Source organism: Gorilla gorilla, chromosome 5 (assembly GCF_029281585.2).
Source record: "Gorilla gorilla gorilla isolate KB3781 chromosome 5, NHGRI_mGorGor1-v2.1_pri, whole genome shotgun sequence".
Lineage (NCBI taxonomy): Eukaryota > Metazoa > Chordata > Mammalia > Primates > Hominidae > Gorilla > Gorilla gorilla.
In genome coordinates this window covers 8520343-8664521 of record NC_073229.2, presented here as the reverse complement: position 1 = coordinate 8664521, position 144179 = coordinate 8520343, and positions in this window count along the sequence as shown.

Genomic DNA, 144179 nt, shown 5'->3' with positions numbered 1-144179 from the left:
ATTTCCATGTTCATACAGTTAGCGGTGTAGGTATTTCCATGTTCATACAGATGGCGGTGTATTTACATGTTCATACAGATGGCAGTATAGATATTTCCTTTTTCTTACAGATGGCGGTGTAGATATTTCCATGTTCATAGAGATGGCGTTGTAGATATTTCCATGTTTATGCAGATAGCGGTATAGATATTTCCATGTTTATACAGATGGTGGTGTAGATATTTCCATGTTTATAGAGATGGCGGTCTAGATATTTATATGTTTATAGAGATAGTGGTATAGTTATTTCCAAGTTTATAGAGACAGCGTTGTAGATATTTCCATGTTTATACAGATAGCGGTGAAGATATTTCCATGTTTATATAGATAGCGGTGTAGATATTTACATGTTCATACAGATGGCGGTTTAGTTATTTCCATGTTCATAGAGATCGCGGTGTAGATATTTCCATGTTCATACAGATAGCGGTGTAGATATTTCCATGTTCATACCAATAGCGGTGTAGACATTTCCATGTTCATATATTTAGCGGTGTAGATATTTCCATGTTCATACAGATGGCGAGGATATTTCCATGTTCATGCAGATAGCGGTGTAGATATTTCCATGTTCATACAGTTAGCGGTGTAGATATTTCCATGTTCATACAGTTAGCGGTGTAGATATCTCCATGTTCATACAAATGGCGGTGTAGATATGTCCATATTTGTACAGATGGCGGTGTAGATATTTCCATGTTCATACAGATGGCGGTGTAGATATTTCGAAGTTTATAGAGATAGCGCTGTAGTTATTTCCATATTTATAGAGAAATCTGTGTAGATATTTCCATGTATATTCAGATAGCTGTGTAGATATTTCCATGTTCATGCAGTTAGCGGTGTAGATATTTCCATGTTCATCCAGATGCCGGTGTACATATATCCATGTTCATACTGATGGCGGTGAAGATATTTCCATGTTCATACAGATGGCGGTGTAGATATTTCCATATTCATACAAATGGCGGTGTAGATATTTCCATGTTCATAGAGATGGCGGTGTAGATATTTCCATGTTCATACAAATGGCGGTGTAGATATTTCCATGTTCATAGAGATGGCGGTGTAGATATTTCCATATTTATACAGATAGCAGTGTAGTTATTTCCAAGTTTATAGGGATAGCAGTGTAGATATTTTCATTGATATACAGATAGATGTGTTGATATTTGAATGTTCATACAGATAGCGGTGTAGATATTTCCATGTTCATACAGATGGCGGTGTAGATATTTACATGTTCATACAGATGGCGGCAGAGATATTTCCATGTTCGTAGAGATGGCGGTGAACATGTTTCCATTTTCATAGAGATGGCGGTGTAGATATTTCCATGTTTATGCAGATAGCGGTATAGATATTTCCATGTTTATACAGATGGCGGTGTAGATATTTCCATGTTTATAGAGATGGCGGTCTAGATATTTCCATGTTTACAGAGATAGTGGTGTAGTTATTTCCAAATTTATAGAGACAGCGATGTAGATATTTCCATGTTTATACAGATAGCGGTGAAGATATTTCCATGTTTATACAGATAGCGGTGTAGATATTTCCATGTTCATACAGATAGCAGTGTAGATATTACCATGTTTATAGAGATAGTGTTGTAGATAATTTCAATTTCATACAGAGAGCAGTGTAGATATTTACAAGTTCATACAGACAGCGGTGTAGATATTTCCACGTTTACAGAGATGGCGGTGTAGATATTTCCATGTTCATACAGAGGACGGTGTAGATATTTCCATGTTTATAGGGATGGCGGTGTAGATATTTTCATGTTTACACAGATGGCGGTGTAGATATTTCCATGTTTACACAGATAGCGGTGTAGACATTTCCATGTTTACACAGATCGCGGTGTGGATATTTCCATGTTTATGCAGATAGCAGTGTAGATATTTCCGTGTTTATACAGATAGCGGTGCGGATATTTCCATGTTTATTCAGATAGCGGTGCAGTTATTTCCATGTTTATACAGATAGCAAGGCAGTTATTTCCATGTTTATACAGGTAGCGGTGTAGATATTTCCATCTTAATACAGATGGCGGTGTAGATATGTCCATGTTTGTACAGATGGCGGTGTAGATATTTCCATGTTCATACAGATGGCGGTGTAGACATTTCAAAGTTTATAGAGATAGCGCTGTAGTTATTTCCATATTCCTAGAGAAATCTGTGTAGATATTTCCATGTATATTCAGATAGCTGTGTAGATATTTGCATGTTCATGCAGATAGCGGTGTAGATATTTCCATGTTCATCCAGATGCCGGTGTACATATATCCATGTTCATACAGATGGCGGTGTAGATATTTCCATGTTCATCCAGATGCCGGTGTACATATATCCATGTTCATACAGATGGCGGTGAAGATATTTCCATGTTCATGCAGATGGTGGTGTAGGTATTTCCATGTTCATACAAATGGCGGTGTAGATATTTCCATGTTCATAGAGATGGCTGTGTAGATTTTTCCAGGTTCATACAAATGGCGGTGGAGATATTTCCATGTTCATGGAGATGGCCGTGTAGATATTTCCATGTTTATACAGATACCAGTGTAGTTGTTTCCATGTTTATAGAGATACCAGTGTGGATATTTCCATTGATATAAAGATAGATGTGTAGATATTTACATGTTCATACAGATAGCGGTGTAGATATTTTCATGTTCATACAGATAGCGGTGTAGATATTTCCATGTTCATATAGATAGCGGTGTAGATATTTCCATGTTTATACAGATAGCGGTGCGGACATTTCCATGTTTATTCAGATAGCGGTGCGGATATTTCCATGTTTATAAAGATAATTGGGCAGATATTTCCATGTTTATACAGATAGCAGTGTAGATATTTCCATGTTTAGAGAGATAACGGTGTAGATAATTTCAATTTTATACAGAGAGCAGTGTAGATATTTCCAAGTTCATACAGATAGCGGTGTAGATATTTCCACGTTTACAGAGATGGCGGTGTAGATATTTCCATGCTCATACAGATGGCGGTGTAGATATTTCCATGTTCATAGAGATGGCGGTGTAGATATTTCCATGTTAATACAAATGGCAGTGTAGTTATTTCCATGTTCATAGAGATGGCGGTGTTGATATTTCCACATTTTTAGAGATAGCAGTGTAGTTATTTCCATGTTTATACAGATAGTAGTGTAGATATTTCCATTGATATACAGATAGCTCTGTAGATATTTGCATGTTAATAGAGATAGCGGTGTAGATATTTCCATGTTCATACAGATAGCGGTGTAGATATTTCCATGTTCATACAGATAGCGGTGTAGATATTTCCATGTTCATACAGATAGCGGTGTAGATATTTCCATGTTCATACAGATAGCGGTGTAGATATTTCCATGTTCATACAGTTAGCGGTTTAGATATTTCCATGTTCATACAGATGGCGGTGTAGATATTTACATGTTCATACAGATGGCGGTGTAGTTATTTCCATGTTCATACAGATAGCGGTGTAGATATTTCCATGTTCATACAGATAGCAGTGTAGATATTTCCAGGTTCATACCAATAGCGGTGTAGACATTTCCATGTTCATATATTTAGCGGTGTAGATATTTCCATGTTCATACATATGGTGAAGATATTTCCATGTTCATGCAGATAGCGGTGTAGATATTTCCATGTTCATACAGATAGCGGTGTAGATATTTCCATGTTGATACAGATCGCGGTGTAGATATTTCCATGTTCATAGAGATTGCGGTGTAGATATTTCCATAATTATACAGATAGCAGTGTAGTTATTTCCATGTTTATAGAGATAGCAGTGTAGATATTTCCATTGATATACAGATAGCTGTTTAGATATTTGCATGGTCATACAGATAGCGGTGTAGATATTTCCATGTTCGTACAGATAGGGGTGTAGATATTTCCATGTTCATACAGATAGCGGTGTAGATATTTCCATGTTCATACAGATAACGGTGTAGATATTTCCATGTTCATACAGATAGCGGTGTAGATATTTCCATGTTCATACAGTTAGCGGTGTAGATATTTCCATGTTTATACAGATGGCGGTGTAGATATTTACATGTTCATACAGATGGCGGTATAGATATTTCCATGTTCATACAGATGGCGTTGTAGATATTTCCATGTTTATAGACATGGCGGTGTACATATTTCCATGTTCATACAGATGGCGGTGTAAATATTTCCATGTTTATAGGGATGGCGGTGTAGAGATTTTCATGTTTACACAGATGGCAGTGTAGATATTTCCATGTTTACACAGATAGCGGTGTAGACATTTCCATGTTTACACAGATAGCGGTGTGGATATTTCCATGTTTATGCAGATAGCAGTGTAGATATTTCCATGTTTATACAGATAGTTGGGCAGATATTTCCATGTTTATACAGATGGCGGTGTAGATATGTACATCTTTATACAGATGGCGGTGTAGATATGTCCATGTTTGTACAGATGACGGTGTAGATATTTCCATGTTCATACCAATAGCGGTGTAGACATTTTCATGTTCATACATTTAGCGGTGTAGATATTTCCATGTTCATACAGATGGCGGTGAAGATATTTACGTGTTCATACAGATGGCGGTGTAGATATTTCCATGTTTGTACGGATGGCAGTGTAGATATTTCCATGTTCATACAGTTGGCGGTGTAGATATTTCCATGTTTATACAGATAGCAGTGTAGTTATTTCCATGTTAATAGAGATAGCGGTGTAGATATTTCCATTGATATACAGATAGCTGTGTAGATATTTGCATGTTCATACAGATAGCGGTGTAGATATTTCCATGTTCATACAGATAGTGGTGTAGCTATTTCCATGTTCATACAGATAGCGGTGTAGATATTTCTATGTTCATACAGAAAACGGTGTAGATATTTCCATGTTCGTACAGACAGCAGTGTAGGTATTTCCATGTTCATACAGTTAGCGGTGTAGATATTTCCATGTTCATACAGATGGCGGTGTAGATATTTACATGTTCATACAGATGGCGGTAGAGATATTTCCATGTTCTTAGAGATGGCGGTGATCATATTTCCATGTTCATAGAGATGGCGGTGTAGATATTTCCATGTTTATGCAGATAGCGGTATAGATATTTCCATGTTTATACAGATGGCGGTGTAGATATTTCCATGTTTATAGAGATTGCGGTCTAGATATTTCCATGTTTACAGAGATAGTGGTGTAGTTATTTCCAAATTTATAGAGACAGCGATGTAGATATTTCCATGTTTATACAGACAGCGGTGAAGATATTTCCATGTTTATACAGATAGCGGTGTAGATATTTCCATGTTCATACAGATAGCAGTGTAGATATTACCATGTTTATAGAGATAGTGTTGTAGATAATTTCAATTTCATACAGAGAGCAGTGTAGATATTTACAAGTTCATACAGACAGCGGTGTAGATATTTTCACGTTTACAGAGATGGCGGTGTAGATATTTCCATGTTCATACAGAGGACGGTGTAGATATTTCCATGTTTATAGGGATGGCGTTGTAGATATTTTCATGTTTACACAGATGGCGGTGTAGATATTTCCATGTTTACACAGATAGCGGTGTAGACATTTCCATGTTTACACAGATCGCGGTGTGGATATTTCCATGTTTATGCAGATAGCAGTGTAGATATTTCCATGTTTATACAGATAGCGGTGCGGATATTTCCATGTTTATTCAGATAGCGGTGCAGTTATTTCCATGTTTATACAGATAGCAAGGCAGTTATTTCCATGTTTATACAGGTAGCGGTGTAGATATTTCCATCTTAATACAGATGGCGGTGTAGATATATCCATGTTTGTACAGATGGCGGTGTAGATATTTCCATGTTCATACAGATGGCGGTGTAGATATTTCAAAGTTTATAGAGATAGCGCTGTAGTTATTTCCATATTCCTAGAGAAATCTGTGTAGATATTTCCATGTATATTCAGATAGCTGTGTAGATATTTGCATGTTCATGCAGATAGCGGTGTAGATATTTCCATGTTCATCCAGATGCCGGTGTACATATATCCATGTTCATACAGATGGCGGTGAAGATATTTCCATGTTCATGCAGATGGTGGTGTAGGTATTTCCATCTTCATACAAATGGCGGTGTAGATATTTCCATGTTCATAGAGATGGCTGTGTAGATTTTTCCAGGTTCATACAAATGGCGGTGGAGATATTTCCATGTTCATGGAGATGGCCGTGTAGATATTTCCATGTTTATACAGATACCAGTGTAGTTGTTTCCATGTTTATAGAGATACCAGTGTGGATATTTCCATTGATATAAAGATAGATGTGTAGATATTTACATGTTCATACAGATAGCGGTGTAGATATTTTCATGTTCATACAGATAGCGGTGTAGATATTTCCATGTTCATATAGATAGCGGTGTAGATATTTCGATGTTTATACAGATAGCGGTGCGGATATTTCCATGTTTATTCAGATAGCGGTGCGGATATTTCCATGTTTATACAGATAATTGGGCAGATATTTCCGTGTTTATACAGATAGCGGTGTAGATATTTCCATCTTAATACAGATGGCGGTGTAGTTATGTCCATGATCGTACAGATGGCGGTGTAGATATTTCCATGTTCATACAGATGGCGGTGTAGATATTTCTAAGTTTATAGAGATAGCGCTGTAGTTATTTCCATATTGATAGAGAAATCTGTGTAGATATTTCCATGTATATTCAGATAGCTGTGTAGATATTTCCATGTTCATGCAGATTACGGTGTAGATAATTCCATGTTCATCCTGATGCCGGTGTAAAAATATCCGTGTTCATACAAATGGCGGTGAAGATATTTCCATGCTCATACAGATGGCGGTGTAGGTATTTCCATGTTCATACAAATGGCGGTGTAGATATTTCCATGTTCATAGAGATGGCGGTGTAGATATTTCCAGGCTCATACAAATGGCGGTGTAGGTATTTCCATGTTCATAGAGATGGCGTTGTAGATATTTCCATGTTTATACAGATAGCAGTGTAGTTATTTCCAAGTTTATAGAGATACCATTCTGGATATTTCCATTGATATACAGATAGCTGTGTAGATATTTGCATGTTCATACAGATAGCGGTGTAGATATTTCCATGTTCATAAAGATAGCGGTGTAGATATTTCCCTGTTCATACAGATAGTGGTGTAGATATTTCCATGTTAATTCAGATAGCGGTGTAGATATTTCCATGTTCATACAGATAGCGGTGTAGCTATTTCCATGTTCATACAGATAGCAGTGTAGATATTTCCATGTTTAGATAGATAATGGTGTAGATAATTTCAATTTTATACAGAGAGCAGTGTAGATATTTCCAAGTTCATACAGATAGCGGTGTAGATATTTCCACGTTTACAGAGATGGCGGTGTAGATATTTCCATGCTCATACAGATGGCGGTGTAGATATTTCCATGTTCATAGAGATGGCGGTGTAGATATTTCCATGTTAATACAAATGGCAGTGTAGTTATTTCCATGTTCATAGAGATGGCGGTGTTGATATTTCCACATTTTTAGAGATAGCAGTGTAGTTATTTCCATGTTTATACAGATAGTAGTGTAGATATTTCCATTGATATACAGATAGCTCCGTAGATATTTGCATGTTAATAGAGATAGCGGTGTAGATATTTCCATGTTCATACAGATAGCGGTGTAGATATTTCCATGTTCATACAGATAGCGGTGTAGATATTTCCATGTTCATACAGATAGCGGTGTAGATATTTCCATGTTCATACAGATAGCGGTGTAGATATTTCCATGTTCATACAGTTAGCGGTTTAGATATTTCCATGTTCATACAGATGGCGGTGTAGATATTTACATGTTCATACAGATGGCGGTGTAGTTATTTCCATGTTCATACAGATAGCGGTGTAGATATTTCCATGTTCATACAGATAGCGGTGTAGATATTTCCAGGTTCATACCAATAGCGGTGTAGACATTTCCATGTTCATATATTTAGCGGTGTAGATATTTCCATGTTCATACATATGGTGAAGATATTTCCATGTTCATGCAGATAGCGGTGTAGATATTTCCATGTTCATACAGATAGCGGTGTAGATATTTCCATGTTGATACAGATCGCGGTGTAGATATTTCCATGTTCATAGAGATTGCGGTGTAGATATTTCCATAATTATACAGATAGCAGTGTAGTTATTTCCATGTTTATAGAGATAGCAGTGTAGATATTTCCATTGATATACAGATAGCTGTTTAGATATTTGCATGTTCATACAGATAGCGGTGTAGATATTTCCATGTTCGTACAGATAGGGGTGTAGATATTTCCATGTTCATACAGATAGCGGTGTAGATATTTCCATGTTCATACAGATAACGGTGTAGATATTTCCATGTTCATACAGATAGCGGTGTAGATATTTCCATGTTCATACAGTTAGCGGTGTAGATATTTCCATGTTCATACAGATGGCGGTGTAGATATTTACATGTTCATACAGATGGCGGTATAGATATTTCCATGTTCATACAGATGGCGTTGTAGATATTTCCATGTTTATAGACATGGCGGTGTACATATTTCCATGTTCATACAGATGGCGGTGTAAATATTTCCATGTTTATAGGGATGGCGGTGTAGAGATTTTCATGTTTACACAGATGGCAGTGTAGATATTTCCATGTTTACACAGATAGCGGTGTAGACATTTCCATGTTTACACAGATAGCGGTGTGGATATTTCCATGTTTATGCAGATAGCAGTGTAGATATTTCCATGTTTATACAGATAGTTGGGCAGATATTTCCATGTTTATACAGATGGCGGTGTAGATATGTACATCTTTATACAGATGGCGGTGTAGATATGTCCATGTTTGTACAGATGACGGTGTAGATATTTCCATGTTCATACCAATAGCGGTGTAGACATTTTCATGTTCATACATTTAGCAGTGTAGATATTTCCATGTTCATACAGATGGCGGTGAAGATATTTACATGTTCATACAGATGGCGGTGTAGATATTTCCATGTTTGTACGGATGGCAGTGTAGATATTTCCATGATCATACAGTTGGCGGTGTAGATATTTCCATGTTTATACAGATAGCAGTGTAGTTATTTCCATGTTAATAGAGATAGCGGTGTAGATATTTCCATTGATATACAGATAGCTGTGTAGATATTTGCATGTTCATACAGATAGCGGTGTAGATATTTCCATGTTCATACAGATAGTGGTGTAGCTATTTCCATGTTCATACAGATAGCGGTGTAGATATTTCTATGTTCATACAGAAAACGGTGTAGGTATTTCCATGTTCGTACAGACAGCAGTGTAGGTATTTCCATGTTCATACAGTTAGCGGTGTAGATATTTCCATGTTCATACAGATGGCGGTGTAGATATTTACATGTTCATACAGATGGCGGTAGAGATATTTCCATGTTCTTAGAGATGGCGGTGATCATATTTCCATGTTCATAGAGATGGCGGTGTAGATATTTCCATGTTTATGCAGATAGCGGTATAGATATTTCCATGTTTATACAGATGGCGGTGTAGATATTTCCATGTTTATAGAGATTGCGGTCTAGATATTTCCATGTTTACAGAGATAGTGGTGTAGTTATTTCCAAATTTATAGAGACAGCGATGTAGATATTTCCATGTTTATACAGATAGCGGTGAAGATATTTCCATGTTTATACAGATAGCGGTGTAGATATTTCCATGTTCATACAGATAGCAGTGTAGATATTACCATGTTTATAGAGATAGTGTTGTAGATAATTTCAATTTCATACAGAGAGCAGTGTAGATATTTACAAGTTCATACAGACAGCGGTGTAGATATTTCCACGTTTACAGAGATGGCGGTGTAGATATTTCCATGTTCATACAGAGGACGGTGTAGATATTTCCATGTTTATAGGGATGGCGGTGTAGATATTTTCATGTTTACACAGATGGCGGTGTAGATATTTCCATGTTTACACAGATAGCGGTGTAGACATTTCCATGTTTACACAGATCGCGGTGTGGATATTTCCATGTTTATGCAGATAGCAGTGTAGATATTTCCGTGTTTATACAGATAGCGGTGCGGATATTTCCATGTTTATTCAGATAGCGGTGCAGTTATTTCCATGTTTATACAGATAGCAAGGCAGTTATTTCCATGTTTATACAGGTAGCGGTGTAGATATTTCCATCTTAATACAGATGGCGGTGTAGATATGTCCATGTTTGTACAGATGGCGGTGTAGATATTTCCATGTTCATACAGATGGGGGTGTAGATATTTCAAAGTTTATAGAGATAGCGCTGTAGTTATTTCCATATTCCTAGAGAAATCTGTGTAGATATTTCCATGTATATTCAGATAGCTGTGTAGATATTTGCATGTTCATGCAGATAGCGGTGTAGATATTTCCATGTTCATCCAGATGCCGGTGTACATATATCAATGTTCATACAGATGGCGGTGAAGATATTTCCATGTTCATGCAGATGGTGGTGTAGGTATTTCCATGTTCATACAAATGGCGGTGTAGATATTTCCATGTTCATAGAGATGGCTGTGTAGATATTTCCAGGTTCATACAAATGGCGGTGGAGATATTTCCATGTTCATGGAGATGGCCGTGTAGATATTTCCATGTTTATACAGATACCAGTGTAGTTGTTTCCATGTTTATAGAGATACCAGTGTGGATATTTCCATTGTTATAAAGATAGATGTGTAGATATTTACATGTTCATACAGATAGCGGTGTAGATATTTCCATGTTCATACAGATAGCGGTGTAGATATTTCCATGTTCATATAGATAGCGGTGTAGATATTTCCATGTTTATACAGATAGCGGTGCGGATATTTCCATGTTTATTCAGATAGCGGTGCGGATATTTCCATGTTTATACAGATAATTGGGCAGATATTTCCATGTTTATACAGATAGCGGTGTAGATATTTCCATCTTAATACAGATGGCGGTGTAGTTATGTCCATGATCGTACAGATGGCGGTGTAGATATTTCCATGTTCATACAGATGGCGGTGTAGATATTTCGAAGTTTATAGAGATAGCGCTGTAGTTATTTCCATATTGATAGAGAAATCTGTGTAGATATTTCCATGTATATTCAGATAGCTGTGTAGATATTTCCATGTTCATGCAGATTACGGTGTAGATAATTCCATGTTCATCCTGATGCCGGTGTAAAAATATCAGTGTTCATACAAATGGCGGTGAAGATATTTCCATGCTCATACAGATGGCGGTGTAGGTATTTCCATGTTCATACAAATGGCGGTGTAGATATTTCCATGTTCATAGAGATGGCGGTGTAGATATTTCCAGGTTCATACAAATGGCGGTGTAGGTATTTCCATGTTCATAGAGATGGCGTTGTAGATATTTCCATGTTTATACAGATAGCAGTGTAGTTATTTCCAAGTTTATAGAGATACCATTCTGGATATTTCCATTGATATACAGATAGCTGTGTAGATATTTGCATGTTCATACAGATAGCGGTGTAGATATTTCCATGTTCATAAAGATAGCGGTGTAGATATTTCCCTGTTCATACAGATAGTGGTGTAGATATTTCCATGTTAATTCAGATAGCGGTGTAGATATTTCCATGTTCATACAGATAGCGGTGTAGCTATTTCCATGTTCATACAGATAGCAGTGTAGATATTTCCATGTTTAGATAGATAATGGTGTAGATAATTTCAATTTTATACAGAGAGCAGTGTAGATATTTCCAAGTTCATACAGATAGCGGTGTAGATATTTCCACGTTTACAGAGATGGCGGTGTAGATATTTCCATGCTCATACAGATGGCGGTGTAGATATTTCCATGTTCATAGAGATGGCGGTGTAGATATTTCCATGTTAATACAAATGGCAGTGTAGATATTTCCATGTTCATAGAGATGGCGGTGTTGATATTTCCATATTTTTAGAGATAGCAGTGTAGTTATTTCCATGTTTATACAGATAGTAGTGTAGATATTTCCATTGATATACAGATAGCTCTGTAGATATTTGCATGTTAATAGAGATAGCGGTGTAGATATTTCCATGTTCATACAGATAATGGTGTAGATATTTCCATGTTCACAGATAGCGGTGTAGATATTTCCATGTTCATACAGATAGCGGTGTAGATATTTCCATGTTCATACAGATAGCGGTGTAGATATTTCCATTTTCATACAGTTAGCGGTTTAGATATTTCCATGTTCATACAGATGGAGGTGTAGATATTTACATGTTCATACAGATGGCGGTGTAGTTATTTCCATGTTCATACAGATAGTGGTGTAGATATTTCCATGTTCATACAGATAGCGGTGTAGATATTTCCATGTTGATACAGATGGCGGTGTAGATATTTACATGTTCATACAGATGGCGGTGTAGTTATTTCCATGTTCATACAGAGAGCGGTGTAGATATTTCCATGTTCATACAGATAGCGGTGTAGTTATTTCCATGTTCATACAGATAGCGGTGTAGATATTTCCATGTTCATACCAATTGCGGTGTAGACATTTCCATGTTCATATATTTAGCGGTGTAGATATTTCCATGTTCATAGAGATGGCGAAGATATTTCCATGTTCATGCGGATAGCGGTGTAGATATTTCCATGTTCATACAGATAGCGGTGTAGATATTTCCATGTTAATACAGATAGCGGTGTTGATATTTCCATGTTCATACAGATAGCGGTGTAGATATTTAAATGTTCATACAGTTAGCGGTGTAGATATTTCCATGTTCATACAGATGGCGGTGTAGATATTTCCATGTTTGTACGGATGGCAGTGTAGATATTTCCATGTTCATAGAGATGGCGGTGTAGATATTTCCATGTTTATGCAGATAGCGGTATAGATATTTCCATGTATATACAGATGGTGGTGTAGACATTTCCATGTTTATAGAGATGGCGGTCTAGATATTTCCATGTTTACAGAGATAGTGGTGTAGTTATTTCCAAGTTTATAGAGACAGCGTTGTAGATATTTCCATGTTTATACAGATAGCGGTGAAGTTATTTCCATGTTTATACAGATAGCGGTGTAGATATTTCCATGTTTATACAGATAGCAGTGTAGATATTTCCATGTTTAGAGAGATAACGGTGTAGATATTTTCAATTTTATACAGAGAGCAGTGTAGATATTTCCAAGTTCATACAGATAGCGGTGTAGATATTTCCACGTTTACAGAGATGGCGGTGTAGATATTTCCATGTTCATACAAATGGCGGTGTAGATATTTCCATGTTCATAGAGATGGCGGTGTAGATATTTCCATGTTCATACAAATGGCAGTGTAGATATTTCCATGTTCATAGAGATGGCGGTGTTGATATTTCCATGTTCATACAGTTAGCGGTTTAGATATTTCCATGTTCATACAGATGGCGGTTTAGATATTTCCATGTTCATACAGATGGCGGTGTAGATATTTCCATGTTCATACAGATGGCGGTGTAGTTATTTCCATGTTCATACAGATAGCGGTGTAGATATTTCCATGTTCATACAGATAGCGTTGTAGATATTTCCAGGTTCATACCAATAGCGGTGTAGACATTTCCATGTTCATATATTTAGCGGTGTAGATATTTCCATGTTCATACAGATGGCGAAGATATTTCCATGTTCATGCAGATAGCGGTGTAGATATTTCCATGTTCATACAGATAGGGGTGTAGATATTTCCATGTTCATACAGATCGCGGTGTAGATATTTCCATGTTCATAGAGATGGCGGTGTAGATATTTCCATATTTATACAGATAGCAGTGTAGTTATTTCCATGGTTATAGAGATAGCAGTGTAGATATTTCCATTGATATACAGATAGCTGTGTAGATATTTGCATGTTCATAGAGATAGCGGTGTAGATATTTCCATGTTCATACAGATAGCGGTGTAGAGATTTCCATGTTCATACAGATAGCGGTGTAGATATTTCCATGTTTATTCAGATAGCGGTCTAGATATTTCCAGGTTCATACCAATAGCGGTGTAGACATTTGCATGTTCATACAGTTAGCGGTGTAGATATTTCCATGTTCATACAGATGGCGGTGTAAATATTTACATGTTCATACAGATGGCGGTGTAGATATTTCCATGTTTGTACGAATGGCATTGTAGATATTTCCATGTTCATACAGGTGGCGGTGTAGATATTTCCATGTTTATACAGATAGCAGTGTAGTTATTTCAATGTTAATAGGGATAGCAGTGTAGATGTTTTCATTGATATACAGATAGCTGTGTAGATATTTGAATGTTCATACAGATAGCGGTGTAGATATTTCCTTGTTCATACGGACAGCGGTGTAGATATTTCCATGTTTATACAGTTAGCGGTGTAGATATTTCCATGTTCATACAGATGGCGGTGTAGATATTTCCATGTTCATACAGTTAGCGGTGTAGATATTTCCATGTTCATACAGATGGCGGTGTAGATATTTACATGTTCTTACAGATGGCGGTATAGATATTTCCATGTTCTTACAGATGGCGGTGTAGATAATTTCATTTTCATAGAGATGGCGGTGTAGATATTTCCATGATTATGCAGATAGCGGTATAGGTATTTCCATGTTTATACAGATGGTGGTGTAGGTATTTCCATGTTTATAGATATGGCGGTCAAGATATTTCCATTTTTACAGAGATAGTGGTGTAGTTATTTCCAAGTTTACAGAGACAGCGTTGTAGATATTTCCATGTTTATACAGATAGCGGTGAAGATATTTCCAGGTTTATACAGATAGCGGTGTAGATACTTCCATGTTTATACAGATTGCAGTGTAGATACTTCCATGTTTATAGAGATAATGTTGTAGATAATTTCAATTTTATACAGAGAGCAGTGTAGAAAATTCCAGGTTCATACAGATAGCGGTGTAGATATTTCCACGTTTATAGAGATGGCGGTGTAGATATTTCCATGTTCATACAGATGGCGATGTAGATATTTCCATGTTTATAGGGATGGCGGTGTAGATATTTCCATGTTCATATAGATAGCGGTGTAGATATTTCCATCTGAATACAGATGGCGGTGTAGATATGTCCATGTTTGTACAGATGGCGGTGTAGATATTTCCATTTTCATACAGATGGTGGTGTAGATATTTGAAAGTTTATAGAGATAGCGCTGTAGTTATTTCCATATTTATAGAGAAATCTGTGTAGATATTTCCGTGTATATGCAGATAGCTGTGTAGATATTTCCATGTTCATGCAGATAGCGGTGTAGATATATCCATGTTCATCCAGATGCCGGTGTACATTTATCCATGTTCATACAGATCGCGGTGAAGATATTTCCATGTTCATACAGATGGTGGTGTAGGTATTTCCATGTTCATACAAATGGCGGTGTAGATATTTCCATGTTCATAGATATGGCGGGGTAGATATTTCCAGGTTCATACAGATGGCGTTGTAGATATTGCCATGTTCATAGAGATGGCCGTGTAGATATTTCCATGTTTATACAGATAGCAGTGTAGTTATTTCCATGTTTATAGAGATACCAGTGTGGACATTTCCACTGATATACAGATAGCTCTGTAGATATTTACATGTTAATACAGATAGCGGTGTAGATATTTCCATGTTCATAGAGATAGCGGTGTAGATATTTGCATGTTCATATAGGTAGCGGTGTAGATATTTCCATGTTCATACAGATAGCGGTGTAGATATTTCCATGTTCATACAGATAGCGGTGTAGATAATGCCATGTTCATACAGTTAGCGGTGTAGATATTTCCATGTTCATACAGATGGCGGTGTAGATATTTCCATGTTCATACAGATAGCGGTGTAGAGATTTCCATGTTCATACAGATAGCGGTGTAGATATTTCCATGTTCATACTGATAGCGGTCTAGATATTTCCAGGTTCATACCAATAGCGGTGTAGACATTTGCATGTTCATACAGTTAGCGGTGTAGATATTTCCATGTTCATACAGATGGCGGTGTAGATATTTCCATGTTCATACAGATGGCGGTGTAGGTATTTCCATGTTCATACAGATAGCGTTGTAGATATTTCCATGTTCATACAGATAGCGGTGTAGATATTTCCATGTTCATACCAATAGCGGTGTAGATATTTCCATGTTCATACAGTTAGCGGGGTAGATATTTCCATGTTCATACAGATGGCAGTGTAGATATTTGCATGTTCATACAGATGGCGGTGTAGATATTTCCATGTTTATAGGGATGGCGGTGTAGATATTTTCATGTTTACACAGATGGCGGTGTAGATATTTCCATGTTTACACAGATAGCGGTGTAGACATTTCCATGTTTACACAGATAGCGGTGTGGATATTTCCATGTTTATGCAGATAGCAGTGTAGGTATTTCCATGTTTATACAGATAGCGGTGCGGATATTTCCATGTTTATTCAGATAGCGGTGCGGATATTTCCATGTTTATACAGATAGTTGGGCAGATATTTCCATGTTTATACAGATGGCGGTGTAGATATGTCCATGATCGTAGAGATGGCGGTGTAGATATTTCCATGTTCATAGAGATGGCGGTGTAGATATTTCGAAGTTTATAGAGATAGCGATGTAGTTATTTCCATATTTATAGAGAAATCTGTGTAGATATTTCCATGTATATTCAGATAGCTGTGTAGATATTTCCATGTTCATACAGATGGCGGTGTAGATATTTACATGTTCTTACAGATGGCGGTATAAATATTTCCATGTTCTTACAGATGGCGGTGTAGATAATTCCATGTTCATAGAGATGGCGGTGTAGATATTTCCATGTTTATGCAGATAGCGGTATAGATATTTCCATGTTTACACAGATGGTGGTGTAGGTATTTCCATGTTTATAGATATGGCGGTCTAGATATTTCCATTTTTACAGAGATAGTGGTGTAGTTATTTCCAAGTTTACAGAGACAGCGTTGTAGATATTTCCATGTTTATACAGATAGTGGTGAAGATATTTCCAGGTTTATACAGATAGCGGTGTAGATACTTCCATGTTTATACAGATTGCAGTGTAGATATTTCCATGTTTGTAGAGATAATGTTGTAGATAATTTCAATTTTATACAGAGAGCAGTGTAGAAAATTCCAGGTTCATACAGATAGCGGTGTAGATATTTCCACGTTTATAGAGATGGCGGTGTAGATATTTCCATGTTCATACAGATGGCGATGTAGATATTTCCATGTTTATAGGGATGGCGGTGTAGATATTTCCATGTTCATATAGATAGCGGTGTAGATATTTCCATCTTAATACAGATGGCGGTGTAGATATGTCCATGTTTGTACAGATGGCGGTGTAGATATTTCCATGTTCATACAGATGGCGGTGTAGGTATTTCAAAGTTTATAGAGATAGCACTGTAGTTATTTCCATATTTATAGAGAAATCTGTGTAGATATTTCCGTGTATATGCAGAGAGCTGTGTAGATATTTCCATGTTCATGCAGATAGCGGTGTAGATATTTCCATGTTCATCCAGATGCCGGTGCACATTTATCCATGTTCATACAGATGGCGGTGAAGATATTTCCATGTTCATACAGATGGTGGTGTAGGTATTTCCATGTTCATACAAATGGCGGTGTAGATATTTCCATGTTCATAGATATGGCGGGGTAGATATTTCCAGGTTCATACAGATGGCGGTGTAGATATTTCCATGATCATAGAGATGGCCGTGTAGATATTTCCGTGTTTATACAGATAGCAGTGTAGTTATTTCCATGTTTATAGAGATACCAGTGTGGATATTTCCATTGATATACAGATAGCTCTGTAGATATTTACATGTTCATACAGATAGCGGGGTAGATATTTCCATGTTCATAGAGATAGCGGTGTAGATATTTGCATGTTCATATAGATAGCGGTGTAGATATTTCCATGTTCATACAGATAGCGGTGTAGATATTTCCATGTTCATACAGATAGTGGTGTAGATAATGCCATGTTCATACAGTTAGCGGTGTAGATATTTCCATGTTCATACAGATGGCGGTGTAGATATTTCCATGTACATACAGATAGCGGTGTAGAGATTTCCATGTTCATACAGATAGCGGTGTAGATATTTCCATGTTCATACAGATAGCGGTCTAGATATTTCCAGGTTCATACCAATAGCGGTGTAGACATTTGCATGTTCATACAGTTAGCGGTGTAGATATTTCCATGTTCATACAGATGGCGGTGTAGATATTTACATGTTCATACAGATGGCGGTGTAGATATTTCCATGTTTGTACGGATGGCATTGAAGATATTTCCATGTTCATACAGGTGGCGGGGTAGATATTTCCATGTTTATACAGATAGCAGTGTAGTTATTTCAATGTTAATAGGGATAGCAGTGCAGATATTTTCATTGATATACAGATAGCTGTGTAGATATTTGAATGTTCATACTGATAGCGGTGTAGATATTTCCATGTTCATACAGATAGCGGTGTAGATATTTCCATGTTCATACAGATAGCGGTGTAGATATTTCCATGTTCATACAGATAGCGGTGTAGATATTTCCATGTCCATACAGATACCGGTGTAGATATTTCCATGTTCATACCGTTAGCGGTGTAGATATTTCCATGTTCATACAGATGGCGGTGTAGATATTTACATGTTCATACAGATGGCGGTGTAGGTATTTCCATGTTCATACAGATAGCGTTGTAGATATTTCCATGTTCATACAGATAGCGGTGTAGATACTTCCATGTTCATACCAATAGCGGAGTAGATATTTCCATGTTCATACAGTTAGCGGGGTAGATATTTCCATGTTCATACAGATGGCGGTGAAGATATTTACATGTTCATACAGATGGCGGTGTAGATATTTCCATGTTTATAGGGATGGCAGTGTAGATATTTTCATGTTTACACAGATGGCGGTGTAGATATTTCCATGTTTACACAGATAGCGGTGTAGACATTTCCATGTTTACGCAGATAGCGGTGTGGATATTTCCATGTTTATGCAGATAGCAGTGTAGATATTTCCATGTTTATACAGATAGCAGAGCGGATATTTCCATGTTTATTCAGATAGCGGGGCGGATATTTCCATGTTTATACAGATAGTTGGGCAGATATTTCCATGTTTATACAGATAGCGGTGTAGATATTTCCATCTTAATTCAGATGGCGGTGTAGTTATGTCCATGATCGTACAGATGGGGGTGTAGATATTTCCATGTTCATAGAGATGGCGGTGTAGATATTTCGAAGTTTATAGAGATAGCGATGTAGTTATTTCCATATTTATAGAGAAATCTGTGTAGATATTTCCATGTATATTCAGAGAGCTGTGTAGATATTTCCATGTTCATGCAGATTACGGTGTAGATATTTCCATGTTCATCCAGATGGCGGTGTACATATATCCATGTTCATACAAATGGTGGTGAAGTTATTTCCATGCTCATACAGATGGCGGTGTAGGTATTTCCATGTTCATACAAATGGCGGTGTAGATATTTCCATGTTCATAGAGATGGTGGTGTAGATATTTCCAGATTCATACAAATGGCGGTGTAGATATTTCCATGTTCATAGAGATGGCGGTGTAGATATTTCCATGTTTATACAGATAGCAGTGTAGTTATTTCCATGTTTATAGAGATACCATTCTGGATATTTCCATTGATATACAGATAGCTGTGTAGATATTTGCATGTTCATACAGATAGCGGTGTAGATATTTCCATGTTCATACAGATAGCGGAGTAGATATTTCCATATTCATACAGATAGCGGTGTAGGTATTTAAATGTTCACACAGTTAGCGGAGTAGAGATTTCCATGTTCATACAGATGGCGGTGTAGATATTTACATGTTTATACAGATGGCGGTGTAGATATTTCCATGTTCATACAGGTGGCGGTGTAGATATTTCCATGTTTATACAGATAGCATTGTAGTTATTTCCATGTTAATAGAGATAGCGGTGTAGATATTTCCATTGATATACAGATAGCTGTGTAGATATTTGTATGTTCATACAGATAGCGGTGTAGATATTTCCATGTTCGTACAGATAGCGGTGTAGCTATTTCCATGTTCCTACAGATAGCGGTGTACATATTTCTATGTTCATACAGATAACGGTGTAGATATTTCCATGTTCATACAGACAGCGGTGTAGATATTTCCATGTTCATACAGTTAGCGGTGTAGGTATTTCCATGTTCATACAGATGGCGGTGTAGATATTTACATGTTCATACAGATGGCAGTATAGATATTTCCATGTTCTTACAGATGGCGGTGTAGATATTTCCATGTTCATAGAGATGGCGTTGTAGATATTTCCATGTTTATGCAGATAGCGGTATAGATATTTCCATGTTTATACAGATGGTGGTGTAGATATTTCCATGTTTATAGAGATGGCGGTCTAGATATTTCCATGTTTATAGAGATAGTGATGTAGTTATTTCCAAGTTTATAGAGACAGCGTTGTAGATATTTCCATGTTTATACAGATAGCGGTGAAGATATTTCCATGTTTATATAGATAGCGGTGTAGATATTTACATGTTCATACAGATGGCGGTTTAGTTATTTCCATGTTCATAGAGATCGCGGTGTAGATATTTCCATGTTCATACAGATAGCGGTGTAGATATTTCCATGTTCATACAGATAGCGGTGTAGATATTTCCATGTTCATACCAATAGCGGTGTAGACATTTCCATGTTCATATATTTAGCGGTGTAGATATTTCCATGTTCATACAGATGGCGAGGATATTTCCATGTTCATGCAGATAGCGGTGTAGATATTTCCATGTTCATACAGTTAGCGGTGTAGATATTTCCATGTTCATACAGTTAGCGGTGTAGATATCTCCATGTTCATACAAATGGCGGTGTAGATATGTCCATATTTGTACAGATGGCGGTGTAGGTATTTCCATGTTCATACAGATAGCGTTGTAGATATTTCCATGTTCATACAGATAGCGGTGTAGATATTTCCATGTTCATACCAATAGCGGTGTAGATATTTCCATTTTCATACAGTTAGCGGGGTAGATATTTCCATGTTCATACAGATGGCGGTGTAGATATTTACATGTCCATACAGATGGCGGTGTAGATATTTCCATGTTTATAGGGATGGCGGTGTAGATATTTTCATGTTTACAGAGATGGCGGTGTAGATATTTCCATGTTTACACAGATAGCTGTGTAGACATTTCAATGTTTACACAGATAGCGGTGTGGATATTTCCATGTTTATGCAGATAGCAGTGTAGATATTTCCATGTTTATACAGATAGCGGTGCGGATATTTCCATGTTTATTCAGATAGCGGTGCGGATATTTCCATGTTTATACAGATAGTTGGGCAGATATTTCCATGTTTATACAGATAGCGGGGTAGATATTTCCATCTTAATTCAGATGGCGGTGTAGATATGTCCATGATCGTACAGATGGCGGTGTAGATATTTCCATGTTCATAGAGATGGCGGTGTAGATATTTCGAAGTTTATAGAGATAGCGATGTAGTTATTTCCATATTTATAGAGAAATCTGTGTAGATATTTCCATGTATATTCAGATAGCTGTGTAGATATTTCCATGTTCATGCAGATTACGGTGTAGATATTTCCATGTTCATCCAGATGGCGGTGTAGATATATCCATGTTCATACAACTGGCGGTGAGGATATTTCCATGCTCATACAGATGGCGGTGTAGGTATTTCCATGTTCATACAAATGGCGGTGTAGATATTTCCATGTTCATAGAGATGGTGGTGTAGATATTTCCAGGTTCATACAAATGGCAGTGTAGATATTTCCATGTTCATAGAGATGGCGGTGTAGATATTTCCATGTTTATACAGATAGCAGTGTAGTTATTTCCATGTTTATAGAGATACCATTCTGGATATTTCCATTGATATACAGATAGCTGTGTAGATATTTGCATGTTCATACAGATAGCGGTGTAGATATTTCCATGTTCATACAGATAGCGGAGTAGATATTTCCATGTTCATACAGATAGCGTTGTAGATATTTCCATGTTAATACAGATAGCGGTGTAGATATTTCCATGTTCATACAGATAGCGGTGTAGGTATTTAAATGTTCACACAGTTAGCGGTGTAGAGATTTCCATGTTCATACAGATGGCGGTGTAGATATTTACATGTTCATACAGATGGAGGTGTAGATATTTCCATGTTCATACAGGTGGCGGTGTAGATATTTCCATGTTTATACAGATAGCACTGTAGTTATTTCCATGTTAATAGAGATAGCGGTGTAGATATTTCCATTGATATACAGATAGCTGTGTAGATATTTGCATGTTCATACAGATAGCGGTGTAGATATTTCCATGTTCGTACAGATAGCGGTGTAGCTATTTCCATGTTCCTACAGATAGCGGTTTACATATTTCTATGTTCATACAGATAACGGTGTAGATATTTCCATGTTCATACAGACAGCGGTGTAGATATTTCCATGTTCATACAGTTAGCGGTGTAGGTATTTCCATGTTCATACAGATGGCGGTGTATTTACATGTTCATACAGATGGCAGTATAGATATTTCCATTTTCTTACAGATGGCGGTGTAGATATTTCCATGTTCATAGAGATGGCGTTGTAGATATTTCCATGTTTATGCAGATAGCGGTATAGATATTTCCATGTTTATACAGATGGTGGTGTAGATATTTCCATGTTTATAGAGATGGCGGTCTAGATATTTATATGTTTATAGAGATAGTGGTATAGTTATTTCCAAGTTTATAGAGACAGCGTTGTAGATATTTCCATGTTTATACAGATAGCGGTGAAGATATTTCCATGTTTATATAGATAGCGGTGTAGATATTTACATGTTCATACAGATGGCGGTTTAGTTATTTCCATGTTCATAGAGATCGCGGTGTAGATATTTCCATGTTCATACAGATAGCGGTGTAGATATTTCCATGTTCATACCAATAGCGGTGTAGACATTTCCATGTTCATATATTTAGCGGTGTAGATATTTCCATGTTCATACAGATGGCGAGGATATTTCCATGTTCATGCAGATAGCGGTGTAGATATTTCCATGTTCATACAGTTAGCGGTGTAGATATTTCCATGTTCATACAGTTAGCGGTGTAGATATCTCCATGTTCATACAAATGGCGGTGTAGATATGTCCATATTTGTACAGATGGCGGTGTAGATATTTCCATGTTCATACAGATGGCGGTGTAGATATTTCGAAGTTTATAGAGATAGCGCTGTAGTTATTTCCATATTTATAGAGAAATCTGTGTAGATATTTCCATGTATATTCAGATAGCTGTGTAGATATTTCCATGTTCATGCAGTTAGCGGTGTAGATATTTCCATGTTCATCCAGATGCCGGTGTACATATATCCATGTTCATACTGATGGCGGTGAAGATATTTCCATGTTCATACAGATGGCGGTGTAGATATTTCCATATTCATACAAATGGCGGTGTAGATATTTCCATGTTCATAGAGATGGCGGTGTAGATATTTCCATGTTCATACAAATGGCGGTGTAGATATTTCCATGTTCATAGAGATGGCGGTGTAGATATTTCCATATTTATACAGATAGCAGTGTAGTTATTTCCAAGTTTATAGGGATAGCAGTGTAGATATTTTCATTGATATACAGATAGATGTGTTGATATTTGAATGTTCATACAGATAGCGGTGTAGATATTTCCATGTTCATACAGATGGCGGTGTAGATATTTACATGTTCATACAGATGGCGGTAGAGATATTTCCATGTTCGTAGAGATGGCGGTGAACATGTTTCCATGTTCATAGAGATGGCGGTGTAGATATTTCCATGTTTATGCAGATAGCGGTATAGATATTTCCATGTTTATACAGATGGCGGTGTAGATATTTCCATGTTTATAGAGATGGCGGTCTAGATATTTCCATGTTTACAGAGATAGTGGTGTAGTTATTTCCAAATTTATAGAGACAGCGATGTAGATATTTCCATGTTTATACAGATAGCGGTGAAGATATTTCCATGTTTATACAGATAGCGGTGTAGATATTTCCATGTTCATACAGATAGCAGTGTAGATATTACCATGTTTATAGAGATAGTGTTGTAGATAATTTCAATTTCATACAGAGAGCAGTGTAGATATTTACAAGTTCATACAGACAGCGGTGTAGATATTTCCACGTTTACAGAGATGGCGGTGTAGATATTTCCATGTTCATACAGAGGACGGTGTAGATATTTCCATGTTTATAGGGATGGCGGTGTAGATATTTTCATGTTTACACAGATGGCGGTGTAGATATTTCCATGTTTACACAGATAGCGGTGTAGACATTTCCATGTTTACACAGATCGCGGTGTGGATATTTCCATGTTTATGCAGATAGCAGTGTAGATATTTCCGTGTTTATACAGATAGCGGTGCGGATATTTCCATGTTTATTCAGATAGCGGTGCAGTTATTTCCATGTTTATACAGATAGCAAGGCAGTTATTTCCATGTTTATACAGGTAGCGGTGTAGATATTTCCATCTTAATACAGATGGCGGTGTAGATATGTCCATGTTTGTACAGATGGCGGTGTAGATATTTCCATGTTCATACAGATGGCGGTGTAGACATTTCAAAGTTTATAGAGATAGCGCTGTAGTTATTTCCATATTCCTAGAGAAATCTGTGTAGATATTTCCATGTATATTCAGATAGCTGTGTAGATATTTGCATGTTCATGCAGATAGCGGTGTAGATATTTCCATGTTCATCCAGATGCCGGTGTACATATATCCATGTTCATACAGATGGCGGTGTAGATATTTCCATGTTCATCCAGATGCCGGTGTACATATATCCATGTTCATACAGATGGCGGTGAAGATATTTCCATGTTCATGCAGATGGTGGTGTAGGTATTTCCATGTTCATACAAATGGCGGTGTAGATATTTCCATGTTCATAGAGATGGCTGTGTAGATTTTTCCAGGTTCATACAAATGGCAGTGGAGATATTTCCATGTTCATGGAGATGGCCGTGTAGATATTTCCATGTTTATACAGATACCAGTGTAGTTGTTTCCATGTTTATAGAGATACCAGTGTGGATATTTCCATTGATATAAAGATAGATGTGTAGATATTTACATGTTCATACAGATAGCGGTGTAGATATTTTCATGTTCATACAGATAGCGGTGTAGATATTTCCATGTTCATATAGATAGCGGTGTAGATATTTCCATGTTTATACAGATAGCGGTGCGGACATTTCCATGTTTATTCAGATAGCGGTGCGGATATTTCCATGTTTATAAAGATAATTGGGCAGATATTTCCATGTTTATACAGATAGCAGTGTAGATATTTCCATGTTTAGAGAGATAACGGTGTAGATAATTTCAATTTTATACAGAGAGCAGTGTAGATATTTCCAAGTTCATACAGATAGCGGTGTAGATATTTCCACGTTTACAGAGATGGCGGTGTAGATATTTCCATGCTCATACAGATGGCGGTGTAGATATTTCCATGTTCATAGAGATGGCGGTGTAGATATTTCCATGTTAATACAAATGGCAGTGTAGTTATTTCCATGTTCATAGAGATGGCGGTGTTGATATTTCCACATTTTTAGAGATAGCAGTGTAGTTATTTCCATGTTTATACAGATAGTAGTGTAGATATTTCCATTGATATACAGATAGCTCTGTAGATATTTGCATGTTAATAGAGATAGCGGTGTAGATATTTCCATGTTCATACAGATAGCGGTGTAGATATTTCCATGTTCATACAGATAGCGGTGTAGATATTTCCATGTTCATACAGATAGCGGTGTAGATATTTCCATGTTCATACAGATAGCGGTGTAGATATTTCCATGTTCATACAGTTAGCGGTTTAGATATTTCCATGTTCATACAGATGGCGGTGTAGATATTTACATGTTCATACAGATGGCGGTGTAGTTATTTCCATGTTCATACAGATAGCGGTGTAGATATTTCCATGTTCATACAGATAGCAGTGTAGATATTTCCAGGTTCATACCAATAGCGGTGTAGACATTTCCATGTTCATATATTTAGCGGTGTAGATATTTCCATGTTCATACATATGGTGAAGATATTTCCATGTTCATGCAGATAGCGGTGTAGATATTTCCATGTTCATACAGATAGCGGTGTAGATATTTCCATGTTGATACAGATCGCGGTGTAGATATTTCCATGTTCATAGAGATTGCGGTGTAGATATTTCCATAATTATACAGATAGCAGTGTAGTTATTTCCATGTTTATAGAGATAGCAGTGTAGATATTTCCATTGATATACAGATAGCTGTTTAGATATTTGCATGGTCATACAGATAGCGGTGTAGATATTTCCTTTTTCGTACAGATAGGGGTGTAGATATTTCCATGTTCATACAGATAGCGGTGTAGATATTTCCATGTTCATACAGATAACGGTGTAGATATTTCCATGTTCATACAGATAGCGGTGTAGATATTTCCATGTTCATACAGTTAGCGGTGTAGATATTTCCATGTTTATACAGATGGCGGTGTAGATATTTACATGTTCATACAGATGGCGGTATAGATATTTCCATGTTCATACAGATGGCGTTGTAGATATTTCCATGTTTATAGACATGGCGGTGTACATATTTCCATGTTCATACAGATGGCGGTGTAAATATTTCCATGTTTATAGGGATGGCGGTGTAGAGATTTTCATGTTTACACAGATGGCAGTGTAGATATTTCCATGTTTACACAGATAGCGGTGTAGACATTTCCATGTTTACACAGATAGCGGTGTGGATATTTCCATGTTTATGCAGATAGCAGTGTAGATATTTCCATGTTTATACAGATAGTTGGGCAGATATTTCCATGTTTATACAGATAGCGGTGTAGATATGTACATCTTTATACAGATGGCGGTGTAGATATGTCCATGTTTGTACAGATGACGGTGTAGATATTTCCATGTTCATACCAATAGCGGTGTAGACATTTTCATGTTCATACATTTAGCGGTGTAGATATTTCCATGTTCATACAGATGGCGGTGAAGATATTTACGTGTTCATACAGATGGCGGTGTAGATATTTCCATGTTTGTACGGATGGCAGTGTAGATATTTCCATGTTCATACAGTTGGCGGTGTAGATATTTCCATGTTTATACAGATAGCAGTGTAGTTATTTCCATGTTAATAGAGATAGCGGTGTAGATATTTCCATTGATATACAGATAGCTGTGTAGATATTTGCATGTTCATACAGATAGCGGTGTAGATATTTCCATGTTCATACAGATAGTGGTGTAGCTATTTCCATGTTCATACAGATAGCGGTGTAGATATTTCTATGTTCATACAGAAAACGGTGTAGATATTTCCATGTTCGTACAGACAGCAGTGTAGGTATTTCCATGTTCATACAGTTAGCGGTGTAGATATTTCCATGTTCATACAGATGGCGGTGTAGATATTTACATGTTCATACAGATGGCGGTAGAGATATTTCCATGTTCTTAGAGATGGCGGTGATCATATTTCCATGTTCATAGAGATGGCGGTGTAGATATTTCCATGTTTATGCAGATAGCGGTATAGATATTTCCATGTTTATACAGATGGCGGTGTAGATATTTCCATGTTTATAGAGATTGCGGTCTAGATATTTCCATGTTTACAGAGATAGTGGTGTAGTTATTTCCAAATTTATAGAGACAGCGATGTAGATATTTCCATGTTTATACAGATAGCGGTGAAGATATTTCCATGTTTATACAGATAGCGGTGTAGATATTTCCATGTTCATACAGATAGCAGTGTAGATATTACCATGTTTATAGAGATAGTGTTGTAGATAATTTCAATTTCATACAGAGAGCAGTGTAGATATTTACAAGTTCATACAGACAGCGGTGTAGATATTTTCACGTTTACAGAGATGGCGGTGTAGATATTTCCATGTTCATACAGAGGACGGTGTAGATATTTCCATGTTTATAGGGATGGCGTTGTAGATATTTTCATGTTTACACAGATGGCGGTGTAGATATTTCCATGTTTACACAGATAGCGGTGTAGACATTTCCATGTTTACACAGATCGCGGTGTGGATATTTCCATGTTTATGCAGATAGCAGTGTAGATATTTCCATGTTTATACAGATAGCGGTGCGGATATTTCCATGTTTATTCAGATAGCGGTGCAGTTATTTCCATGTTTATACAGATAGCAAGGCAGTTATTTCCATGTTTATACAGGTAGCGGTGTAGATATTTCCATCTTAATACAGATGGCGGTGTAGATATGTCCATGTTTGTACAGATGGCGGTGTAGATATTTCCATGTTCATACAGATGGCGGTGTAGATATTTCAAAGTTTATAGAGATAGCGCTGTAGTTATTTCCATATTCCTAGAGAAATCTGTGTAGATATTTCCATGTATATTCAGATAGCTGTGTAGATATTTGCATGTTCATGCAGATAGCGGTGTAGATATTTCCATGTTCATCCAGATGCCGGTGTACATATATCCATGTTCATACAGATGGCGGTGAAGATATTTCCATGTTCATGCAGATGGTGGTGTAGGTATTTCCATGTTCATACAAATGGCGGTGTAGATATTTCCATGTTCATAGAGATGGCTGTGTAGATTTTTCCAGGTTCATACAAATGGCGGTGGAGATATTTCCATGTTCATGGAGATGGCCGTGTAGATATTTCCATGTTTATACAGATACCAGTGTAGTTGTTTCCATGTTTATAGAGATACCAGTGTGGATATTTCCATTGATATAAAGATAGATGTGTAGATATTTACATGTTCATACAGATAGCGGTGTAGATATTTTCATGTTCATACAGATAGCGGTGTAGATATTTCCATGTTCATATAGATAGCGGTGTAGATATTTCGATGTTTATACAGATAGCGGTGCGGATATTTCCATGTTTATTCAGATAGCGGTGCGGATATTTCCATGTTTATACAGATAATTGGGCAGATATTTCCATGTTTATACAGATAGCGGTGTGGATATTTCCATCTTAATACAGATGGCGGTGTAGTTATGTCCATGATCGTACAGATGGCGGTGTAGATATTTCCATGTTCATACAGATGGCGGTGTAGATATTTCTAAGTTTATAGAGATAGCGCTGTAGTTATTTCCATATTGATAGAGAAATCTGTGTAGATATTTCCATGTATATTCAGATAGCTGTGTAGATATTTCCATGTTCATGCAGATTACGGTGTAGATAATTCCATGTTCATCCTGATGCCGGTGTAAAAATATCCGTGTTCATACAAATGGCGGTGAAGATATTTCCATGCTCATACAGATGGCGGTGTAGGTATTTCCATGTTCATACAAATGGCGGTGTAGATATTTCCATGTTCATAGAGATGGCGGTGTAGATATTTCCAGGTTCATACAAATGGCGGTGTAGGTATTTCCATGTTCATAGAGATGGCGTTGTAGATATTTCCATGTTTATACAGATAGCAGTGTAGTTATTTCCAAGTTTATAGAGATACCATTCTGGATATTTCCATTGATATACAGATAGCTGTGTAGATATTTGCATGTTCATACAGATAGCGGTGTAGATATTTCCATGTTCATAAAGATAGCGGTGTAGATATTTCCCTGTTCATACAGATAGTGGTGTAGATATTTCCATGTTAATTCAGATAGCGGTGTAGATATTTCCATGTTCATACAGATAGCGGTGTAGCTATTTCCATGTTCATACAGATAGCAGTGTAGATATTTCCATGTTTAGATAGATAATGGTGTAGATAATTTCAATTTTATACAGAGAGCAGTGTAGATATTTCCAAGTTCATACAGATAGCGGTGTAGATATTTCCACGTTTACAGAGATGGCGGTGTAGATATTTCCATGCTCATACAGATGGCGGTGTAGATATTTCCATGTTCATAGAGATGGCGGTGTAGATATTTCCATGTTAATACAAATGGCAGTGTAGTTATTTCCATGTTCATAGAGATGGCGGTGTTGATATTTCCACATTTTTAGAGATAGCAGTGTAGTTATTTCCATGTTTATACAGATAGTAGTGTAGATATTTCCATTGATATACAGATAGCTCTGTAGATATTTGCATGTTAATAGAGATAGCGGTGTAGATATTTCCATGTTCATACAGATAGCGGTGTAGATATTTCCATGTTCATACAGATAGCGGTGTAGATATTTCCATGTTCATACAGATAGCGGTGTAGATATTTCCATGTTCATACAGATAGCGGTGTAGATATTTCCATGTTCATACAGTTAGCGGTTTAGATATTTCCATGTTCATACAGATGGCGGTGTAGATATTTACATGTTCATACAGATGGCGGTGTAGTTATTTCCATGTTCATACAGATAGCGGTGTAGATATTTCCATGTTCATACAGATAGCGGTGTAGATATTTCCAGGTTCATACCAATAGCGGTGTAGACATTTCCATGTTCATATATTTAGCGGTGTAGATATTTCCATGTTCATACATATGGTGAAGATATTTCCATGTTCATGCAGATAGCGGTGTAGATATTTCTATGTTCATACAGATAGCGGTGTAGATATTTCCATGTTGATACAGATCGCGGTGTAGATATTTCCATGTTCATAGAGATTGCGGTGTAGATATTTCCATAATTATACAGATAGCAGTGTAGTTATTTCCATGTTTATAGAGATAGCAGTGTAGATATTTCCATTGATATACAGATAGCTGTTTAGATATTTGCATGTTCATACAGATAGCGGTGTAGATATTTCCATGTTCGTACAGATAGGGGTGTAGATATTTCCATGTTCATACAGATAGCGGTGTAGATATTTCCATGTTCATACAGATAACGGTGTAGATATTTCCATGTTCATACAGATAGCGGTGTAGATATTTCCATGTTCATACAGTTAGCGGTGTAGATATTTCCATGTTCATACAGATGGCGGTGTAGATATTTACATGTTCATACAGATGGCGGTATAGATATTTCCATGTTCATACAGATGGCGTTGTAGATATTTCCATGTTTATAGACATGGCGGTGTACATATTTCCATGTTCATACAGATGGCGGTGTAAATATTTCCATGTTTATAGGGATGGCGGTGTAGAGATTTTCATGTTTACACAGATGGCAGTGTAGATATTTCCATGTTTACACAGATAGCGGTGTAGACATTTCCATGTTTACACAGATAGCGGTGTGGATATTTCCATGTTTATGCAGATAGCAGTGTAGATATTTCCATGTTTATACAGATAGTTGGGCAGATATTTCCATGTTTATACAGATGGCGGTGTAGATATGTACATCTTTATACAGATGGCGGTGTAGATATGTCCATGTTTGTACAGATGACGGTGTAGACATTTCCATGTTCATACCAATAGCGGTGTAGACATTTTCATGTTCATACATTTAGCGGTGTAGATATTTCCATGTTCATACAGATGGCGGTGAAGATATTTACATGTTCATACAGATGGCGGTGTAGATATTTCCATGTTTGTACGGATGGCAGTGTAGATATTTCCATGATCATACAGTTGGCGGTGTAGATATTTCCATGTTTATACAGATAGCAGTGTAGTTATTTCCATGTTAATAGAGATAGCGGTGTAGATATTTCCATTGATATACAGATAGCTGTGTAGATATTTGCATGTTCATACAGATAGCGGTGTAGATATTTCCATGTTCATACAGATAGTGGTGTAGCTATTTCCATGTTCATACAGATAGCGGTGTAGATATTTCTATGTTCATACAGAAAACGGTGTAGGTATTTCCATGTTCGTACAGACAGCAGTGTAGGTATTTCCATGTTCATACAGTTAGCGGTGTAGATATTTCCATGTTCATACAGATGGCGGTGTAGATATTTACATGTTCATACAGATGGCGGTAGAGATATTTCCATGTTCTTAGAGATGGCGGTGATCATATTTCCATGTTCATAGAGATGGCGGTGTAGATATTTCCATGTTTATGCAGATAGCGGTATAGATATTTCCATGTTTATACAGATGGCGGTGTAGATATTTCCATGTTTATAGAGATTGCGGTCTAGATATTTCCATGTTTACAGAGATAGTGGTGTAGTTATTTCCAAATTTATAGAGACAGCGATGTAGATATTTCCATGTTTATACAGATAGCGGTGAAGATATTTCCATGTTTATACAGATAGCGGTGTAGATATTTCCATGTTCATACAGATAGCAGTGTAGATATTACCATGTTTATAGAGATAGTGTTGTAGATAATTTCAATTTCATACAGAGAGCAGTGTAGATATTTACAAGTTCATACAGACAGCGGTGTAGATATTTCCACGTTTACAGAGATGGCGGTGTAGATATTTCCATGTTCATACAGAGGACGGTGTAGATATTTCCATGTTTATAGGGATGGCGGTGTAGATATTTTCATGTTTACACAGATGGCGGTGTAGATATTTCCATGTTTACACAGATAGCGGTGTAGACATTTCCATGTTTACACAGATCGCGGTGTGGATATTTCCATGTTTATGCAGATAGCAGTGTAGATATTTCCGTGTTTATACAGATAGCGGTGCGGATATTTCCATGTTTATTCAGATAGCGGTGCAGTTATTTCCATGTTTATACAGATAGCAAGGCAGTTATTTCCATGTTTATACAGGTAGCGGTGTAGATATTTCCATCTTAATACAGATGGCGGTGTAGATATGTCCATGTTTGTACAGATGGCGGTGTAGATATTTCCATGTTCATACAGATGGGGGTGTAGATATTTCAAAGTTTATAGAGATAGCGCTGTAGTTATTTCCATATTCCTAGAGAAATCTGTGTAGATATTTCCATGTATATTCAGATAGCTGTGTAGATATTTGCATGTTCATGCAGATAGCGGTGTAGATATTTCCATGTTCATCCAGATGCCGGTGTACATATATCAATGTTCATACAGATGGCGGTGAAGATATTTCCATGTTCATGCAGATGGTGGTGTAGGTATTTCCATGTTCATACAAATGGCGGTGTAGATATTTCCATGTTCATAGAGATGGCTGTGTAGATATTTCCAGGTTCATACAAATGGCGGTGGAGATATTTCCATGTTCATGGAGATGGCCGTGTAGATATTTCCATGTTTATACAGATACCAGTGTAGTTGTTTCCATGTTTATAGAGATACCAGTGTGGATATTTCCATTGTTATAAAGATAGATGTGTAGATATTTACATGTTCATACAGATAGCGGTGTAGATATTTCCATGTTCATACAGATAGCGGTGTAGATATTTCCATGTTCATATAGATAGCGGTGTAGATATTTCCATGTTTATACAGATAGCGGTGCGGATATTTCCATGTTTATTCAGATAGCGGTGCGGATATTTCCATGTTTATACAGATAATTGGGCAGATATTTCCATGTTTATACAGATAGCGGTGTAGATATTTCCATCTTAATACAGATGGCGGTGTAGTTATGTCCATGATCGTACAGATGGCGGTGTAGATATTTCCATGTTCATACAGATGGCGGTGTAGATATTTCGAAGTTTATAGAGATAGCGCTGTAGTTATTTCCATATTGATAGAGAAATCTGTGTAGATATTTCCATGTATATTCAGATAGCTGTGTAGATATTTCCATGTTCATGCAGATTACGGTGTAGATAATTCCATGTTCATCCTGATGCCGGTGTAAAAATATCCGTGTTCATACAAATGGCGGTGAAGATATTTCCATGCTCATACAGATGGCGGTGTAGGTATTTCCATGTTCATACAAATGGCGGTGTAGATATTTCCATGTTCATAGAGATGGCGGTGTAGATATTTCCAGGTTCATACAAATGGCGGTGTAGGTATTTCCATGTTCATAGAGATGGCGTTGTAGATATTTCCATGTTTATACAGATAGCAGTGTAGTTATTTCCAAGTTTATAGAGATACCATTCTGGATATTTCCATTGATATACAGATAGCTGTGTAGATATTTGCATGTTCATACAGATAGCGGTGTAGATATTTCCATGTTCATAAAGATAGCGGTGTAGATATTTCCCTGTTCATACAGATAGTGGTGTAGATATTTCCATGTTAATTCAGATAGCGGTGTAGATATTTCCATGTTCATACAGATAGCGGTGTAGCTATTTCCATGTTCATACAGATAGCAGTGTAGATATTTCCATGTTTAGATAGATAATGGTGTAGATAATTTCAATTTTATACAGAGAGCAGTGTAGATATTTCCAAGTTCATACAGATAGCGGTGTAGATATTTCCACGTTTACAGAGATGGCGGTGTAGATATTTCCATGCTCATACAGATGGCGGTGTAGATATTTCCATGTTCATAGAGATGGCGGTGTAGATATTTCCATGTTAATACAAATGGCAGTGTAGATATTTCCATGTTCATAGAGATGGCGGTGTTGATATTTCCATATTTTTAGAGATAGCAGTGTAGTTATTTCCATGTTTATACAGATAGTAGTGTAGATATTTCCATTGATATACAGATAGCTCTGTAGATATTTGCATGTTAATAGAGATAGCGGTGTAGATATTTCCATGTTCATACAGATAATGGTGTAGATATTTCCATGTTCACAGATAGCGGTGTAGATATTTCCATGTTCATACAGATAGCGGTGTATATATTTCCATGTTCATACAGATAGCGGTGTAGATATTTCCATTTTCATACAGTTAGCGGTTTAGATATTTCCATGTTCATACAGATGGAGGTGTAGATATTTACATGTTCATACAGATGGCGGTGTAGTTATTTCCATGTTCATACAGATAGTGGTGTAGATATTTCCATGTTCATACAGATAGCGGTGTAGATATTTCCATGTTGATACAGATGGCGGTGTAGATATTTACATGTTCATACAGATGGCGGTGTAGTTATTTCCATGTTCATACAGATAGCGGTGTAGATATTTCCATGTTCATACAGATAGCGGTGTAGTTATTTCCATGTTCATACAGATAGCGGTGTAGATATTTCCATGTTCATACCAATTGCGGTGTAGACATTTCCATGTTCATATATTTAGCGGTGTAGATATTTCCATGTTCATAGAGATGGCGAAGATATTTCCATGTTCATGCGGATAGCGGTGTAGATATTTCCATGTTCATACAGATAGCGGTGTAGATATTTCCATGTTAATACAGATAGCGGTGTTGATATTTCCATGTTCATACAGATAGCGGTGTAGATATTTAAATGTTCATACAGTTAGCGGTGTAGATATTTCCATGTTCATACAGATGGCGGTGTAGATATTTCCATGTTTGTACGGATGGCAGTGTAGATATTTCCATGTTCATAGAGATGGCGGTGTAGATATTTCCATGTTTATGCAGATAGCGGTATAGATATTTCCATGTATATACAGATGGTGGTGTAGACATTTCCATGTTTATAGAGATGGCGGTCTAGATATTTCCATGTTTACAGAGATAGTGGTGTAGTTATTTCCAAGTTTATAGAGACAGCGTTGTAGATATTTCCATGTTTATACAGATAGCGGTGAAGTTATTTCCATGTTTATACAGATAGCAGTGTAGATATTTCCATGTTTAGAGAGATAACGGTGTAGATATTTTCAATTTTATACAGAGAGCAGTGTAGATATTTCCAAGTTCATACAGATAGCGGTGTAGATATTTCCACGTTTACAGAGATGGCGGTGTAGATATTTCCATGTTCATACAAATGGCGGTGTAGATATTTCCATGTTCATAGAGATGGCGGTGTAGATATTTCCATGTTCATACAAATGGCAGTGTAGATATTTCCATGTTCATAGAGATGGCGGTGTTGATATTTCCATATTTATAGAGATAGCAGTGTAGTTATTTCCATGTTTTTAGAGATAGTAGTGTAGATATTTCCATTGATATACAGATAGCTCTGTAGATATTTGCATGTTCATAGAGATAGCGGTGTAGATATTTCCATGTTCATACAGATAGCGGTGTAGATATTTCCATGTTCATACAGATAGCGGTGTAGATATTTCCATGTTCATACAGTTAGCGGTTTAGATATTTCCATGTTCATACAGATGGCGGTGTAGATATTTCCATGTTCATACAGATGGCGGTGTAGTTATTTCCATGTTCATACAGATAGCGGTGTAGATATTTCCATGTTCATACAGATAGCGTTGTAGATATTTCCAGGTTCATACCAATAGCGGTGTAGACATTTCCATGTTCATATATTTAGCGGTGTAGATATTTCCATGTTCATACAGATGGCGAAGATATTTCCATGTTCATGCAGATAGCGGTGTAGATATTTCCATGTTCATACAGATAGGGGTGTAGATATTTCCATGTTCATACAGATCGCGGTGTAGATATTTCCATGTTCATAGAGATGGCGGTGTAGATATTTCCATATTTATACAGATAGCAGTGTAGTTATTTCCATGTTTATAGAGATAGCAGTGTAGATATTTCCATTGATATACAGATAGCTGTGTAGATATTTGCATGGTCATACAGATAGCGGTGTAGATATTTCCATGTTCGTACAGATAGTGGTGTAGATATTTCCATGTTCATACAGATAGCGGTGTAGATATTTCCATGTTCATACAGATAACGGTGTAGATATTTCCATGTTCATACAGATAGCGGTGTAGATATTTCCATGTTCATGCAGTTAGCGGTGTAGATATTTCCATGTTCATACAGATGGCGGTGTAGATATTTACATGTTCATACAGATGGCGGTATAGATATTTCCATGTTCGTACAGATGGCGTTGTAGATATTTCCATGTTTATAGACATGGCGGTGTACATATTTCCATGTTCATACAGATGGTGGTGTAAATATTTCCATGTTTATAGGGATGGCGGTGTAGAGATTTTCATGTTTACACAGGTGTCAGTGTAGATATTTCCATGTTTACACAGATAGCGGTGTAGACATTTCCATGTTTACACAGATAGCGGTGTGGATATTTCCATGTTTATGCAGATAGCAGTGTAGATATTTCCATGTTTATACAGATAGTTGGGCAGATATTTCCATGTTTATACAGATAGCGGTGTAGATATGTACATCTTTATACAGATGGCGGTGTAGATATGTCCATGTTTGTACAGATGACGGTGTAGATATTTCCATGTTCATACCAATAGCGGTGTAGACATTTTCATGTTCATACATTTAGCGGTGTAGATATTTCCATGTTCATGCAGATGGCGGTGAAGATATTTACATGTTCATACAGATGGCGGTGTAGATATTTCTATGTTTGTACGGATGGCAGTGTAGATATTTCCATGTACATACAGTTGGCGGTGTAGATATTTCCATGTTTATACAGATAGCAGTGTAGTTATTTCCATGTTAATAGAGATAGCGGTGTAGATATTTCCATTGATATACAGATAGCTGTGTAGATATTTGCATGTTCATACAGATAGCGGTGTAGATATCTCCATGTTCATACAGATAGTGGTGTAGCTCTTCCCATGTTCATACAGATAGCGGTGTAGATATTTCTATGTTCATACAGAAAACGGTGTAGATATTTCCATGTTCGTACAGACAGCAGTGTAGATATTTCCATGTTCATACAGTTAACGGTGTAGATATTTCCATGTTCATACAGATGGCGGTGTAGATATTTACATGTTCATACAGATGGCGGTAGAGATATTTCCATGTTCTTAGAGATGGCGGTGAACATATTTCCATGTTCATAGAGATGGCGGTGTAGATATTTCCATGTTTATGCAGATAGCGGTATAGATATTTCCATGTTTATACAGATGGCGGTGTAGATATTTCCATGTTTATAGAGATGGCGGTCTAGATATTTCCATGTTTACAGAGATAGTGGTGTAGTTATTTCCAAGTTTATAGAGACAGCGATGTAGATATTTCCATGTTTATACAGATAGCGGTGAAGATATTTCCATGTTTATACAGATAGCGGTGTAGATATTTCCATGTTCATACAGATAGCAGTGTAGATATTACCATGTTTATAGAGATAGTGTTGTAGATAATTTCAATTTCATACAGAGAGCAGTGTAGATATTTACAAGTTCATACAGATAGCGGTGGAGATATTTCCACGTTTACAGAGATGGCGGTGTAGATATTTCCATGTTCATACAGAGGACGGTGTAGATATTTCCATTTTTATAGGGATGGCGGTGTAGATATTTTCATGTTTACACAGATGGCGGTGTAGATATTTCCATGTTTACACAGATAGCTGTGTAGACATTTCCATGTTTACACAGATAGCGGTGTGGATATTTCCATGTTTATGAAGATAGCAGTGTAGATATTTCCGTGTTTATACAGATAGCGGTGCGGATATTTCCATGTTTATTCAGATAGCGGTGCGGTTATTTCCATGTTTATACAGATAGGCAGATATTTCCATGTTTATACAGATAGCGGTGTAGATATTTCCATCTTAATATAGATGGCGGTGTAGATATGTCCATGTTTGTGCAGATGGCGGTGTAGATAATTCCATGTTCATACAGATGGCGGTGTAGATATTTCAAAGTTTATAGAGATAGCGCTGTAGTTATTTCCATATTCCTAGAGAAATCTGTGTAGATATTTCCATGTATATTCAGATAGCTGTGTAGATATTTGCATGTTCATGCAGATAGCGGTGTAGATATTTCCATGTTCATCCAGATGCCGGTGTACATATATCCATGTTCATACAGATGGCGGTGAAGATATTTCCATGTTCGTGCAGATGGTGGTGTAGGTATTTCCATGTTCATACAAATGGCGGTGTAGATATTTCCATGTTCATAGAGATGGCTGTGTAGATATTTCCAGGTTCATACAAATGGCGGTGGAGATATTTCCATGTTCATGGAGATGGCCGTGTAGATATTTCCATGTTTATACAGATACCAGTGTAGTTGTTTCCATGTTTATAGAGATACCAGTGTGGATATTTCCATTGATATAAAGATAGCTGTGGCCGGGCGAGGTGGCTCACGCCTGTAATCCCAGCACTTTGGGAGGCCGAGGTGGGCGGATCACGAGGTCAGGAGATCGAGACCACGGTGAAACCCCATCTCTACTAAAAATACAAAAAATTAGCCGGGCGCAGTGGCGGGCGCCTGTAGTCCCAGCTACTCGGGAGGCTGAGGCAGGAGAATGGCGTGAACCCGGGAGGCGGAGCTTGCAGTGAGCCGAGATTGCACCACTGCACTCCAGCCTGGGCGACAGAGCGAGACTCCGTCTCAAAAAAAAAAAAAAAAAAAAAAAAAAAAAAAGATAGCTGTGTAGATATTTCCATGTTCATACAGATAGCGGTGTAGATATTTCCATGTTCATACAGATAGCGGTGTAGATATTTCCATGTTCATATAGATAGCGGTGTAGATATTTCCATGTTCATACAGATAGCGGTGCGGATATTTCCATGTTTATTCAGATAGCGGTGCGGATATTTCCATGTTTATACAGATAATTGGGCAGATATTTCCATGTTTATACAGATAGTGGTGTAGATATTTCCATCTTAATACAGATGGCGGTGTAGATATGTCCATGATCGTACAGATGGCGGTGTAGATATTTCCATGTTCATACAGATGGCGGTGTAGATATTTCGAAGTTTATAGAGATAGCGCTGTAGATATTTCCATATTTATAGAGAAATCTGTGTAGATATTTCCATGTATATTCAGATAGCTGTGTAGATATTTCCATGTTCATGCAGATTACGGTGTAGATATTTCCATGTTCATCCTTATGCCGGTGTAAAAATATCCATGTTCATGCAAATGGCGGTGAAGATATTTCCATGCTCATACAGATGGCGGTGTAGGTATTTCCATGTTCATACAAATGGCGGTGTAGATATTTCCATGTTCATAGAGATGGCTGTGTAGATATTTCCAGGTTCATACAAATGGCGGTGTAGGTATTTCCATGTTCATAGAGATGGCGGTGTAGATATTTCCATGCTTATACAGATTGCAGTGTAGTTATTTCCATGTTTATAGAGATACCATTCTGGATATTTCCATTGATATACAGATAGCTGTGTAGATATTTGCATGTTCATACAGATAGCGGTGTAGATATTTCCATGTTCATACAGATAGCGGAGTAGATATTTCCCTGTTCATACAGATAGTGGTGTAGATATTTCCATGTTAATTCAGATAGCGGTGTAGATATTTCCATGTTCATACAGATAGCGGTGTAGCTATTTCCATGTTCATACAGATAGCAGTATAGATATTTCCATGTTTAGATAGATAATGGTGTAGATAATTTCAATTTTATACAGAGAGCAGTGTAGATATTTCCAAGTTCATACAGAGAGCGGTGTAGATATTTCCACGTTTACAGAGATGGCGGTGTAGATATTTCCATGTTCATACAGATGGCGGTGTAGATATTTCCATGTTCATAGAGATGGCGGTGTAGATATTTCCAGGTTCATACCAATAGCGGTGTAGACATTTCCATGTTCAAATATTTAGCGGTGTAGATATTTCCATGTTCATACAGATGGCGAAGATATTTCCATGTTCATGCAGATAGCGGTGTAGATATTTCCATGTTCATACAGATAGCGGTGTAGATATTTCCATGTTCATACAGATCGCGGTGTAGATATTTCCATGTTCATAGAGATGGTGGTGTAGATATTTCCATATTTATACAGATAGCAGTGTAGTTATTTCCATGTTTATAGAGATAGCAGTGTAGATATTTCCATTGATATACAGATAGCTGTGTAGATATTTGCATGGTCATACAGATAGCGGTGTAGATATTTCCATGTTCGTACAGATAGGGGTGTAGATATTTCCATGTTCATACAGATAGCGGTGTAGATATTTCCATGTTCATACAGATAACGGTGTAGATATTTCCATGTTCATACAGATAGTGGTGTAGATATTTCCATGTTCATGCAGTTAGCGGTGTAGATATTTCCATGTTCATACAGATGGCGGTGTAGATATTTACATGTTCATAAAGATGGCGGTATAGATATTTCCATGTTCGTACAGAAGGCGTTGTAGATATTTCCATGTTTATAGACATGGCGGTGTACATATTTCCATGTTCATACAAATGGAGGTGTAAATATTTCCATGTTTATAGGGATGGCTGTGTAGAGATTTTCATGTTTACACAGATGGCAGTGTAGATATTTCCATGTTTACACAGATAGCGGTGTAGACATTTCCATGTTTACACAGATAGCGGTGTGGATATTTCCATGTTTATGCAGATAGCAGTGTAGATATTTCCATGTTTATACAGATAGTTGGGCAGATATTTCCATGTTTATACAGATGGCGGTGTAGATATGTACATCTTTATACAGATGGCGGTGTAGATATGTCCATGTTTGTACAGATGACGGTGTAGATATTTCCATGTTCATACCAATAGCGGTGTAGACATTTTCATGTTCATACATTTAGCGGTGTAGATATTTCCATGTTCATACAGATGGCGGTGAAGATATTTACATCTTCATACAGATGGCGGTGTAGATATTTCCATGTTTGTACGGACGGCAGTGTAGATATTTCCATGTTCATACAGTTGGCGGTGTAGATATTTCCATGTTTATACAGATAGCAGTGTAGTTATTTCCATGTTAATAGAGATAGCGGTGTAGATATTTCCATTGATATACAGATAGCTGTGTAGATATTTGCATGTTCATACAGATAGCGGTGTAGATATTTCCATGTTCATACAGATAGTGGTGTAGCTATTTCCATGTTCATACAGATAGCGGTGTAGATATTTCTATGTTCATACAGAAAACGGTGTAGATATTTCCATGTTCGTACAGACAGCAGTGTAGATATTTCCATGTTCATACAGTTAGCGGTGTAGATATTTCCATGTTCATACAGATGGCGGTGTAGATATTTACATGTTCATACAGATGGCGGTAGAGATATTTCCATGTTCGTACAGATGGCGGTGAACATATTTCCATGTTCATAGAGATGGCGGTGTAGATATTTCCATGTTTATGCAGATAGCGGTATAGATATTTCCATGTTTATACAGATGGCGGTGTAGATATTTCCATGTTTATAGAGATGGCGGTCTAGATATTTCCATGTTTACAGAGATAGTGGTGTAGTTTTTTCCAAGTTTATAGAGACAGCGATGTAGTTATTTCCATGTTTATACAGATAGCGGTGAAGATATTTCCATGTTCATACAGATAGCGGTGTAGAAATTTCCATGTTCGTACAGATGGCGTTGTAGATATTTCCATGTTTATAGACATGGTGGTGTACATATTTCCATGTTCATACAGATGGCGGTGTAAATATTTCCATGTTTATAGGGATGGCGGTGTAGAGATTTTCATGTTTACACAGATGTCAGTGTAGATATTTCCATGTTTACACAGATAGCGGTGTAGACATTTCCATGTTTACACAGATAGCGGTGTGGATATTTCCATGTTTATGCAGATAGCAGTGTAGATATTTCCATGTTTATACAGATAGTTCGGCAGATATTTCCATGTTTATACAGATAGCGGTGTAGATATGTACATCTTTATACAGATGGCGTTGTAGATATGTCCATGTTTGTACAGATGACGGTGTAGATATTTCCATGTTCATACCAATAGCGGTGTAGACATTTTCATGTTCATACATTTAGCGGTGTAGATATTTCCATGTTCATACAGATCGCGGTGTAGATATTTCCATGTTCATAGAGATGGCGGTGTAGATATTTCCATATTTATACAGATAGCAGTGTAGTTATTTCCATGTTTATAGAGATAGCAGTGTAGATATTTCCATTGATATACAGATAGCTGTGTAGATATTTGCATGATCATACAGATAGCGGTGTAGATATTTCCATGTTCGTACAGATAGGGGTGTAGATATTTCCATGTTCATACAGATAGCGGTGTAGATATTTCCATGTTCATACAGATAACGGTGTAGATATTTCCATGTTCATACAGATAGTGGTGTAGATATTTCCATGTTCATGCAGTTAGCGGTGTAGATATTTCCATGTTCATACAGATGGCGGTGTAGATATTTACATGTTCATAAAGATGGCGGTATAGATATTTCCATGTTCGTACAGATGGCGTTGTAGATATTTCCATGTTTATAGACATGGCGGTGTACATATTTCCATGTTCATACAGATGGAGGTGTAAATATTTCCATGTTTATAGGGATGGCTGTGTAGAGATTTTCATGTTTACACAGATGGCAGTGTAGATATTTCCATGTTTACACAGATAGCGGTGTAGACATTTCCATGTTTACACAGATAGCGGTGTGGATATTTCCATGTTTATGCAGATAGCAGTGTAGATATTTCCATGTTTATACAGATAGTTGGGCAGATATTTCCATGTTTATACAGATGGCGGTGTAGATATGTACATCTTTATACAGATGGCGGTGTAGATATGTCCATGTTTGTACAGATGACGGTGTAGATATTTCCATGTTCATACCAATAGCGGTGTAGACATTTTCATGTTCATACATTTAGCGGTGTAGATATTTCCATGTTCATACAGATGGCGGTGAAGATATTTACATCTTCATACAGATGGCGGTGTAGATATTTCCATGTTTGTACGGACGGCAGTGTAGATATTTCCATGTTCATACAGTTGGCGGTGTAGATATTTCCATGTTTATACAGATAGCAGTGTAGTTATTTCCATGTTAATAGAGATAGCGGTGTAGATATTTCCATTGATATACAGATAGCTGTGTAGATATTTGCATGTTCATACAGATAGCGGTGTAGATATTTCCATGTTCATACAGATAGTGGTGTAGCTATTTCCATGTTCATACAGATAGCGGTGTAGATATTTCTATGTTCATACAGAAAACGGTGTAGATATTTCCATGTTCGTACAGACAGCAGTGTAGATATTTCCATGTTCATACAGTTAGCGGTGTAGATATTTCCATGTTCATACAGATGGCGGTGTAGATATTTACATGTTCATACAGATGGCGGTAGAGATATTTCCATGTTCGTACAGATGGCGGTGAACATATTTCCATGTTCATAGAGATGGCGGTGTAGATATTTCCATGTTTATGCAGATAGCGGTATAGATATTTCCATGTTTATACAGATGGCGGTGTAGATATTTCCATGTTTATAGAGATGGCGGTCTAGATATTTCCATGTTTACAGAGATAGTGGTGTAGTTTTTTCCAAGTTTATAGAGACAGCGATGTAGATATTTCCATGTTTATACAGATAGCGGTGAAGATATTTCCATGTTCATACAGATAGCGGTGTAGATATTTCCATGTTCATAGAGATGGCGGTGTAGATATTTCCAGGTTCATACCAATAGCGGTGTAGACATTTCCATGTTCAAATATTTAGCGGTGTAGATATTTCCATGTTCATACAGATGGCGAAGATATTTCCATGTTCATGCAGATAGCGGTGTAGATATTTCCATGTTCATACAGATAGCGGTGTAGATATTTCCATGTTCATACAGATCGCGGTGTAGATATTTCCATGTTCATAGAGATGGTGGTGTAGATATTTCCATATTTATACAGATAGCAGTGTAGTTATTTCCATGTTTATAGAGATAGCAGTGTAGATATTTCCATTGATATACAGATAGCTGTGTAGATATTTGCATGGTCATACAGATAGCGGTGTAGATATTTCCATGTTCGTACAGATAGGGGTGTAGATATTTCCATGTTCATACAGATAGCGGTGTAGATATTTCCATGTTCATACAGATAACGGTGTAGATATTTCCATGTTCATACAGATAGTGGTGTAGATATTTCCATGTTCATGCAGTTAGCGGTGTAGATATTTCCATGTTCATACAGATGGCGGTGTAGATATTTACATGTTCATAAAGATGGCGGTATAGATATTTCCATGTTCGTACAGAAGGCGTTGTAGATATTTCCATGTTTATAGACATGGCGGTGTACATATTTCCATGTTCATACAAATGGAGGTGTAAATATTTCCATGTTTATAGGGATGGCTGTGTAGAGATTTTCATGTTTACACAGATGGCAGTGTAGATATTTCCATGTTTACACAGATAGCGGTGTAGACATTTCCATGTTTACACAGATAGCGGTGTGGATATTTCCATGTTTATGCAGATAGCAGTGTAGATATTTCCATGTTTATACAGATAGTTGGGCAGATATTTCCATGTTTATACAGATGGCGGTGTAGATATGTACATCTTTATACAGATGGCGGTGTAGATATGTCCATGTTTGTACAGATGACGGTGTAGATATTTCCATGTTCATACCAATAGCGGTGTAGACATTTTCATGTTCATACATTTAGCGGTGTAGATATTTCCATGTTCATACAGATGGCGGTGAAGATATTTACATCTTCATACAGATGGCGGTGTAGATATTTCCATGTTTGTACGGACGGCAGTGTAGATATTTCCATGTTCATACAGTTGGCGGTGTAGATATTTCCATGTTTATACAGATAGCAGTGTAGTTATTTCCATGTTAATAGAGATAGCGGTGTAGATATTTCCATTGATATACAGATAGCTGTGTAGATATTTGCATGTTCATACAGATAGCGGTGTAGATATTTCCATGTTCATACAGATAGTGGTGTAGCTATTTCCATGTTCATACAGATAGCGGTGTAGATATTTCTATGTTCATACAGAAAACGGTGTAGATATTTCCATGTTCGTACAGACAGCAGTGTAGATATTTCCATGTTCATACAGTTAGCGGTGTAGATATTTCCATGTTCATACAGATGGCGGTGTAGATATTTACATGTTCATACAGATGGCGGTAGAGATATTTCCATGTTCGTACAGATGGCGGTGAACATATTTCCATGTTCATAGAGATGGCGGTGTAGATATTTCCATGTTTATGCAGATAGCGGTATAGATATTTCCATGTTTATACAGATGGCGGTGTAGATATTTCCATGTTTATAGAGATGGCGGTCTAGATATTTCCATGTTTACAGAGATAGTGGTGTAGTTTTTTCCAAGTTTATAGAGACAGCGATGTAGTTATTTCCATGTTTATACAGATAGCGGTGAAGATATTTCCATGTTCATACAGATAGCGGTGTAGAAATTTCCATGTTCGTACAGATGGCGTTGTAGATATTTCCATGTTTATAGACATGGTGGTGTACATATTTCCATGTTCATACAGATGGCGGTGTAAATATTTCCATGTTTATAGGGATGGCGGTGTAGAGATTTTCATGTTTACACAGATGTCAGTGTAGATATTTCCATGTTTACACAGATAGCGGTGTAGACATTTCCATGTTTACACAGATAGCGGTGTGGATATTTCCATGTTTATGCAGATAGCAGTGTAGATATTTCCATGTTTATACAGATAGTTCGGCAGATATTTCCATGTTTATACAGATAGCGGTGTAGATATGTACATCTTTATACAGATGGCGTTGTAGATATGTCCATGTTTGTACAGATGACGGTGTAGATATTTCCATGTTCATACCAATAGCGGTGTAGACATTTTCATGTTCATACATTTAGCGGTGTAGATATTTCCATGTTCATACAGATCGCGGTGTAGATATTTCCATGTTCATAGAGATGGCGGTGTAGATATTTCCATATTTATACAGATAGCAGTGTAGTTATTTCCATGTTTATAGAGATAGCAGTGTAGATATTTCCATTGATATACAGATAGCTGTGTAGATATTTGCATGATCATACAGATAGCGGTGTAGATATTTCCATGTTCGTACAGATAGGGGTGTAGATATTTCCATGTTCATACAGATAGCGGTGTAGATATTTCCATGTTCATACAGATAACGGTGTAGATATTTCCATGTTCATACAGATAGTGGTGTAGATATTTCCATGTTCATGCAGTTAGCGGTGTAGATATTTCCATGTTCATACAGATGGCGGTGTAGATATTTACATGTTCATAAAGATGGCGGTATAGATATTTCCATGTTCGTACAGATGGCGTTGTAGATATTTCCATGTTTATAGACATGGCGGTGTACATATTTCCATGTTCATACAGATGGAGGTGTAAATATTTCCATGTTTATAGGGATGGCTGTGTAGAGATTTTCATGTTTACACAGATGGCAGTGTAGATATTTCCATGTTTACACAGATAGCGGTGTAGACATTTCCATGTTTACACAGATAGCGGTGTGGATATTTCCATGTTTATGCAGATAGCAGTGTAGATATTTCCATGTTTATACAGATAGTTGGGCAGATATTTCCATGTTTATACAGATGGCGGTGTAGATATGTACATCTTTATACAGATGGCGGTGTAGATATGTCCATGTTTGTACAGATGACGGTGTAGATATTTCCATGTTCATACCAATAGCGGTGTAGACATTTTCATGTTCATACATTTAGCGGTGTAGATATTTCCATGTTCATACAGATGGCGGTGAAGATATTTACATCTTCATACAGATGGCGGTGTAGATATTTCCATGTTTGTACGGACGGCAGTGTAGATATTTCCATGTTCATACAGTTGGCGGTGTAGATATTTCCATGTTTATACAGATAGCAGTGTAGTTATTTCCATGTTAATAGAGATAGCGGTGTAGATATTTCCATTGATATACAGATAGTGGTGTAGCTATTTCCATGTTCATACAGATAGCGGTGTAGATATTTCTATGTTCATACAGAAAACGGTGTAGATATTTCCATGTTCGTACAGACAGCAGTGTAGATATTTCCATGTTCATACAGTTAGCGGTGTAGATATTTCCATGTTCATACAGATGGCGGTGTAGATATTTACATGTTCATACAGATGGCGGTAGAGATATTTCCATGTTCGTACAGATGGCGGTGAACATATTTCCATGTTCATAGAGATGGCGGTGTAGATATTTCCATGTTTATGCAGATAGCGGTATAGATATTTCCATGTTTATACAGATGGCGGTGTAGATATTTCCATGTTTATAGAGATGGCGGTCTAGATATTTCCATGTTTACAGAGATAGTGGTGTAGTTTTTTCCAAGTTTATAGAGACAGCGATGTAGATATTTCCATGTTTATACAGATAGCGGTGAAGATATTTCCATGTTCATACAGATAGCGGTGTAGATATTTCCATGTTCATACAGATAGCAGTGTAGATATTACCATGTTTATAGAGATAGTGTTGTAGATAATTTCAATTTCATACAGAGAGCAGTGTAGATATTTACAAGTTCATACAGATAGCGGTGTAGATATTTCCACGTTTACAGAGATGGCGGTGTAGATATTTCCATGTTCATACAGAGGACGGTGTAGATATTTCCATGTTTATAGGGATGGCGGTGTAGATATTTTCATGTTTACCCAGATGGCGGTGTAGATATTTCCATGTTTACACAGATAGCGGTGTAGACATTTCCATGTTTACACAGATAGCGGTGTGGATATTTCCATGTTTATGCAGATAGCAGTGTAGATATTTCCGTGTTTATACAGATAGCGGTGCGGGTATTTCCATGTTTATTCAGATAGCGGTGCGGTTATTTCCATGTTTATACAGATAGTTAGGCAGATATTTCCATGTTTATACAGATAGCGGTGTAGATATTTCCATCTTAATACAGATGGCGGTGTAGATTTGTCCATGTTTGTACAGATGGCGGTGTGGATATTTCCATGTTCATACAGATGGCGGTGTAGATATTTCAAAGTTTATAGAGATAGCGCTGTAGTTATTTCCATATTCCTAGAGAAATCTGTGTAGATATTTCCATGTAAATTCAGATAGCTGTGTAGATATTTCCATGTTCATTCAGATAGCGGTGTAGATATTTCCATGTTCATCCAGATGCCGGTGTACATATATCCATGTTCATACAGATGGCGGTGAAGATATTTCCATGTTCATGCAGATGGTGGTGTAGGTATTTCCATGTTCATACAAATGGCGGTGTAGATATTTCCATGTTCATAGAGATGGCCGTGTAGATATTTCCAGGTTCATACAAATGACGGTGTAGTTATTTCCATGTTCATAGAGATGGCGGTGTAGATATTTCCATGTTTATACAGATAGCAGTGTAGTTATTTCCATGTTTATAGAGATAACATTCTGGATATTTCCATTGATATACAGATAGCTTTGTAGATATTTGCATGTTCATACTGATAGCGGTGTAGATATTTCCATGTTCATACAGATAGCGGTGTAGATATTTCCCTGTTCATACAGATAGAGGTGAAGTTATTTCCATCTTAATTCAGATAGCGGTGTAGATATTTCCATGTTCATACAGATAGCGGTGTAGCTATTTCCATGTTCATACAGATAGCAGTGTAGATATTTCCATGTTTAGAGAGATAATGGTGTAGATAATTTCAATTTTATACAGAGAGCAGTGTAGATATTTCCAAGTTCATACAGATAGCGGTGTAGATATTTCCACGTTTACAGAGATGGCGGTGTAGATATTTCCATGTTCATACAGATGGCGGTGTAGATATTTCCATGTTCATAGAGATGGCGGTGTAGATATTTCCATGTTCATACAAATGGCAGTGTAGATATTTCCATGTTCATAGAGATGGCGGTGTTGATATTTCCATATTTATAGAGATAGCAGTGTAGTTATTTCCATGTTTATAAAGATAGTAGTGTAGATATTTCCATTGATATACAGATAGCTCTGTAGATATTTGCATGTTAACAGAGATAGCGGTGTAGATATTTCCATGTTCATACAGATAGCGGTGTAGATATTTCCATGTTCACAGATAGCGGTGTAGATATTTCAATGTTCATACAGATAGCGGTGTAGATATTTCCATTTTCATACAGTTAGCGGTTTAGATATTTCCATGTTCATACAGATGGCGGTGTAGATATTTACATGTTCATACAGATGGCGGTGTAGTTATTTCCATGTTCATACAGATAGCGGTGTAGATATTTCCATGTTCATACAGATAGCGGTGTAGATATTTCCATGTTCATACAGATAGCGGTGTAGACATTTCCATATTCATACCAATAGCGGTGTAGACATTTCCATGTTCATATATTTAGCGGTGTAGATATTTCCATGTTCATAGAGATGGCGAAGATATTTCCATGTTCATGCGGATAGCGGTGTAGATATTTCCATGTTCATATAGATAGCGGTGTAGATATTTCCATGTTAATACAGATAGCGGTTTTGATATTTCCATGTTCATACAGATAGCGGTGTAGATATTTAAATGTTCATACAGTTAGCGGTGTAGATATTTCCATGTTCATACAGATGGCTGTGTAGATATTTACATGTTGATACAGATGGCGGTGTAGATATTTCCATGTTCATACAGATAGCGGTGTAGATATTTCCATGTTCATACAGATAGCAGTGTAGATATTTCCATGTTCATACAGAGAGCGGTGTATATATTTCCATGTTCATACCAATAGCGGTGTAGACATTTCCATGTTCATACATTTAGCGGTGTAGATATTTCCATGTTCATACAGATGGCGGTGAAGATATTTACATGTTCATACAGATGGCGGTGTAGATATTTCCATGTTCATAGAGATGGCGGTGTAGATATTTCCATGTTTATGCAGATAGCGGTATAGATATTTCCATGTATATACAGATGGTGGTGTAGACATTTCCATGTTTATAGAGATGGCGGTCTAGCTATTTCCATGTTTACAGAGATAGTGGTGTAGTTATTTCCAAGTTTATAGAGACAGCGTTGTAGATATTTCCATGTTTATACAGATAGCGGTGAAGTAATTTCCATGTTTATACAGATAGCGGTGTAGATATTTCCATGTTTATACAGATAGCAGTGTAGATATTTCCATGTTTAGAGAGATAACGGTGTAGATAATTTCAATTTTATACAGAGAGCAGTGTAGATATTTCCAAGTTCATACAGATAGCGGTGTAGATATTTCCACGTTTACAGAGATGGCGGTGTAGATATTTCCATGTTCATGCAAATGGCGGTGTAGATATTTCCATGTTCATAGAGATGGCGGTGTAGATATTTCCATGTTCATACAAATGGCAGTGTAGATATTTCCATGTTCATAGAGATGGCGGTGTTGATATTTCCATATTTATAGAGATAGCAGTGTAGTTATTTCCTTGTTTATAGAGATAGTAGTGTAGATATTTCCATTGATATACAGATAGCTCTGTAGATATTTGCATGTTCATAGAGATAGCGGTGTAGATATTTCCATGTTCATACAGATAGCGGTATAGATATTTCCATGTTCATACAGATAGCGGTGTAGATATTTCCATGTTCATACAGATAGCGGTGTAGATATTTCCATGTTCATACAGATAGCGGTGTAGATATTTCCATGTTCATACAGTTAGCGGTTTAGATATTACCATGTTCATACAGATGGCGGTGTAGATATTTACATGTTCATACAGATGGCGGTGTAGTTATTTCCATGTTCATACAGATAGCGGTGTAGGTATTTCCATGTTCATACAGATAGCGGTGTAGTTATTTCCAGGTTAATACCAATAGCGGTGTAGACATTTCCATGTTCATATATTTAGCGGTGTAGATATTTCCATGTTCATACAGATGGCGAAGATATTTCCATGTTCATGCAGATAGCTGTGTAGATATTTCCATGTTCATACAGATAGCGGTGTAGATATTTCCATGTTCATACAGATCGCGGTGTAGATATTTCCATGTTCATAGAGATGGCGGTGTAGATATTTCCATATTTATACAGATAGCAGTGTAGTTATTTCCATGTTTATAGAGATAGCAGTGTAGATATTTCCATTGATATACAGATAGCTGTGTAGATATTTGCATGGTCATGCAGATGGCGGTGTACATATTTCCATGTTCGTACAGATGGCGTTGTAGATATTTCCATGTTTATAGACATGGCGTTGTACATATTTCCATGTTCATACAGATGGCGGTGTAAATATTTCCATGTTTATAGGGATGGCGGTGTAGAGATTTTCATGTTTACACAGATGTCAGTGTAGATATTTCCATGTTTACACAGATAGCGGTGTAGACATTTCCATGTTTACACAGATAGCGGTGTGGATATTTCCATGTTTATGCAGATAGCAGTGTAGATATTTCCATGTTTATACAGATAGTTCGGCAGATATTTCCATGTTTATACAGATAGCGGTGTAGATATGTACATCTTTATACAGATGGCGTTGTAGATATGTCCATGTTTGTACAGATGACGGTGTAGATATTTCCATGTTCATACCAATAGCGGTGTAGACATTTTCATGTTCATACATTTAGCGGTGTAGATATTTCCATGTTCATACAGATGGCGGTGAAGATATTTACATGTTCATACAGATGGCGGTGTAGATATTTCCATGTTTGTACGGATGGCAGTGTAGATATTTCCATGTACATACAGTTGGCGGTGTAGATATTTCCATGTTTATACAGATAGCAGTGTAGTTATTTCCATGTTAATAGAGATAGCGGTGTAGATATTTCCATTGATATACAGATAGCTTTGTAGATATTTGCATGTTCATACAGATAGCGGTGTAGATATCTCCATGTTCATACAGATAGTGGTGTAGCTATTTCCATGTTCATACAGATAGCGGTGTAGATATTTCTATGTTCATACAGAAAACGGTGCAGATATTTCCATGTTCGTACAGACAGCAGTGTAGATATTTCCATGTTCATACAGTTAGCGGTGTAGATATTTCCATGTTCATACAGATGGCGGTGTAGATATTTACATGTTCATACAGATGGCGGTAGAGATATTTCCATGTTCGTACAGATGGCGGTGAACATATTTCCATGTTCATAGAGATGGTGGTGTAGATATTTCCATGTTTATGCAGATAGCGGTATAGATATTTCCATGTTTATACAGATGGCTGTGTAGATATTTCCATGTTTGTAGAGATGGCGGTCTAGATATTTCCATGTTTACAGAGATAGTGGTGTAGTTATTTCCAAGTTTATAGAGACAGCGATGTAGATATTTCCATGTTTATACAGATAGCGGTGAAGATATTTCCATGTTTATACAGATAGCGGTGTAGATATGTACATCTTTATACAGATGGCGGTGTAGATATGTCCATGTTTGTACAGATGACGGTGTAGATATTTCCATGTTCATACAGATAGCGGTGTAGATATTTCCATGTTCATACCAATAGCGGTGTAGGCATTTCCATGTTCATACATTTAGCGGTGTAGGTATTTCCATGTTCATACAGATGGCGGTGAAGATATTTACATGTTCATACAGATGGCGGTGTAGATATTTCCATGTTTGTACGGATGGCAGTGTAGATATTTCCATGTTCATACAGGTGGCGGTGTAGATATTTCCATGTTTATACAGATAGCGGTGAAGATATTTCCATGTTTATACAGATAGCGGTGTAGATAATTCCATGTTTATAGAGACACTGGTGTAGATAATTTCAATTTTATACAGAGAGCAGTGAAGATATTTCCAAGTTCATACAGATAGCGGTGTAGATATTTCCTCATTTATAGAGATGGCGGTGTAGATATTTCCATGTTCATACAGATGGCGGTGTAGATATTTCCATGTTCATACAGTTAGCGGTGTAGGTATTTCCATGTTCATACAGATGGCGGTGTAGATATTTACATGTTCATACAGATGGCGGTGTAGATATTTACATGTTCATACAGATGGCGGTATAGATATTTCCATGTTCGTACAGATGGCGGTGTAGATAATTCCATGTTCATAGAGATGGCGGTGTAGATATTTCCATGTTTATGCAGATATCGGTATAGATATTTCCATGTTTATACAGAAGGTGGTGTAGATATTTCCATATTTATAGAGATGGCGGTCTAGATATTTCCATGTTTAAAGAGATAGTGGTTTAGTTATTTCCAAGTTTATAGAGACAGCGGTGTAGATATTTCCATGTTTATACAGATAGCGGTGAGGTTATTTCCATGTATATACAGATAGCGCTGTAGATATTTCCATGTTAAAACAGATAGCAGTGTAGATATTTCCATGTTTATAGAGATAGTTGTGTAGATAATTTCAATTTTATACAGAGAGCAGTGTAGATATTTCCAAGTTCATACAGATAGTGGTGTAGATATTTCCACGTTTATAGAGATGGCGGTGTAGATATTTCCATGTTCATACACATGGCGGTGTAGATATTTCCATGTTTATAGGGATGGCGGTGTAGATATTTTCATGTTTACACAGATGGCGGTGTAGATGTTTCCATGTTTATACAGATAGCTGTGCGGATATTTCCATGTTTATTCAGATAGCGGTGCGGTATTTCCATGTTTATACAGATAGTTGGGCAGATATTTCCATGTTTATACAGATAGCGGTGTAGATATTTCCATCTTAATACAGATTGCGGTGTAGATCCGTCCATGATCGTACAGATAGTGGTGTAGATATTTCCATGTTCATACAGATGGCGGTTTAGATATTTCGAAGTTTATAGAGATAGCGATGAAGTTATTTCCATATTTATAGAGAAATCTGTGTAGATATTTCCATGTATATTCAGATAGCTGTGTTGATGTTTCCATGTTCATGCAGATTACGCTGTAGATATTTCCATTTTCATCCAGATGCCGGTGTACATATATCCATGTTCATACAAATGGCGGTGAAGATATTTCCATGTTCATACAGATGACGGTGTAGGTATTTCCATGTTCATACAAATGGCGGTTTAGATATTTCCATGTTCATAGAGATGGTGGTGTAGATATTTCCAGGTTCATACAAATGGCGGTGTAGATATTTCCATGTTCATAGAGATGGCGGTGTAGATATTTCCATGTTTATGCAGATAGCGGTGTAGATATTTCCATGTTCATACCAATAGTGGTGTAGACATTTCCATGTTCATTCATTTAGCGGTGTAGATATTTCCACGTTCATACAGATCTCGGTGAAGATATTTATATGTTCATACTGATGGCGGTGTAGATATTTCCATGTTCATACAGATAGCGGTGTAGATATTTCCATGTTCATACAGATAACGGTGTAGATATTTCCATGTTCATACAGATGGCGGTGTAGATATTTACATGTTCATATAGATGGCGGTGTAGATATTTCCATGTTTGTACGGATGGCAGTGTAGATATTTCCATGTTCATACAGGTGGCGGTGTACATATTTCCATGTTTATACAGATAGCGGTGAAGATATTTCCATGTTTATACAGATAGCGGTGTAGATAATTCCATGTTTATAGAGATACTGGTGTAGATAATTTCAATTTTATACAGAAAGCAGTGTAGATATTTCCAAGTTCATACAGATAGCGGTGTAGATATTTCCTCGTTTACAGAGATGGCGGTGTAGATATTTCCATGTTCATACAGATGGCGGTGTAGTTATTTCCATGTTTATAGGGATGGCGGTGTGGATATTTTCATGTTTGCACAGATGGCAGTTTGATATTTCCATGTTTACACAGATAGCGGTGTAGACATTTCCATGTTTACACAGATAGCGGTGTGGATATTTCCATGTTTATACAGATAGCAGTGTAGTTATTTCCATGTTTATAGAGATACCAGTCTGGATATTTCCATTGATATACAGATAGCTGTGTAGATATTTGCATGTTCATACAGATAGCGGTGTAGATATTTCCATGTTCATACAGATAGCGGTGTAGATATTTCCATGTTCATACAGATAGCTGTGTAGATATTTCCATGTTAATACAGATAGCGGTGTAGATATTTCCATGTTCATACAGACAGCTGTGTAGATATTTAAATGTTCATACAGTTAGCAGTGTAGATATTTGTATGTTCATACAGATGGCGGTGTAGATATTTACATGTTGATAGAGATGGCGGTTTAGATATTTCCATGTTCATACAGATAGCGGTGTAGATATTTCCATGTTCATACAGATAGCGGTGTAGATATTTCCATGTTCATACAGATAGCGGTGTAGATATTTCCATGTTCATTCAGTTAGCGGTTTAGATATTTCCATGTTCATACAGATGGCGGTGTAGATATTTCCATGTTCATACAGATAGCGGTGTAGATATTTCCATGTTCATACAGATAGCGGTGTAGATATTTCCATGTTCATACAGTTAGCGGTTTAGATATTTCCATGTTCATACAGATGGCGGTGTAGATATTTACATGTTCATACAGATGGCGGTGTAGTTATTTCCATGTTCATACAGATAGTGGTGTAGATATTTCCATGTTCATACAGATAGCGGTGTAGATATTTCCACGTTCATACAGATAGCGGTGTAGATATTTCCATGTTCATACCAATAGCGGTGTAGACATTTCCATGTTCATATATTTAGCGGTGTAGATATTTCCATGTTCATACAGATGGCGAAGATATTTCCATGTTCATACAGATGGCAGTGTAGATATTTCCATGTTCATAGAGATTGCGGTGTAGATATCTCCATATTTATACAGATAGCAGTGTAGTTATTTCCCTGTTTATAGAGATAGCAGTGTAGATATTTCCATTGATATACAGACAGCTGTGTAGATATTTGCATGTTCATAGAGATACCGGTGTAGATATTTCCATGTTCATACAGATAGCGGTGTAGATATTTCCATGTTCATACAGATAGCGGTGTAGATATTTCCATGTTCATACAGTTAGCGGTTTAGATATTTCCATGTTCGTACAGATGGCGCTGTAGATATTTCCATTTTTATACACATGGCGGTGTAGATATTTCCATGTTCATACAGATGGCGGTGTAAATATTTCCATGTTTATAGGGATGGCAGTGTAGATATTTTCATGTTTACACAGATGGCGGTGTAGATAATTGCATGTTTACACAGATAGCGGTGTAGACATTTCCATGTTTACACAGAGCAGTGTGGATATTTCCATGTTTATGCAGATAGCAGTGTAGATATATCCATGTTTATACAGATAGCGGTGCGGATATTTCCATGTTTATACAGATAGTTGGGCTGATATTTCCATGTTTATACAGATAGCGGTGTTGATATGTCCATCTTAATACAGATGGCGGTGTAGATATGTCCATGTTTGTACAGATGGCGGTGTAGATATTTCCATGTTCATAGAGATGTCGGTGTAGATATTTCCATGTTTATGCAGATATCGGTATAGATATTTCCATGTTTATACAGAAGGTGGTGTAGATATTTCCATGTTTATAGAGATGGCGGTCTAGATATTTCCATGTTTACAGAGATAGTGGTTTAGTTATTTCCAAGTTTATAGAGACAGCGGTGTAGATATTTCCATGTTTATACAGATAGCGGTGAAGTTATTTCCATGTTTATACAGATAGCGCTGTAGATATTTCCATGTTAAAACAGATAGCAGTGTAGATATTTCCATGTTTTTAGAGATAGTTGTGTAGATAATTTCAATTTTATACAGAGAGCAGTGTAGATATTTCCAAGTTCATACAGATAGTGGTGTAGATATTTCCACGTTTATAGAGATGGCGGTGTAGATATTTCCATGTTCATACACATGGCGGTGTAGATATTTCCATGTTTATAGGGATGGCGGTGTAGATATTTTAATGTTTACACAGATGGCGGTGTAGATGTTTCCATGTTTATACAGATAGCTGTGCGGATATTTCCATGTTTATTCAGATAGCGGTGCAGTATTTCCATGTTTATACAGATAGTTGGGCAGATATTTCCATGTTTATACAGATAGCGGTGTAGATATTTCCATGTTAATACAGATTGCGGTGTAGATCCGTCCATGATCGTACAGATGGTGTTGTAGATATTTCCATGTTCATACAGATGGCTGTGTAGATATTTCGAAGTTTATAGAGATAGCGATGAAGTTATTTCCATATTTATAGAGAAATCTGTGTAGATATTTCCATGTATATTCAGATAGCTGTGTAGATGTTTCCATGTTCATGCAGATTACGCTGTAGATATTTCCATTTTCATCCAGATGCCAGTGTACATATATCCATGTTCATACAAATGGCGGTGAAGATATTTCCATGTTCATACAGATGGCGGTGTAGATATTTCCATGTTCATACCAATAGCGGTGTAGACATTTCCATGTTCATATATTTAGCGGTGTAGATATTTCCATGTTCATACAGATGGCGAAGATATTTCCATGTTCATACAGATACCGGTGTAGATATTTCCATGTTCATACAGTTAGCGGTGTAGATATTTCCATGTTCATACAGATGGCAGTGTAGATATTTCCATGTTCATAGAGATTTCGGTGTAGATATTTCCATATTTATACAGATAGCAGTGTAGTTATTTCCATGTTTATAGAGATAGCAGTGTAGATATTTCCATTGATATACAGACAGCTGTGTAGATATTTGCATGGTCATACAGATAGCGGTGTAGATATTACCATGTTCGTAAAGATAGCGGTGCAGATATTTCCATCTTCATACAGATAGCGGTGTAGATATTTCGATGTTCATACAGATAGCGGTGTAGATATTTAAATGTTCATACAGTTAGCGGTGTAGATATTTTCATGTTCATACAGATGGCGGTTTAGATATTTTGTTGATACAGATGGCGGTGTAGATATTTCCATGTTCATACAGATAGTGGTGTAGATATTTCCATGTTCATACAGATAGCGGTGTAGATATTTCCATGTTCATACAGATAGCGGTGTAGATATTTCCATGTTCATACCAATAGCGGTGTAGACATTTCCATGTTCATACATTTAGCGGTGTAGGTATTTCCATGTTCATACAGATGGCGGTGAAGATATTTACATGTTCATACAGATGGCGGTGTAGATATTTCCATGTTCGTACGGATGGCAGTGTAGATATTTCCATGTTCATACAGGTGGCGGTGTAGATATTTCCATGTTTATACAGATAGCAGTGTAGTTACTTCCATGTTAATAGAGATAGCGGTGTAGATATTTCCATTGATATACAGATAACTGTGTAGATGTTTGCATGTTCATACAGATAGCGGTGTAGATATTTCCATGTTCGTACAGATAGCGGTGTAGCTATTTCCATGTTCATACAGATAGCGGTGTAGATATTTCCATGTTCATACAGATGGCGAGGATATTTCCATGTTCATGCAGATAGCGGTGTAGATATTTCCATGTTCATACAGTTAGCGGTGTAGATATTTCCATGTTCATACAGTTAGCGGTGTAGATATCTCCATGTTCATACAAATGGCGGTGTAGATATGTCCATATTTGTACAGATGGCGGTGTAGATATTTCCATGTTCATACAGATGGCGGTGTAGATATTTCGAAGTTTATAGAGATAGCGCTGTAGTTATTTCCATATTTATAGAGAAATCTGTGTAGATATTTCCATGTATGTTCAGATAGCTGTGTAGATATTTCCATGTTCATGCAGTTAGCGGTGTAGATATTTCCATGTTCATCCAGATGCCGGTGTACATATATCCATGTTCATACTGATGGCGGTGAAGATATTTCCATGTTCATACAGATGGCGGTGTAGATGTTTCCATGTTCATACAAATGGCGGTGTAGATATTTCCATGTTCATAGAGATGGCGGTGTAGATATTTCCATGTTCATACAAATGGCGGTGTAGATATTTCCATGTTCATAGAGATGGCGGTGTAGATATTTCCATATTTATACAGATAGCAGTGTAGTTATTTCCATGTTTATAGGGATAGCAGTGTAGATATTTTCATTGATATACAGATAGATGTGTTGATATTTGAATGTTCATACAGATAGCGGTGTAGATATTTCCATGTTCATACAGATGGCAGTGTAGATATTTACATGTTCATACAGATGGCGGCATAGATATTTCCATGTTCATAGAGATGGCGGTGTAGATATTTCCATGTTTATGCAGATAGCGGTATAGATATTTCCATGTTTATACAGATGGCGGTGTAGATATTTCCATGTTTATAGAGATGGCGGTCTAGATATTTCCATGTTTACAGAGATAGTGGTGTAGTTATTTCCAAATTTATAGAGACAGCGATGTAGATATTTCCATGTTTATACAGATAGCGGTGAAGATATTTCCATGTTTATACAGATAGCGGTGTAGATATTTCCATGTTCATACAGATAGCAGTGTAGATATTACCATGTTTATAGAGATAGTGTTGTAGATAATTTCAATTTCATACAGAGAGCAGTGTAGATATTTACAAGTTCATACAGACAGCGGTGTAGATATTTCCACGTTTACAGAGATGGCGGTGTAGATATTTCCATGTTCATACAGAGGACGGTGTAGATATTTCCATGTTTTTAGGGATGGCGGTGTAGATATTTTCATGTTTACACAGATGGTGTTGTAGATATTTCCATGTTTACACAGATAGCGGTGTAGACATTTCCATGTTTACACAGATAGCGGTGTGGATATTTCCATGTTTATGCAGATAGCAGTGTAGATATTTCCGTGTTTATACAGATAGCGGTGCGGATATTTCCATGTTTATTCAGATAGCGGTGCAGTTATTTCCATCTTTATACAGATAGTAAGGCAGATATTTCCATGTTTATACAGGTAGCGGTGTAGATATTTCCATCTTAATACAGATGGCGGTGTAGATATGTCCATGTTTGTACAGATGGCGGTGTAGATATTTCCATGTTCATACAGATGGCGGTGTAGATATTTCAAAGTTTATAGAGATAGCGCTGTAGTTATTTCCATATTCCTAGAGAAATCTGTGTAGATATTTCCATGTATATTCAGATAGCTGTGTAGATATTTGCATGTTCATGCAGATAGCGGTGTAGATATTTCCATGTTCATCCAGATGCCGGTGTACATATATCCATGTTCATACAGATGGCGGTGAAGATATTTCCATGTTCATGCAGATGGTGGTGTAGGTATTTCCATGTTCATACAAATGGCGGTGTAGATATTTCCATGTTCATAGAGATGGCTGTGTAGATATTTCCAGGTTCATACAAATGGCGGTGGAGATATTTCCATGTTCATGGAGATGGCCGTGTAGATATTTCCATGTTTATACAGATACCAGTGTAGTTGTTTCCATGTTTATAGAGATACCAGTGTGGATATTTCCATTGATATACAGATAGCTGTGTAGATATTTACATGTTCATACAGATAGCGGTGTAGATATTTCCATGTTCATACATATAGCGGTGTAGATATTTCCATGTTCATATAGATAGCGGTGTAGATATTTCCATGTTCATACAGATAGCGGTGCGGATATTTCCATGTTTATTCAGATAGCAGTGCGGATATTTCCATGTTTATACAGATAATTGGGCAGATATTTCCATGTTTATACAGATAGCGGTGTAGATATTTCCATCTTAATACAGATGGCGGTGTAGATATGTCCATGATCGTACAGATGGCGGTGTAGATATTTCCATGTTCATACAGATGGCGGTGTAGATATTTCGAAGTTTATAGAGATAGCACTGTAGTTATTTCCATATTTATAGAGAAATCTGTGTAGATATTTCCATGTATATTCAGATAGCTGTGTAGATATTTCCATGTTCATGCAGATTACGGTGTAGATATTTCCATGTTCATCCTGATGCCGTTGTAAAAATATCCATGTTCATACAAATGGCGGTGAAGATATTTCCATGCTCATACAGATGGCGGTGTAGGTATTTCCATGTTCATACAAATGGCGGTGTAGATATTTCCATGTTCATAGAGATGGCGGTGTAGATATTTCCAGGTTAATACAAATGGCGGTGTAGGTATTTCCATGTTCATAGAGATGGCGGTGTAGATATTTCCATGTTTATACAGATAGCAGTGTAGTTATTTCCATGTTTATAGAGATACCATTCTGGATATTTCCATTGATATACAGATAGCTGAGTAGATATTTGCATGTTCATACAGATAGCGGTGTAGATTTTTCCATGTTCATACAGATAGCGGTGTAGATATTTCCCTGTTCATATAGATAGTGGTGTAGATATTTGCATGTTAATTCAGATAGCGGTGTAGATATTTCCATGTTCATACAGATAGCGGTGTAGCTATTTCCATGTTCATACAGATAGTGTAGATATTTCCATGTTTAGATAGATAATGGTGTAGATAATTTCAATTTTATACAGAGAGCAGTGTAGATATTTCCAAGTTCATACAGATAGCGGTGTAGATATTTCCACGTTTACAGAGATGGCGGTGTAGATATTTCCATGTTCATAGAGATGGCGGTGTAGATATTTCCATGTTCATAGAGATGGCGGTGTTGATATTTCCATATTTATAGAGATAGCAGTGTAGTTATTTCCATGCTTATAGAGATAGTAGTGTAGATATATCCATTGATACACAGATAGCTCTGTAGATATTTGCATGTTAATAGAGATAGCGGTGTAGATATTTCCATGTTCATACAGATAGCGGTGTAGATATTTCCATGTTCACAGATAGCGGTGTAGATATTTCCATGTTCATACAAATAGCGGTGTATATATTTCCATGTTCATACAGATAGCGGTGTAGATATTTCCATTTTCATACAGTTAGCGGTTTAGATATTTCCATGTTCATACAGATGGTGGTGTAGATATTTACATGTTCATACAGATGGCGGTGTAGTTATTTCCATGTTCATACAGATAGCGGTGTAGATATTTCCATGTTCATACCGATAGCGGTGTAGATATTTCCATGTTCATACAGATAGGGGTGTAGATATTTCCATGTTCATACCAATAGCGGTGTAGACATTTCCATGTTCATATATTTAGCGGTGTAGATATTTCCATGTTCATAGAGATGGCGAAGATATTTCCATGTTCATGCGGATAGCGGTGTAGATATTTCCATGTTCATACAGATAACGGTGTAGATATTTCCATGTTAATACAGATAGCGGTGTTGATATTTCCATGTTCATACAGATAGCGGTGTAGATATTTAAATGTTCATACAGTTAGCGGTGTAGATATTTCCATGTTCATACAGATCTCTGTGTAGATATTTACATGTTGATACAGATGGCGGTGTAGATATTTCCATGTTCATACAGATAGCGGTGTAGATATTTCCATGTTCATACAGATAGCAGTGTAGATATTTCCATGTTCATACAGATATCGGTGTAGATATTTCCATGTTCATACCAATAGCGGTGTAGACATTTCCATGTTCATACATTTAGCGGTGTAGATATTTCCATGTTCATACAGATGGCGGTGAAGATATTTACATGTTCATACAGATGGCGGTGTAGATATTTCCATGTTTGTACGGATGTCAGTGTAGATATTTCCATGTTCATAGAGATGGCGGTGTAGATATTTCCATGTTTATGCAGATAGCGGTATAGATATTTCCATGTATATACAGATGGTGGTGTAGACATTTCCATGTTTATAGAGATGGCGGTCTAGATATTTCCATGTTTACAGAGATAGTGGTGTAGTTATTTCCAAGTTTATAGAGACAGCGTTGTAGATATTTCCATGTTTATACAGATAGCGGTGAAGTTATTTCCATGTTTATACAGAGAGCGGTGTAGATATTTCCATGTTTATACAGATAGCAGTGTAGATATTTCCATGTTTAGAGAGATAACGGTGTAGATATTTTCAATTTTATACAGAGAGCAGTGTAGATATTTCCAAGTTCATACAGATAGCGGTGTAGATATTTCCACGTTTACAGAGATGGCGGTGTAGATATTTCCATGTTCATACAAATGGCGGGGTAGATATTTCCATGTTCATAGAGATGGCGGTGTAGATATTTCCATGTTCATACAAATGGCAGTGTAGATATTTCCATGTTCATAGAGATGGCGGTGTTGATATTTCCATATTTATAGAGATAGCAGTGTAGTTATTTCCATGTTTATAGAGATTGTAGTGTAGATATTTCCATTCATACACAGATAGCTCTGTAGATATTTGCATGTCCATAGAGATAGCGGTGTAGATATTTCCATGTTCATACAGATAGCGGTGTAGATATTTCCATGTTCATACAGATAGCGGTGTAGATATTTCCATGTTCATATAGATAGCGGTGTAGATATTTCCATGTTCATACAGATAGCGGTGTAGATATTTCCATGTTCATACAGTTAGCGGTTTAGATATTTCCATGTTCATACAGATGGCGGTGTAGATATTTACATGTTCATACAGATGGCGGTGTAGTTATTTCCATGTTCATACAGATAGCGGTGTAGATATTTCCATGTTCATACAGATAGCGGTGTAGATATTTCCAGGTTCATACCAATAGCGGTGTAGACATTTCTATGTTCATATATTTAGCGGTGTAGATATTTCCATGTTCATACATATGGCGAAGATATTTCCATGGTCATGCAGATAGCGGTGTAGATATTTCCATGTTCATACAGATAGCGGTGTAGATATTTCCATGTTGATACAGATCGCGGTGTAGATATTTCCATGTTCATAGAGATTGCGGTGTAGATATTTCCATAATTATACAGATAGCAGTGTAGTTATTTCCATGTTTATAGAGATAGCAGTGTAGATATTTCCATTGATATACAGATAGCTGTTTAGATATTTGCATGGTCATACAGATAGCGGTGTAGATATTTCCATGTTCGTACAGATAGGGGTGTAGATATTTCCATGTTCATACAGATAGCGGTGTAGATATTTCCATGTTCATACAGATAACGGTGTAGATATTTCCATGTTCATACAGATAGCGGTGTAGACATTTTCATGTTCATACATTTAGCGGTGTAGATATTTCCATGTTCATACAGATGGCGGTGAAGATATTTACATGTTCATACAGATGGCGGTGTAGATATTTCCATGTTTGTACGGATGGCAGTGTAGATATTTCCATGTTCATACAGTTGGCGGTGTAGATATTTCCATGTTTATACAGATAGCAGTGTAGTTATTTCCATGTTAATAGAGATAGCGGTGTAGATATTTCCATTGATATACAGATAGCTGTGTAGATATTTGCATGTTCATACAGATAGCGGTGTAGATATTTCCATGTTCATACAGATAGTGGTGTAGCTATTTCCATGTTCATACAGATAGCGGTGTAGATATTTCTATGTTCATACAGAAAACGGTGTAGATATTTCCATGTTCGTACAGACAGCAGTGTAGATATTTCCATGTTCATACAGTTAGCGGTGTAGATATTTCCATGTTCATACAGATGGCGGTGTAGATATTTACATGTTCATACAGATGGCGGTAGAGATATTTCCATGTTCTTAGAGATGGCGGTGATCATATTTCCATGTTCATAGAGATGGCGGTGTAGATATTTCCATGTTTATGCAGATAGCGGTATAGATATTTCCATGTTTATACAGATGGCGGTGTAGATATTTCCATGTTTATAGAGATGGCGGTCTAGATATTTCCATGTTTACAGAGATAGTGGTGTAGATATTTCCAAATTTATAGAGACAGCGATGTAGATATTTCCATGTTTATACAGATAGCGGTGAAGATATTTCCATGTTTATACAGATAGCGGTGTAGATATTTCCATGTTCATACAGATAGCAGTGTAGATATTACCATGTTTATAGAGATAGTGTTGTAGATAATTTCAATTTCATACAGAGAGCAGTGTAGATATTTACAAGTTCATACAGACAGCGGTGTTGATATTTCCACGTTTACAGAGATGGCGGTGTAGATATTTCCATGTTCATACAGAGGACGGTGTAGATATTTCCATGTTTATAGGGATGGCGGTGTAGATATTTTCATGTTTACACAGATGGCGGTGTAGATATTTCCATGTTTACACAGATAGCGGTGTAGACATTTCCATGTTTACACAGATCGCGGTGTGGATATTTCCATGTTTATGCAGATAGCAGTGTAGATATTTCCGTGTTTATACAGATAGCGGTGCGGATATTTCCATGTTTATTCAGATAGCGGTGCAGTTATTTCCATGTTTATACAGATAGCAAGGCAGTTATTTCCATGTTTATACAGGTAGCGGTGTAGATATTTCCATCTTAATACAGATGGCGGTGTAGATATGTCCATGTTTGTACAGATGGTGGTGTAGATATTTCCATGTTCTTACAGATGGCGGTGTAGATATTTCAAAGTTTATAGAGATAGCGCTGTAGTTATTTCCATATTCCTAGAGAAATCTGTGTAGATATTTCCATGTATATTCAGATAGCTGTGTAGATATTTGCATGTTCATGCAGATAGCGGTGTAGATATTTCCATGTTCATCCAGATGCCGGTGTACATATATCCATGTTCATACAGATGGCGGTGAAGATATTTCCATGTTCATGCAGATGGTGGTGTAGGTATTTCCATGTTCATACAAATGGCGGTGTAGATATTTCCATGTTCATAGAGATGGCTGTGTAGATATTTCCAGGTTCATACAAATGGCGGTGGAGATATTTCCATGTTCATGGAGATGGCCGTGTAGATATTTCCATGTTTATACAGATACCAGTGTAGTTGTTTCCATGTTTATAGAGATACCAGTGTGGATATTTCCATTGATATACAGATAGCTGTGTAGATATTTACATGTTCATACAGATAGCGGTGTAGATATTTCCATGTTCATACAGATAGCGGTGTAGATATTTCCATGTTCATATAGATAGCGGTGTATATATTTCCATGTTTATACAGATAGCGGTGCGGATATTTCCATGTTTATTCAGATAGCGGTGCGGATATTTCCATGTTTATACAGATAATTGGGCAGATATTTCCATGTTTATACAGATAGCGGTGTAGATATTTCCATCTTAATACAGATGGCGGTGTAGTTATGTCCATGATCGTACAGATGGCGGTGTAGATATTTCCATGTTCATACAGATGGCGGTGTAGATATTTCGAAGTTTATAGAGATAGCGCTGTAGTTATTTCCATATTGATAGAGAAATCTGTGTAGATGTTTCCATGTATATTCAGATAGCTGTGTAGATATTTCCATGTTCATGCAGATTACGGTGTAGATAATTCCATGTTCATCCTGATGCCGGTGTAAAAATATCCGTGTTCATACAAATGGCGGTGAAGATATTTCCATGCTCATACAGATGGCGGTGTAGGTATTTCCATGTTCATACAAATGGCGGTGTAGATATTTCCATGTTCATAGAGATGGCGGTGTAGATATTTCCAGGTTCATACAAATGGCGGTGTAGGTATTTCCATGTTCATAGAGATGGCGTTGTAGATATTTCCATGTTTATACAGATAGCAGTGTAGTTATTTCCATGTTTATAGAGATACCATTCTGGATATTTCCATTGATATACAGATAGCTGTGTAGATATTTGCATGTTCATACAGATAGCGGTGTAGATATTTCCATGTTCATACCAATTGCGGTGTAGACATTTCCATGTTCATATATTTAGCGTTGTAGATATTTCCATGTTCATAGAGATGGCGAAGATATTTCCATGTTCATGCGGATAGCGGTGTAGATATTTCCATGTTCATACAGATAGCGGTGTAGATATTTCCATGTTAATACAGATAGCGGTGTTATTTCCATGTTCATACAGATAGCGGTGTAGATATTTAAATGTTCATACAGTTAGCGGTGTAGATATTTCCATGTTCATACAGATGGCGGTGTAGATATTTCCATGTTTGTACGGATGGCAGTGTAGATATTTCCATGTTCATAGAGATGGCGGTGTAGATATTTCCATGTTTATGCAGATAGCGGTATAGATATTTCCATGTATATACAGATGGTGGTGTAGACATTTCCATGTTTATAGAGATGGCGGTCTAGATATTTCCATGTTTACAGAGATAGTGGTGTAGTTATTTCCAAGTTTATAGAGACAGCGTTGTAGATATTTCCATGTTTATACAGATAGCGGTTAAGTTATTTCCATGTTTATACAGATAGCGGTGTAGATATTTCCATGTTTATACAATTAGCAGTGTAGATATTTCCATGTTTAGAGAGATAACGGTGTAGATATTTTCAATTTTATACAGAGAGCAGTGTAGATATTTCCAAGTTCATACAGATAGCGGTGTAGATATTTCCACGTTTACAGAGATGGCGGTGTAGATATTTCCATGTTCATACAAATGGCGGTGTAGATATTTCCATGTTCATAGAGATGGCGGTGTAGATATTTCCATGTTCATACAAATGGCAGTGTAGATATTTCCATGTTCATAGAGATGGCGGTGTTGATATTTCCATATTTATAGAGATAGCAGTGTAGTTATTTCCATGTTTATAGAGATAGTAGTGTAGATATTTCCATTGATATACAGATAGCTCTGTAGATATTTGCATGTTCATAGAGATAGCGGTGTAGATATTTCCATGTTCATACAGATAGCGGTGTTGATATTTCCATGTTCATACAGATAGCGGTGTAGATATTTCCATGTTCATACAGTTAGCGGTTTAGATATTTCCATGTTCATACAGATGGCGGTGTAGATATTTCCATGTTCATACAGATGGCTGTGTAGTTATTTCCATGTTCATACAGATAGCGGAGTAGATATTTCCATGTTCATACAGATAGCGTTGTAGATATTTCCAGGTTCATACCAATAGCGGTGTAGACATTTCCATGTTCATATATTTAGCGGTGTAGATATTTCCATGTTCATACAGATGGCGAAGATATTTCCATGTTCATGCAGATAGCGGTGTAGATATTTCCATGTTCATACAGATAGCGGTGTAGATATTTCCATGTTCATACAGATCGTGGTGTAGATATTTCCATGTTCATAGAGATGGCGGTGTAGATATTTCCATATTTATACAGATAGCAGTGTAGTTATTTCCATGTTTATAGAGATAGCAGTGTAGATATTTCCATTGATATACAGATAGCTGTGTAGATATTTGCATGGTCATACAGATAGCGGTGTAGATATTTCCATGTTCGTACAGATAGTGGTGTAGATATTTCCATGTTCATACAGATAGCGGTGTAGATATTTCCATGTTCATACAGATAACGGTGTAGATATTTCCGTGTTCATACAGATAGCGGTGTGGATATTTCCATGTTCATACTGTTAGCGGTGTAGATATTTCCATGTTCATACAGATGGCGGTGTAGATATTTACATGTTCATACAGATGGCGGTATAGATATTTCCATGTTCGTACAGATGGCGTTGTAGATATTTCCATGTTTATAGACATGGCGGTGTACATATTTCCATGTTCATACAGATGGCGGTGTAAATATTTCCATGTTTATAGGGATGGCGGTGTAGAGATTTTCATGTTTACACAGATGGCAGTGTAGATATTTCCATGTTTACACAGATAGCGGTGTAGACATTTCCATGTTTACACAGATAGAGGTGTGGATATTTCCATGTTTATGCAGATAGCAGTGTAGATATTTCCATGTTTATACAGATAGTTGGGCAGATATTTCCATGTTTATACAGATAGCGGTGTAGATATGTACATCTTTATACAGATGGCGGTGTAGATATGTCCATGTTTGTACAGATGACGGTGTAGATATTTCCATGTTCATACCAATAGCGGTGTAGACATTTTCATGTTCATACATTTAGCGGTGTAGATATTTCCATGTTCATACAGATGGCGGTGAAGATATTTACATGTTCATACAGATGGCGGTGTAGATATTTCCATGTTTGTACGGATGGCAGTGTAGATATTTCCATGTACATACAGTTGGCGGTGTAGATATTTCCATGTTTATACAGATAGCAGTGTAGTTATTTCCATGTTAATAGAGATAGCGGTGTAGATATTTCCATTGATATACAGATAGCTGTGTAGATATTTGCATGTTCATACAGATAGCGGTGTAGATATCTCCATGTTCATACAGATAGTAGTGTAGCTATTTCCATGTTCATACAGATAGCGGTGTAGATATTTCTATGTTCATACAGAAAACGGTGTAGATATTTCCATGTTCGTACAGACAGCAGTGTAGATATTTCCATGTTCATACAGTTAGCGGTCTAGATATTTCCATGTTTACAGAGATAGTGGTGTAGTTATTTCCAAATTTATAGAGACAGCAATGTAGATATTTCCATGTTTATACAGATAGCGGTGAAGATATTTCCATGTTTATACAGATAGCGGTGTAGATATTTCCATGTTCATACAGATAGCAGTGTAGATATTACCATGTTTATAGAGATAGTGTTGTAGATAATTTCAATTTCATACAGAGAGCAGTGTAGATATTTACAAGTTCATACAGACAGCGGTGTAGATATTTCCACGTTTACAGAGATGGCGGTGTAGATATTTCCATGTTCATACAGAGGACGGTGTAGATATTTCCATGTTTATAGGGATGGCGGTGTAGATATTTTCATGTTTACACAGATGGCGGTGTAGATATTTCCATGTTTACACAGATAGCGGTGTAGACATTTCCATGTTTACACAGATAGCGGTGTGGATATTTCCATGTTTATGCAGATAGCAGTGTAGATATTTCCGTGTTTATACAGATAGCGGTGCGGATATTTCCATGTTTATTCAGATAGCGGTGCAGTTATTTCCATGTTTATACAGATAGTAAGGCAGATATTTCCATGTTTATACAGGTAGCGGTGTAGATATTTCCATCTTAATACAGATGGCGGTGTAGATATGTCCATGTTTGTACAGATGTCTGTGTAGATATTTCCATGTTCATACAGATGGCGGTGTAGATATGTCAAAGTTTATAGAGATAGTGCTGTAGTTATTTCCATATTCCTAGAGAAATCTGTGTAGATATTTCCATGTATATTCAGATAGCTGTGTAGATATTTGCATGTTCATGCAGATAGCGGTGTAGATATTTCCATGTTCATCCAGATGCCGGTGTACATATATCCATGTTCATACAGAAGGCGGTGAAGATATTTCCATGTTCATGCAGATGGTTGTGTAGGTATTTCCATGTTCATACAAATGGCGGTGTAGATATTTCCATGTTCATAGAGATGGCTGTGTAGATATTTCCCGGTTCATACAAATGGCGGTGGAGATATTTCCATGTTCATGGAGATGGCCGTGTAGATATTTCCATGTTTATACAGATACCAGTGTAGTTGTTTCCATGTTTATAGAGATACCAGTGTGGATATTTCCATTGATATACAGATAGCTGTGTAGATATTTACATGTTCATAAAGATAGCGGTGTAGATATTTCCATGTTCATACAGATAGCGGTGTAGATATTTCCATGTTCATATAGATAGCGGTGTAGATATTTCCATGTTTATACAGATAGCGGTGCGGATATTTCCATGTTTATTCAGATAGCGGTGCGGATATTTCCATGTTTATACAGATAATTGGGCAGATATTTCCATGTTTATACAGATAGCGGGGTAGATATTTCCATCTTAATACAGATGGCGGTGTAGATATGTCCATGATCGTACAGATGGCGGTGTAGATATTTCCATGTTCATACAGATGGCGGTGTAGATATTTCGAAGTTTATAGAGATAGCGCTGTAGTTATTTCCATATTGATAGAGAAATCTGTGTAGATATTTCCATGTTAATTCAGATAGCGGTGTAGATATTTCCATGTTCATACAGATAGCGGTGTAGCTATTTCCATGATCATACAGATAGCAGTGTAGATATTTCCATGTTTAGATAGATAATGGTGTAGATAATTTCAATTTTATACAGAGAGAAGTGTAGATATTTCCAAGTTCATACAGATAGCGGTGTAGATATTTCCACGTTTAAAGAGATGGCGGTGTAGATATTTCCATGTTCATACAGATGGCGGTGTAGATATTTCCATGTTCATAGAGATGGCGGTGTTGATATTTCCAGGTTCATACAAATGACGGTGTAGGTATTTCCATGTTCATAGAGATGGCGGTGTAGATATTTCCATGTTTATACAGATAGCAGTGTAGTTATTTCCATGTTTATAGAGATACCATTCTGGATATTTCCATTGATATACAGATAGCTGTGTAGATATTTGCATGTTCATACAGATAGCGGTGTAGATATTTCCATGTTCATACAGATAGCGGTGTAGATATTTCCCTGTTCATACAGATAGAGGTGAAGATATTTCCATGTTAATTCAGATAGCGGTGTAGATATTTCCATGTTCATACAGATAGCGGTGTAGCTATTTCCATGTTCATACAGATAGGAGTGTAGATATTTCCATGTTTAGAGAGATAATGGTGTAGATAATTTCAATTTTATACAGAGAGCAGTGTAGATATTTCCAAGTTCATACAGATAGCGGTGTAGATATTTCCACGTTTACAGAGATGGCGGTGTAGATATTTCCATGTTCATACAGATGGCGGTGTAGATATTTCCATGTTCATAGAGATGGCGGTGTAGATATTTCCATGTTCATACAAATGGCAGTGTAGATATTTCCATGTTCATAGAGATGGCGGTGTTGATATTTCCATATTTATAGAGATAGCAGTGTAGTTATTTCCATGTTTATAGAGATACTAGTGTAGATATTTCCATTGATATACAGATAGCTCTGTAGATATTTGCATGTTAACAGAGATAGCGGTGTAGATATTTCCATGTTCATACAGATAGCGGTGTAGATATTTCCATGTTCACAGATAGCGGTGTAGATATTTCCATGTTCATACAGATAGCGGTGTAGATATTTCCATGTTCATACAGATAGCGGTGTAGATATTTCCATTTTCATACAGTTAGCGGTTTAGATATTTCCATGTTCATACAGATGGCGGTGTAGATATTTACATGTTCATACAGATGGCGGTGTAGTTATTTCCATGTTCATACAGATAGCGGTGTAGATATTTCCATGTTCATACAGATAGCGGTGTAGATATTTCCATGTTCATACAGATAGCGGTGTAGATATTTCCATATTCATACCAATAGCGGTGTAGACATTTCCATGTTCATATATTTAGCGGTGTAGATATTTCCATGTTCATAGAGATGGCAAAGATATTTCCATGTTCATGCGGATAGCGGTGTAGATATTTCCATGTTCATACAGATAGCGGTGTAGATATTTCCATGTTAATACAGATAGCGGTGTTGATATTTCCATGTTCATACAGATAGCGGTGTAGATATTTAAATGTTCATACAGTTAGCGGTGTAGATATTTCCATGTTCATACAGATGGCTGTGTAGATATTTACATGTTGATACAGATGGCGGTGTAGATATTTCCATGTTCATACAGATAGCTGTGTAGATATTTCCATGTTCATACAGATAGCAGTGTAGATATTTCCATGTTCATACAGATAGCGGTGTATATATTTCCATGTTCATACCAATAGCGGTGTAGACATTTCCATGTTCATACATTTAGCGGTGTAGATATTTCCATGTTCATACAGATGGCGGTGAAGATATTTACATGTTCATACAGATGGCGGTGTAGATATTTCCATGTTCATAGAGATGGCGGTGTAGATATTTCCATGTTTATGCAGATAGCGGTATAGATATTTCCATGTATATACAGATGGTGGTGTAGACATTTCCATGTTTATAGAGATGGCGGTCTAGATATTTCCATGTTTACAGAGATAGTGGTGTAGTTATTTCCAAGTATATAGAGACAGCGTTGTAGATATTTCCATGTTTATACAGATAGCGGTGAAGTAATTTCCATGTTTATACAGATAGCGGTGTAGATATTTCCATGTTTATACAGATAGCAGTGTAGATATTTCCATGTTTAGAGAGATAACGGTGTAGATAATTTCAATTTTAGACAGAGAGCAGTGTAGATATTTCCAAGTTCATACAGATAGCGGTGTAGATATTTCCACGTTTACAGAGATGGCGGTGTAGATATTTCCATGTTCATACAAATGGCGGTGTAGATATTTCCATGTTCATAGAGATGGCGGTGTAGATATTTCCATGTTCATACAAATGGCAGTGTAGATATTTCCATGTTCATAGAGATGGCGGTGTTGATATTTCCATATTTATAGAGATGGCAGTGTAGTTATTTCCATGTTTATAGAGATAGTAGTGTAGATATTTCCATTGATATACAGATAGCTCTGTAGATATTTGCATGTTCATAGAGATAGCGGTGTAGATATTTCCATGTTCATACAGATAGCGGTGTAGATATTTCCATGTTCATACAGATAGCGGTGTAGATATTTCCATGTTCATACAGATAGCGGTGTAGATATTTCCATGTTCATACAGATAGCGGGTAGATATTTCCATGTTCATACAGTTAGCGGTTTAGATATTTCCATGTTCATACAGATGGCGGTGTAGATATTTACATGTTCATACAGATGGCGGTGTAGTTATTTCCATGTTCATACAGATAGCGGTGTAGATATTTCCATGTTCATACAGATAGCGGTGTAGTTATTTCCAGGTTAATACCAATAGCGGTGCAGACATTTCCATGTTCATATATTTAGCGGTGTAGATATTTCCATGTTCATACAGATGGCAAAGATATTTCCATGTTCATGCAGATAGCGGTGTAGATATTTCCATGTTCATACAGATAGCGGTGTAGATATTTCCATGTTCATACAGATCGCGGTGTAGATATTTCCATGTTCATAGAGATGGCGGTGTAGATATTTCCATATTTATACAGATAGCAGTGTAGTTATTTCCAAGTTTATAGAGATAGCAGTGTAGATATTTCCATTGATATACAGATAGCTGTGTAGATATTTGCATGGTCATGCAGATGGCGGTGTAGATATTTCCATGTTCGTTCAGATGGCGTTGTAGATATTTCCATGTTTATAGACATGGCGGTGTACATATTTCCATGTTCATACAGATGGCGGTGTAAATATTTCCATGTTTATAGGGATGGCGGTGTAGAGATTTTCATGTTTACACAGATGTCAGTGTAGATATTTCCATGTTTACACAGATAGCGGTGTAGACATTTCCATGTTTACACAGATAGCGGTGTGGATATTTCCATGTTTATGCAGATAGCAGTGTAGATATTTCCATGTTTATACAGATAGTTCGGCAGATATTTCCATGTTTATACAGATAGCGGTGTAGATATGTACATCTTAATACTGATGGCGGTGTAGATATGTCCATGTTTGTACAGATGACGGTGTAGATATTTCCATGTTCATACCAATAGCGGTGTAGACATTTTCATGTTCATACATTTAGCGGTGTAGATATTTCCATGTTCATACAGATGGCGGTGAAGATATTTACATGTTCATACAGATGGCGGTGTAGATATTTCCATGTTTGTACGGATGGCAATGTAGATATTTCCATGTACATACAGTTGGCGGTGTAGATATTTCCATGTTTATACAGATAGCAGTGTAGTTATTTCCATGTTAATAGAGATAGCGGTGTAGATATTTCCATTGATATACAGATAGCTGTGTAGATATTTGCATGTTCATACAGATAGCGGTGTAGATATCTCCATGTTCATACAGATAGTGGTGTAGTTATTTCCATGTTCATACAGATAGCGGTGTAGATATTTCTATGTTCATACAGAAAACGGTGTAGATATTTCCATGTTCGTACAGACAGCAGTGTAGATATTTCCATGTTCATACAGTTAGCGGTGTAGATATTTCCATGTTCATACAGATGGCGGTGTAGATATTTACATGTTCATACAGATGGCGGTAGAGATATTTCCATGTTCTTAGAGATGGCGGTGAACATATTTCCATGTTCATATAGATGGCGGTGTAGATATTTCCATGTTTATGCAGATAGCGGTATAGATATTTCCATGTTTATACAGATGGCGGTGTAGATATTTCCATGTTTATAGAGATGGCGGTCTAGATATTTCCATGTTTACAGAGATAGTGGTGTAGTTATTTCCAAGTTTATAGAGACAGCGATGTAGATATTTCCATGTTTATACAGATAGCGGTGAAGATATTTCCATGTTTATACAGATAGCGGTGTAGATATGTACATCTTTATACAGATGGCGGTGTAGATATGTCCATGTTTGTACAGAAGACGGTGTAGATATTTCCATGTTCATACCAATAGCGGTGTAGACATTTTCATGTTCATACATTTAGCGGTGTAGATATTTCCATGTTCATACAGATGGCGGTGAAGATATTTACATGTTCATACAGATGGCGGTGTAGATATTTCCATGTTTGTACGGATGGCAGTGTAGATATTTCCATGTACATACAGTTGGCGGTGTAGATATTTCCATGTTTATACAGATAGCAGTGTAGTTATTTCCATGTTAATAGAGATAGCGGTGTAGATATTTCCATTGATATACAGATAGCTGTGTAGATATTTGCATGTTCATACAGATAGCGGTGTAGATATCTCCATGTTCCTACAGATAGTGGTGTAGCTATTTCCATGTTCATACAGATAGCGGTGTAGATATTTCCATGTTCATACAGATAGCAGTGTAGATATCACCATGTTTATAGAGATAGTGTTGTAGATAATTTCAATTTCATACAGAGAGCAGTGTAGATATTTACAAGTTCTTACAGATAGCGGTGGAGATATTTCCACGTTTACAGAGATGGCGGTGTAGATATTTCCATGTTCATACAGAGGACGGTGTAGATATTTCCATATTTATAGGGATGGCGGTGTAGATATTTTCATGTTTACACAGATGGCGGTGTAGATATTTCCATGTTTACACAGATAGCGGTGTAGACATTTCCATGTTTACACAGATAGCGGTGTGGATATTTCCATGTTTATACAGATAGCAGTGTAGATATTTCCGTGTTTATACAGATAGCGGTGCGGATATTTCCATGTTTATTCAGATAGCGGTGCGGTTATTTCCATGTTTATACAGATAGTTAGGCAGATATTTCCATGTTTATACAGATAGCGGTGTAGATATTTCCATCTTAATATAGATGGCGGTGTAGATATGTCCATGTTTGTACAGATGGCGGTGTAGATATTTCCATGTTCATACAGATGGCGGTGTAGATATTTCAAAGTTTATAGAGATAGCGCTTTAGTTATTTCCATATTCCTAGAGAAATCTGTGTAGATATTTCCATGTATATTCAGATAGCTGTGTAGATATTTGCATTTTCATGCAGATAGCGGTGTAGATATTTCCATGTTCATCCAGATGCCGGTGTACATATATCCATGTTCATACAGATGGCGGTGAAGATATTTCCATGTTCATGCAGATGGTGGTGTAGGTATTTCCATGTTCATACAAATGGCGGTGTAGATATTTCCATGTTCATAGAGATGGCAGTGTAGATATTTCCAGGTTCATACAAATGGCGGTGGAGATATTTCCATGTTCATAGAGATGGCCGAGTAGATATTTCCATGTTTATACAGATACCAGTGTAGTTGTTTCCATGTTTATAGAGATACCAGTGTGGATATTTCCATTGATATACAGATAGCTGTGTAGATATTTACATGTTCATACAGGTAGCGGTGTAGATATTTCCATGTTCATACAGATAGCGGTGTAGATATTTCCATGTTCATATAGATAGCGGTGTAGATATTTCCATGTTCATACAGATAGCGTTGCGGATATTTCCATGTTTATTCAGATAGCGGTGCGGATATTTCCATGTTTATACAGATAATTGGGCAGATATTTCCATGTTTATACAGATAGCGGTGTAGATATTTCCATCTTAATACAGATGGCGGTGTAGATATGTCCATGATCGTACAGATGGCGGTGTAGATATTTCCATGTTCATACAGATGGCGGTGTAGATATTTCGAAGTTTATAGAGATATCGCTGTAGATATTTCCATATTTATAGAGAAATCTGTGTAGATATTTCCATGTATATTCAGATAGCTGTGTAGATATTTCCATGTTCATGCAGATTACGGTGTAGATATTTCCATGTTCATCCTGATGCCGGTGTAAAAATATCCATGTTCATGCAAATGGCGGTGAAGATATTTCCATGCTCATACAGATGGCGGTGTAGGTATTTCCATGTTCATACAAATGGCGGTGTAGATATTTCCATGTTCATAGAGATGGCTGTGTAGATATTTCCAGGTTCATACAAATGGCGGTGTAGGTATTTCCATGTTCATAGAGATGGCGGTGTAGATATTTCCATGTTTATACAGATAGCAGTGTAGTTATTTCCATGTTTATAGAGATACCATTCTGGATATTTCCATTGATATACAGATAGCTGTGTAGATATTTGCATGTTCATACAGATAGCGGTGTAGATATTTCCATGTTCATACAGATAGCGGTGTAGATATTTCCCTGTTCATACAGATAGTGGTGTAGATATTTCCATGTTAATTCTGATAGCGGTTTAGATATTTCCATGTTCATACAGATAGCGGTGTAGCTATTTCCATGTTCATACAGATAGCAGTATAGATATTTCCATGTTTAGATATATAATGGTGTAGATAATTTCAATTTTATACAGAGAGCAGTGTAGATATTTCCAAGTTCATACAGATAGCGGTGTAGATATTTCCACGTTTACAGAGATGGCGGTGTAGATATTTCCATGTTCATACAGATGGCGGTGTAGATATTTCCATGTTCATAGAGATGGCGGTGTAGATATTTCCATGTTAATACAAATGGCAGTGTGGATATTTCCATGTTCATAGAGATGGCGGTGTTGATATTTCCATATTTATAGAGATAGCAGTGTAGTTATTTCCATGTTTATAGAGATAGTAGTGTAGATATTTCCATTGATATACAGATAGCTCTGTAGATATTTGCATGTTAATAGAGATAGCGGTGTAGATATTTCCATGTTCATACAGATAGCGGTGTAGATATTTCCATGTTCACAGATAGCGGTGTAGATATTTCCATGTTCATACAGATAGCGGTGTAGATATTTCCATGTTCATACAGATAGCGGTGTAGATATTTCCATTTTCATACAGTTAGCGGTTTACATATTTCCATGTTCATACAGATGGCGGTGTAGATATTTACATGTTCATACAGATGGCGGTGTAGTTATTTCCATGTTCATACAGATAGCGGTGTAGATATTTCCATGTTCATACAGATAGCGGTGTAGATATCTCCATGTTCATACAGATAGGGGTGTAGATATTTCCATGTTCATACCAATAGCGGTGTAGACATTTCCATGTTCATATATTTAGCGGTGTAGATATTTCCATGTTCATAGAGATGGCGAAGATATTTCCATGTTCATGCGGATAGCGGTGTAGATATTTCCATGTTCATACAGATAACGGTGTAGATATTTCCATGTTAATACAGATAGCGGTGTTGATATTTCCATGTTCATACAGATAGCGGTGTAGATATTTAAATGTTCATACAGTTAGCGGTGTAGATATTTCCATGTTCATACAGATGGCTGTGTAGATATTTACATGTTGATACAGATGGCGGTGTAGATATTTCCATGTTCATACAGATAGCAGTGTAGATATTTCCATGTTCATACAGATAGCGGTGTTGATATTTCCATGTTCATACAGATATCGGTGTAGATATTTCCATGTTCATACCAATAGCGGTGTAGACATTTCCATGTTCATACATTTAGCGGTGTAGATATTTCCATGTTCATACAGATGGCGGTGAAGATATTTACATGTTCATACAGATGGCGGTGTAGATATTTCCATGTTTGTACGGATGGCAGTGTAGATATTTCCATGTTCATAGAGATGGCGGTGTAGATATTTCCATGTTTATGCAGATAGCGGTATAGATATTTCCATGTATATACAGATGGTGGTGTAGACATTTCCATGATTATAGAGATGGCGGTCTAGATATTTCCATGTTTACAGAGATAGTGGTGTAGTTATTTAAAAGTTTATTGAGACAGCGTTGTAGATATTTCCATGTTTATACAGATAGCGGTGAAGTTATTTCCATGTTTATACAGAGAGCGGTGTAGATATTTCCATGTTTATACAGATAGCAGTGTAGATATTTCCATGTTTAGAGAGATAACGGTGTAGATATTTTCAATTTTATACAGAGAGCAGTGTAGATATTTCCAAGTTCATACAGATAGCGGTGTAGATATTTCCATGTTCATACAGATCGCGGTGTAGATATTTCCATGTTCATAGAGATGGCGGTGTAGATATTTCCATATTTATACAGATAGCAGTGTAGTTATTTCCATGTTTATAGAGATAGCAGTGTAGATATTTCCATTGATATACAGACAGCTGTGTAGATATTTGCATGGTAATACAGATAGCGGTGTAGATATTTCCATGTTCATACAGATAACGGTGTAGTTATTTCCATGTTCATACAGATAGCGGTGTAGATATTTCCATGTTCATACAGATAGCGGTGTAGATATTTCCAGGTTCATACCAATAGCGGTGTAGACATTTCCATGTTCATATATTTAGCGGTGTAGATATTTCCATGTTCATACAGATGGCGAAGATATTTCCATGTTCATGCAGATAGCGGTGTAGATATTTCCATGTTCATACAGATAGCGGTGTAGATATTTCCAGGTTCATACCAATAGCGGTGTAGACATTTCCATGTTCATATATTTAGCGGTGTAGATATTTCCATGTTCATACAGATGGCGAAGATATTTCCATGTTCATGCAGATAGCGGTGTAGATATTTCCATGTTCATGCAGATAGCGGTGTAGATATTTCCATGTTCATACAGATCGCGGTGTAGATATTTCCATGTTCATAGAGATGGCGGTGTAGATATTTCCATATTTATACAGATAGCAGTGTAGTTATTTCCATGTTTATAGAGATAGCAGTGTAGATATTTCCATTGATATACAGACAGCTGTGTAGATATTTGCATGGTAATACAGATAGCGGTGTAGATATTTCCATGTTCATACAGATAACGGTGTAGATATTTCCAAGTTCATACAGATAGCGCTGTAGATATTTCCATGTTCATACAGTTAGCGGTGTAGATATTTCCATGTTCATACAGATGGCGGTGTAGATATTTACATGTTCATGCAGATGGCGGTATAGATATTTCCATGTTCGTACAGATGGCGTTGTAGATATTTCCATGTTTATAGACATGGCGGTGTACATATTTCCATGTTCATACAGATGGAGGTGTAAATATTTCCATGTTTATAGGGATGGCGGTGTAGAGATTTTCATGTTTACACAGATGGTAGTGTAGATATTTCCATGTTTACACAGATAGCGGTGTAGACATTTCCATGTTTACACAGATAGCGGTGTGGATATTTCCATGTTTATGCAGATAGCAGTGTAGATATTTCCATGTTTATACAGATAGTTGGGCAGATATTTCCATGTTTATACAGATGGCGGTGTAGATATGTACATCTTTATACAGATGGCGGTGTAGATATGTCCATGTTTGTACAGATGACGGTGTAGATATTTCCATGTTCATACCAATAGCGGTGTAGACATTTTCATGTTCATACATTTAGCGGTGTAGATATTTCCATGTTCATACAGATGGCGGTGAAGATATTTACATGTTCATACAGAGGCGGTGTAGATATTTACATGTTTGTACGGATGGCAGTGTAGATATTTCCATGTTCATACAGTTGGCGGTGTAGATATTTCCATGTTTATACAGATAGCAGTGTAGTTATTTCCATGTTAATAGAGATAGCGGTGTAGATATTTCCATTGATATACAGATAGCTGTGTAGATATTTGCATGTTCATACAGATAGCGGTGTAGATATTTCCATGTTCATACAGATAGTGGTGTAGTTATTTCCATGTTCATACAGATAGCGGTGTAGATATTCCTATGTTCATACAGAAAACGGTGTAGATATTTCCATGTTCGTACAGACAGCAGTGTAGATATTTCCATGTTCATACAGTTAGCGGTGTAGATATTTCCATGTTCATACAGATGGCGGTGTAGATATTTACATGTTCATACAGATGGCGGTAGAGATATTTCCATGTTCGTACAGATGGCGGTGAACATATTTCCATGTTCATAGAGATGGCGGTGTAGATATTTCCATGTTTATGCAGATAGCGGTATAGATATTTCCATGTTTATACAGATGGCGTTGTAGATATTTCCATGTTTATAGAGATGGCGGTCTAGATATTTCCATGTTTACAGAGATAGTGGTGTAGTTTTTTCCAAGTTTATAGAGACAGCGATGTAGATATTTCCATGTTTATACAGATAGCGGTGAAGATATTTCCATGTTTATACAGATAGCGGTGTAGATATTTCCATGTTCATACAGATAGCAGTGTAGATATTACCATGTTTATAGAGATAGTGTTGTAGATAATTTCAATTTCATACAGAGAGCAGTGTAGATATTTACAAGTTCATACAGATAGCGGTGTAGATATTTCCACGTTTACAGAGATGGCGGTGTAGATATTTCCATGTTCATACAGAGGACGGTGTAGATATTTCCATGTTTATAGGGATGGCGGTGTAGATATTTTCATGTTTACCCAGATGGCGGTGTAGATATTTCCATGTTTACACAGATAGCGGTTTAGACATTTCCATGTTTACACAGATAGCGGTGTGGATATTTCCATGTTTATGCAGATAGCAGTGTAGATATTTCCGTGTTTATACAGATAGCGGTGCGGATATTTCCATGTTTATTCAGATAGCGGTGCGGTTATTTCCATGTTTATACAGATAGTTAGGCAGATATTTCCATGTTTATACAGATAGCGGTGTAGATATTTCCATCTTAATACAGATGGCGGTGTAGATATTTCCATGTTTGTACAGATGGCGGTGTAGATATTTCCATGTTCATACAGATGGCGGTGTAGATATTTCAAAGTTTATAGAGATAGCGCTGTAGTTATTTCCATATTCCTAGAGAAATCTGTGTAGATATTTCCAAGTAAATTCAGATAGCTGTGTAGATATTTCCATGTTCATGCAGATAGCGGTGTAGATATTTCCATGTTCATCCAGATGCCGGTGTACATATATCCATGTTCATACAGATGGCGCTGTAGATATTTCCATGCTCATAGAGATGGCGGTGTAGATATTTCCATGTTTATGCAGATAGCGGTATAGATATTTCCATGTATATACAGATGGTGGTGTAGACATTTCCATGTTTATAGAGATGGCGGTCTAGATATTTCCATGTTTACAGAGATACTGGTGTAGTTATTTCCAAGTTTATAGAGACAGCGTTGTAGATATTTCCATGTTTATACAGATAGCGGTGAAGTAATTTCCATGTTTATACAGATAGCGGTGTAGATATTTCCATGTTTATACAGATAGCAGTGTAGATATTTCCATGTTTAGAGAGATAACGGTGTAGATAATTTCAATTTTATACAGAGAGCAGTGTAGATATTTCCAAGTTCATACAGATAGTGGTGTAGATATTTCCACGTTTACAGAGATGGCGGTGTAGATATTTCCATGTTCATACAAATGGCGGTGTAGATATTTCCATGTTCATAGAGATGGCGGTGTAGATATTTCCATGTTCATACAAATGGCAGTGTAGATATTTCCATGTTCATAGAGATGGCGGTGTTGATATTTCCATATTTATAGAGATAGCAGTGTAGTTATTTCCATGTTTATAGAGATAGTAGTGTAGCTATTTCCATTGATATACAGATAGCTCTGTAGATATTTGCATGTTCATAGAGATAGCGGTGTAGATATTCCATTGTTCATACAGTTAACGGTTTAGATATTTCCATGTTCATACAGATGGCGGTGTAGATATTTACATGTTCATACAGATGGCGGTGTAGTTATTTCCATGTTCATACAGATAGCGGTGTAGATATTTCCATGTTCATACAGATAGCGGTGTGGATATTTCCATGTTCATACAGATAGCGGTGTAGATATTTCCATGTTCATACCAATAGCGGTGTAGACATTTCCATGTTCATATATTTAGCGGTGTAGTTATTTCCATGTTCATACAGATGGCGAAGATATTTCCATGTTCATACAGATGGCGGTGTAGATATTTCCATGTTCATACAATTAGCGTTGTAGATATTTCCATGTTCATACAGATGGAAGTGTAGATATTTCCATGTTCATAGAGATGGCGGTGTAGATATCTCCATATTTATACAGATAGCAGTGTAGTTATTTCCATGTTTATAGATATAGCAGTGTAGATATTTCCATTGATATACAGACAGCTGTGTAGATATTTGCATGGTCATACAGATAGCGGTGTAGATATTTCCATGTTCGTAAAGATAGCGGTGCAGATATTTCCATGTTCATACAGATAGCGGTGTAGATATTTCCATGTTCATACAGATAGCTGTATAGATATTTAAATGTTCATACAGTTAGCGGTGTAGATATTTGCATGTTCATACAGATGGCGGAGTAGGTATTTTCTTGTTGATACAGATGACGGTGTAGATATTTCCATGTTCATACAGATAGTGGTGTAGATATTTCCATGTTCATACAGATAGCGGTGTAGATATTTCCATGTTCATACAGATAGCGGTGTAGATATTTCCATGTTCATACCAATAGCGGTGTAGACATTTCCATGTTCATACATTTAGCGGTGTAGATATTTCCATGTTCATACAGATGGCGGTGAAGATATTTACATGTTCATACAGATGGCGGTGTAGATATTTCCATGTTTGTACGGATGGCACTGTAGATATTTCCATGTTCATACAGTTGGCGGTGTAGATATTTCCATGTTTATACAGATAGCAGTGTAGTTATTTCCATGTTAATAGAGATAGCGGTGTAGATATTTCCATTGATATACAGATAACTGTGTAGATGTTTGCATGTTCATACAGATAGCGGTGTAGATATTTCCATGTTCGTACAGATAGCGGTGTAGCTATTTCCATGTTCATACAGATAGCGGTGTAGATATTTCTATGTTCATACAGATAACGGTGTAGATATTTCCATGTTCATACAGACAGCGGTGTAGATATTTCCATGTTCATACAGATAGCGGTGTAGATATTTCCATGTTCATACAGATAGCGGTGTAGATATTTCCATGTTTATACAGATAACGGTGTAGATATTTCCATGTTCATACAGATAGCGGTTTAGATATTTCAATGTTCATACAGTTAGCGGTGTAGACATTTCCATGTTCATACAGATGGCGGTGTAGATATTTACATGTTCATACAGATGGCGGTATAGATATTTCCCTGTTCGTACAGATGGCGTTGTAGATATTTCCATGTTTATAGACATGGCGGTGTAGATATTTCCATGTTCATACAGATGGCGGTGTAAATATTTCCATGTTTATAGGGATGGCGGTGTAGATATTTTCATGTTTACACAGATGGCGGTGTAGATATTTCCATGTTTACACAGATAGCGGTGTAGACATTTCCATGTTTACACAGAGAGCAGTGTGGATATTTCCATGTTTATGCAGATAGCAGTGTAGATAAATCCATGTTTATACAGATAGCTGTGCGGATATTTCCATGTTTATACAGATAGTTGGGCTGATATTTCCATGTTTATACAGATAGCGGTGTTGATATGTCCATCTTAATACAGATGGCGGTGTAGATATGTCCATGTTTGTACAGATGGCGGTGTAGATATTTCCATGTTCATACAGATAGCGGTGTAGATATTTCCATGTTCATACCAATAGCGGTGTAGACATTTCCATGTTCATACATTTAGCGGTGTAGATATTTCCATATTCACACAGATGGCGGTGAAGATATTTACATGTTCATACAGATGGCGGTGTAGATATTTCCATGTTTGTACGGATGGCAGTGTAGATATTTCCATGTTCACACAGGTGGCGGTGTAGATATTTCCATGTTTATACAGATAGCAGTGTAGTTATTTCCATGTTAATAGAGATAGCGGTTTAGGTATTTCCATTGATATACAGATAGCTGTGTGGATATTTGCATGTTCATACAGATAGCGGTGTAGATATTTCCATGTTCGTACAAATAGCGGTGTAGCTATTTCCATGTTCATACAGATGGCGGTGTAGATATTTACATGTTCATACAGATGGCGGTATAGATATTTCCATGTTCGTACAGATGGCGGTGTAGATAATTCCATGTTCATAGAGATGGCGGTGTAGATATTTCCATGTTTATGCAGATATCGGTATAGATATTTCCATGTTCATCCAGAAGGTGGTGTAGATATTTCCATGTTTATAGAGATGGCGGTCTAGATATTTCCATGTTTACAGAGATAGTGGTTTAGTTATTTCCAAGTTTATAGAGACAGCGGTGTAGATATTTCCATGTTTATACAGATAGCGGTGAAGTTATTTCCATGTTTATACAGATAGCGGTGTAGATATTTCCATGTTAAAACAGATAGCAGTGTAGATATTTCCATGTTTATAGAGATAGTGGTGTAGATAATTTCAATTTTATACAGAGAGCAGTGTAGATATTTCCAAGTTCATACAGATAGCGGTGTAGATATTTCCACGTTTATAGAGATGGCGGTGTAGATATTTCCATTTTCATACACATGGCAGTGTAGATATTTCCATGTTTATAGGGATGGCGGTGTAGATATTTTCATGTTTACACAGATGGCGGTGTAGATGTTTCCATGTTTATACAGATAGCTGTGCGGATATTTCCATGTTTATTCAGATAGCGGTGCGGTATTTCCATGTTTATACAGATAGTTGGGCAGATATTTCCATGTTTATACAGATAGCGGTGTAGATATTTCCATCTGAATACAGATTGCGGTGTAGATCCGTCCATGATCGTACAGATGGTGGTGTAGATATTTCCATGTTAATACAGATAGCGGTGTAGATATTTCCATGTTCATACAGATAGCGGTGTAGATATTTCCATGTTTGTACGGATGGCAGTGTAGATATTTCCATGTTCATACAGGTGGCGGTGTAGATATTTCCATGTTTATACAGATAGCAGTGTAGTTATTTCCATCTTAATAGAGATAGCGGTGTAGATATTTCCATTGATATACAGATAACTGTGTAGATGTTTGCATGTTCATACAGATAGCGGTGTAGATATTTCCATGTTCGTACAGATAGCGGTGTAGCTATTTCCATGTTCATACAGATAGCGGTGTAGGTATTCCTATGTTCATACAGATAACGGTGTAGATATTTCCATGATCATACAGACAGCGGTGTAGATATTTCCATGTTCATACAGTTAGCGGTGTAGATATTTCCATGTTCATACAGATGGCGGTGTAGATATTTACATGTTCATACAGATGGCGGTATAGATATTTCCATGTTCATAGAGATGGCGGTGTAGATATTTCCATGTTTATGCAGATAGCGGTATAGATATTTCCATGTTTATACAGATGGTGGTGTAGATATTTCCATGTTTATAGAGATGGCGGTCTAGATATTTCCATGTTTACAGAGATAGTGGTGTAGTTATTTCCAAGTTTATAGAGACAGCGTTGTAGATATTTCCATGTTTATACAGATAGCGGTGATGATATTTCCATGTTTATACAGATAGCGGTGTAGATATTTCCATGTTTATACAGATAGCAGTGTAGATATTTCCATGTTTATAGAGATAATGGTGCAGATAATTTCAATTTTATACAGAGAGCAGTGTAGATATTTCCAAGTTCATACAGATAGCGGTGTAGATATTTCCACGTTTATAGAGATGGCGGTGTAGATATTTCCATGTTCATATAGATGGCGGTGCAGATATTTCCATGTTTATAGGGATGGCGGTGTAGATATTTTCAGGTTTAAACAGATGGCAGTGTAGATATTTCCATGTTTACACAGATAGCGGTGTAGATATTTCCCTGTTTACACAGATAGCTGTGTAGACATTTCCATGTTTACACAGATAGCGGTGTGGATATTTCCATGTTTATGCACATAGCAGTGTAGATATTTCCATGTTTATACAGATAGCGGTGCGGTTATTTCCATGTTTATACAGATAGTTGGGCAGATATTTCCATGTTTATACAGATAGCGGTGTAGATATTTCCATCTTAATACAGATGGCGGTGTAGATATGTCCATGTTTGTACAGATGGCAATGTAGATATATCCATGTTCATACAGATGGCGGTGTAGTTATTTCAAAGTTTATAGAGATAGCGCTGTAGTTATTTCCATATTTATAGAGAAATCTGTGTAGATATTTCCATGTATATTCAGATAGCTGTGTAGATGTTTCCATGTTCATGCAGATAGCGGTGTAGATATTTTCATGTTCATCCATATGCCGGTGTACTTATATGCATGTTCATACAGATGGCGGTGAAGATATTTCCATGTTCATACAGATGGTGGTGTAGGTATTTCCATGTTCATAGAGATGGCGGTGTAGATATTTCCAGGTTCATACAAATGGCGGTGTAGATATTTCCATGTTCATAGAGATGGCGGTGTGGATATTTCCATGTTCATACAGATGGCGGTGTAGATATTTCCATGTTCATACAGATAGCGGTGTAGATATTTCCATGTTCATACAGATAGTGGTGTAGATATTTCCATGTTCATACAGATAGCGGTGTAGATATCTCCATGTTCATACAGAAAGCGGTGTAGATATTTCCATGTTCATACAGATAGCGGTGTAGATATTTCCATGTTCATACAGTTAGCGGCTTAGATATTTCCATGTTCATACAGATGGCGGTGTAGATATTTCCATGTTCATACAGATGGCGGTGTAGTTATTTCCAGGTTCATACAGTTAGCGGTGTAGATATTTCCATTTTCATACATATAGCGGTGTAGATATTTCCATGTTCATACAGATAGCGGTGTAGATATTTCCATGTTCATACCAATAGCGGTGTAGATATTTCCATGTTCATATATTTAGCGGTGTAGATATTTCCATGTTCATACAGATGGCGAAGATATTTCCATGTTCATACAGATAGCGGTGTAGATATTTCCATGTTCATACAGTTAGCGGTGTAGATATTTCCATGTTCATACAGATGGCGGTGTAGATATTTCCATGTTCATACAGATGGCGGTGTAGATATCTCCATATTTATACAGATAGCTTTGTATTTATTTCCATGTTTATAGAGATAGCGGTGTAGATATTTACATTGATATACAGATAACTGTGTAGATGTTTGCATGTTCATACAGATAGCGGTGTAGATATTTTCATGTTCGTACAGATAGCGGTGTAGCTATTTCCATGTTCATATAGATAGCGGTGTAGATATTTCTATGTTCATACAGATAACGGTGTAGATATTTCCATGTTCATACAGACAGCGGTGTAGATATTTCCATGTTCATACAGATAGCGGTGTAGATATTTCCATGTTCATACAGATAGCGGTGTAGATATTTCCATGTTTATACAGATAACGGTGTAGATATTTCCATGTTCATACAGATAGCGGTGTAGATATTTCAATGTTCATACAGTTAGCGGTGTAGACATTTCCATGTTCATACAGATGGCGGTGTAGATATTTACATGTTCATACAGATGGCGGTATAGATATTTCCATGTTCGTACAGATGGCGTTGTAGATATTTCCATGTTTATAGACATGGCGGTGTAGATATTTCCATGTTCATACAGATGGCGGTGTAAATATTTCCATGTTTATAGGGATGGCGGTGTAGATATTTTCATGTTTACACAGATGGCGGTGTAGATATTTCCATGTTTACACAGATAGCGGTGTAGACATTTCCATGTTTACACAGAGAGCAGTGTGGATATTTCCATGTTTATGCAGATAGCAGTGTAGATAAATCCATGTTTATACAGATAGCTGTGCGGATATTTCCATGTTTATACAGATAGTTGGGCTGATATTTCCATGTTTATACAGATAGCGGTGTTGATATGTCCATCTTAATACAGATGGCGGTGTAGATATGTCCATGTTTGTACAGATGGCGGTGTAGATATTTCCATGTTCATACAGATAGCGGTGTAGATATTTCCATGTTCATACCAATAGCGGTGTAGACATTTCCATGTTCATACATTTAGCGGTGTAGATATTTCCATATTCACACAGATGGCGGTGAAGATATTTACATGTTCATACAGATGGCGGTGTAGATATTTCCATGTTTGTACGGATGGCAGTGTAGATATTTCCATGTTCACACAGGTGGCGGTGTAGATATTTCCATGTTTATACAGATAGCAGTGTAGTTATTTCCATGTTAATAGAGATAGCGGTTTAGATATTTCCATTGATATACAGATAGCTGTGTGGATATTTGCATGTTCATACAGATAGCGGTGTAGATATTTCCATGTTCGTACAAATAGCGGTGTAGCTATTTCCATGTTCATACAGATGGCGGTGTAGATATTTACATGTTCATACAGATGGCGGTATAGATATTTCCATGTTCGTACAGATGGCGGTGTAGATAATTCCATGTTCATAGAGATGGCGGTGTAGATATTTCCATGTTTATGCAGATATCGGTATAGATATTTCCATGTTTATCCAGAAGGTGGTGTAGATATTTCCATGTTTATAGAGATGGCGGTCTAGATATTTCCATGTTTACAGAGATAGTGGTTTAGTTATTTCCAAGTTTATAGAGACAGCGGTGTAGATATTTCCATGTTTATACAGATAGCGGTGAAGTTATTTCCATGTTTATACAGATAGCGGTGTAGATATTTCCATGTTAAAACAGATAGCAGTGTAGATATTTCCATGTTTATAGAGATAGTGGTGTAGATAATTTCAATTTTATACAGAGAGCAGTGTAGATATTTCCAAGTTCATACAGATAGCGGTGTAGATATTTCCACGTTTATAGAGATGGCGGTGTAGATATTTCCATTTTCATACACATGGCAGTGTAGATATTTCCATGTTTATAGGGATGGCGGTGTAGATATTTTCATGTTTACACAGATGGCGGTGTAGATGTTTCCATGTTTATACAGATAGCTGTGCGGATATTTCCATGTTTATTCAGATAGCGGTGCGGTATTTCCATGTTTATACAGATATTTGGGCAGATATTTCCATGTTTATACAGATAGCGGTGTAGATATTTCCATCTGAATACAGATTGCGGTGTAGATCCGTCCATGATCGTACAGATGGTGGTGTAGATATTTCCATGTTAATACAGATAGCGGTGTAGATATTTCCATGTTCATACAGATAGCGGTGTAGATATTTCCATGTTTGTACGGATGGCAGTGTAGATATTTCCATGTTCATACAGGTGGCGGTGTAGATATTTCCATGTTTATACAGATAGCAGTGTAGTTATTTCCATCTTAATAGAGATAGCGGTGTAGATATTTCCATTGATATACAGATAACTGTGTAGATGTTTGCATGTTCATACAGATAGCGGTGTAGATATTTCCATGTTCATACAGATAGCGGTGTAGCTATTTCCATGTTCATACAGATAGCGGTGTAGGTATTCCTATGTTCATACAGATAACGGTGTAGATATTTCCATGATCATACAGACAGTGGTGTAGATATTTCCATGTTCATACAGTTAGCGGTGTAGATATTTCCATGTTCATACAGATGGCGGTGTAGATATTTACATGTTCATACAGATGGCGGTATAGATATTTCCATGTTCATAGAGATGGCGGTGTAGATATTTCCATGTTTATGCAGATAGCGGTATAGATATTTCCATGTTTATACAGATGGTGGTGTAGATATTTCCATGTTTATAGAGATGGCGGTCTAGATATTTCCATGTTTACAGAGATAGTGGTGTAGTTATTTCCAAGTTTATAGAGACAGCGTTGTAGATATTTCCATGTTTATACAGAAAGCGGTGATGATATTTCCATGTTTATACAGATAGCGGTGTAGATATTTCCATGTTTATACAGATAGCAGTGTAGATATTTCCATGTTTATAGAAATAATGGTGCAGATAATTTCAATTTTATACAGAGAGCAGTGTAGATATTTCCAAGTTCATACAGATAGCGGTGTAGATATTTCCACGTTTATAGAGATGGCGGTGTAGATATTTCCATGTTCATATAGATGGCGGTGCAGATATTTCCATGTTTATAGGGATGGCGGTGTAGATATTTTCAGGTTTAAACAGATGGCAGTGTAGATATTTCCATGTTTACACAGATAGCGGTGTAGATATTTCCCTGTTTACACAGATAGCTGTGTAGACATTTCCATGTTTACACAGATAGCGGTGTGGATATTTCCATGTTTATGCAGATAGCAGTGCAGATATTTCCATGTTTATACAGATAGCGGTGCGGTTATTTCCATGTTTATACAGATAGTTGGGCAGATATTTCCATGTTTATACAGATAGCGGTGTAGATATTTCCATCTTAATACAGATGGCGGTGTAGATATGTCCATGTTAGTACAGATGGCAATGTAGATATATCCATGTTCATACAGATGGCGGTGTAGTTATTTCAAAGTTTATAGAGATAGCGCTGTAGTTATTTCCATATTTATAGAGAAATCTGTGTAGATATTTCCATGTATATTCAGATAGCTGTGTAGATGTTTCCATGTTCATGCAGATAGCGGTGTAGATATTTCCATGTTCATCCATATGCCGGTGTACTTATATGCATGTTCATACAGATGGCGGTGAAGATATTTCCATGTTCATACAGATGGTGGTGTAGGTATTTCCATGTTCATAGAGATGGCGGTGTAGATATTTCCAGGTTCATACAAATGGCGGTGTAGATATTTCCATGTTCATAGAGATGGCGGTGTTGATATTTCCATGTTCATACAGATGGCGGTGTAGATATTTCCATGTTCATACAGATAGCGGTGTAGATATTTCCATGTTCATACAGATAGCGGTGTAGATATTTCCATGTTCATACAGATAGCGGTGTAGATATTTCCATGTTCATACAGAAAGCGGTGTAGATATTTCCATGTTCATACAGATAGCGGTGTAGATATTTCCATGTTCATACAGTTAGCGGCTTAGATATTTCCATGTTCATACAGATGGCGGTGTAGATATTTCCATGTTCATACAGATGGCGGTGTAGTTATTTCCAGGTTCATACAGTTAGCGGTGTAGATATTTCCATTTTCATACATATAGCGGTGTAGATATTTCCATGTTCATACAGATAGCGGTGTAGATATTTCCATGTTCATACCAATAGCGGTGTAGATATTTCCATGTTCATATATTTAGCGGTGTAGATATTTCCATGTTCATACAGATGGCGAAGATATTTCCATGTTCATACAGATAGCGGTGTAGATATTTCCATGTTCATACAGTTAGCGGTGTAGATATTTCCATGTTCATACAGATGGCGGTGTAGATATTTCCATGTTCATACAGATGGCGGTGTAGATATCTCCATATTTATACAGATAGCTTTGTATTTATTTCCATGTTTATAGAGATAGCATTGTAGATATTTCCATTGATATACAGACAGCTGTGTAGATATTTGCATGGTCATACAGATAGCAGTGTAGATATTTCCATGTTCCTACAGTTAGCGGTGTAGATATTTCCATGTTCACACAGATGGCGGTGTAGATATTTACCTGTTCATACAGATGGCGGTGTAGATATTTCCATGTTCATACAGATGGCGGTGTAGATATTTCCATGTTCGTACGGATGGCAGTGTAGATATTTCCATGTTCATACAGGTGGCGGTGTAGATATTTCCATGTTTACAGAGATAGCAGTGTAGTTATTTCGATGTTTATAGAGACAGCTATGTAGATATTTCCATTGATATACAGATAGCTGTGTAGATATTTGCATGTTCATACAGATAGTGGTGTAGATATTTTCCATGTTCGTACACATAGTGGTGTAGATATTTCCATGTTCATACCGATAGCGGTGTAGATATTTCCATGTTCATACAGATAACGGTGTAGATATTTCCATGTTCATACAGATAGCAGTGTAGATATTTCCATGTTCATATAGTTAGCGGTCTAGATATTTCCATGTTCATACAGATGGCGGTGTAGATATTTACATGTTCATACAGATGGCGGTATAGATACTTCCATGTTCGTACAGATGGCGTTGTAGATATTTCCATGTTCATAGAGATGGCGGTGTAGATATTTCCATGTTTTTGCAGTTAGCGGTATAGATATTTCTATGTTTATACAGATGGTGGTGTAGATATTTCCATGTATATAGAGATGGCGGTCTAGATATTTCCATGTTTACAGAGATAGTTGTGTAGTTATTTCCAAGTATATAGAGACAGCGTTGTAGATATTTCCATGTTTATACAGATAGCGGTGAAGATATTTCCATGTTTATACAGATAGAGGTGTAGATATTTCCATGTTCATACAGATAGCAGTGTAGATATTTCCATGTTTATAGAGATAGTGTTGTAGATAATTTCAATTTCATACAGAGAGCAGTGTAGATATTTCCAAGTTCATACAGATAGCAGTGTAGATATTTCCACGTTTACAGAGATGGCGGTGTAGATATTTCCATGTTCATACAGAGGACGGTGTAGATATTTCCATGTTCATACAGATAGCGGTGTAGATATTTCCATGTTCATACAGATAACGGTGTAGATATTTCCACGTTTACAGAGATGGCGGTGTAGATATTTCCATGTTCGTACAGATAGCGGTGTAGATATTTCCATGTTCATACAGATAGCGGTGTAGATATTTCCATGTTCATACAGATAACGGTGTAGATATTTCCATGTTCATACAGATAGCGGTGTAGATATTTCAATGTTCATACAGTTAGCGGTCTAGATATTTCCATGTTCATACAGATGGCGGTGTAGATATTTACATGTTCATACAGATGGCGGTATAGATACTTCCATGTTCGTACAGATGGCGTTGTAGATATTTCCATGTTCATAGAGATGGCGGTGTAGATATTTCCATGTTTTTGCAGTTAGCGGTATAGATATTTCCATGTTTATACAGATGGTGGTGTAGATATTTCCATGTTTATAGAGATGGCGGTCTAGATATTTCCATGTTTACAGAGATAGTTGTGTAGTTATTTCCAAGTATATAGAGACAGCGTTGTAGATATTTCCATGTTTATACAGATAGCGGTGAAGATATTTCCATGTTTATACAGATAGAGGTGTAGATATTTCCATGTTCATACAGATAGCAGTGTAGATATTTCCATGTTTATAGAGATAGTGTTGTAGATAATTTCAATTTCATACAGAGAGCAGTGTAGATATTTCCAAGTTCATACAGATAGCAGTGTAGATATTTCCACGTTTACGGAGATGGCGGTGTAGATATTTCCATGTTCATACAGAGGACGGTGTAGATATTTCCATGTTTATAGGGATGGCGGTGTAGATATTTTCATGTTTACCCAGATGGCGGTGTAGATATTTCCATGTTTACACAGATAGCGGTGTAGACATTTCCATGTTTACACAGATAGCAGTGTGGATATTTCCATGTATATGCAGATAGCAGTGTAGATATTTCCATGTTTATACAGATAACGGTGCGGATATTTCAATGTTTATTCAGATAGCGGTGCGGATATTTCCATGTTTACACAGATAGTTGGGCAGATATTTCAATGTTAATACAGATAGCGGTGTAGATATTTCCATCTAATACAAATGGCGGTGTAGATATGTCCATGATCGTACAGATGGCGATGTAGATATTTCCATGTTCATACAGATGGCGGTGTAGATATTTCGAAGTTTATAGAGATAGCGATGTAGTTATTTCCATATTTATAGAGAAATCTGTGTAGATATTTCCATGTATATTCTGATAGCTGTGTAGATGTTTCCATGTTCATGCAGATTACGGTGTAGATATTTCCATGTTTATCCAGATGCCGGTGTACATATATCCATCTTGATACAAATGGCGGTGAAGATATTTCCATGTTCATACAGATGGCGGTGTAGGCATATCCATGTTCATACAAATGGCGGTGTAGATATTTCCATGTTCATAGAGATGGCGGTGTAGATATTTCCAGGTTCATACAAATGGCGGTGTAGATATTTCCATGTTCATAGAGATGGCGGTGTAGATATTTCCATGTTTATACAGATAGCAGTGTAGTAATTTCCATGTTTATAGGGATACCAGTCTGGATATTTCCATTGATATACAGATAGCTGTGTAGATATTTGCATGTTCATACAGATAGCGGTGTAGATATTTCCATGTTCATACAGATAGCGGTGTAGATATTTCCATGTTCATACAGATAGCCGTCTAGATATTTCCATGTTCATACAGATAGCGGTGTAGATATTTCCATGTTCCTACAGATAGCGGTGTAGATATTTAAATGTTCATACAGTTAGCGGTTTAGATAATTGCATGTTCATACAGATGGCGGTGTAGATATTTACATGTTGATACAGATGGCGGTGTAGGTATTTCCATGTTCATACAGATAGCGGTGTAGATATTTCCATGTTCATACAGATAGCGGTGTAGATATTTCCATGTTCATACAGATACCGGTGTAGATATTTCCATGTTCATACCAATAGCGGTGTAGACATTTCCATGTTCATACATTTAGCGGTGTAGATATTTCCATGTTCATACAGATGGCGGTGAAGATATTTACATGTTCATACAGATGGCGGTGTAGATATTTCTATGTTTGTACGGATGGCAGTGTAGATATTTCCATGTTCATACAGGTGGCGGTGTAGATATTTCCATGTTTATACAGATAGCAGTGTAGTTATTACCATGCTAATAGAGATAGCGGTGTAGATATTTCCACTGATATACAGATAGATGTGTAGATATTTGCATGTTCATACAGATAGCGGTGTAGATATTTCCATGTTCGTACAGATAGTGGTGTAGCTATTTCCATGTTCATACAGATAGCGGTGTAGATATTTCCATGTTCGTACAGATAGTGGTGTAGCTATTTCCATGTTCATACAGATAGCGGTGTAGATATTTCTATGTTCATACAGAAAACGGTGTAGATATTTCCATGTTCATACAGACAGCGGTGTAGATATTTCCATGTTCATACAGTTAGCGGTGTAGATATTTCCCTGTTCATACAGATGACGGTGTAGATATTTCCATGTTCATACAGTTAGCGGTGTAGATATTTCCATGTTCATACAGATGGCGGTGTAGATATTTACATGTTCTTACAGATGGTGGTATAGATATTTCCATGTTCTTACAGATGGCGGTGTAGATAATTCCATGTTCATAGAGATGGTGGTGTAGATATTTCCATGTTTATGCAGATAGCGGTATAGATATTTCCATGTTTATACAGATGGTGGTGTAGATATTTCCATGTTTATAGATATGGCGGTCTAGATATTTCCATGTTTACAGAGATAGTGGTGTAGTTATTTCCAAGTTTACAGAGACAGCGTTGTAGATATTTCCATGTTTATACAGATAGCGGTGAAGATATTTCCAGGTTTATACAGATAGCGGTGTAGATACTTCCATGTTTATACAGATTGCAGTGTAGATATTTCCATGTTTATAGAGATAATGTTGTAGATAATTTCAATTTTATACAGAGAGCAGTGTAGATATTTCCAGGTTCATACAGATAGCGGTGTAGATATTTCCACGTTTATAGAGATGGCGGTGTAGATATTTCCATGTTCATACAGATGGCGATGTAGATATTTCCATGTTTATAGGGATGGCGGTGTAGATATTTCCATGTTCATATATATAGCGGTGTAGATAATTCCATCTTAATACAGATGGCGGTGTACATATGTCCATGTTTGTACAGATGGCGGTGTAGATATTTCCATGTTCATACAGATGGCGGTGTAGATATTTCAAAGTTTATAGAGATAGCGCTGTAGTTATTTCCATATTTATAGAGAAATCTGTGTAGATATTTCCGTGTATATGCAGATAGCTGTGTAGATATTTCCATGTTCATGCAGATAGCGGTGTAGATATTTCCATGTTCATCCAGATGCCGGTGTACATTTATCCATGTTCATACAGATGGCGGTGAAGATATTTCCATGTTCACACAGATAGCAGTGTAGATATTTCCATGTTCATAGAGATGGCCGTGTAGATATTTCCATGTTTATACAGATAGCAGTGTAGTTATTTCCATGTTTATAGAGATACCAGTGTGGATATTTCCATTGATATACAGATAGCTCTGTAGATATTTACATGTTCATACAGATAGCGGTGTAGATATTTCCATGTTCATAGAGATAGCGGTGTAGATATTTGCATGTTCATATAGATAGCGGTGTAGATATTTCCATGTTCATAAAGATAGCGGTGTAGATATTTCCATGTTCATACAGATAGCGGTGTAGATAATGCCATGTTCATACAGTTAGCGGTGTAGATATTTCCATGTTCATACAAATGGCGGTGTAGATATTTCCATGTTCATACAGATAGCGGTGTAGAGATTTCCATGTTCATACAGATAGCGGTGTAGGTATTTCCATGTTCATACAGATAGCGGTCTAGATATTTCCAGGTTCATACCAATAGCGGTGTAGACATTTGCATGTTCATACAGTTAGCGGTGTAGATATTTCCATGTTCATACAGATGGCGGTGTAGATATTTACATGTTCATACAGATGGCGGTGTAGATATTTCCATGTTTGTACGGATGGCATTGTAGATATTTCCATGTTCATACAGGTGGCGGGGTAGATATTTCCATGTTTATACGGATAGCAGTGTAGTTATTTCAATGTTAATAGGGATAGCAGTGTAGATATTTTCATTGATATACAGATACCTGTGAAGATATTTGAATGTTCATACTGATAGCGGTGTAGATATTTCCATGTTCATACAGATAGCGGTGTAGATATTTCCATGTTCATACAGATAGCGGTGTAAATATTTCCATGTTCATACAGATAGCGGTGTAGATATTTCCATGTCCATACAGATAGCGGTGTAGATATTTCCATGTTCATACAGTTAGCGGTGTAGATATTTCCATGTTCATACAGATGGCGGTGTAGATATTTACATGTTCATACAGATGGCGGTGTAGGTATTTCCATGTTCATACAGATAGCGTTGTAGATATTTCCATGTTCATACGGATAGCGGTGTAGATATTTCCATGTTCATACCAATAGCAGTGTAGATATTTCCATGTTCATACAGTTAGCGGGGTAGATACTTCCATGTTCATACAGATGGCGGTGTAGATATTTACATGTTCATACAGATGGCGGTGTAGATATTTCCATGTTTATAGGGATGGCGGTGTAGATATTTTCATGTTTACACAGATGGCGGTGTAGATATTTCCATGTTTACACAGATAGCGGTGTAGAAATTTCCATGTTTACACAGATAGCGGTGTGGATATTTCCATGTTTATGCAGATAGCAGTGTAGATATTTCCATGTTTATACAGATAGCGGTGCGGATATTTCCATGTTTATTCAGATAGCGGTGCGGATATTTCCATGTTTATACAGATAGTTGGGCAGATATTTCCATGTTTATACAGATAGCGGTGTAGATATTTCCATCTTAATTCAGATGGCGGTGTAGATATGTCCATGATCGTACAGATGGCGGTGTAGATATTTCCATGTTCATAGAGATGGCGGTGTAGATATTTCGAAGTTTATAGAGACAGCGATGTAGTTATTTCCATATTTATAGAGAAATCTGTGTAGATATTTCCATGTATATTCAGATAGCTGTGTAGATATTTCCATGTTCATGCAGATTATGGTGTAGATATTTCCATGTTCATCCAGATGGCGGTGTACATATATCCATGTTCATACAAATGGCGGTGAAGATATTTCCATGCTCATACAGATGGCGGTGTAGATATTTCCATGTTCATAGAGATGGTGGTGTAGATATTTCCAGGTTCATACAAATGGCGGTGTAGATATTTCCATATTCATAGAGATGGCGGTGTAGATATTTCCATGTTTATACAGATAGCAGTGTAGTTATTTCCATGTTTATAGAGATACCATTCTGGATATTTCCATTGATATACAGATAGCTGTGTAGATATTTGCATGTTCATACAGATAGCGGTGTAGATATTTCCATGTTCATACAGATAGCGGAGTAGATATTTCCATGTTCATACAGATAGCGGTGTAGATATTTGCATGTTAATACAGATAGCGGTGTAGATATTTCCATGTTCATACAGATAGCGGTATAGGTATTTAAATGTTCAGTTAGCGGTGTAGAGATTTCCATGTTCATACAGATGGCGGTGTAGATATTTACATGTTCATACAGATGGCGGTGTAGATATTTCCATGTTCATACAGGTGGCGGTGTAGATATTTCCATGTTTATACAGATAGCAGTGTAGTTATTTCCATGTTAATAGAGATAGCGGTGTAGATATTTCCATTGATATACAGATAGCTGTGTAGATATTTGCATGTTCATACAGATAGCGGTGTAGATATATCCATGTTCGTACAGATAGCGGTGTAGCTATTTCCATGTTCCTACAGATAGCGGTGTACATATTTCTATGTTCATACAGATAACGGTGTAGATATTTCCATGTTCATACAGACAGCGGTGTAGATATTTCCATGTTCATACAGTTAGCGGTGTAGGTATTTCCATGTTCATACAGATGGCGGTGTAGATATTTACATGTTCATACAGATGGCAGTATAGATATTTCCATGTTCTAACAGATGGCGGTGTAGATATTTCCATGTTCATAGAGATGGCGTTGTAGATATTTCCATGTTTATGCAGATAGCGGTGTAGATATTTCCATGTTTATACAGATGGTTGTGTAGATATTTCCATGTTTATAGAGATGGCGGTCTAGATATTTCCATGTTTATAGAGTTAGTGGTGTAGTTATTTCCAAGTTTATAGAGACAGCGTTGTAGATATTTCCATGTTTATACAGATAGCGGTGAAGATATTTCCATGTTTATATAGATAGCGGTGTAGATATTTACATGTTCATACAGATGGCGGTTTAGTTATTTTCATGTTCACAGAGATCGCGGTGTAGATATTTCCATGTTCATACAGATAGCGGTGTAGATATTTCCGTGTTCATACAGATAGCGGTGTAGATATTTCCATGTTCATACCAATAGCGGTGTAGACATTTCCATGTTCATATATTTAGCGGTGTAGATATTTCCATGTTCATACAGATGGCGAGGATATTTCCATGTTCATGGAGATTGCGTTGTAGATATTTCCATGTTCATACAGTTAGCGGTGTAGATATTTCCATGTTCATACAGATGGCGGTGTAGGTATTTCCATGTTCATAGAGATGGCGGTGTAGATATTTCCATATTTATACAGATAGCAGTGTAGTTATTTCCATGTTTATAGAGATAGCAGTGTTGATATTTCCAATGATATACAGATAGCTGTGTAGATATTTGCATGGTCATACAGATAGCGGTGTAGATATTTCCATGTTCGTACAGATAGCGGTGTAGATATTTCCATGTTCATACAGATAGCGGTGTAGATATTTCCATGTTCATACAGTTAGCGGTGTAGATATCTCAATGTTCATACAAATGGCGGTGTATATATGTCCATGTTTGTACAGATGGCGGTGTAGATATTTCCATGTTCATAGAGATAGCGGTGTAGTTATTTCCATGTTTATACAGATAGCAGTGTAGTTATTTCCATGTTTATAGAGATACCATTCTGGATATTTCCATTGATATACAGATAGCTGTGTAGATATTTGCATGTTCATACAGATAGCGGTGTAGATATTTCCATGTTCATACAGATAGCGGTGTAGATATTTCCATGTTCATACAGACAGCGGTGAAGTTATTTCCATGTTAATACAGATAGCGGTGTAGATATTTCCATGTTCATACAGATAGCGGTGTAGGTATTTAAATGTTCACACAGTTAGCGGTGTAGAGATTTCCATGTTCATACAGATGGCGGTGTATATATTTACATGTTGATACAGATGGCGGTGTAGATATTTCCATGTTCATACAGATAGCGGTGTAGATATTTCCATGTTCATACAGATGGCGGTGTAGGTATTTCCATGTTCATACAGATAGCAGTGTAGATATTTCCATGTTCATACAGATAGCGGTGTAGATATTTCCATGTTCATACATTTAGCGGTGTAGATATTTCCATGTTCATACAGATGGCGGTGAAGATATTTACATGTTCATACAGATGGCGGTGTAGATATTTCCATGTTTATAGGGATGGCAGTGTAGATATTTCCATGTTCATACAGGTGGCGGTGCAGGTATTTCCATGTTTATACAGATAGCATTGTAGTTATTTCCATGTTAATAGAGATAGCGGAGTAGATATTTCCATTGATATACAGATAGCTGCGTGGATATTTGCATGTTCATACAGATAGCGGTGTAGATATTTCCATGTTCGTACAGATAGCGGTGTAGCTATTTCCATGTTCATACAGATAGCGGTGTAGATATTTCTATGTTCATACAGATAACGGTGTAGATATTTCCATGTTCATACAGACAGCGGTGTAGATATTTCCATGTTCATACAGTTAGCGGTGTAGATATTTCCATGTTCATACAGATGGCGGTGTAGATATTTACATGTTCATACAGATGGCGGTATAGATATTTCCATGTTCTTACAGATGGCGGTGTAGATATTTCCATGTTCATAGAGATGGCGGTGTAGATATTTCCATGTTTATGCAGATAGCGGTATAGATATTTCCATGTTTATACAGATGGTGGTGTAGATATTTCCATGTTTATAGAGATGGCGTTCTAGATATTTCCATGTTTATAGAGATAGTGGTGTAGTTATTTCCAAGTTTATAGAGACAGCGTTGTAGATATTTCCATGTTTATACAGATAGCGGTGAAGATATTTCCATGTTTATATAGATAGCGGTGTAGATATTTACATGTTCATACAGATGGCGGTTTAGTTATTTCCATGTTCATAGATATCGCGGTGTAGATATTTCCATGTTCATACAGATAGCGGTGTAGATATTTCCATGTTCATACAGATAGCGGTGTAGATATTTCCATGTTCATACCAATAGCGGTGTAGACATTTCCATGTTCATATATTTAGCGGTGTAGATATTTCCATGTTCATACAGACGGCGAGGATATTTCCATGTTCATGCAGATAGCGGTGTAGATATTTCCATGTTCATACAGTTAGCGGTGTAGATATTTCCATGTTCATACAGTTAGCGGTGTAGATATCTCCATGTTCATACAAATGGCGGTGTAGATATGTCCATATTTGTACAGATGGTGGTGTAGATATTTCCATGTTCATACAGATGGCGGTGTAGATATTTCGAAGTTTATAGAGATAGCGCTGTAGTTATTTCCATATTTATAGAGAAATCTGTGTAGATATTTCCATGTATATTCAGATAGCTGTGTAGATATTTCCATGTTCATGCAGTTAGCGGAGTAGATATTTCCATGTTCATCCAGATGCCGGTGTACATATATCCATGTTCATACTGATGGCGGTGAAGATATTTCCATGTTCATACAGATGGCGGTGTAGATATTTCCATGTTCATACAAATGGCGGTGTAGATATTTCCATGTTCATAGAAATGGCGGTGTAGATATTTCCATGTTCATACAAATGGCGGTGTAGATATTTCCATGTTCATAGAGATGGCGGTGTAGATATTTCCATATTTATACAGATAGCAGTGTAGTTATTTCCATGTTTATAGGGATAGCAGTGTAGATATTTTCATTGATATACAGATAGATGTGTTGATATTTGAATGTTCATACAGATAGCGGTGTAGATATTTCCATGTTCATACAGATGGCGGTGTAGATATTTACATGTTCATACAGATGGCGCTAGAGATATTTCCATGTTCTTAGAGATGGCGGTGAACATATTTCCATGTTCCTAGAGATGGCGGTGTAGATATTTCCATGTTTATGCAGATAGCGGTATAGATATTTCCATGTTTATACAGATGGCGGTGTAGATATTTCCATGTTTATAGAGATGGCGGTCTAGTTATTTCCATGTTTACAGAGATAGTGGTGTAGTTATTTCCAAGTTTATAGAGACAGCGATGTAGATATTTCCATTTTTATAAAGATAGCGGTGAAGATATTTCCATGTTTATACAGATAGCGGTGTAGATATTTCCATGTTCATACAGATAGCAGTGTAGATATTACCATGATTATAGAGATAGTGTTGTAGATAATTTCAATTTCATACAGAGAGCAGTGTAGATATTTACAAGTTCATACAGACAGCGGTGTAGATATTTCCACGTTTACAGAGATGGCGGTGTAGATATTTCCATGTTCATACAGAGGACGGTGTAGATATTTCCATGTTTATAGGGATGGCGGTGTAGATATTTTCATGTTTACACAGATGGTGGTGTAGATATTTCCATGTTTACACAGATAGCGGTGTAGACATTTCCATGTTTACACAGATAGCGGTGTGGATATTTCCATGTTTATGCAGATAGCAGTGTAGATATTTCCGTGTTTATACAGATAGCGGTGCGGATATTTCCATGTTTATTCAGATAGCGGTGCGGTTATTTCCATGTTTATACAGATAGTAAGGCAGATATTTCCATGTTTATACAGGTAGCGGTGTAGATATTTCCATCTTAATACAGATGGCGGTGTAGATATGTCCATGTTTGTACAGATGGCGGTGTAGATATTTCCATGTTCATACAGATGGCGGTGTAGATATTTCAAAGTTTATAGAGATAGCGCTGTAGTTATTTCCATATTCCTAGAGAAATCTGTGTAGATATTTCCATGTATATTCAGATAGCTGTGTAGATATTTCCATGTTCATGCAGATAGCGGTGTAGATATTTCCATGTTCATCCAGATGCCGGTGTACATATATCCATGTTCATACAGATGGCGGTGAAGATATTTCCATGTTCATGCAGATGGTGGTGTAGGTATTTCCATGTTCATACAAATGGCGGTGTAGATATTTCCATGTTCATAGAGATGGCTGTGTAGATATTTCCAGGTTCATACAAATGGCGGTGGAGATATTTCCATGTTCATGGAGATGGCCGTGTAGATATTTCCATGTTTATACAGATACCAGTGTAGTTGTTTCCATGTTTATAGAGATACCAGTGTGGATATTTCCATTGATATACAGATAGCTGTGTAGATATTTACATGTTCATACAGATAGCGGTGTAGATATTTCCATGTTCATACAGATAGCGGTGTAGATATTTCCATGTTCATATAGATAGCGGTGTAGATATTTCCATGTTTATACAGATAGCGGTGCGGATATTTCCGTGTTTATTCAGATAGCGGTGCGGAGATTTCCATGTTTATACAGATAGTTGGGCAGATATTTCCATGTTTATACAGACAGCGGTGTAGATAATTCCATCTTAATACAGATGGCGGTGTAGATATGTCCATGATCGTACAGATGGCGGTTTAGATATTTCCATGTTCATACAGATGGCGGTGTAGATATTTCAGTTTATAGAGATAGCGCTGTAGTTATTTCCATATTCCTAGACAAATCTGTGTAGATATTTCCATGTATATTCAGATAGCTGTGTAGATATTTCCATGTTCATGCAGATTACGGTGTAGATATTTCCATGTTCATCCTGATGCCGGTGTAAAAATATCCATGTTCATACAAATGGCGGTGAAGATATTTCCATGCTCATACAGATGTCGGTGTAGGTATTTCCATGTTCATACAAATGGCTGTGTAGATATTTCCATGTTCATAGAGATGGCGGTGCAGATATTTCCAGGTTCATACAAATGGCGGTGTAGGTATTTCCATGTTCATAGAGATGGCGGTGCAGATATTTCCATGTTTATACAGATAGCAGTGCAGTTATTTCCATGTTTATAGAGATACCATTCTGGATATTTCCATTGATATACAGATAGCTGTGTAGATATTTGCATGTTCATACAGATAGCGGTGTAGATATTTCCACGTTTACAGAGATGGCGGTGTAGATATTTCCATGTTCATACAGATGGCGGTGTAGATATTTCCATGTTCATACAGATGGCGGTGTAGATATTTCCATGTTCATACAGATGGCGGTGTAGATATTTCCATGTTCATACAGATGGCGGTGTAGATATTTCCATGTTCATACAAATGGCGGTGTAGATATTTCCATGTTCATACAAATGGCAGTGTAGATATTTCCATGTTCATAGAGATGGCGGTGTTGATATTTCCATATTTATATAGATAGCAGTGTAGTTATTTCCATGTTTATAGAGATAGTAGTGTAGATATTTCCATTGATATACAGATAGCTCTGTAGATATTTGCATGTTAATAGACATAGCGGTGTAGATATTTCCATGTTCATACAGATAGCGGTGTAGATTTTTCCATGTTCACAGATAGCGGTGTAGATATTTCCATGTTCATACAGATAGCGGTGTAGATATTTCCATGTTCATACAGATAGCGGTGTAGATATTTCCATTTTCATACAGTTAGCGGTTTAGATATTTCCATGTTCATACAGATGGCGGTGTAGATATTTACATGTTCATACAGATGGCGGTGTAGTTATTTCCATGTTCATACAGATAGTGGTGTAGATATTTCCATGTTCATACAGATAGCGGTTTAGATATTTCCATGTTCATACAGATGGCGGTGTAGATATTTACATGTTCATACAGATGGCGGTGTAGTTATTTCCATATTCATACAGATAGCGGTGTAGATATTTCCATGTTCATACAGATAGCGGTGTAGATATTTCCATGTTCATACAGATAGCGGTGTAGATATTTCCATGTTCATACCAATAGCGGTGTAGACATTTCCATGTTCATATATTTAGCGGTGTAGATATTTCCATGTTCATAGAGATGGCGAAGATATTTCCATGTTCATGCGGATAGCGGTGTAGATATTTCCATGTTCATACAGATAGCGGTGTAGATATTTCCATGTTAATACAGATAGCGGTGTTGATATTTCCATGTTCATACAGATAGCGGTGTAGATATTTAAATGTTCATACAGTTAGCGGTGTAGATATTTCCATGTTCATACAGATGGCTGTGTAGATATTTACATGTTGATACAGATGGCGGTGTAGATATTTCCATGTTCATACAGATACGGTGTAGATATTTCCATGTCCATACAGATAGCAGTGTAGATATTTCCATGTTCACACAGATATCGGTGTAGATATTTCCATGTTCATACCAATAGCGGTGTAGACATTTCCATGTTCATACATTTAGCGGTGTAGATATTTCCATGTTCATACAGATGGCGGTGAAGATATTTCCATGTTCATACAGATGGCGGTGTAGATATTTCCATGTTTGTACTGATAGCAGTGTAGATATTTCCATGTTCATAGAGATGGCGGTGTAGATAATTCCATGTTTATGCAGATAGCGGTATAGATATTTCCATGTATATACAGATGGTGGTGTAGACATTTCCATGTTTATAGAGATGGCGGTCTAGATATTTCCATGTTTACAGAGATAGTGGTGTAGTTATTTCCAAGTTTATGGAGACAGAGTTGTAGATATTTCCATGTTTATACAGATAGCAGTGAAGTTATTTCCATGTTTATACAGAGAGCGGTGTAGATATTTCCATGTTTATACAGATAGCAGTGTAGATATTTCCATGTTTAGAGAGATAACGGTGTAGATATTTTCAATTTTATACAGAGAGCAGTGTAGATATTTCCAAGTTCATACAGATAGCGGTGTAGATATTTCCACGTTTACAGAGATGGCGGTGTAGATATTTCCATGTTCATACAAATGGCGGTGTAGATATTTCCATGTTCATAGAGATGGCGGTGTAGATATTTCCATGTTCATACAAATGGCATTGTAGATATTTCCATGTTCATAGAGATGGCGGTGTTGATATTTCCAAATTTATAGAGATAGCAGTGTAGTTATTTCCATGTTTATAGAGATAGTAGTGTAGATATTTCCATTGATATACAGATAGCTCTGTAGATATTTGCATGTTCATAGAGATAGCGGTGTAGATATTTCCATGTTCATACAGATAGCGGTGTAGATATTTCCATGTTCATACAGATAGCGGTGTAGATATTTCCATGTTCATACAGATAGCGGTGTAGATATTTCCATGTTCATACAGATAGCGGTGTAGATATTTCCATGTTCATACAGTTAGCGGTTTAGATATTTCCATGTTCATACAGATGGCGGTGTAGATATTTACATGTTCATACAGATGGCGGTGTAGTTATTTCCATGTTCATACAGATAGCGGTGTAGATATTTCCATGTTCATACAGATAGCGGTGTAGATATTTCCAGGTTCATACCAATAGCGGTGTAGACATTTCCATGTCCATATATTTAGCGGTGTAGATATTTCCATGTTCATACAGCTGGCGAAGATATTTCCATGTTCATGCAGATAGCGGTGTAGATATTTCCATGTTCATACAGATAGCGGTGTAGATATTTCCATGTTCATACAGATCGCGGTGTAGATATTTCCATGTTCATAGAGATGGCGGTGTAGATATTTCCATATTTATACAGATAGCAGTGTAGTTATTTCCATGTTTATAGAGATAGCAGTGTAGATATTTCCATTGATATACAGATAGCTGTGTAGATATTTGCATGGTCATACAGATAGCGGTGTAGATATTTCCATGTTCATACAGATAGTGGTGTAGAAATTTCCATGTTCATACAGATAGCGGTGTAGATATTTCCATGTTCATACAGTTAGCGGTGTAGATATTTCCATGTTCATACAGATGGCGGTGTGGATATTTACATGTTCATACAGATGGCGGTATAGATATTTCCATGTTCGTACAGATGGCGTTGTAGATATTTCCATGTTTATAGACATGGCGGTGTACATATTTCCATGTTCATACAGATGGAGGTGTAAATATTTCCATGTTTATAGGGATGGCGGTGTAGAGATTTTCATGTTTACACAGATGGAAGTGTAGATATTTCCATGTTTACACAGATAGCGGTGTAGACATTTCCATGTTTACACAGATAGCGGTGTGGATATTTCCATGTTTATGCAGATAGCAGTGTAGATATTTCCATGTTTATACAGATAGTTGGGCAGATATTTCCATGTTTATACAGATGGCGGTGTAGATATGTACATCTTTATACAGATGGCGGTGCAGATATGTCCATGTTTGTACAGATGACGGTGTAGATATTTCCATGTTCATACCAATAGCGGTGTAGACATTTTCATGTTCATACATTTAGCGGTGTAGATATTTCCATGTTCATACAGATGGCGGTGAAGATATTTACATGTTCATTCAGATGGCGGTGTAGATATTTCCATGTTTGTACGGATGGCAGTGTAGATATTTCCATGTTCATACAGTTGGCGGTGTAGATATTTCCATGTTTATACAGATAGCAGTGTAGTTATTTCCATGTTAATAGAGATAGCGGTGTAGATATTTCCATTGATATACAGATAGCTGTGTAGATATTTGCATGTTCATACAGATAGCGGTGTAGATATTTCCATGTTCATACAGATAGTGGTGTAGCTATTTCCATGTTCATACAGATAGCGGTGTAGATATTTCTATGTTCATACAGAAAACGGTGTAGATATTTCCATGTTCGTACAGACAGCAGTGTAGATATTTCCATGTTCATACAGTTAGCGGTGTAGATATTTCCATGTTCATACAGATGGCGGTGTAGATATTTACATGTTCATACAGATGGCGGTAGAGGTATTTCCATGTTCGTACAGATGGCGGTGAACATATTTCCATGTTCATAGAGATGGCGGTGTAGATATTTCCATGTTTATGCAGATAGCGGTATAGATATTTCCATGTTTATACAGATGGCGGTGTAGATATTTCCATGTTTATAGAGATGGCGGTCTAGATATTTCCATGTTTACAGAGATAGTGGTGTAGTTTTTTCCAAGTTTATAGAGACAGCGATGTAGATATTTCCATGTTTATACAGATAGCGGTGAAGATATTTCCATGTTTATACAGATAGCGGTGTAGATATTTCCATGTTCATACAGATAGCAGTGTAGATATTACCATGTTTATAGAGATAGTGTTGTAGATAATTTCAATTTCATACAGAGAGCAGTGTAGATATTTACAAGTTCATACAGATAGCGGTGTAGATATTTCCACGTTTACAGAGATGGCGGTGTAGATATTTCCATGTTCATACAGAGGACGGTGTAGATATTTCCGTGTTCATACAAATGGCAGTGTAGATATTTCCATGTTTATAGGGATGGCGGTGTAGATATTTTCATGTTTACCCAGATGGCGGTGTAGATATTTCCATGTTTACACAGATAGCGGTGTAGACATTTCCATGTTTACACAGATAGCGGTGTGGATATTTCCATGTTTATGCAGATAGCAGTGTAGATATTTCCGTGTTTATACAGATAGCGGTGCGGATATTTCCATGTTTATTCAGATAGCGGTGCGGTTATTTCCATGTTTATACAGATAGTTAGGCAGATATTTCCATGTTTATACAGATAGCGGTGTAGATATTTCCATCTTAATACAGATGGCGGTGTAGATATTTCCATGTTTGTACAGATGGCGGTGTAGATATTTCCATGTTCATACAGATGGCGGTGTAGATATTTCAAAGTTTATAGAGATAGCGCTGTAGTTATTTCCATATTCCTAGAGAAATCTGTGTAGATATTTCCAAGTAAATTCAGATAGCTGTGTAGATATTTCCATGTTCATGCAGATAGCGGTGTAGATATTTCCATGTTCATACAGATGGCGGTGTAGATATTTCCGTGTTCATACAAATGGCAGTGTAGATATTTCCATGTTCATAGAGATGGCGGTGTAGATATTTCCATGTTTATGCAGATATCGGTATAGATATTTCCATGTTTATCCAGAAGGTGGTGTAGATATTTCCATGTTTATAGAGATGGCGGTCTAGATATTTCCATGTTTACAGAGATAGTGGTTTAGTTATTTCCAAGTTTATAGAGACAGCGGTGTAGATATTTCCATGTTTATACAGATAGCGGTGAAGTTATTTCCATGTTTATACAGATAGTGGTGTAGATATTTCCATGTTAAAACAGATAGCAGTGTAGATATTTCCATGTTTATAGAGATAGTGGTGTAGATAATTTCAATTTTATACAGAGAGCAGTGTAGATATTTCCAAGTTCATACAGATAGCGGTGTAGATATTTCCACGTTTATAGAGATGGCGGTGTAGATATTTCCATTTTCATACACATGGCAGTGTAGATAATTCCATGTTTATAGGGATGGCGGTGTAGATATTTTCATGTTTACACAGATGGCGGTGTAGATGTTTCCATGTTTATACAGATAGCTGTGCGGATATTTCCATGTTTATTCAGATAGCGGTGCGGTATTTCCATGTTTATACAGATAGTTGGGCAGATATTTCCATGTTTATACAGATAGCGGTGTAGATATTTCCATCTGAATACAGATTGCGGTGTAGATCCGTCCATGATCGTACAGATGGTGGTGTAGATATTTCCATGTTAATACAGATAGCGGTGTAGATATTTCCATGTTCATACAGATAGCGGTGTAGATATTTCCATGTTTGTACGGATGGCAGTGTAGATATTTCCATGTTCATACAGGTGGCGGTGTAGATATTTCCATGTTTATACAGATAGCAGTGTAGTTATTTCCATCTTAATAGAGATAGCGGTGTAGATATTTCCATTGATATACAGATAACTGTGTAGATGTTTGCATGTTCATACAGATAGCGGTGTAGATATTTCCATGTTCGTACAGATAGCGGTGTAGCTATTTCCATGTTCATACAGATAGCGGTGTAGGTATTCCTATGTTCATACAGATAACGGTGTAGATATTTCCATGATCATACAGACAGCGGTGTAGATATTTCCATGTTCATACAGTTAGCGGTGTAGATATTTCCATGTTCATACAGATGGCGGTGTAGATATTTACATGTTCATACAGATGGCGGTATAGATATTTCCATGTTCATAGAGATGGCGGTGTAGATATTTCCATGTTTATGCAGATAGCGGTATAGATATTTCCATGTTTATACAGATGGTGGTGTAGATATTTCCATGTTTATAGAGATGGCGGTCTAGATATTTCCATGTTTACAGAGATAGTGGTGTAGTTATTTCCAAGTTTATAGAGACAGCGTTGTAGATATTTCCATGTTTATACAGATAGCGGTGATGATATTTCCATGTTTATACAGATAGCGGTGTAGATATTTCCATGTTTATACAGATAGCAGTGTAGATATTTCCATGTTTATAGAGATAATGGTGCAGATAATTTCAATTTTATACAGAGAGCAGTGTAGATATTTCCAAGTTCATACAGATAGCGGTGTAGATATTTCCACGTTTATAGAGATGGCGGTGTAGATATTTCCATGTTCATATAGATGGCGGTGCAGATATTTCCATGTTTATAGGGATGGCGGTGTAGATATTTTCAGGTTTAAACAGATGGCAGTGTAGATATTTCCATGTTTACACAGATAGCGGTGTAGATATTTCCCTGTTTACACAGATAGCTGTGTAGACATTTCCATGTTTACACAGATAGCGGTGTGGATATTTCCATGTTTATGCAGATAGCAGTGTAGATATTTCCATGTTTATACAGATAGCGGTGCGGTTATTTCCATGTTTATACAGATAGTTGGGCAGATATTTCCATGTTTATACAGATAGCGGTGTAGATATTTCCATCTTAATACAGATGGCGGTGTAGACATGTCCATGTTTGTACAGATGGCAATGTAGATATATCCATGTTCATACAGATGGCGGTGTAGTTATTTCAAAGTTTATAGAGATAGCGCTGTAGTTATTTCCATATTTATAGAGAAATCTGTGTAGATATTTCCATGTATATTCAGATAGCTGTGTAGGATGTTTCCATGTTCATGCAGATAGCGGTGTAGATATTTCCATGTTCATCCATATGCCGGTGTACTTATATGCATGTTCATACAGATGGCGGTGAAGATATTTCCATGTTCATACAGATGGTGGTGTAGGTATTTCCATGTTCATAGAGATGGCGGTGTAGATATTTCCAGGTTCATACAAATGGCGGTGTAGATATTTCCATGTTCATAGAGATGGCGGTGTTGATATTTCCATATTTTAGAGATAGCAGTGTAGTTATTTCCATGTTTATAGAGATAGTAGTGTAGATATTTCCATTGATATACAGATAGCTCTGTAGATATTTGCATGTTCATAGAGATAGCAGTGTAGATATTTCCATGTTCATACAGATAGTGGTGTAGATATTTCCATGTTCATACAGATAGCGGTGTAGATATTTCCATGTTCATACAGAAAGCGGTGTAGATATTTCCATGTTCATATATTTAGCGGTGTAGATATTTCCATGTTCATACAGATGGCGAAGATATTTCCATGTTCATACAGATAGCGGTGTAGATATTTCCATGTTCATACAGTTAGCGGTGTAGATATTTCCATGTTCATACAGATGGCGGTGTAGATATTTCCATGTTCATACAGATGGCGGTGTAGATATCTCCATATTTATACAGATAGCTTTGTATTTATTTCCATGTTTATAGAGATAGCATTGTAGATATTTCCATTGATATACAGACAGCTGTGTAGATATTTGCATGGTCATACAGATAGCAGTGTAGATATTTCCATGTTCCTACAGTTAGCGGTGTAGATATTTCCATGTTCACACAGATGGCGGTGTAGATATTTACCTGTTCATACAGATGGCGGTGTAGATATTTCCATGTTCATACAGATGGCGGTGTAGATATTTCCATGTTCGTACGGATGGCAGTGTAGATATTTCCATGTTCATACAGGTGGCGGTGTAGATATTTCCATGTTTACAGAGATAGCAGTGTAGTTATTTCGATGTTTATAGAGACAGCTATGTAGATATTTCCATTGATATACAGATAGCTGTGTAGATATTTGCATGTTCATACAGATAGTGGTGTAGATATTTTCCATGTTCGTACAGATAGTGGTGTAGATATTTCCATGTTCATACCGATAGCGGTGTAGATATTTCCATGTTCATACAGATAACGGTGTAGATATTTCCATGTTCATACAGATAGCAGTGTAGATATTTCCATGTTCATACAGTAAGCGGTCTAGATATTTCCATGTTCATACAGATGGCGGTGTAGATATTTACATGTTCATACAGATGGCGGTATAGATACTTCCATGTTCGTACAGATGGCGTTGTAGATATTTCCATGTTCATAGAGATGGCAGTGTAGATATTTCCATGTTTTTGCAGTTAGCGGTATAGATATTTCTATGTTTATACAGATGGTGGTGTAGATATTTCCATGTATATAGAGATGGCGGTCTAGATATTTCCATGTTTACAGAGATAGTTGTGTAGTTATTTCCAAGTATATAGAGACAGCGTTGTAGATATTTCCATGTTTATACAGATAGCGGTGAAGATATTTCCATGTTTATACAGATAGAGGTGTAGATATTTCCATGTTCATACAGATAGCAGTGTAGATATTTCCATGTTTATAGAGATAGTGTTGTAGATAATTTCAATTTCATACAGAGAGTAGTGTAGATATTTCCAAGTTCATACAGATAGCAGTGTAGATATTTCCACGTTTACAGAGATGGCGGTGTAGATATTTCCATGTTCATACAGAGGACGGTGTAGATATTTCCATGTTTATAGGGATGGCGGTGTAGATATTTTCATGTTTACACAGATGGCGGTGTAGATATTTCCATGTTTACACAGATAGCAGTGTAGACATTTCCATGTTTACACAGATAGCAGTGTGGATATTTCCATGTTTATGCAGATAGCAGTGTAGATATTTCCATGTTTATACAGATAGCGGTGCGGATATTTCAATGTTTATTCAGATAGCGGTGCGGATATTTCCATGTTTACACAGATAGTTGGGCAGATATTTCAATGTTTATACAGATAGCGGTGTAGATATTTCCATCTAATACAAATGGCGGTGTAGATATGTCCATGATCGTACAGATGGCGATGTAGATATTTCCATGTTCATACAGATGGCGGTGTAGATATTTCGAAGTTTATAGAGATAGCGATGTAGTTATTTCCATATTTATAGAGAAATCTGTGTAGATATTTCCATGTATATTCTGATAGCTGTGTAGATGTTTCCATGTTCATGCAGATTACGGTGTAGATATTTCCATGTTCATCCAGATGCCGGTGTACATATATCCATCTTGATACAAATGGCGGTGAAGATATTTCCATGTTCATACAGATGACGGTGTAGGCATATCCATGTTCATACAAATGGCGGTGTAGATATTTCCATGTTCATAGAGATGGCGGTGTAGATATTTCCAGGTTCATACAAATGGCGGTGTAGATATTTCCATGTTCATAGAGATGGCGGTGTAGATATTTCCATGTTTATACAGATAGCAGTGTAGTTATTTCCATGTTTATAGGGATACCAGTCTGGATATTTCCATTGATATACAGATAGCTGTGTAGATATTTGCATGTTCATACAGATGGCGGTGTAGATATTTCCATGTTCGTACAGATAGCGGTGTAGATATTTCCATGTTCATACAGATAGCGGTGTAGATATTTCCATGTTCATACAGATAACGGTGTAGATATTTCCATGTTCATACAGATAGCCGTGTAGATATTTCCATGTTCATACAGTTAGCGGTGTAGATATTTCCATGTTCATACAGATGGCGGTGTAGATATTTACATGTTCATACAGATGGCGGTATAGATACTTCCATGTTCGTACAGATGGCGTTGTAGATATTTCCATGTTCATAGAGATGGCGGTGTAGATATTTCCATGTTTTTGCAGTTAGCGGTATAGATATTTCCATGTTTATACAGATGGTGGTGTAGATATTTCCATGTTTATAGAGATGGCGGTCTAGATATTTCCATGTTTAGAGAGATAGTTGTGTAGTTATTTCCAAGTATATAGAGACAGCGTTGTAGATATTTCCATGTTTATACAGATAGCGGTGAAGATATTTCCATGTTTATACAGATAGAGGTGTAGATATTTCCATGTTCATACAGATAGCAGTGTAGATATTTCCATGTTTATAGAGATAGTGTTGTAGATAATTTCAATTTCATACAGAGAGCAGTGTAGATATTTCCAAGTTCATACAGATAGCAGTGTAGATATTTCCACGTTTACGGAGATGGCGGTGTAGATATTTCCATGTTCATACAGAGGACGTTGTAGATATTTCCATGTTTATAGGGATGGCGGTGTAGATATTTTCATGTTTACACAGATGGCGGTGTAGATATTTCCATGTTTACACAGATAGCGGTGTAGACATTTCCATGTTTACACAGATAGCAGTGTGGATATTTCCATGTATATGCAGATAGCAGTGTAGATATTTCCATGTTTATACAGATAGCGGTGCGGATATTTCAATGTTTATTCAGATAGCGGTGCGGATATTTCCATGTTTACACAGATAGTTGGGCAGATATTTCAATGTTTATACAGATAGCGGTGTAGATATTTCCATCTAATACAAATGGCGGTGTAGATATGTCCATGATCGTACAGATGGCGATGTAGATATTTCCATGTTCATACAGATGGCGGTGTAGATATTTCGAAGTTTATAGAGATAGCGATGTAGTTATTTCCATATTTATAGAGAAATCTGTGTAGATATTTCCATGTATATTCTGATAGCTGTGTAGATGTTTCCATGTTCATGCAGAATACGGTGTAGATATTTCCATGTTTATCCAGATGCCGGTGTACATATATCCATCTTGATACAAATGGCGGTGAAGATATTTCCATGTTCATACAGATGGCGGTGTATGCATATCCATGTTCATACAAATGGCGGTGTAGATATTTCCATGTTCATAGAGATGGCGGTGTAGATATTTCCAGGTTCATACAAATGGCGGTGTAGATATTTCCATGTTCATAGAGATGGCGGTGTAGATATTTCCATGTTTATACAGATAGCAGTGTAGTAATTTCCATGTTTATAGGGATACCAGTCTGGATATTTCCATTGATATACAGATAGCTGTGTAGATATTTGCATGTTCATACAGATAGCGGTGTAGATATTTCCATGTTCATACAGATAGCGGTGTAGATATTTCCATGTTCATACAGATAGCGGTCTAGATATTTCCATGTTCATACAGATAGCGGTGTAGATATTTCCATGTTCCTACAGATAGCGGTGTAGATATTTAAATGTTCATACAGTTAGCGGTTTAGATAATTGCATGTTCATACAGATACCGGTGTAGATATTTCCATGATCATACCAATAGCGGTGTAGACATTTCCATGTTCATACATTTAGCGGTGTAGATATTTCCATGTTCATACAGATGGCGGTGAAGATATTTACATGTTCATACAGATGGCGGTGTAGATATTTCTATGTTTGTACGGATGGCAGTGTAGATATTTCCATGTTCATACAGGTGGCGGTGTAGATATTTCCATGTTTATACAGATAGCAGTGTAGTTATTACCATGCTAATAGAGATAGCGGTGTAGATATTTCCACTGATATACAGATAGATGTGTAGATATTTGCATGTTCATACAGATAGCGGTGTAGATATTTCCATGTTCGTACAGATAGTGGTGTAGCTATTTCCATGTTCATACAGATAGCGGTGTAGATATTTCCATGTTCGTACAGATAGTGGTGTAGCTATTTCCATGTTCATACAGATAGCGGTGTAGATATTTCTATGTTCATACAGAAAACGGTGTAGATATTTCCATGTTCATACAGACAGCGGTGTAGATATTTCCATGTTCATACAGTTAGCGGTGTAGATATTTCCCTGTTCATACAGATGGCGGTGTAGATATTTCCATGTTCATACAGTTAGCGGTGTAGATATTTCCATGTTCATACAGATGGCGGTGTAGATATTTACATGTTCTTACAGATGGCGGTATAGATATTTCCATGTTCTTACAGATGGCGGTGTAGATAATTCCATGTTCATAGAGATGGTGGTGAAGATATTTCCATGTTTATGCAGATAGCGGTATAGATATTTCCATGTTTATACAGATGGTGGTGTAGATATTTCCATGTTTATAGATATGGCGGTCTAGATATTTCCATGTTTACAGAGATAGTGGTGTAGTTATTTCCAAGTTTACAGAGACAGCGTTGTTGATATTTCCATGTTTATACAGATAGCGGTGAAGATATTTCCAGGTTTATACAGATAGCGGTGTAGATACTTCCATGTTTATACAGATTGCAGTGTAGATATTTCCATGTTTATAGAGATAATGTTGTAGATAATTTCAATTTTATACAGAGAGCAGTGTAGATATTTCCAGGTTCATACAGATAGCGGTGTAGATATTTCCACGTTTATAGAGATGGCGGTGTAGATATTTCCATGTTCATACAGATGGCGATGTAGATATTTCCATGTTTATAGGGATGGCGGTGTAGATATTTCCATGTTCATATATATAGCGGTGTAGATAATTCCATCTTAATACAGATGGCGGTGTACATATGTCCATGTTTGTACAGATGGCGGTGTAGATATTTCCATGTTCATACAGATGGCGGTGTAGATATTTCAAAGTTTATAGAGATAGCGCTGTAGTTATTTCCATATTTATAGAGAAATCTGTGTAGATATTTCCGTGTATATGCAGATAGCTGTGTAGATATTTCCATGTTCATGCAGATAGCGGTGTAGATATTTCCATGTTCATCCAGATGCCGGTGTACATTTATCCATGTTCATACAGATGGCGGTGAAGATATTTCCATGTTCATACAGATGGTGGTGTAGGTATTTCCATGTTAATACAAATGGCGGTGTAGATATTTCCATGTTCATAGATATGGCGGGGTAGATATTTCCATGTTCATACAAATGGCGGTGTAGATATTTCCATGTTCATAGAGATGGCCGTGTAGATATTTCCATGTTTATACAGATAGCAGTGTAGTTATTTCCATGTTTATAGAGATACCAGTGTGGATATTTCCATTGATATACAGATAGCTCTATAGATATTTACATGTTCATACAGATAGCGGTGTAGATATTTCCATGTTCATAGAGATAGCGGTGTAGATATTTGCATGTTCATATAGATAGCGGTGTAGATATTTCCATGTTCATAAAGATAGCGGTGTAGATATTTCCATGTTCATACAGATAGCGGTGTAGATAATGCCATGTTCATACAGTTAGCGGTGTAGATATTTCCATGTTCATACAAATGGCGGTGTAGATATTTCCATGTTCATACAGATAGCGGTGTAGAGATTTCCATGTTCATACAGATAGCGGTGTAGGTATTTCCATGTTCATACAGATAGCGGTCTAGATATTTCCAGGTTCATACCAATAGCGGTGTAGACATTTGCATGTTCATACAGTTAGCGGTGTAGATATTTCCATGTTCATACAGATGGCGGTGTAGATATTTACATGTTCATACAGATGGCGGTGTAGATATTTCCATGTTTGTACGGATGGCATTGTAGATATTTCCATGTTCATACAGGTGGCGGGGTAGATATTTCCATGTTTATACGGATAGCAGTGTAGTTATTTCAATGTTAATAGGGATAGCAGTGTAGATATTTTCATTGATATACAGATACCTGTGAAGATATTTGAATGTTCATACTGATAGCGGTGTAGATATTTCCATGTTCATACAGATAGCGGTGTAGATATTTCCATGTTCATACAGATAGCGGTGTAGATATTTCCATGTTCATACAGATAGCGGTGTAGATATTTCCATGTCCATACAGATAGCGGTGTAGATATTTCCATGTTCATACAGTTAGCGGTGTAGATATTTCCATGTTCATACAGATGGCGGTGTAGATATTTACATGTTCATACAGATGGCGGTGTAGGTATTTCCATGTTCATACAGATAGCGTTGTAGATATTTCCATGTTCATACGGATAGCGGTGTAGATATTTCCATGTTCATACCAATAGCAGTGTAGATATTTCCATGTTCATACAGTTAGCGGGGTAGATACTTCCATGTTCATACAGATGGCGGTGTAGATATTTACATGTTCATACAGATGGCGGTGTAGATATTTCCATGTTTATAGGGATGGCGGTGTAGATATTTTCATGTTTACACAGATGGCGGTGTAGATATTTCCATGTTTACACAGATAGCGGTGTAGAAATTTCCATGTTTACACAGATAGCGGTGTGGATATTTCCATGTTTATGCAGATAGCAGTGTAGATATTTCCATGTTTATACAGATAGCGGTGCGGATATTTCCATGTTTATTCAGATAGCGGTGCGGATATTTCCATGTTTATACAGATAGTTGGGCAGATATTTCCATGTTTATACAGATAGCGGTGTAGATATTTCCATCTTAATTCAGATGGCGGTGTAGATATGTCCATGATCGTACAGATGGCGGTGTAGATATTTCCATGTTCATAGAGATGGCGGTGTAGATATTTCGAAGTTTATAGAGACAGCGATGTAGTTATTTCCATATTTATAGAGAAATCTGTGTAGATATTTCCATGTATATTCAGATAGCTGTGTAGATATTTCCATGTTCATGCAGATTATGGTGTAGATATTTCCATGTTCATCCAGATGGCGGTGTACATATATCCATGTTCATACAAATGGCGGTGAAGATATTTCCATGCTCATACAGATGGCGGTGTAGATATTTCCATGTTCATAGAGATGGTGGTGTAGATATTTCCAGGTTCATACAAATGGCGGTGTAGATATTTCCATATTCATAGAGATGGCGGTGTAGATATTTCCATGTTTATACAGATAGCAGTGTAGTTATTTCCATGTTTATAGAGATACCATTCTGGATATTTCCATTGATATACAGATAGCTTTGTAGATATTTGCATGTTCATACAGATAGCGGTGTAGATATTTCCATGTTCATACAGATAGCGGAGTAGATATTTCCATGTTCATACAGATAGCGGTGTAGATATTTGCATGTTAATACAGATAGCGGTGTAGATATTTCCATGTTCATACAGATAGCGGTATAGGTATTTAAATGTTCAGTTAGCGGTGTAGAGATTTCCATGTTCATACAGATGGCGGTGTAGATATTTACATGTTCATACAGATGGCGGTGTAGATATTTCCATGTTCATACAGGTGGCGGTGTAGATATTTCCATGTTTATACAGATAGCAGTGTAGTTATTTCCATGTTAATAGAGATAGCGGTGTAGATATTTCCATTGATATACAGATAGCTGTGTAGATATTTGCATGTTCATACAGATAGCGGTGTAGATATATCCATGTTCGTACAGATAGCGGTGTAGCTATTTCCATGTTCCTACAGATAGCGGTGTACATATTTCTATGTTCATACAGATAACGGTGTAGATATTTCCATGTTCATACAGACAGCGGTGTAGATATTTCCATGTTCATACAGTTAGCGGTGTAGGTATTTCCATGTTCATACAGATGGCGGTGTAGATATTTCCATGTTCATACAGATAGCGGTGTAGATATTTCCATGTTCATACAGATAGCGGTGTAGATATTTCCATGTCCATACAGATAGCGGTGTAGATATTTCCATGTTCATACAGTTAGCGGTGTAGATATTTCCATGTTCATACAGATGGCGGTGTAGATATTTACATGTTCATACAGATGGCGGTGTAGGTATTTCCATGTTCATACAGATAGCGTTGTAGATATTTCCATGTTCATACGGATAGCGGTGTAGATATTTCCATGTTCATACCAATAGCAGTGTAGATATTTCCATGTTCATACAGTTAGCGGGGTAGATACTTCCATGTTCATACAGATGGCGGTGTAGATATTTACATGTTCATACAGATGGCGGTGTAGATATTTCCATGTTTATAGGGATGGCGGTGTAGATATTTTCATGTTTACACAGATGGCGGTGTAGATATTTCCATGTTTACACAGATAGCGGTGTAGAAATTTCCATGTTTACACAGATAGCGGTGTGGATATTTCCATGTTTATGCAGATAGCAGTGTAGATATTTCCATGTTTATACAGATAGCGGTGCGGATATTTCCATGTTTATTCAGATAGCGGTGCGGATATTTCCATGTTTATACAGATAGTTGGGCAGATATTTCCATGTTTATACAGATAGCGGTGTAGATATTTCCATCTTAATTCAGATGGCGGTGTAGATATGTCCATGATCGTACAGATGGCGGTGTAGATATTTCCATGTTCATAGAGATGGCGGTGTAGATATTTCGAAGTTTATAGAGACAGCGATGTAGTTATTTCCATATTTATAGAGAAATCTGTGTAGATATTTCCATGTATATTCAGATAGCTGTGTAGATATTTCCATGTTCATGCAGATTATGGTGTAGATATTTCCATGTTCATCCAGATGGCGGTGTACATATATCCATGTTCATACAAATGGCGGTGAAGATATTTCCATGCTCATACAGATGGCGGTGTAGATATTTCCATGTTCATAGAGATGGTGGTGTAGATATTTCCAGGTTCATACAAATGGCGGTGTAGATATTTCCATATTCATAGAGATGGCGGTGTAGATATTTCCATGTTTATACAGATAGCAGTGTAGTTATTTCCATGTTTATAGAGATACCATTCTGGATATTTCCATTGATATACAGATAGCTTTGTAGATATTTGCATGTTCATACAGATAGCGGTGTAGATATTTCCATGTTCATACAGATAGCGGAGTAGATATTTCCATGTTCATACAGATAGCGGTGTAGATATTTGCATGTTAATACAGATAGCGGTGTAGATATTTCCATGTTCATACAGATAGCGGTATAGGTATTTAAATGTTCAGTTAGCGGTGTAGAGATTTCCATGTTCATACAGATGGCGGTGTAGATATTTACATGTTCATACAGATGGCGGTGTAGATATTTCCATGTTCATACAGGTGGCGGTGTAGATATTTCCATGTTTATACAGATAGCAGTGTAGTTATTTCCATGTTAATAGAGATAGCGGTGTAGATATTTCCATTGATATACAGATAGCTGTGTAGATATTTGCATGTTCATACAGATAGCGGTGTAGATATATCCATGTTCGTACAGATAGCGGTGTAGCTATTTCCATGTTCCTACAGATAGCGGTGTACATATTTCTATGTTCATACAGATAACGGTGTAGATATTTCCATGTTCATACAGACAGCGGTGTAGATATTTCCATGTTCATACAGTTAGCGGTGTAGGTATTTCCATGTTCATACAGATGGCGGTGTAGATATTTACATGTTCATACAGATGGCAGTATAGATATTTCCATGTTCTTACAGATGGCGGTGTAGATATTTCCATGTTCATAGAGATGGCGTTGTAGATATTTCCATGTTTATGCAGATAGCGGTGTAGATATTTCCATGTTTATACAGATGGTGGTGTAGATATTTCCATGTTTATAGAGATGGCGGTCTAGATATTTCCATGTTTATAGAGTTAGTGGTGTAGTTATTTCCAAGTTTATAGAGACAGCGTTGTAGATATTTCCATGTTTATACAGATAGCGGTGAAGATATTTCCATGTTTATATAGATAGCGGTGTAGATATTTACATGTTCATACAGATGGCGGTTTAGTTATTTCCATGTTCACAGAGATCGCGGTGTAGATATTTCCATGTTCATACAGATAGCGGTGTAGATATTTCCGTGTTCATACAGATAGCGGTGTAGATATTTCCATGTTCATACCAATAGCGGTGTAGACATTTCCATGTTCATATATTTAGCGGTGTAGATATTTCCATGTTCATACAGATGGCGAGGATATTTCCATGTTCATGGAGATAGCGTTGTAGATATTTCCATGTTCATACAGTTAGCGGTGTAGATATTTCCATGTTCATACAGATGGCGGTGTAGGTATTTCCATGTTCATAGTGATGGCGGTGTAGATATTTCCATATTTATACAGATAGCAGTGTAGTTATTTCCATGTTTATAGAGATAGCAGGGTTGATATTTCCAATGATATACAGATAGCTGTGTAGATATTTGCATGGTCATACAGATAGCGGTGTAGATATTTCCATGTTCGTACAGATAGCGGTGTAGATATTTCCATGTTCATACAGATAGCGGTGTAGATATTTCCATGTTCATACAGTTAGCGGTGTAGATATCTCCATGTTCATACAAATGGCGGTGTAGATATGTCCATGTTTGTACAGATGGCGGTGTAGATATTTCCATGTTCATAGAGATAGCGGTGTAGTTATTTCCATGTTTATACAGATAGCAGTGTAGTTATTTCCATGTTTATAGAGATACCATTCTGGATATTTCCATTGATATACAGATAGCTGTGTAGATATTTGCATGTTCATACAGATAGCGGTGTAGATATTTCCATGTTCATACAGATAGCGGTGTAGATATTTCCATGTTCATACAGACAGCGGTGTAGATATTTCCATGTTAATACAGATAGCGGTGTAGATATTTCCATGTTCATACAGATAGCGGTGTAGGTATTTAAATGTTCACACAGTTAGCGGTGTAGAGATTTCCATGTTCATACAGATGGCGGTGTAGATATTTACATGTTGATACAGATGGCGGTGTAGATATTTCCATGTTCATACAGATAGCGGTGTAGATATTTCCATGTTCATACAGATGGCGGTGTAGGTATTTCCATGTTCATACAGATAGCAGTGTAGATATTTCCATGTTCATACAGATAGCGGTGTAGATATTTCCATGTTCATACATTTAGCGGTGTAGATATTTCCATGTTCATACAGATGGCGGTGAAGATATTTACATGTTCATACAGATGGCGGTGTAGATATTTCCATGTTTATAGGGATGGCAGTGTAGATATTTCCATGTTCATACAGGTGGCGGTGTAGGTATTTCCATGTTTATACAGATAGCATTGTAGTTATTTCCATGTTAATAGAGATAGCGGAGTAGATATTTCCATTGATATACAGATAGCTGCGTGGATATTTGCATGTTCATACAGATAGCGGTGTAGATATTTCCATGTTCGTACAGATAGCGGTGTAGCTATTTCCATGTTCATACAGATAGCGGTGTAGATATTTCTATGTTCATACAGATAACGGTGTAGATATTTCCATGTTCATACAGACAGCGGTGTAGATATTTCCATGTTCATACAGTTAGCGGTGTAGATATTTCCATGTTCTTAGAGATGGCGGTGAACATATTTCCATGTTCATAGAGATGGCGGTGTAGATATTTCCATGTTTATGCAGATAGCGGTATAGATATTTCCATGTTTATACAGATGGCGGTGTAGATATTTCCATGTTTATAGAGATGGCGGTCTAGTTATTTCCATGTTTACAGAGATAGTGGTGTAGTTATTTCCAAGTTTATAGAGACAGCGATGTAGATATTTCCATTTTTATACAGATAGCGGTGAAGATATTTCCATGTTTATACAGATAGCGGTGTAGATATTTCCATGTTCATACAGATAGCAGTGTAGATATTACCATGTTTATAGAGATAGTGTTGTAGATAATTTCAATTTCATACAGAGAGCAGTGTAGATATTTACAAGTTCATACAGACAGCGGTGTAGATATTTCCATGTTCATACAGATAGTGGTGTAGCTATTTCCGTGTCCATGCAGATAGCTGTGTAGATATTTCCATGTTCATCCAGATGGCTGTGTAGATATATCCATGTTCATACAGATGGCGGTGAAGATATTTCTATGTTCATACAGATAGCGGTGTAGATATTTCCATGTTCATACAGATAGCGGTGTAGACATTTGCATGTTGATACAGTTAGCGGTGTAGATATTTCCATGTTCATACAGATGGCGGTGTAGATATTTACATGTTCATACAGATGGCGGTGTAGATATTTCCATGTTTGTGTGGATGGCATTGTAGATGTTTCCATGTTCATACAGGTGGCGGTGTAGATATTTCCATGTTTATACAGATAGCAGTGTAGTTATTTCAATGTTAATAGGGATAGCAGTGTAGATATTTTCATTGATATACAGATAGCTGTGTAGATATTTAATGTTCATACAGATAGCGGTGTAGATATTTCCATGTTCATACAGATGGCGGTGTAGGTATTTCCATGTTCATACAGATAGCGTTGTAGAGATTTCCATGTTCATACAGATAGCGGTGTAGATATTTCCATGTTCATACCAATAGCGGTGTAGATATTTCCATGTTCATACAGTTAGCGGGGTAGATATTTCCATGTTCATACAGATGGCGGTGTAGATATTTACATGTTCATACAGATGGCGGTGTAGATATTTCCATGTTTGTAGGGATGGCGGTGTAGATATTTTCATGTTTACACAGATGGTGGTGTAGATATTTCCATGTTTACACAGATAGCGGTGTAGACATTTCCACGTTTACACAGATAGCGGTGTGGATATTTCCATGTTTATGCAGAGAGCAGTGTAGATATTTCCATGTTTATACAGATAGCGGTGCGGATATTTCCATGTTTTTTCAGATAGCGGTGCGGATATTTCCATGTTTATACAGATAGTTGGGCAGATATTTCCATGTTTATACAGATAGCGGTTTAGATATTTCCATCTTAATTCAGATGGCGGTGTAGATATGACCATGATCGTACAGATGGCGGTGTAGATATTTCCATGTTCATAGAGATGGCGGTGTAGATATTTCGAAGTTTATAGAGATAGCGATGTAGTTATTTCCATATTTATAGAGAAATCTGTGTAGATATTTCCATGTATATTCAGATAGCTGTGTAGATATTTCCATGTTCATGCAGATTACGGTGTAGATATTTCCATGTTCATCCAGATGGCGGTGTACATATATCCATGATCATACAATTGGCGGTGAAGATATTTCCATGCTCATACAGATGGCGGTGTAGGTATTTCCATGTTCATACAAATGGCGGTGTAGATATTTCCATGTTCATAGAGATGGTGGTGTAGATATTTCCAGGTTCATACAAATGGCGGTGTAGATATTTCCATGTTCATAGAGATGGCGGTGTAGATATTTCCATGTTTATGCAGATAGCAGTGTGGCTATTTCCATGTTTATAGAGATACCATTCTGGATATTTCCATTGATATACAGATAGCTGTGTAGATATTTGCATGTTCATACAGATAGCGGTGTAGATATTTCCATGTTCATACAGATAGCGGTGTAGATATTTCCATGTTCATACAGATAGCGGTGTAGATATTTCCATGTTAATACAGATAGCGGTGTAGATATTTCCATGTTCATACAGATAGCGGTGTAGGTATTTAAATGTTCACACAGTTAGCGGTGTAGAGATTTCCATGTTCATACAGATGGCAGTGTAGATATTTACATGTTCATACAGATGGCGGTGTAGATATTTCCATGTTTGTACGGATGGCAGTGTAGATATATCCATGTTCATACAGGTGGCGGTGTAGATATTTCCATGTTTATACAGATAGCAGTGTAGTTATTTCCATGTTAATAGAGATAGCGGTGTAGATATTTCCATTGATATACAGATAGCTGTGTAGATATTTGCATGTTCTTACAGATAGCGGTGTAGATATTTTCATGTTCGTACAGATAGCGGTGTAGCTATTTCCATGTTCATAAAGATAGCGGTGTACATATTTCTATGTTCATACAGATAACAGTGTAGATATTTCCATGTTCATACAGACAGCGGTGTAGATATTTCCATGTTCATACAGTTAGCGGTGTAGGTATTTCCATGTTCATACAGATGGCGGTGTAGATATTTACATGTTCGTACAGATGGCAGTATAGATATTTCCACGTTCGTACAGATGGCGGTGTAGATATTTCCATGTTCATACAGATGGCGTTGTAGGTATTTCCATGTTTATGCAGATAGCGGTATAGATATTTCCATGTTTATACAGATTGTGGTGTAGATATTTCCATGTTTATAGAGATGGCGGTCTAGATATTTCCATGTTTATAGAGATAGTGGTGTAGTTATTTCCAAGTTTATAGAGACAGCGTTGTAGATATTTCCATGTTTATACAGATAGCGGTGAAGATATTTCCATGTTTATACAGATAGCGGTGAAGATATTTCCATGTTTATATAGATAGCGGTGTAGATATTTACATGTTCATACAGATGGCGGTTTAGTTATTTCCATGTCCATAGAGATCGCGGTGTAGATATTTCCATGTTCATACAGATAGCGGTGTAGATATTTCCATGTTCATACAGATAGCGGTGTAGATATTTCCATGTTCATACCAATAGCGGTGTAGACATTTCCATGTTCATATATTTAGCGGTGTAGATAGTTCCATGTTCATACAGATGGCGAGGATATTTCCATGTTCATGCAGATAGCTGTGTAGATATTTCCATGTTCATACAGTTAGCGGTGTAGATATTTCCATGTTCATACAGTTAGCGGTGTAGATATCTCCATGTTCATACAAATGGCGGTGTAGATATGTCCCTGTTTGTACAGATGGCAGTGTAGATATTTCCATGTTCATACAGATGGCGGTGTAGATATTTCGAAGTTTATAGAGATAGCGCTGTAGTTATTTCCATATTTATAGAGAAATCTGTGTAGATATTTTCATGTATATTCAAAAAGCTGTGTAGATATTTCCATGTTCATGCAGATAGCGGTGTAGATATTTCCATGTTCATCCAGATGCCGGTGTACATATATCCATGTTCATACAGATGGCGGTGAAGATATTTCCATGTTCATACAGATGGCGGTGTAGATATTTCCAAGTTCATACAAATGGCGGTTTAGATATTTCCATGTTCATAGAGATGGCGGTGTAGATATTTCCATGTTCATACAAATGGCGGTGTAGATATTTCCATGTTCATAGAGATGGCGGTGTAGATATTTCCATATTTATACAGATAGCAGTGTAGTTATTTCCATGTTTATAGGGATAGCAGTGTAGATATTTTCATTGATATACAGATAGATGTGTTGATATTTGAATGTTCATACAGATAGCGGTGTAGATATTTCCATATTCATACAGATAGCGGTGTAGATATTTCCATGTTCATACAGATAGCGGTGTAGATGTTTCCATGTTCATACAGTTTGCGGTGTAGATATTTCCATGTTCATACAGATGGCGGTGTAGATATTTACATGTTCATACAGATGGCGGTGTAGATATTCCATGTTCATCCAGATGCGGGTGTACATATATCCATGTTCATACAAATGGCGGTGAAGATATTTCCATGCTCATACAGATGGCGGTGTAGGTATTTCCATGTTCATACAAATGGCGGTGTAGATATTTCCATGTTGATAGAGATGGCGGTGTAGATATTTCCAGGTTCATACAAATGGCGGTGTAGGTATTTCCATGGTCATAGAGATGGCGGTGTAGATATTTCCATGTTTATACAGATAGCAGTGTAGTTATATCCATGTTTATAGAGATACCATTCTGGATATTTCCATTGATATACAGATAGCTGTGTAGATATTTGCAGGTTCATACAGATAGCGGTCTAGATATTTCCATGTTCATACAGATGGCGGTGTAGATATTTCCATGTTCACACAGATAGCGGTGACCTGATTTCCATGTTCATACAGATAGCGGTGTAGATATTTCCATGTTGATACAGATAGCGGTCTAGATATTTCCAGGTTCATACCAATAGCGGTGTAGACATTTCCATGTTCATACAGTTAGCGGTGTAGATATTTCCATGTTCATACAGATAGCAGTGTAGATATTTCCATGTTAATACAGATAGCGGTGTAGATATTTCCGTGTTCATATAGATAGCGGTGTAGGTATTTAAATGTTCATACAGTTAGCGGTGTAGATATTTCCATGTTCATACAGATGGCGGTGTAGATATTTACATGTTGATACAGATGGCGGTGTAGATATTTCCATGTTCATACAGATAGCGGTGTAGATATTTCCATGTTCATACAGATAGCGGTGTGGATATTTATATGTTCATACAGATAGCGGTGTAGATATTTCCATGTTCATACCAATAGCGGTGTAGACATTTCCATGTTCATACATTTAGCGGTGTAGATATTTCCACGTTCGTACAGATGGCGTTGAAGATATTTACATGTTCATACAGATGGCGGTGTAGATATTTCCATGTTTGTACGGATGTCATTGTAGATATTTCCATGTTCATACAGATAGCGGTGTAGATATTTCCATGTTTATTGAGATAATGGTGTAGATAATTTCAATTTTATACAGAGAGCAGTGTAGATATTTCCAAGTTCATACAGATAGCGGTGTAGATATTTCCACCTTTATAGAGATGGCGGTGTAGATATTTCCATGTTCATACAAATGGCGGTGTAGATATTTCCATGTTCATAGAGATGGCGGTGTAGTTGTTTCCATGTTCATTCAAATGGCGGTGTAGATATTTCCATGTTCATACAGATAGCGGTGTAGATATTTCCATGTTCATACAGATAGCGGTGTAGCTATTTCCATTTTCATTCAGATAGCGGTGTAGATATTTCCATGTTCATTCAGTTAGCGGTGTAGATATTTCCATGTTTATACAGATAGCGGTGAAGTTATTTCCATGTTTATACAGAGAGCGGTGTAGATATTTCCATGTTTATACAGATAGCAGTGTAGATATTTCCATGTTTATAGAGATAGTGGTGTAGATAATTTCAATTTAATACAGAGGGCAGTGTAGGTCTTTCCAAGTTCATACAGATAGCGGTATAGATATTTCCCCGTTTATAGAGATGGCGGTGTAGATATTTCCATGTTCATACAGAGGACGGTGTAGATATTTCCATGTTTATTGGGATGGCGGTGTAGATATTTTCATGTTTACACAGATGGCGGTGTAGATATTTCCATGTTTACACAGATAGCGGTGTAGACATTTCCATGTTTACACAGATAGCGGTGTGGATATTTCCATGTTTATTCAGAAAGCAGTGCGGATATTTCCATGTTTGTACAGATAGTTGGGCAGATATTTCCATGTTTATACAGATAGCGGTGTAGATATTTCCATCTTAATGCAGATGGCGGTGAAGATATGTCCATGTTTGTACAGATGGCGGTGTAGATATTTCCATGTTCATACAGATGGCGGTGTAGATATTTCCATGTTCATACAGATGGCGGTGTAGATATTTACATGTTCATACAGATGGCGGTATAGGTATTTCCATGTTCATACAGATGGCGGTGTAGATATTTCCATGTTCATAGAGATGGCGGTGTAGATATTTCCATGTTTATGCAGATAGCGGTATAGATATTTCCATGTTTATACAGATGGTGGTGTAGATATTTCCATGTTTATAGAGATGGCGGTCTAGATATTTCCATGTTTACAGAGATAGTGGCGTTGTTATTTCCAAGTTTATAGAGACAGCGTTGTAGATATTTCCATGTTTATACTGATAGCGGTGAAGATTTTTCCATGTTTATACAGATAGCGGTTTAGATATTTCCATGTTTATACAGATAGCAGTGTAGGTATTTCCAAGTTCATACAGATAGCGGTGTAGATATTTCCACGTTTATAGAGATGACGGTCTATATATTTCCAAGTTTACAGAGATAGTGGCATAGTTATTTCCAAGTTTATAGAGACAGCGGTGTAGATATTTCCATGTTCATACAGATAACGGTGTAGATCTTTCCATGTTCATACAGATAGCGGTGTAGATATTTCCATGTTCATACAGTTAGGGGTGTAGATATTTCCATGTTCATACAAATGGCGGTGTAGATATTTCCATGTTTATGGAGATAGCAGTGTAGATATTTCCATGTTTATATAGATAGCAGTGTAGATATTTCCATTGATATACAGATAGCTGTGTAGATATTTGCATGTTCATTCACATAGCGGTGTAGTTATTTCCATGTTCATACAGATAGCGGTGTAGATATTTCCATGTTCGTACAGATGGCGGTGTAGATATTTCCATGTTTATAGAGATGGCCGTGTAGATATTTTCATGTTTACACAAATGGCGGTATAGATATTTCCATGTTTACACAGATAGCGGTGTAGACATTTCCATGTTTACACAGATAGCGGTGTGGATATTTCCAGGTTTATGCAGATAGCGGTGTAGATATTTCCATGTTTATACAGATAGCGGTGCGGTTATTTCCATTTTTATTCAGATACTGGTGGAGATATTTCCATGTTTATAAGGATAGCGGTGTAGATATTTCCATCTTATTACAGATGGTGGTGTAGATATGTCCATGTTGGTACAGATGGCGGTGTAGATATTTCCATGTTCATACAGAGGGCGGTGTAGATATTTCAAAGTTTATAGAGATAGCGCTGTAGTTATTTCCATATTTACAGAGAAATCTGTGTAGATATTTTTCCATGTATATGCAGATAGCTGTGTAGATATTTCCATGTTCATACAGATAGCGGTGTAGATATTTCCATGTTCATAGAGATAACGGTGTAGATATTTACATCTTCATACAGATAGCGGTACAGATATTTCCATGTTCATACAGTAAGCGGTGTAGATATTTCCATGTTCATACAGATGGCAGTGTAGATATTTACATGTTCATTCAGATGTCGGTGTAGATATTTCCATGTTCGTACAGATGGCGTTGTAGATATTTCCATGTTCATAGAGATGGCGGCGTAGATATTTCCATGTTTATGCAGATAGCGGTATAGATATTTCCATGTTTATACAGATGGTGGTGTAGATATTTCCATGTTAATACAGATGGCTGTCTGGATATTTCCATGTTTATAGAGATAGTGGTGTAGTTATTTCAAAGCTTATAGAGACAGCATTGTAGATATTTCCATGTTTACACAGATAGCGGTGAAGTTATTTCCATGTTTATACAGATAGCGGTTTAGATATTTCCATGTTTATACAGATAGCGGGGTAGATATTTCCATGTTTATAGACATACTGGGGTAGATAATTCCAATTTTATACAGATAGCAGTGTAGATATTTCCATGTTCATACAGATAGCAGTGTAGATATTTCCACGTTTATAGAGATGGCGGTGTAGATATTTCCATGTTCATACAGATGGCGGTGTAGATATTTCCATGTTTATATAGATGGCGGTGTAGATATTTTCATGCTTACACAGATGGCATTGTACCTATTTCCATGTTTACACAGATAGCGGTGTAGGCATTTCTATGTTTACACAGATAGCGGTGTGGATATTTCCATGATTATGCGGATAGCGGTGTAGATATTTCCATGTTTATACAGATAGCGGTGCGGTTATTTCCATGTTTATACAGATAGTCGTGCAGATATTTCCATGTTTGTACATATATCGGTGTAGATATTTCCTTCTTAAAACAGATGGAGGTGTAGATATGTCCATGTTCGTACAGATGGCGGTGTAGATATTTCCATGTTCATACAGATGGCGGTGTAGATATTTCGAAGTTTATACAGATAGCGCTGTAGTTATTTCCATATTTATAGAGAAATCTGTGTAGATATTTCCATGTATATGCAGATAGCTGTGTAGATATTTCCATGTTCATGCAGATAGCGGTGTAGATATTTCGATGTTCATCGAGATGCCGGTGTACATATATCCATGTTCATACAGAGAGCGGTGTAGCTATTTCCATGTTCATACAGATAGCGGTGTAGATATTTCCATGTTCATTCAGATAGCGGTGTAGGTATTTCCATGTTCATACAGATAGCGGTGTAGATATTTCCATGTTCATTCAGTTAGCGGTGTAGATATTTCCATGTTCATACAGAAGGCGGTGTAGATATTTGCATGTTCATACAGATGGCGGTGTAGATATTTCCATGTTCATACAGATAGCGGTTTAGATATTTCCACGTTTATAGAGATGGCGGTGCAGATATGTCCATGTTCATACAGAGGACGGTGTAGATATTTCCATGTTTATTGGGATGGCGGTGTAGACATTCCCATGTTTACACAGATAGCGGTGTGGATATTTCCATGTTTATGCAGATAGCGGTGTAGTTATTTCCTTGTTTATACAGATAGCGGTGTAGATATTTCCATCTTAATACAGATGGCGGTGTAGATTCATCCATGTTCATACAGATAGCGTTGTAGATATTTCCATGTTCGTACAGATAGCGGTGTAGATATTTCCATGTTGATACAGATAGCGGTGTAGATATTTCCATGTTCCTACAGATAGCGGTGTAGATATTTCCATGTTCATGCAGATAGCGGTGTAGTTATTTCCATGTTCATCCAGATGCCGGTTTAGATTCATCCAGGTTCATACAGATGGCGGTGAAGATATTTCCATGTTCATACAGATGGCTGTGTAGATATTTCCATGTTCATAGAGATGGCGGTGTAGATATTTCCATGTTGATACAGATAGCAGTGTAGTTATTTCCATGTTTATAAAGATAGCAGTGCAGATATTTCCATTGATATACAGATAGCGGTGTAGATATTTCCATGTTCATACAGATAGCGGTGTAGATATTTCCATGTTCATACAGATAGCAGTGTAGATATTTCCATTTTCATACAGATAGCGGTGTAGATATTTCCATGTTCACCGATTTAGCGGTGTAGATATTTCCATGTTCATACAGACGTCGGTGTAGATATTTACATGTTCATACAGATGGCGGTGTAGATATTTCCATGTTCGTACGGATGGCAGTGTAGATATTTCCATGTTCATACAGGTGGCGGTGTAGATATTTCCATGTTTATACAGATAGCAGTGTAGTTATTTCCATGTTTACAGTGATAGCAGAGAAGATATTTCCATTGATATACAGATAGTTGTTTAGATATTTGCATGTTCATACAGATAGCGGTGTAGACATTTCCATGTTCATATAGATAGCGGTGTAGATATTTCCATGTTCATACAGATAGCGGTGTAGGTATTTCCATTTTCCTACAGATAGCGGTGTAGGTATTTCCATGTTCATACAGTTAGCGGTGTAGATATTTCCATGTTCATACAGATGGCGGTCTAGATATTTATATGTTCATACAGATGGCGTTGTAAATATTTCCAAGTTCTTACAGATGGCGGTGTAGATATTTCCATGTTCATGGAGATGGCGTTGTAGATATTTCCATGATAATGCAGGTAGCGGTATAGATATTTCCATGTTTATACAGATGGTGGTGTAGATATTTCCATGTTTATGGAGATGGCGGTCTAGATATTTCCATGTTTATAGAGATAGTGGTGTAGTTATTTCCAAGTTTATAGAGACAGCATTGTAGATATTTCCATGTTTATACTGATAGCGGTGAAGTTATTTCCATGTTTATACAGATAGCGGTGTAGGTATTTCCATGTTTATAGAGATAGTGCTGTAGATAATTCCAATTTTATACAGATAGCAGAGTAGATGTTTCCAAGTTCATACAGATAGCAGTGTAGATATTTCCACGTTTATAGAGATGGCTGTGTAGATATTTCCATGTTCATACAGATGGCGGTGTAGATATTTCCATGTTTATAGAGAAGACGGTGTAGATATTTTCAGGTTTAAACAGATGGCAGTGTAGATATTTCCATGTTTACACAGATAGCGGTGTAGATATTTCCATGTTTACACAGATAGCGGTGTGGATATATTCATGTTTATGCAGATAGCGGTGTTGATATTTCCATGTTCATACAGATAGCGGTGTAGATATTTCCATGTTCATACCAATAGCAGTGTAGATATTTCCATGTTCATACAGAGAACGGTGTAGATATTTCCATGTTCATACAGACAGCGGTGTAGATATTTCCATGTTCATACAGATAGCAGTGTAGGTATTTCCATGTTCATAGAGTTAGCGGTGTAGATATTTCCATGTTCATACAGGTGGCGGTTTAGATATTTACATGTTCATACAGATGGCGGTGTAAATATTTCCAAGTTCTTACAGATGGCGGTGTAGATATTTCCATGTTCATACAGATGGTGGTGTAGGTATTTCCATGTTCATACAAATGGCGGTGTAGATATTTCCATGTTCATAGAGATGGCAGTGTAGATATTTCCAGGTTCATACAAATGGCGGTGTAGATATTTCCATGTTCATAGAGATGGCCGTGTAGATATTTCCATGTTTATACAGATAGCAGTGTAGTTATTTCCATGTTTATAGAGATACCAGTGTGGATATTTCCATTGATATACAGATAGCTGTGTAGATATTTACATGTTCATACAGATAGCGGTGTAGATATTTCCATGTTCATACAGATAGCGGTGTACGTATTTCCATGTTCATACAGATAGCGGTGTAGATATTTCCATGTTCATACAGATAGCGGTGTAGATATTTCCATGTTCATACAGATAGCGGTGTAGATATTTCCATGTTCATACAGAAGGCGGTGTAGATATTTGCATGTTCATACAGATGGCGGTGTAGATATTTCCATGTTCATACAGATAGCGGTTTAGATATTTCCACGTTTATAGAGATGGCGGTGCAGATATGTCCATGTTCATACAGAGGACGGTGTAGATATTTCCATGTTTATTGGGATGGCGGTGTAGACATTCCCATGTTTACACAGATAGCGGTGTGGATATTTCCATGTTTATGCAGATAGCGGTGTAGTTATTTCCTTGTTTATACAGATAGCGGTGTAGATATTTCCATCTTAATACAGATGGCGGTGTAGATTCATCCATGTTCATACAGATAGCGTTGTAGATATTTCCATGTTCGTACAGATAGCGGTGTAGATATTTCCATGTTGATACAGATAGCGGTGTAGATATTTCCATGTTCCTACAGATAGCGGTGTAGATATTTCCATGTTCATGCAGATAGCGGTGTAGTTATTTCCATGTTCATCCAGATGCCGGTTTAGATTCATCCAGGTTCATACAGATGGCGGTGAAGATATTTCCATGTTCATACAGATGGCTGTGTAGATATTTCCATGTTCATAGAGATGGCGGTGTAGATATTTCCATGTTGATACAGATAGCAGTGTAGTTATTTCCATGTTTATAAAGATAGCAGTGCAGATATTTCCATTGATATACAGATAGCGGTGTAGATATTTCCATGTTCATACAGATAGCGGTGTAGATATTTCCATGTTCATACAGATAGCAGTGTAGATATTTCCATTTTCATACAGATAGCGGTGTAGATATTTCCATGTTCACCGATTTAGCGGTGTAGATATTTCCATGTTCATACAGACGTCGGTGTAGATATTTACATGTTCATACAGATGGCGGTGTAGATATTTCCATGTTCGTACGGATGGCAGTGTAGATATTTCCATGTTCATACAGGTGGCGGTGTAGATATTTCCATGTTTATACAGATAGCAGTGTAGTTATTTCCATGTTTACAGTGATAGCAGTGAAGATATTTCCATTGATATACAGATAGTTGTTTAGATATTTGCATGTTCATACAGATAGCGGTGTAGACATTTCCATGTTCATATAGATAGCGGTGTAGATATTTCCATGTTCATACAGAGAGCGGTGTAGATATTTCCATGTTCATACAGATAGCGGTGTAGGTATTTCCATTTTCCTACAGATAGCGGTGTAGGTATTTCCATGTTCATACTGTTAGCGGTGTAGATATTTCCATGTTCATACAGATGGCGGTCTAGATATTTATATGTTCATACAGATGGCGTTGTAAATATTTCCAAGTTCTTACAGATGGCGGTGTAGATATTTCCATGTTCATGGAGATGGCGTTGTAGATATTTCCATGATAATGCAGATAGCGGTATAGATATTTCCATGTTTATACAGATGGTGGTGTAGATATTTCCATGTTTATGGAGATGGCGGTCTAGATATTTCCATGTTTATAGAGATAGTGGTGTAGTTATTTCCAAGTTTATAGAGACAGCATTGTAGATATTTCCATGTTTATACTGATAGCGGTGAAGTTATTTCCATGTTTATACAGATAGCGGTGTAGGTATTTCCATGTTTATAGAGATAGTGCTGTAGATAATTCCAATTTTATACAGATAGCAGAGTAGATGTTTCCAAGTTCATACAGATAGCAGTGTAGATATTTCCACGTTTATAGAGATGGCTGTGTAGATATTTCCATGTTCATACAGATGGCGGTGTAGATATTTCCATGTTTATAGAGAAGACGGTGTAGATATTTTCAGGTTTAAACAGATGGCAGTGTAGATATTTCCATGTTTACACAGATAGCGGTGTAGATATTTCCATGTTTACACAGATAGCGGTGTGGATATATTCATGTTTATGCAGATAGCGGTGTTGATATTTCCATGTTCATACAGATAGCGGTGTAGATATTTCCATGTTCATACCAATAGCAGTGTAGATATTTCCATGTTCATACAGAGAACGGTGTAGATATTTCCATGTTCATACAGACAGCGGTGTAGATATTTCCATGTTCATACAGATAGCAGTGTAGGTATTTCCATGTTCATACAGTTAGCGGTGTAGATATTTCCATGTTCATACAGGTGGCGGTTTAGATATTTACATGTTCATACAGATGGCGGTGTAAATATTTCCAAGTTCTTACAGATGGCGGTGTAGATATTTCCATGTTCATACAGATGGTGGTGTAGGTATTTCCATGTTCATACAAATGGCGGTGTAGATATTTCCATGTTCATAGAGATGGCAGTGTAGATATTTCCAGGTTCATACAAATGGCGGTGTAGATATTTCCATGTTCATAGAGATGGCCGTGTAGATATTTCCATGTTTATACAGATAGCAGTGTAGTTATTTCCATGTTTATAGAGATACCAGTGTGGATATTTCCATTGATATACAGATAGCTGTGTAGATATTTACATGTTCATACAGATAGCGGTGTAGATATTTCCATGTTCATACAGATAGCGGTGTACGTATTTCCATGTTCATACAGATAGCGGTGTAGATATTTCCATGTTCATACAGATAGCGGTGTAGATATTTCCATGTTCATACAGATAGCGGTGTAGATATTTCCATGTTCATACAGTTAGCGGTGTAGATATTTCCATGTTCACACAGATGGCGGTGTAGATATTTACATGTTCATACAGATGGCGGTGTAGATATTTCCATGTTCATACAGATAGCGGTGTAGAGCTTTCCATGTTCATACATATAGCGGTGTAGATATTTCCATGTTGATACAGATAGCGGTCTAGATATTTCCAGGTTCATACCAATTGCGGTGTAGATATTTCCATGTTCATAGAGATGGCGGTGTAGATACTTCCATGTTTATGCCGATAACGGTATAGATATTTCCATTTTTATACAGATAGCGGTAAAGATATTTCCATGTTTATACAGATAGCGGTGTAGATATTTCCAAGTTTATACAGATAGCAGTGTAGATATTTCCATGTTTATAGAGATAGTGGTGTAGATAATTTCAATTTCATACAGAGAGCAGTGTAGATATTTCCAAGTTCATACAGATAGCGGTGTAGATATTTCCCCGTTTATAGAGATGGCTGTGTAGATATTTCCATGTTCATACAGAGGACGGTGTAGATATTTCCATGTTTATAGGGATGGCGGTGTAGATATTTTCATGTTTACACAGATGGCGGCATAGATATTTCCATGTTTACGCAGATAGCGGTGTAGACATTTCCATGTTTACACAGATAGCGGTGTGGATATTTCCATGTTTATGCAGATAGCAGTGTAGATATTTCCATGTTTATACAGATAGCGGTGCGGATATTTCCATGTTTATTCAGATAGCGGAGCGGATATTTCCATGTTTATACAGATAGTTGGGCAGATATTTCCATGTTTATGCAGATAGCGGTGTAGATATTTCCATCTTAATACAGATGGCGGTGTAGATATGTCCATGTTCATACAGATGGCGGTGTAGATATTTCCATGTTCATACAGATGTCAGTGTAGATATTTCGAAGTTTATAGAGATAGCGCTGTAGTTATTTCCATATTTATGGAGAAATCTGTGTAGATATTTCCATGTATATTCAGATAGCTGTGTAGATATTTCCATGTTCATGCAGATAGCAGTGTAGATATTTCCATGTTCATCCAGATGCTAGTGTACATATATCCATGTTCATACAGATGGCGGTGAAGATATTTCCATGTTCATACAGATGGTGGTGTATATATTTCCATGTTCATACAGATGGTGGTGTAGATCTTTCCATGTTCATACAAATGGCGGTGTAGATAGTTCCATGTTCATAGAGATGGCGGTGTAGATATTTCCATGTTCATACAAATGGCGGTGTAGATATTTCCATGTTCATAGAGATGGCGGGATAGATATTTCCATATTTATAGAGGTAGCAGTGTAGATATTTCCATGTTTATAGAGATAGCAGTGTAGATATTTCCATTGATATACAGATAGCTGTGTAGATATTTGCATGTTCATAGAGATAGCGGTGTAGATATTTCCATGTTCATAAAGATAGTGGTGAAGATATTTCCATGTTCATACAGATAGCAGTGTAGATATTTCCATGTTCATACAGATAGCGGTGTAGATATTTCCTTGTTCATACAGTTAGCGGTATAGATATTTCCATGTTCATACAGATGGCGGTGTAGATATTTACATGTTCATATAGATGGCGGTGTAGATATTTCCATGTTCATACAGATAGCGGTGTAGATATTTCCATGTTCATACAGATAGCGGTGTAGATATTTCCATGTTCATACAGATAGCGCCGTAGATATTTCCATGTTCATACCAATAGCGGTGCAGACATTTCCATGTTAATACATTTAGCAGTGTAGATATTTCCATGTTCATACAGATGGCGGTGAAGATATTCATATGTTCATACAGATGGCGGTGTAGATATTTCCATGTTCGTACGGATGGCAGTGTAGATATTTCCATGTTCATACAGGTGGCGGTGTAGATATTTCCATGTTTATACAGATAGCAGTGAAGTTATTTCCATGTTAATAGAGATAGTTGTGTAGATATTTCCATTGATATACAGATAGCTGTGTAGATATTTGCATGTTCATACAGATAGCGGTGTAGATATATCCATGTTCGTACAGATAGCGTTGTAGATATTTCCATGTTCATACAGATAGCGGTGTAGAGCTTTCCATGTTCATACATATAGCGGTGTAGATATTTCCATGTTGATACAGATAGCGGTCTAGATATTTCCAGGTTCATACCAATTGCGGTGTAGATATTTCCATGTTCATAGAGATGGCGGTGTAGATACTTCCATGTTTATGCCGATAACGGTATAGATATTTCCATGTTTATACAGATAGCGGTAAAGATATTTCCATGTTTATACAGATAGCGGTGTAGATATTTCCAAGTTTATACAGATAGCAGTGTAAATATTTCCATGTTTATAGAGATAGTGGTGTAGATAATTTCAATTTCATACAGAGAGCAGTGTAGATATTTCCAAGTTCATACAGATAGCGGTGTAGATATTTCCCCGTTAATAGGGATGGCTGTGTAGATATTTCCATGTTCATACAGAGGACGGTGTAGATATTTCCATGTTTATAGGGATGGCGGTGTAGATATTTTCATGTTTACACAGATGGCGGCATAGATATTTCCATGTTTACGCAGATAGCGGTGTAGACATTTCCATGTTTACACAGATAGCGGTGTGGATATTTCCATGTTTATGCAGATAGCAGTGTAGATATTTCCATGTTTATACAGATAGCGGTGCGGATATTTCCATGTTTATTCAGATAGCGGAGCGGATATTTCCATGTTTATACAGATAGTTGGGCAGATATTTCCATGTTTATGCAGATAGCGGTGTAGATATTTCCATCTTAATACAGATGGCGGTGTAGATATGTCCATGTTCATACAGATGGCGGTGTAGATATTTCCATGTTCATACAGATGTCAGTGTAGATATTTCGAAGTTTATAGAGATAGCGCTGTAGTTATTTCCATATTTATGGAGAAATCTGTGTAGATATTTCCATGTATATTCAGATAGCTGTGTAGATATTTCCATGTTCATGCAGATAGCAGTGTAGATATTTCCATGTTCATCCAGATGCTAGTGTACATATATCCATGTTCATACAGATGGCGGTGAAGATATTTCCATGTTCATACAGATGGTGGTGTATATATTTCCATGTTCATACAGATGGTGGTGTAGATCTTTCCATGTTCATACAAATGGCGGTGTAGATAGTTCCATGTTCATAGAGATGGCGGTGTAGATATTTCCATGTTCATACAGATGGCGGTGTAGATATTTCCATGTTCATAGAGATGGCGGGATAGATATTTCCATATTTATAGAGATAGCAGTGTAGATATTTCCATGTTTATAGAGATAGCAGTGTAGATATTTCCATTGATATACAGATAGCTGTGTAGATATTTGCATGTTCATAGAGATAGCGGTGTAGATATTTCCATGTTCATAAAGATAGTGGTGAAGATATTTCCATGTTCATACAGATAGCAGTGTAGATATTTCCATGTTCATACAGATAGCGGTGTAGATATTTCCTTGTTCATACAGTTAGCGGTATAGATATTTCCATGTTCATACAGATGGCGGTGTAGATATTTACATGTTCATATAGATGGCGGTGTAGATATTTCCATGTTCATACAGATAGCGGTGTAGATATTTCCATGTTCATACAGATAGCGGTGTAGATATTTCCATGTTCATACAGATAGCGCCGTAGATATTTCCATGTTCATACCAATAGCGGTGCAGACATTTCCATGTTAATACATTTAGCAGTGTAGATATTTCCATGTTCATACAGATGGCGGTGAAGATATTCATATGTTCATACAGATGGCGGTGTAGATATTTCCATGTTCGTACGGATGGCAGTGTAGATATTTCCATGTTCATACAGGTGGCGGTGTAGATATTTCCATGTTTATACAGATAGCAGTGAAGTTATTTCCATGTTAATAGAGATAGTTGTGTAGATATTTCCATTGATATACAGATAGCTGTGTAGATATTTGCATGTTCATACAGATAGCGGTGTAGATATATCCATGTTCGTACAGATAGCGTTGTAGATATTTCCATGTTCATTCAGATAGCGGTGTAGATATTTCCATGTTCATACAGATAACGGTGTAGATATTTCCATGTTCATACAGACAGCGGTGTAGATATTTCCATGTTCATACAGTTTGCGGTGTAGATATTTCCATGTTCATACAGATGGAGGTGTAGATATTTTCATGTTCATACAGATGGCGGTATAGATATTTCCATGTTCGTACAGATGGCGGTGTAGATATTTCCATGTTCATAGAGATGGCGGTGTAGATATTTCCATGTTTATGCAGATAGCGTTATAGATATTTCCATGTTTATACAGATGCTGGTGTAGATATTTCCATCTTTATAGAGATGGCGGTCTAGATATTTCCATGTTTACAGAGATAGGTGTGTAGTTATTTCCAAGTTTATAGAGACAGCGTTGCAGATATTTCCATGTTTATACAGATAGCGGTGAAGATATTTCCATGTTTATACAGATAGCGGTGTAGATATTTCCATGTTTATACAGATAGCAGTGTAGATATTTCCATGTTCATACAGATAGCGGTGTAGATATTTCCACGTTCGTACAGATGGCGTTGTAGATATTTCCATGTTCATAGAGATGGCGGTGTAGATACTTCCATGTTTATGCCGATAACGGTATAGATATTTCCATGTTTATACAGATGGTGGTGTAGATATTTCCATGTTTATAGAGATGGCGGTCTAGATATTTCCATGTTTACAGAGATAGTGGTGTAGTTATTTCCAAGTTTATAGAGACAGCATTGTAGATATTTCCATGT